The 143,020-nt window shown below is 43.7% G+C and overlaps 4 protein-coding genes across 6 annotated transcripts in view; 1 reads left to right on the top strand and 3 right to left on the bottom strand.

Annotated features, from left to right (window-relative positions):
* ZBBX (zinc finger B-box domain containing) overlaps positions 1 to 10,124 on the bottom strand; it is a 13,077-nt gene extending 2,953 nt beyond the window's left edge. Inside the window, exons 1-12 of the mRNA XM_059854896.1 lie at positions 10,057 to 10,124; positions 9,436 to 9,553; positions 8,189 to 8,278; positions 7,073 to 7,118; positions 6,826 to 6,932; positions 4,142 to 4,316; positions 3,180 to 3,300; positions 2,553 to 2,680; positions 2,225 to 2,328; positions 1,802 to 1,905; positions 1,185 to 1,216; positions 484 to 761 (exon numbers count right to left, since the gene is read on the bottom strand). Of these exons, the coding sequence (XP_059710879.1) occupies positions 484 to 761; positions 1,185 to 1,216; positions 1,802 to 1,905; positions 2,225 to 2,328; positions 2,553 to 2,680; positions 3,180 to 3,300; positions 4,142 to 4,316; positions 6,826 to 6,932; positions 7,073 to 7,118; positions 8,189 to 8,278; positions 9,436 to 9,553; positions 10,057 to 10,124 (1,371 nt within the window). The remainder of the gene's footprint in view (positions 1 to 483; positions 762 to 1,184; positions 1,217 to 1,801; positions 1,906 to 2,224; positions 2,329 to 2,552; positions 2,681 to 3,179; positions 3,301 to 4,141; positions 4,317 to 6,825; positions 6,933 to 7,072; positions 7,119 to 8,188; positions 8,279 to 9,435; positions 9,554 to 10,056) is intronic.
* Positions 10,125 to 23,712: 13,588 nt separating this feature from the next.
* On the bottom strand, positions 23,713 to 27,115 carry LOC132331460 (uncharacterized). The gene has a single exon (XM_059854877.1). The coding sequence runs from the start codon at positions 27,113 to 27,115 to the stop codon at positions 23,864 to 23,866; it is 3,252 nt and encodes a 1,083-aa protein (XP_059710860.1). The 3' UTR covers positions 23,713 to 23,863.
* Positions 27,116 to 82,156: 55,041 nt separating this feature from the next.
* Positions 82,157 to 94,543, bottom strand: PDCD10 (programmed cell death 10). 3 transcript variants are annotated; one of them, XM_059855824.1, is made up of 9 exons: positions 94,400 to 94,522; positions 93,641 to 93,730; positions 87,887 to 88,101; positions 87,243 to 87,296; positions 85,814 to 85,931; positions 85,005 to 85,131; positions 84,582 to 84,660; positions 84,176 to 84,258; positions 82,157 to 82,641 (listed from the first exon to the last, which is right to left on the bottom strand). In XM_059855824.1, the coding sequence occupies exons 3-9, from the start codon at positions 87,980 to 87,982 to the stop codon at positions 82,560 to 82,562; spliced, it is 639 nt and encodes a 212-aa protein (XP_059711807.1). In that variant the 5' UTR covers positions 87,983 to 88,101; positions 93,641 to 93,730; positions 94,400 to 94,522; the 3' UTR covers positions 82,157 to 82,559. The 3 variants fall into 3 exon arrangements, with proteins under 3 accessions (XP_059711807.1, XP_059711808.1, XP_059711809.1); XM_059855825.1 differs by lacking the exon at positions 93,641 to 93,730 and having other exon boundaries at positions 94,400 to 94,543; XM_059855826.1 differs by lacking the exon at positions 93,641 to 93,730 and having other exon boundaries at positions 87,887 to 88,093; positions 94,400 to 94,539.
* A 77-nt stretch (positions 94,544 to 94,620) lies between these two features.
* On the top strand, positions 94,621 to 139,415 carry SERPINI1 (serpin family I member 1). Its single transcript, XM_059855823.1, has 9 exons — positions 94,621 to 94,774; positions 118,464 to 118,731; positions 119,837 to 120,067; positions 122,531 to 122,725; positions 123,498 to 123,702; positions 131,099 to 131,196; positions 136,144 to 136,230; positions 137,418 to 137,507; positions 138,638 to 139,415. Exons 2-9 carry the CDS (start codon positions 118,482 to 118,484, stop codon positions 138,712 to 138,714), a joined length of 1,233 nt encoding a protein of 410 aa, XP_059711806.1. The 5' UTR covers positions 94,621 to 94,774; positions 118,464 to 118,481; the 3' UTR covers positions 138,715 to 139,415.
* The last annotated feature ends 3,605 nt before the right edge of the window (positions 139,416 to 143,020 follow it).

The following is a 143,020-nucleotide window of genomic DNA, read 5'->3' as shown; positions in this document are numbered from 1 at the left end:
AAAATCCTAAAAACTGCTCATGTTGGGAGAGCTTGAGTCTGTTCTTTCACTAGGGACATGAAAAGCAAATTTTCTTTGTGTTCACTTCTGGGTACATAAAGGAAGGTGACCATTGTTTACCAATGACTCCAAACCTATGTCCCAACCTTTTCTATTATTTTTTGCTTTGATTTTATTTTTAGCAAATGAGGATCTGAATAATTTGCTAGATAAGATAGAGCACCATTTTCTGGTCATTCAGACAATAGGTGAAGTACTGTTCATACAAACATGGTAAGAGCTGTTCCTCCAACAACTTTTTTTTATGTCTGAGACAGAGTTTCTCTTTTCCTTTTTTTGAACCTTAACGAAAACCTGGCACCACAAAGTGGAGCTTTTCATGCCCTTCATATCAAATATGGCAGGCAGTGACAATCCCCTAAACCTAAAGCAGGTAAAGCCACATCCCTAATCTATTTAGCAATTAAAGACACCACAACTTACTGCTGAAGATTTTGTAGTTCCAGGCAAGACCAAGCTCTGACTGCTGCAGACCCTGCCCAGCTCTTGTGGCTCTCTCCTGCTCTGCTGCAGTTCTGTCTCCAGGAGAGCTCTGCTGCTCCTCAGTTCAGCCCCAATGAGATCTTTGCTCACTCCCTCAGTGGGGTCAGAGATCCCCCCAGGAAGTTCACAGGAGCTCAGTGATCTTCTCCCAGCCTTTGGTTCAATGCTCTCCTCCTCCACTGCATTTATTTCAAGATCACTGCAGACAAGCAGTTTTTCTATAGGAGTACAACAAAACCATGAAAATAGCAATACTTGTAATAAATATTGATTATAAACTCCAAGTCAACTATCTTTTCTTCATGAACTTAAAATACTAAATCTCCATTAAAGCTAAAAAAATGCAATGGTGGAAATTTAATAAAATTTCCTTAAAAGCATTCTAAGGTTTGAAATCCATCCTACCAGGCTGTGAATGATTCTCTAAGTTGGTTTTCTTTGTTTCAGGTTATTTATCACAGTACTCACAAAGCCCATCACACTGTAATCAAAGCAAATTGGGATAGCCCAGTGAGTGGGACCTAATTTAATGACCTTTAATTATTTTTTAGGCCACCATAGTTGACTACCCCAACCTATAAGAGAATGATAAACTGAACACATTTATGTATTTTCAACAAAGAACAATGTCTCCCATTTACCTTGAGAAATTTCTTCAGGAGAATCAGGATTTCTGTTGAGAGGAAAAAGTAAAATCTATTAAGTTTCAGCTGAGGAAGTTAAATGGAAAGAAGACTTTCCCATTTCACCCACTTCTCTTTTAAGGGCTTGGTTCTGTGTTCTGGTCTGCAAATGTTGAGCTTTAATAGAGGAAGGGAAAAGATCAGAAGGATACAAAAAGCAAACGAGGTCACAGTTAATCCAATAAATGTTGGGAGCTCAGAAGAATTGCAGACATATCAGTTATTGTTCTTGTCTGGAATTACAAGGTTAATTAAGAGTATCTTCAAAGTGCACAGCACTGATCCATGGTAAAACCTGTGAGTCCCTGCTCCTGCTGAGGTAAGAGCCCAGAAAAGAGAATTTTACTAAAATTCAGGACAGGCAAGTGCAAAGAAATGCACTTTACCCATCTGGGTTAGGATTCCAAAGTGATGCCTCTCTAGTTACAGGCAATTAATATTCCTAAATGGCTTTGAAACACTGCACACATAACTCAAATCTAACTGCCTGCAAAGAAAAGCCCCCATTTCTTAGGAACTAGCACAAATTTGGGATGATTTCCTTTCCTTTCCCACAGTCTCTGCATTTCTGATACCTTCCACCCTCCAGTGGGTCAGTTTTTCCTTGCTTATTCATCCCCACATCTCCAGTTTCCTCCACTGAAGAGTCTGAAGATTCTTCCAAGTCCTCGCTCTGAGACTGAATAAAGAACAAAAAAAAAAATTAGAATAAAACTAAAATTCTAAAAATAAAGAAAAAATTAAAGAGTGCTGAAAAGCTGCCAGACTTTATTTATGTATAAATCCCATACAGTGCAGGTCCCTGAATGCAACAGAAAAAAGTACAGGGAACTTTTGGAACAATCAGTTTTCCACATTTGTATGGGAAACAAACAATGCTCCAGTATTCTTCCTCATTGGAAGTTATTTAACTGCTGCAACTTTCAACATATAAGAGATCAAAACTTGAACAAATCAGTTTATTGTTGGGACTCATCAAGTCCTTTATCAGCACTCACATCATCAAGGAACTCAATTTTCAAAGAGGACTCTGCATCTTCAGAAACAGTGTTGGATTCCTCAGCTCTGTAAATAGATGCCCAGTATTTCTTCACCTCTTCATCTGGGAAATAGAAATAATTTCATGCATTTCAGTTTTTCCTGTTCAAAACACACTCAAAACCTGAGTGTGTTTTGAACATTTTTATTCATTATGGAAAACCTACTAATTTCTCATTTTATTATTGCTGCTTTTAGCAAGCTGGTGAAGAGTAGAAATGCTCAGCAATCATAGAAAAATCTCAAGGAAAAAGTATTTTAGATTGAATAAACAGAAATCTGTTACACCTGTTAACTCCTCAATGTCATCATCATCATCATCACCTCCTCCTTCAGCCCCAGCCTGTGGAACACTCAGGGCTTGCACAGGCCTTGAATCTTTCAGGCAACTTGCAAAAAATTGATCAACTGGAGTTCTGAAATAGGAAAAAAATAAAAATCAATCTTAAAAAGTCATCTTTTTAAATATATCACCAAAAAAAAAAAAAAAGGGAAAAACCCTACCAGCCAATTTACTGCATTAACTAACTCCTCCTAATTTCATTGAGGTGACTTTGCTTCTCAATAACTCATAAAACAACTCTGGAACGTCCACAAAAGAATCCTGAAAATTCCTTTACTCTATAAAACTGCTGTAGCAAATGCCCCAAAATCAAGTAACCAAATATTACCATTCTTCAAATTCTACAATAAACTGAGAGCAAAGAGAATCCCTCTAAATACTTCCTCTGCAGGAATTCTGAGCTATCAAGTGATCAAGTCTGGCTATAATCATTATTTTATTAAAATAAAGCCCCCTGTACACACGCCCCATGACTCTTGGTAGTATATCCAATATTTTAGAAGTTTCATCTGGATTTTTGTTAATTAGGTATTTCTGAATTCTTTCATTAGGAGCAGCAGATTCAACAATACCTTCTGTATTTCTTCAGCAGGAGTTTCTCCATGTAGCTCAGACCATCCTCCTGGAATTCCACATGGATAGGCTCCTTCAGAGCACTAACACTGGTCTGTACCTCACAGCTACCCACAGCTGCTGTCAGAATTAATAAAAAAAAATACAGCAGTTAAGGCTTTAAATGTTCTCTTTACCTGCATTGTTTTTGAATGAACATCACATTTGGGTCTGTGCTTAGTTCAGTCTTTGCATTATTCCAAAATTTAAGTGGCCAGCAATATTATATTTACAGAACACAGGCAGTAGTGGGGGCAGCCATAAAAACTCATTTATTACAGATTACACACTGGAGTGGGGGGGGATGGAAATCCATGACTCCACAGATCAAAATCCCACAGAAAAGAAGAAAAAGAGGGAAAAAAAAATCAGTTTAATATTATTTTGTACAAAAAGCCAGAGAGAAAAACCACCATCCATGGACTAGAGGAACAAGACACAGATTGGATTTGCACAAATCCAATCAGACCAGAGGAATTTTCCATATTTTTCCATGCATACTTCAGCTGATTGCAGCTTTTCATTGGCACAAAGAAATATTAAGAGCCTGTGGAAGGCAAGCAGAAAATGTACTTGGATGGAACACACAAAATCCTGAGCCCTGCACATTCCTTGCCTCAGTTTAAAACTGGTTTTATGTTTGAGCACTGCAGTTCATGCTGAAGTGCCACGTGAGACACAGAGCCATGGCAGGGTTCAGGGACATGGGCTGGACATCCTGGCCACTACAAAAACTGAGCTAAACACTCTGAGTATCATTTAAAAAACCCTTCAGAGATGATTGTTGTTAATAAAGGCACACTGAGAAAGAATAAAATGGGTTTTCTTGGCTTCATAGTATCTGCCTTCATTAATCTAAAATGTAACTCCCCCCAATGGCTCCTATTGTATTTAAAATGCCACAAATCAGAACAAACCATACCTGCTGGGACCTCACTGGCACACAGACCTCCTCCAGGATCACTTTCACCTCTTCTCCACTGAAGCAAAGCTTCCTGGAAAGAGTTTGCAGATGCCTTCTCATCAAAGACACCACTCAGCAGCAATCCTTTGTCCTGCTTTCCAGGGCTTGCACTGCTTGATGCTGAGGCTGGTTCCTAAATCAGTTCCACAACATTACTGATAAAGCATTTCTGAGGAGCAGCAACATTTTTAGTGTCAGCTGTGGAACTGCAGCACCCACTTTTCTGGGTTCAGCTGAGCTACCTGGTATTTAAGATCACTCCCATTTTATGTGATCTTGCTCACATTTAACTGCAAAGACCTATCAAGAGCTAAATAAGAAAGACAAAAGTTTTTATTACCAAACCCACAAAAGCCCTGCTTTTAAAGGTTTCTGGTATCAGAGCAGTGGCCATGGACATCCACATCCCATGTTTTGGATATAAAGCCACGGACACCACATCCTATGTACAAGGGGATTAAATGAGGCATTTAATGCAGCATGTCTCATTCAAAGGAATTTATGAGCTATGTGCTTTACTAATGAAGAGCTGCTTATTGAAGCTTCCCAGTGGACAGGGGCACATCTGGAGAGGTCAGCAAGAGAAAAATGGTCATTTAAGGGGCTAACTGGGATAGCCATTAATACAGCAGTCCAGGGAAGTCTAAACTGTAATTGATGAGATTGATAGAGAACAGCTACAAAAGGAGAAAAACAGTCCTACACTGAGACTTTCAACCCAGTGGTTTTTCAACCTTTATTAGAACAAAGAAAATTACTGTGGAAGGTTTTCATTACCAATTCTTGGATGATTATCAAGCAAAACCACCAAATAATTTACGTATTTATGGGAAAAAAAATCCTTTGTCTACACATTCTCCAAGTGAGTGACCTGTTCTTACCACAACAAAGCAGCAAAGGTACAGGCAGAAAGATGAGAGTCAAATATCAGCAGCCCCTACACACCCAGGATGTTTTCCCAACCCCTTATTTCCACCTGCCCTATGCTTTAACTCATCCAGGGGCTGGCTGCACATCCAATGGCACCTGTAACTCGCAAAAGCAATAAACGTTGCCTTTAAAGGTGTCAGTGTCTGCATATCCAGGGCATTCCCCGATCCTCTCACTGCAGTGCGGGGTGAGCACGGCACAAAGTTCACTGTGCGAACAGGGGATCAGCAGGGAACAACTCGAACGACTCGCAGTTCATTTCCCCGCAGCAGCAGGGATTTCCAGCCCCATTCTTGCTGCGGCTGGATCCCCCGGGATGCGGGAGAGAGATTCTCCCCCCCGGGATGCGGGAGAGAGATTCTCCCCCCCGGGATGCGGGAGAGAGATTCTCCCCCCCGGGATGCGGGAGAGAGATTCTCCCCCCCGGGATGCGGGAGAGAGATTCTCCCCCCCGGGATGCGGGAGAGAGATTCTCCCCCCCGGGATGCGGGAGAGAGATTCTCCCCCCCGGGGGATGCGGGAGAGAGATTCTCCCCCCCGGGGGATGCGGGAGAGAGATTCTCCCCCCCGGGGGATGCGGGAGAGAGATTCTCCCCCCCGGGATGCGGGAGAGAGATTCTCCCCCCCGGGGGATGCGGGAGCGCTCCGGGAGGCGCGGCGGCCGCAGCGTCCCGCGAGGGCGCAGCGCCCTCGGGCGGCCATCCCCGGCACTGCGGCCGCCCCCGCGCTCCGGGGCCGGGCTCGCTCCCTAAAAACCGCTGGAAAAAACAAAACGCGCACGATCTGCGCTGCTGGCAGTGTGCGAAGGTCTTTGTTCCGTGAGAGGTAATAAAACTAGGAGCACGGAAGCAAAGTCCCCGCGGTTTTGTTGGCGGGTTCTTTTAAATTCCAAATCCGCACGTATTTTTCCCCAAAGGAAAAGCATTACAAAGACACACAGAAAATATCAGTTCCTTTTGAGGGTTAGCAGCTCCAACTGGATTAATAAAAATGGAAAAAAAAATCACATGGTGTATTACAGGATGTGGAGGGGATCCCTGTAAGAGAGATTCTACTTTTTTTAGAATAAAGATGTTATTTTTTTAGTCAACAGTGGAAATTCACATAAATTACTTTAAAATCGAGATGAGGCTACACCACACTTTGGAGGCTGGGTTTCCTATTTATTATTTGTTTCCTATTTCCTACTTGCTAAAAGGCAAAAATACCCTTATTAAGTAGAAATCGCCTCATACCTGATAATTGAAATTTCCACTCTAACACAGCCAACAAGGTCCCAGCTTGGAATTCAGTCAGAATTCAACACATGCCCTGGGCTTTATGTAAGGATTTAAAATTACACAATATTCATGGACCACTTAATTCTGGCCCCTTGGCCTGCAACCACACCCCTTACTTTAATCACAGAGAAGTGTTCTTTAGTTAAGGATGAGATCAGCCCCTTCGGCCATGGCCACACGCTGGGCAAGTTAATAAAAACACAGTTTAAATAAATTCTTTAACTGTTACCAGTTAAAGAAGTGGTCACAGTTCTGACAACAGTACAATTTAATCTGTTCCCTTGTATTCAGGGAGATCTGTGTGTAAAATTTCTTTTTACTTTATGGGCACTAAGTAATTATCAGAGAGAAAGAAAAACGTGTGTCTACATCCTGACACAAAAAAATCCTGCACACATTAAACTGAGAGGAATTTTTAAACCCTTTACTTACCAGCAGCCCACCCTTAATTTCAGGTGGTCTATAGGCCACTCCCCTCACTCCCAACTTTTCATGAGCTACATTTCCTCTTTTAGGCTTAACTGGTTTTTTCACTGGCTCTGAAACAAAGCAATCAAAAAACCTGAACTAACCCAGTGTTCCACTCTCTGATTTCTTCAGTGTTTAATTGCAGCAACCCCTACAAAGCAATAATCTATCAGAAGTTTAAGTTTTATTTGGTTAAGAAAGATGTCTTTACCTTGAATCTCTTTGAGTACTTGTAACTTCACTTTTTGTGGAGAAACCTAGAGGAAAGAATATTTACATATGTCTCTATAAGGTTCTAATGCTAATGAATAAACAGTAAGTTTTACAGAATGAAAATTAGCTTAGGGAAATAGGGCATGCATTTAAAGAGAAAACTCCATGGATTGCTCATGACCACCATGAATTCCAGGACCAGTTCACCTCCCCAGACACGAAACATTGTCCACACGACCCTTCCACGATCTAACATCCCAGTAATTCATGATTTTCAGCACTTTTGCTCCTCAGTTTTTCCCTGCAGCCTCATTGCCCCTCACTCACCCTTTATTTTAATTTTGCTGTTTTTAAAATTCTGCCCCATTCATCTCCTCAGCCACCCCAGCTGAAACCTGAAGTCCTTGAAGCAGCAACAGCTCCAAGTTCCTTGTCTCAGAGAAGGGGGAAGGGAAAGAGGTGGGTAAAGAAAACCTTTTCATTCTGATCCTCTCCTCTCACAGACAAGGAGGCAATTTTATTGAGTTCTCATTTTCTGCCAGTTTAAAAATAATTGCCAGAGACTGTTCCAAAAGATAAGTACCCCATTTGTACATACTGAAAAGAAAACAGATTTTTCAAAGATTTAGCAGGAAAGTTCTACATCCCTTCTTTTAGGTCTGAGCAAAGATGTGACAGAACAAGAGTCAATATAAGTGAGTTAAAGAAAAGACTTTAACTGTGGTGTATTTGATCTGGGAAGGCAGAGAATTTGCACTCAAAGTTTCACCCAAAGCCTTTCAGTGTTTCAGATCCATCCTGGGCACCAGCCAGCCAAAGGACAGGCTCCTGATGAGCTCCACCACTACCAGTGCCACTCTCACAGGATTAAATCTGGAGGAGCAGGGATAATTTGCTGTTTATCACAACTAAAACCCCAAGAGATGACCCCACAAAACTTGATGTTCCTCCAGCTCAAAGGGAATCAGAAGCTTGGCATGGAAAAATAACCAGCCAGGAATTTTACTCAGATGGGGCTCAAACAGTATTTGAAGTTTTCCTTCTCTGCAGGATAAATCCCATTCTAAATCTTGTTTTACTTTAAGCAGCTTTACTTGCAAAGATGGTTTCCTACCTTCTTCCTGTTCTCATTATTTTGTGCCACAGCTCGGGTTTGGGGGGTCCTTGGTCCTGCCTGCCCAGATTTCCAGTGATAAGCACCTAACTTCCTACAAACCAAGGCAAGAAAATACTTCAAAATTCAGCCTTCTGCAAGCAAGAGAAGCATAAAATTTTTCCTTTAGCTTGTTAAATATGAACAAAACATCACAAAAATAAAATTCTTCCCTATAGGACAATCAATTCCCCAAAGCACAAATACTCCCTTCCATTGAAACCTGCTTCAAGTCTACTTTAAAAACAGCAAATACAACAAATGTGTGAGAAAGTACTTATTTTTAAACCATTAAATTGGTCCAAGTTCTTACACTTAAAAAAAAATAAATCTTATCAATTCTCAAAGGTTGGTTTCAGAAGAATAAAAACAAAAGTACACTTTGTGTGAGCCTTCATTGTCCCAGTTTAGCGCAGGATTTCATCCAGCCCTGCTAAAAATGCAGGAACTCTCAGATCCTTTCCAGCCCAAACCACTCCATGACTGCAGCAGTGCAAATGCCAAAGCCTCCTGTCCTGAGAGCTCAGCACTGCAACCCTATCAGGGGCTGCAGGTACAAGGCCTTGAGAACAAAACAACAATAGCAAGGAGACAAAAGTGCCACACAGCACCTGGCAAACACTGCCCCAGCAGCTCAGGGCAATGCTCACAGAGCTGCCAACAGCTCAGCAGCACCAAGGGATCCAAATCCAAGGTATTTGCATTCCCAGGGACAAACAGCAGGCAGAAACTCTAGGAAAAGGAAGCAGGTGCTGCAGGAATTTGCCAACACTCAGAGTGAGTCAGATTTAAACCTCACCCCAGCATTTGCCTCGTTACACTGTGCCTGGTTCCAAGCCCTGTTTGCCATCAGGCAGGAGAGGCCTCCCTGGGAGGCCACACAAATGGAAAAAGGGATCAAAAATAACAACAGCATCCTCTGCAGAAGCATCAGAAATAAACAAGGGTGCAGGAGAAACTACTCTGTCTCCTGCTTGAAAACTAAGGGGACAAATCCAGCCAGACAGGGGAAAACGGGAGAAGAGGGAATACATGAGGAAAATAGATCAAATATCATTTGGGAGTTTCAAATTAAAGTCATAAGGAAGCAAGTTTAACACTGGGAAGAAAGATTGGAGAGAGATCCTCTTCAAGAGATCCCATGTGGGGAGTTGGAGGTGTGGAGGAAGCATCTCACTGGATTCCTTTTTTCCAGAGAGAAACTGAACTTGCCTCCTCTCTTCTTTTTCTCTGCTCATGCTTGACTGCAGCTGCAATAATCTTCTCTCCATCTCTTTGTTTTCTGTTTCTAACTGAGCTTTCTCCAACTGCATTTCCTTGACAGTTCTGGAGGAAATAGTGAAATATTTATTAGAAGTTACCTGGAACTGAGTAAGGTACCTGAGGAAGTTTAAAGCAGAAAAACAGAAGCTGGAAAATTTATTATTGTAGTTATATCCCTTCTTTGTCTCCCAGCAGGACTGAAAACAGCTCTGGAAAATTTAGGACAGGTCAAGTACAAATTCCAACAAAAAAACTGATGCAACTCTGTCTGTACTCAGAAAAGTTTGGGGTATAATTATATTAAAATAAACAATCCACTGATTTCTTTAGTATGCTTGTATTATCCAGTGGATTCACAGGGTTGGTTATAAAACCTGTAATTTAATCAGGAAGTAGATTAAAGCCTGAGAAAAGAAAGGTTTGTGGATAAAAGCATAGAGAAAATGCTAGAAAAAAAACACATCATGATTCTTCTTGTTCTTGCATTCTCTTAGTTAATGTTCCATTAAAACTTATTAAAAATTATGAAAACACATCTCAATCCCAATCAGATTGAATGCTCTTACTTTGTTTTTAATCTCACTGAGGTTCCAGCTTTTGAGCCTGGGAGAATTACAAAATCATTGCCATTCATGATGCCCAGTATAACTTCTCCTAAAAAAAAGAGAATTTCAATGATTTGGAGTTAGGAACCTGTTGAAATGGGAATTTGATTGAAATTAAAACAGTAAAAAACTCATTACACATCCAAAACCATTCATATATAGAGGGAAATGGAGCACAAAACTTGTTTATATGAAGTGCCAATAAAATCCTAGAGCAACTGAAAATTAAATTTAACTGGGGAAAAAAAACCCCTTTTTATTACATTTATGATACCAGGGAAAAGATTTACTTGGCTGTTTCATTTGGGCAATTCCCTAAAGTTCATGTGCAAGCAGATTAATATTAACTAAAACCCAGCTTTCTTGAACCAAACCCATGGAAAGAACCAAGGAGGAGAAAATTGTACCAATGGCTATGAAGTGAAACCATCTCACCTGATTTGGGAAGATAAATTCCTTCTGTCACAGACAAATTGATACTGAGGAACACAATAACTCACAGAGCAGAGTTAATCCCTCCTCTCAAGACTTCAGTGGTGTTTTGAATACATGATTTTTTTAATTTTTTTTTTTTAACCCAGGTTGTAAAATGAAATACTCTTGCAAAAAGCAAATTCATACAGCAGGGGGTTTAAGTTAAAGGTGAACATCCAGAGTCTTGCTGGGCTGGAATGTTTGTGGGTAACTGCAGCTCAGTGCAAAACTGGGCTGCTGCTGGAAATAATGGGAAAGGAATGGAATAATGGCTAATGGAAAAAGAAACAAAAGTTGACAGTGCAGAGACTTACAGCTGCCAGGGTGCTTGGAAACTCTTCTGCACCTCGTGGATCTCAGCTTCCTGGGGAGAGCAGGACCTAGGAAATGATAAGGATTGGAAATATCCCAAATGGAAAACTGCCAGTTCACAGGTAAACCTGAAATTGAGCACTAATATAGACAAAATGTGCCCAAAAATCTCCACCCATAGGGCCAAACACCTCAATGGCACGTGGAACTTAAAACACCTGGTGCCACAGAACCTAAAATGCAACATTTCAGTGCTGGCAAAGCATCAGATTTGTGCACAAAACATATTTCTTATTGTGTCAGAAAACTCAGGCACTCAATTCTAACATCATTTCAAAACAGTTATTCCTTTATCACTTTCCAAGACAAAAGAAGATTGTATTAATTTTGAACAGAATAAAGTTTTTCTCTTGGCTAATGTGAGCTGGCAGGACCAGCACAGCTGGACAGGAGGAGGTCACACACTGGATTGGAGGGGCCCAAAGGATATTTAATAGTAAAAACAGAGGCAAATGACACAGGTCAGCTGAGCAAGCTCAAGGAGGGAAAGTAGTTAATAAAAAAAAATACCATTTATACAAGTTAACTTTAACATATTCCACTGAAAGCAAATATTTAAAGAGATAACTTAAAAATGGGGTAATATCAGAGATAAATATCAGAGATGCTGTGTGAGAATATTAGAGATAAAAAGCCCTACAAATTTTCAGGAACACTGGGTGGAGAAAAAACTGCATCAAATTGTAGATAACGGGATAGACAGTAATCAACCTCCTGAATTATTCTGAGAAAATACAGGAATTATTGAACAGATAAAGCATAAAAACAACTGTTAAACACTGAGACTGGAAGAGTCAAAGTTAACAAACCCCATGGGGAAATGCACATCCTGAAATATCCCTGAGCTGGGCCCTCAGGGATGCCAGGGAAGTGCAGCAAAGGCAATCCCAAACTCCTCAGAAACAGACTTGGAATTTAATTACACAGAGGAGTTCCCTCTTTCTGTCTGGTTTTTCTTTAATGAATCCCTCTTCTCTCTACTAGGCAACACAATTTGCCAGTGAGGCAAACACTAAAGCACCTCATCAACATAAATAAATCAAGCACTAATTAGCCACATCCTTTCTGCCTGCTCCTCTGCCACACTGGTACTCAAATTTCATCACTCCAGCAGGTTCCTCTGTGCTGATAATGGATGTACAGTTAAAAGTAACAAACCAAAACTTGCTGTTTGGGCTAAACAGAGCTTGAGTCAACTTTAAAGACTACATGGCTAAATAAACCCAAATTCCACATCAATTTAAAGACAGGTTTATAACTTACAGACAGCTGAAGAGGGCTGTAGTTTATTTCACACTACAAGAGCTTAACCAGGGCAAATCCCAACAGCTTGCTCACATCAATAAACCCATCAAATCCAAAGGGATGCTACTGCCTATGCAATAGCTCACATCCCATTATCAACTCCATGAATGTGGATTTCATGCTACACTAAGTTCCATCCACTTATCAAGACTCAAACGAAATTATTTCCTTTGAAGAATTATTCCAAGTGCAATAAAGTTTGTCTATCACCACTCCTCACCCATTTGCTGTTAATTACAATGAGTGAAACTTTTTCTGGTCCTTCCAAACGTTTAATATTATGCTGACTACTTCAAAGAAAGAGGAAAAGAATGACATTAAAAATATAAGAAAGAAAAAAATTACACATAAGCTTTAATTCAGGTATGCTGAAGTAATTCCAGCCTTTCAGAATAAATTCATATTCCCCATGCCCCAACATCTGTGACACCAACCATTTCAAACTTCACTTTCTATTTTTAAACCAATTATCCATTTCTAGTGTAACACTCTACAACACACACAGTCAGATCAGGAAAACACCACAAAACTTACTAAATGCCATTTTCCCTATGTCCTTTTACCATATTTTGCAATTTCACCACACTTTGGGAAGATGCATTCTCTTGGTAACTCTGCAAACTCAACACTTCTTTCTATGGTTTGCGTATCTTCACCATTGTGGTGGTTTGAAACAGCTTGGTTTTCAGTCAGGGAAAAAAATTACAGCAGTTAAGGGGAAAAAACATAGTCAACCACTACAAGTGTTTAACTGAGAACTGTAATTTCAGGTGTATTGTAAATAACTTCAAACACAAAGGCCATGAGCAGGAGGGTCTAAGCCTTTCCACATAGTCTACTAAAAAAGAAATTTAAAAAAACAACCACCAAACATACAAACAGCAACAACAACAACAACAAAAAAAAAACAACCAAAACCAGGAAAAAAAAAAGAAACCAGAAAAAAACCAGCTTACATTACAAAGCACATTTCTCAAGAGAAAAACCTTCTTACCCACACTAGGAGATACAGTCACTGCTCTGCAAGCTGCAGCAGCTCTACCCTGAGCAAAGCAGGGGGAAAAAAAAGCAGGTGGGGTAATAAATAACAGATGGGGTGATAAATAACAGATGAGGTGATAAACAACAGGTGGGGCGATAAACAACAGGTGGATGATGGCAGCAGAGTCAGAACTTGCCTTCAAAGCTCCGCTCAAGGCCCGGTGTGCGATGGGTTTGCGGGTTGCTCTCGGTCCCGACGGTCGCTCTGGGGAAACAGCAGAGCACAAGGGCAGGCAAGAAATAAAGGTGTAAAAAGCCCCGTAGTAAAGTGTGGGGTTGTTTGCGAATTTTTTTTTTTTTTTTTTTTTCCCCCTTTCACTCGGCGGGGCAGGGAAGAAGGAACTGCCTGGGATTGCAACCTAAATCCGGAAAGGCGTGAGAGGGGCGATGAAGAGAACAGTGCCAGCAGTGCGGGTGTGTGCCCAGGGCACTGCCGGGCACACTTTGGGAGCATTTACACAACTCACACCTGCCCCGGGTACTCTCAGCCCTCCCTGGGCACGGGCTGCGCGCAGGGAGCCTCGGCTCCTGAGGGGAACCCGCAGGGCTCACCCCGGCGGGGGCTGGGGGGCAGCTGAGGGCGCACCCCGGCCGGAGCTGGGGAGGAGCTGACGGCTCACCCCGGCGGGGTCTGTCGCTGTCCCGGGAGCTGTCGCTGTCCCGGGGGCTGTCGCTGTCGCTGTCCCAGTCCCTGTGACGGTCCCGGCCCCGCCGCCCCTCGGTCCCTGAGCGTGGCGCCGTTGCCATGGCAGCGCGGGAGAGGCCATTGAGCGCTGCCGTGTGGGGGGGACAAGGGGAGAGACGATTCCGTGGGGGGGGGCGCGGAGCTCGGCTGAGGGCAGAGCTTCACTTTTGACAGAATGGCAGAATAGGCTGGATTGGAAGGGACATTAAAGATCATCCAGTGCCACTCCTGACGAGGCGGGGACACCTTCCACTTGTTGCTGCCAGCCCCGCCCAGCCTGGCCTTGGACGCTTCCACGGATGTAGCGGCCGCCGGCGCTGTGGGCGCGCTGTGCCACGGACTCGCCGCCCTCACAGGGAACAATTCCCTGCTCAACTAAACCTGCCTTCTCTCCATTTAAAACTATTACCCCCTTGTCCTGTCATCTAAACCTGCCTTCCCTCAATTTAAAACTATTACCTCCTTGTCCTGTCACTCCAGGCCCTTCTAAAAAGTCCCTCACCCTCTTTTTAATGAGCCCCCTCTCGTCTCATTCCAACCTTTATTCCAGAGCTTCTCAAAACATCTCCTTGTTTGTCTTTGGATGCAGGCTTTTCTATGGTGTCGCTTTAACCTGTTATTTATTCGCCACTCTGGAGGAAGCAATTTGCTCTTCCTGCTCATTTAGTGCCGTGCTTTAAATAGGTAAAATCTAAATCAACCTCACCGAGCTCAAGGAGGCTTCAAATGGCTTTTTGTACAAGTTATCCCATTATCCACACTATCCTTTAGTTAGTGCTCAGGACCCACAGAGCTAAACATCCTTTTGATGTTTAATTTTTCACAAAGGCTCTATTTATGCCCACCCTGTAGATTTGTGCAGTTGTAGATCCATGTATCACACCTCGGCTCTTTCAGCCCGGGTATTTATTTATGTCTCTGCCAATAAATGATAATTCCCATGCCTCCCCCTTAAAGGATACCTGGAGTGCATGGCAATGTTTGAGTTTTTATCGGTTATATTACTGCAGTTTATTTGCTTCGAGTTGTGTCCTTCCAGTTTTGGTGGCTTGACCATTATTTATAATTGGTGCTCCTTTAGGGGACAAACAGCCTCCACAGAAAAGCTGGAGTTTCAGGAAAAAAGCACTCCATGATCCCAGCCAGGATTTAATAAGGACAAAGTATTATCTGTTTGAAATTTATGCACTCTAAGCTGTATTTCATTTGGCAAATTTGCATTTGTCCCATATGTATTCAGGCTAGGAGGCACACAATAACTTAGCCCGTTTTTCTCCACTATATAATCTGTCTGGCAGTAATTTTCCTTCATCATCCTGGTTACAGCACAGTTTCCAAGATTTTTTTTTTTTTACTCTGACAGGCAATTCGAGTGGAGAGCCTGTGGAAACACATATGGATTTATGGATTTTTTGATCTTGAGAAGGAACTCAAGTAGTTTGCATAATGTGTAATCAACCTGAAAATGTTCTGTATTCTGGACCTTGCTTGGAGTGTTCTTTTGTAGCATTATAACATGTTCTTCCCTGCAGGAAAATCATGTTCTTAGCAGCCAGATGAATACAGGTTTTAATATTTTATAATAATGCCTTACTGAAAGACATCCCATTGTACATGGGATAGTTATCTGTTCTTTTCAAAGAAAGTAGAAGCAATACACTATTCTACATAAATCGTGTTACAATACTCAAGACTATTTTTAATTGTGAAGTTTCCTCTAGAAAAAATGCAATTTTAGATGAAAGGTAATTTCCTGCAGAAAAATTTGCACTCAGCATCCAAAACTTAAATGATTCATACTGACTTTGTGAGCTCTGGATCGAGGACTTCAACTGGAGGAGCATCAAGAGCCTGTTCTGTTGAGGTTTATCCCCTTAGATTTACATGCATGGGAGATGAAGTGATGCAGGATTTGATGCTGGCATCCTGTACATAATCTTATTTATAATTAGATTATTTAACTTCCAGCCATTTTATGTGTCTCCTCCAATGCTCAGTTGTATTTTTTGTTTCATTTACCAAGATCTGATTTTCAAAAACGTAATTCCCTATTTTTGCAATCATCTTTCACAAGTGTAGATCACACAAAGAAGTCAGTGCTTGCCTGATTTCTCCCAGAGTCACTTTTATTGGAAGTAAACATAAAGTTTATAAAGAAAATAAAAACTGAAATTCAACTCAGATCCATCTGGTGGAGTTGTACTATAAGTTATAAACCTTCTGTTGCCATTCTCTTCCTTTGTTCTCATACTGCTCCTGACAAAAATGAACCAGATTTATTAACTTTGTGGGGCTTTTCATCCATATTAAAAGATTTTAAACTGGTTTCTGAAGCTCTGTATTTAGAACCACTGTTAGAAAGAACTCCTGAGCACAGAGGTGACTGAGGGACTGACCAAGAGTGGCTTTTAGGGGCCTGTACCAACCCACATTCCTACTTGGATTTGCAATCCCTCACATTTGTTTCAGGCTTTAGGTGAGGTTCCAGATCAAAATTTCTGAGCTTGCAGGGCTACGAGTTGCATTAATACTGGAAATGAAGAATGATCAGGAAATAGAATTTAATTTTTTCCAAGCTGCCTTTGATCACTTTTCACAAACTTTCATGCAGTTCAAATTCCACTTTCATGACCATTTACCAAAGGCCAGCTTTGGAATCTCGTAAACCAGGATCTGCAGGAAATGAGCTTTCAATTTGCTCTGAAACTGCCTGTTCTTATGACCAGGCAAGAAACAGAAGCAACACCATTTTACTTACCTGATGGCTTTCAATAAATGCACTTTCAATAAAAGCAGGGTATTTTTAGTCCTCAGGAGGAGATTGTGTTACTTATTAGTGGTGAATTCTTTGCTCCATTTTGGCCATGCAGCAAGAACCTTGTTTTCCCTCTTCCTCCCCTGTTTTTGGCTGCAGAGGCACGTTTGGAATAACAGCTACCAATCAGATGAAGATCTTTTACCTTTAGTCACATCAGATCCCTTTTAACATGATCTGGAGTATTAAAACTATTTAAATTTAGGGCAACCCTAAATCTATTTTGCTTGATAGGAGAGGGCTAATTAAGTCCATTGGGGAGCAAAACCCAAGCAGGGTTTGATTTACTGCCAAAATTTTCCTTCACACTTCCCAGAACAACACATGGAATTGCCATGTTCAGTCATTTCTTAGCATTCTTTATTAAAAAAAAATTTCCTGGCTCAGGAAGAGCTCCTGGTTTGATCACAAACCTTGGGCTCAGCCAAGCACAGGCAGGAGTGAACTCAGCACCTCCAAGCATCAGAATTTCCCTGATGAAAAGAGAGGAGTGTTCACCTCGAGGTGTGCAGTGCAGAGCAGGCCATTAATGTGTGCCTTGAACTAAAAACACACAGGGCCTTTATTGGCCCTGCTTGACCCAAAACCCAACCTAAAGTATCCAAAACTGGAGCCCAGTTGGGAGTTTTCTGTGAGGCCAGGTGATTTTCAGGTTTCATGACCACATTTCAGGCTCTGTGACCTGCAGCCTGCACATCTGAAGGTAAAGCAGGCTGACACCTCCAAAGAAAAGCACTTTGCTGTGATAAATGGGAGGATTATTTCCAATGAATACAGCTGCTAGGTAGTGTTTGATTTGTTCACTTTATGAGGATAAAAAAAATGAACTTGTTTTAAGCCATTCAGGTTTAAGACAGGCTTTATCTCCCTGGTTGGAGGGAAAGATTAGCACTTATTAAAGCCTAATCTTAATGATATCCATTTATAAATAGGACTTCAAATTGTCTAAAATATTTAAACACTATGAAATGTAAAGACTTAATACAGCTGAAGTCTCCAGAGAGAAAAGAAAAATTTGAAAACCTGAAGATTTATCTACAAAGATTAAAGCAGCTTTAATGGCAAAGCCCTACAAAAATAAAAGAAAATATCAGGAGAAGCAAAACGGAATCTTTTGCTGTGTCTGTACAAGGCAAATTAAGTTATAGATGTGGTAAAATGGCTTAAGAAATTATAAAAATGTAACCATTTAGCTGCTGTTTCATAGCCAAAGACATCACAACTGTTTACCTTTGTCTAATCCTGTTTTTCTGAATCTTTAGACAGTCTCTGTTTTTCGTGCAGAAGACTGTTAATGCATCGAGGCATTCTGAGGTTTTAAAAATAGAAATGGTTTTGGGTTTTTTTCCTCCAAATTGTAGGAAAGAGAGAACACAACTCTTGTTTGTGTGCAGGTATTGAAGTGAAGCAGCAGGGGAGTTCCTGGCTGATCACAGGGTGAGGCAGGTTACAAGCACAGCCTTGCGGACATTCCACACTGAAATTTCCACCTCTGCCCAGGATCATCCTTCCCTTTGACTCAAAAGCTTCCCCATCGTGAGGGAAATGGTGTTTTATGCCCAGACCTTGGGGGAGCCTGGCTATGAAAAGCCTTTTCCTGAAGGTTTTCAGTGGAGGATGGGTGTGAAGAGCAGTGTCTTGATTTGAACAGCCAGGTGTCTGCTAAGGAAGGCAGGAGCCTCCCCTGAAATGGAAAATGTAAACCTCCTCCCTCTGGATTATTATAATTTTGAAATTAAGAGGCTCTTAGGCAAAGATATGGGAATAGGAATAACAGTTCTCTGCTAGGAAAATTAAAAATACAAATGCAATAGTACAGAAAAAGAAAACAAACCACTGCCAGAGTCAGAGCAGGCCCTGGCCCCCTGTGTGTCAGGGTGGTGGCACAGTCCCATCCCAGGGGGGCTCAGGGTGGTGGCACAGTCCCATCCCAGGGGGGCTCAGGGTGGTGGCACAGCCCCATCCCAGGGGGCTCAGGGTGGTGGCACAGTCCCATCCCAGGGGGGCTCAGGGTGGTGGCACAGTCCCATCCCAGGGGGGCTCAGGGTGGTGGCACAGTCCCATCCCAGGGGGCTCAGCCCTCCTGCAGTGCCAGCTGTGGTTCTGCTGGAGCAGGGATCCTGCACAAGGCAGGAGTTTTCCTCTGGAGCTCCAGGGCTGCTGGAGATGGGCCTGCTCTCCTCTGGGAATGCAGGGCAGGAGAAAGCTGCTCCTCTGGGAATGCAGTGGGCAAAGGCTGCTGGGCTGCTCCCAGCACCTAAGATTGGATCCAGGTAGGAATGCTTGGCTCCTCCCCTGGGCGGAGCATCTCCCATGGGATGGTGGAATTTGATCAGCCCTGCAGGGACACTCACTGGCCATGGACAGCAGATAATTAATAATGAATGGCCCATGGACAGCAGAGATCTCCTGGAGGGAGGGTTGGCTGTGGGAGAGAGAAAGAAAACTCCCAAAGAACAGAGAGAACTGCCCCAGCTCTGACAGGTGGGGACAGAGCACACAGCCCAGCTAAACCTGAGACAAGCAGGAAGCCAGATGAGTTCAGGGGTCTCCAGAGCTGAGATGGGTTTGCCAGCAGGGTTTCCAGCACTGCCTTTTTCCAGGTGTGCCCATCAGGAGATGTCTCCATCAGGCTGAAGTCACCATGGCAGCATGGATCCCAGACAGAAGGATTTTTCCTGGGTGGGCAGGGAATGGCAGCTGGGTTTTTGTGGAAGGCTGGGCTGAATTTGCTTTGCTTCTCCTCGCCTGATCCATGATGACTCATTTGAAATGGCCAGGGTTGTACAGATGTGAGCCTGAACTCACCTTGCATCCTTCCTTCTGGTGCTCGGGCTCACAGCCCTGCTGTTCTTTCCTGATATCCCAAATTCCTCCGTGCTGCTTTTCACAGCCACTGCAAGACTTTTGCTGTCTTTCCAAGATTTGCTGTTAATGCAGGTCTCAAAGAAGCTCCCGGCTGCTTTAGGGCAGCCTTTACCTAAAGTCAGCAGAGGATTCTGTGGTTTGAAGTGGTTAGTAACATTTTCCTTCCATTTTCACAACTCCAGCACCTCAGTTCCTTTCCATTCCACAATGAGAAAAACCAGGAATCAGGAATTTGCTTACAATAACATGCACAAACTGCCTAGAAAGATTCAAACTGAGAAATCCTCAACTGAACTTTATCCATTGGCATTCACTTGGCATAGTTAGTGAGTGCACCTCACTTTTGCAATTCATCTCTGTAACAGATTTGCAGAGCTTCTTCAAAGCCTTGCCAAGTTATTTCGGGTGTCATCATCAATATTTTCTTCAAAAATTGGATATGAGAAACAGTAAATGGGCAGTTTATATGTGAATAATGATTAGTTTGAGCAGCAGTACCAAATCATTTCCCCATAGCCCTGGTAGAAATAGTTCAACCACTCCACATCTATAAAAGAGGGGAAGACACAAAAAAGAATGCAGATCACAGCCCAGTTTTACAGCCAGAATGCCAACAGATCATCTTTTAAAGAACTTTCACTGGAATTGCTTACAAATATGAGGAAATGTTGCTTATTTAGCACATCTGTAGGAGAAAGAGAGATGAGCTAGAGAAGAACTTTTTAATATAGTCATTAAAATAATTCTGTCTTGCAAAAGTTTGCAGTTTTAGTAGACTGTGTGTGAAACATGGATGGTTTGGTCTGCTTGTATTAAATTCCTTTTCGTAGCTAAACCACTGCAGTGGCTTATTGAAACATAAAAAATCAAAATCTCAGATTCTGCTTTTCTGGGCTGGCAGGGATATCAGCCCCTAGAGGTCACATTGCTGTCATTTGTGATTTGCTGAATCACTGTGCTCAACAGGCAAACCCTACTGGGGCATTGGGATGCAGGAGGGACAGGGGGTGGGGGGGAGCAAAATTAATTTGTGCATCCTCCAAAATCCTAATGGTGTTGCCCGATCCGAGTAGAAAGACACAAAACAACAAAGTTGTTTTATGCGGTGCTTTATTGAGGGCCCTGGGGACCTGAGGACTATTGTCCAAAGTCAGAGCCCCAATTTGCCACAGAATTTACAGGGTTTATATATCTTTCTTAACATGATTGCTTCATTTACTCCATGTGCATTGCTAAGCATTTTTAATCAACGTCATGATACACCCAACATCTCCCTGCACACTTTTAGAGATAGCATACAGAGATTTATTAGGTACACCCTGACATCCGTTACTCAGCCAAAAGGTGCATTCCATAGATAAGGTTTAGTACATTTTCTAGATAATACATCTTCCGATCTACCTGGCACTAAAGCACTAAAGTTCACTTGAAGTTTACCGGGCCTATGAGGCCTTAGCATAACTACTGCTACTTATGCTAACTTTATATTGATTCACTAATCTAGGCATCTGTTAACTAGAATATAATTTTCAATCATTTCTGCAACAAGTCCCCCCTTTTGAGCATTCTTCAGATCTTCTGCAAGGATGCTCAACCTTCAGCTTCGGTTCTTCTAGGAAGGGCAGGAAGGGCCACCTCTTCGTATTTAGGCGGGGGAATTCCCAATCCGTAGTTTCTTCCTATAGCTTTTACCAATCTTCGGGTTCGTCTTGTTTCCTTGGTTATTATTCCTAAAACACACTTATATGCTATCCAAGCAACAATTAGTACAATCACAAACAACAATATATATTGCAGTATTGACGATATCCAACCAGAAACCTGAAGCCCCATTGAGTCTAACAAGGCTCCTATCCAATTGTGCTGGGCCTCCTTTTCAATTTCCTTTGTTCCAGATTCCACTATTTCTAGTTGGGAGATATCCTTCTCTACCTCGATTGTTACATTTGGGATATGGATGCAACAGTGGTCAATTCTTTTGTTTAAATACCCACAGACTCCATGCTCCTTCAATAACAACATATCTAGAGCCATTCTATTTTGGAGAGTCATACGGGAAGTAGCCTGCAACTGTAAGTTCAAATCAGTGAACCCTTTTCTAGTTGCTACTGCCAGTCTCTCTGTTTGTCCCAGTAACTTAAATAACATTTCTCTATTTCTATATGTAGCTATTGGTGCAAACAAAGATTCCAATGCCCATCCAAACTTCACCCCGCTGTCTGGTTCATGCCATTGATCTTCATCTCCTAATAAATTCAAATCATCATCAATTTCTCTCTTTCTCCTAGTCCCTGATTCCCTTAACTTAGACTGTTTCCACAAAGGACATAGCGTTGGTATTCCCAAAGTTACTTGTGTCACTGGTCCGTCCAAAGGGAGATGAGTGGTCCACTGTCCATGTTCCATTACCCACACCAAATTTCCTGGACTTCTGAGTGTAGTTGTTCTACAGGAGACCCTTCCATAAAATCCATTCATAAGGGGTTTGCCTGGTACTGTATGATTGTATTTCCTACATTCACATCCCCATTTCAAAAGGACCCTTACCGGGACTAGGCTAATTTGATCCCCTGGAGTATCACATGTATAAACTTCTGTACAATTCCAGTTTTCCTTTGTTATCACCCTCTCTCTAGTTGAGGTATATATCTCCGACACTTCGTCATGTGATTGGTTTTTACTTCCTGACCACTGTACACACCAATCAACAGGCCCAATATAACTATAGTGTTCCAGCAAACTTGGACCCCAAATTGCCTCCCAGTGGTCCCATATGGGCTGTTCTTGTGTCATATTATGACATTGCATTTCCCGGGATAATTGCTTCCTCTTGATTTGTTGGTCTTGCTTATCAAAACACCAACCATAATTTCCTAATCCTCCATACAATCCAGGTTTTGGTTCGTATCTACCTCCTTTTTCCCGACAATCCCAAATTGATGAATATCTCCATACAGGGGAATAGCCTTCTTTAATCTCTACTACCTCCTTCTCCACAACCTCCATTTGACACATGACTGTCATGTTCCCTTGTATTGTTGGAGGCATTGGGACCGGAATCACTCCCCATGGAATAGGTTCCCCAGCTGCCTGTGGGAGCGGAAGACATGCTGTGATTCGTGAGACATTTTGTACTGTCCCAAAATCTCTGATCAATCCTACTATCAGATTTTCTTGTTCCTGCTCATTTTGAATAGTGATATTGGTTTCTCTTACTCCTCTTGGTTTCCCTCGAGTGAGTGAGACCATCGTCCTTGAATGTCCCCACCAAGAATCCTTGCTAATCCAGCACCAGTAATATCCCTCGTCCTCAGGCTGTACGTCCTTGATTATAAGGATGACAGTTTGGTCTGATCGTTTTTCCCTGCGATATTTCCCTTCCTTGTCCCATATATTGTTTCCCTTAAACCACCATCCATATTCAATAAACTGTACATCCCTTTCTATCTTACAGACTAGAATGACTGCCTTGTTCCGTACTGCTCGAAATATTCCACGTGTTGCTTTAACCCTTTCTCCCAAATGTGCCTTAGCTATTGACGATCGGATACCATAGTCTGCATCTAATCCACACATAACTAAACACAGATAACGCCCTTCATCCATGCCTTGTTTAGGGTCCGAGATGTTTAACCACCCAATTCCTCTGTCCCCTACTTTCCACCAACTCACCCCCTGGTCAATTTGTTCCCACATTTGTTGTTGTTCTCTCCACCACTTAACCTTCACATCTTGTTTACATGCTTCTGTCAGCGTGAATGGGCAATTGAGCTTTAACGGGGGACCGTCCCACATGTCTTGAATTGCGGATGTTGGCTTAACTGACACCGATTCCTGAGAGACAGTTCCTTCCCGTAATCTCCAAGATACCACCCTCAATTTGATTTTCTTATAGTCAAAGCTATACTTAATTTGCACTATACACATATAGATTTCCATATCTTCCTTGGTTACTTGCTTTAATTGTAATGTGGTATTTCCTTTCTGTGCATCCCTATCCCAAACGGTAGTAAAACTTGCCTTGGGGTACCCAGCTCCTTGTTTCCAGAATACTCGTAAATCTCGGGCTTCAGCTTTCTGGTCATTGGTAACAGCACAGGTCAGATTCACATCCATCCCTTCCATGATTCCGACAACAGATTCTGAAACAGTAACAACCACAACACCTTGAGTAGGTATCAATTTCATCATTACCAGTAACAGAATAATTAAGAATGCGGCTTTGCGCGAAATATCATTCGCGTCGGGGAGACCATCTGAGCCTCCCATTGTGTTGGAATTTTCTTGACTCGAGTGTAGTGGATCCAGGTGTCGATTCCCGCCACCTTTACTGCTGTGTATGTCGTCAGGATCACCTGGTAAGGACCGTCCCATGTTTCTTTCAGTGGATCAGTAAACCAGTTTTTCACATACACTCGGTCACCAGGCTGGATGTCATGGACGGGGTTCTCCAGTGGTAGAGGTCGGTTCCACTGCAGGGCTCCCCGTAGGCTGTTGAGAGTTCTGTTTAGTGACATTACATAGTTAAATATCACTTGATCCCCTTGTACATGCAAATCTCCCTTCAGTACAGTAGCATGATAAGGTTTCCCATATAGAATCTCATAAGGACTTACTCCCAACCTCTCTCTGGGCTTTATCCTAATTCGCAATAGAGCTAACGGTAATGCTTGCGGCCATTGCATTTTAGCTTCCTGACAAATTTTCTTAATTTGCCCTTTCAATGTTTGATTCATTCTTTCAACCTGACCACTTGATTGAGGTCGCCAAGGTGTGTGCAAGTCCCATGATATGTCCAGCATCCTGGCTACTGTTTGAACGACTCCAGCTATAAAATGTGGACCTCTATCTGACGATAACCCTAGAGGTACTCCAAACCTGGGAATTATCTCCTTGAGCAATGTCCTGACCACTTCTTTAGCCTGATTTGTCCTACAGGGGTAGGCTTCTGGCCATCCTGAAAAGGTACAGACATACACTAATAAGTATTTGAAATTCTGTGCTTTTGGTAACTCGGAAAAATCTACCTGCCAATAATCTCCTGGTTCCGGTCCTACCTGTAGTTTCCCCAGTTGAATTTGTTTCCTGACAATCGGATTGTTTTTCAAACAGACTGGGCACATTGCATTCACCCGTTTTGCAAGTGTTAACATCTGGTTCGAAACTATCTCTCTCCGTAAGAATTTTACGAGCATCTCCGCACCCCAATGGCATTTGTTATGTTCTGTTTCAAGGATGACTTTCATTATTTTTGCTGGTACCACTACTTGTCCCGTTGTTGTCACATACCATCCAGTCGTGTTCTTTTGTGCATTCAATAACGTTGCCAGCTTCTCATCGTCTGTTGTGTATTTGGGTGCCTGGTTTAGGAAGGGATTCACTGGGCTTACCTTGACAGGTATTAATGCCATCTGAGTCCATACCTCTCGTGCCACCTTTCGAGCTGTCACATCTGCCAAATCATTTCCACGATAAATTTTTCCTTCCTCCTTCCGATGTCCTCTTACGTGCATTACCGCAACTTTTGTCGGCCTGTGTACTGCTTCCAGCAAGGCTAGGATTTCTTCTTTGTATTTGATAGAAGTTCCCTGTGAACTGAGTAGTCCCCTCTCCTTCCACAATGCCCCATGTACATGGATTACCCCGAAGGCATATTTAGAATCAGTCCAAATGTTAACCTTCGTTCCAGTACTCAGAATAAGGGCTCGTGTAAGCCCAATTATCTCTGCCTTCTGAGCTGAGGTGCCAGGAGGTAAAGCTTTTGCCTCTACCACCGTATGAACAGTCACCACGGCATACCCTGCATACCTGGTACCACTTTCCACATAGCTTGATCCGTCCGTAAACAGTTCCCAATCTGGATCTTCCAGTGGTGTGTCCTTAAGATCCATCCGACTCGCGTATACCTGCTCGATAACCTCCACACAATCATGCGCCAATTCCCCTTCCTCCTGTTCACTGCGGAGAAATTCTGCTGGATTGATATGATTAGTTATTTTCAATTCTACATCATCCTGCTCTCTCAATATGGCTTGGTACTGCAGCATTCGGCTAGATGATAACCAGTGACCCCCCTTTTGTTCCAAAACAGCCAGTACCATATGGGGCACAAATACCTCCATTTTCTTGCCCATTGTCAATTTTCTGGCTTCTTGAATGAGGATCACCGTGGCCGCAACCACCCGCAAGCACGACGGCCAACCAGCACTAACTGTGTCCAGCTGCTTCGAGAAGTATCCCACCGGCCGTTTCCATGACCCGATCCGTTGAGTTAACACTCCCAGAGCCAATTTTTGTCTTTCATTCACGTACAACTGAAAGTCCTTGCTTAGATCCGGGAGCCCTAAAGCCGGGGCCTCCTTCAGGGCTTGCTTTAAATTCTGAAAGGCATTCTTCCTTAACCTGTCCCAGTTCAGCTGTGGTTCCTTCAGGGCCTCATACAATGGTTTTGCTAATAACCCGAAATTCGGAATCCACAATCGACACCATCCTACCATCCCCAGGAAAGATCTTAATTCTTGATGACTCCTCGGGAGCGGGATGGCGCAAATGGCCTCCACTCGGTTGATTCCCAACCGTCTCTGACCCTGAATGATTTCACAACCCAGGTAAATCACACTTTCCTTTACTAGCTGTGCTTTTTCCTTTGATACCCGATATCCAGCCTGGCCCAGCATGTTCAACAATGCTATTGTAAGTTTCAAACACAGTTCTTTCTCTTCAGTGGCTAGAAAAATATCATCGACATACTGCAAAATCACGTATGAGGACGGTGAGTCTCTTACCTCAGTCATCTGCCATCCTTCCAATTCTTTTGCCAACTGATTCCCAAATATCGAGGGACTGTTTTTAAATCCTTGGGGAATTCTCGTCCAGGTGAGTTGCTTCTTACGACCGGTGTCTGGGCTTTCCCATTCGAAGGCAAAATATTTCCTACTTTGCAATGCCAAGGGAATGCAGAAGAATGCATCCTTCAAATCAATCACAGTGAACCATTTAAATTTTTCAGACACAGATGTTAACAGAGTATATGGATTTGCAACCACCGGGTGAATATCTTTAACAATGTTATTAATTGCCCGTAAATCCTGTACCAATCTATACTTACCGTTAGGCTTCTTTACGGGGAAAATAGGGGTATTGTATTCTGATTCACATTCTTCCAGTATTCCTTGTGTTAAAAATTGGGCTATGAGAGGAGCGACCCCCTTTTTGGCTTCAAGTTTAATAGGATACTGTTTTATATTCACAGGTTGTGCCCCTTCTTTTAATTCCACTATTACTGGTTGAGCAGCTTTGGACTTCCCCGGGACTCCTGCCTCCCATACCCATGGTACCACAGCCTGTTCCACCTCCTCAGGGATAGGGGTGGGTTCTACTTCCTTGATCACAAATAATTTGGCTATTTCTTCCTCAGGGACTTCTACTTTAACTCTTCCATCCTCAAACAGAATTTTCATATTCAAAAGAGATAGCAAATCCCTTCCGAATAGTGACTTGGGGCAATTGGGCATATATAAAAATTGATGATCTAACTCTTTTCCTCCAAATCTTAAATTTAATGGCTGTAGGAACGGCCTTTCTTCCAACTGGCCCATTGCTCCTACTACTTGCACTGTAGTGTCACTGATTGGTCCCAATCGTTTATTTAAAACCGAATAAGTGGCCCCAGTATCTATAGTAAATTCCTGCTCTTTCCCTTCAATTTCTAACCTAACCTTCAAATCCTGTTCTAGTCAGCTCTGATTCTGATAGTTTCCCAGGACCATAGCTTGAGCGACATCTCCTGGAGTCATCGGGTAGCTTGCTGGCATACTGCTATTCATTCCCACCCCGTTCATCCCGTTCCTTACTGGACATTCGTTCTTCCAATGGCCTATCTGGCGACAAAAGGCACACTGGTTGGGTCCCAGAACTTGTCCCCGTCCCCCTGTATTTTGAAATCCTCCCCTACCGCGACCCATTCCTCGGCCCCGCATAGATCCACCTCTACCCCTCCCTCTATTTCCAGTTTGCTGAATTACTGCTAGAATCCCTGCTTGCTGCCTCTTGGCAGTCTCTTTTTCCCTATTGTTATATACTTTCCAGGCTACCTCCAGCATTTTATCCAAGTTGCGGGTATCCTCTCCCTCTAATTTCTGTAACTTCTTTCGGATATCATCTTGAGATTGTCCCATAAAGATTAATGCAAGCTGTAGCTTCCCTGGCTCATCCTCTACTTCCAAATTAGTATATTTTCTGGCAGTTTCCTTCAGTCTCTCTAGGAATGCTGATGGGGACTCGTTTTTGTCCTGCCTTACTGAATACAGTTTAGACCAATTCAATGTCTTGGGCATACCGGTTCTGATCCCTTCCAGCAACAATTCCTGGTATTCTTTAATTGCACTCATACCCCCGCTTGTATTCGGATCCCATCCCGGATCTTCACTCGGGACCAAATCATTAACAGTTCCTTCTGCTAACTGTAACCTTATAGCCTCTCTAGCTCTCTCCTTTGCTGCTTTTAAAACCATCTCCTTTTCTGTGGAATCCATCAATGTGTCCAACAACACCTGCAAATCATTCCAGTCCGGGTTCTGCGTTCTAATTATCATTTTTACCACCCGCGCCATCCTTTCTGGATCCTCCCGATAGCTTCCTGCAGACTGCTTCCAAATAACCAGATCTCCGGGGGAAAAGGGCACCTTTATCAGTACCCTATCCCCTTGGGGTCCCACCGCTTCCCTCAAGGGAGCTATTAACTTGGGTTCCCCAAGATTTCTTCGCCCTTGCCTTGTCCTATTCGCAAGAGGGGTTCTTTGCACATTTCCAGAAGGGCCGGGAGAGGGGGTATGAGGCTGTATTTTTATAGTTCTGCGTTCCTTCTTACTTTCCCCCGGTTTTTCCTCCTCACTATCATCGCTACTACTATCTCTAGGTAGCGGCGGGTATGAAGAAAGGGAAACCGGAGCAGGGGCTGAGGGAACACTTGGAGCCACGAACGGGGATAAATCCTCCTCTAGTCGGGAGGTTAAAGCCAAGCACTGAGTACATTTAGATTTTTCTTTGCACCCTCCGCATTCCGCATTCTTTAACTCCAAAACCATTATTCCACATTCCTTCTGCCACTCCTTTTTCTCCCTTAGGAGATAGAATAAATCCAAGTACGGCACCTCATCCCATTTCTCATTTCGTCTTAAAAACTGCATTAAAGGAGTGATCACCTCATAATCCACAGACCCGTTCACCGGCCACTCCGGTCCTACCCTTTCATATTCCGGCCACCAATGATTACAATAATCAATCATCTTTTCCTTTTCCAAATCCTGATAAAATCCTTCACTCCTCCACCGCTTCAATAAGCAACCTAGCGGAGTATTTCCCGGTATGTTATTGTTAGACTGGGCCATAGTTTTAAACGCTTTAAATGGCATCTTACTTCAATAACCTTACAGCAATCAGCCGCAACCACCAATACACACCAGCACTAAGCACAACCAGCAAAACTATAAATATCAACAGCTCGACTATTCCAACCATAAACAGCAAAAACAAACAGCAAATACAACACCAAGCACCACCAACAAAACTATAAATATCAATAGCTCAATTATTTCAAACATAAACAGCAAAAATAAACAGCAAAAACAACAGCGTGATTATTATTAGATACCAAACCAACCAAAACCAATCTTGCCGTTTCTCGTCGCCGCGAGTGGCAAGTGCCGGACCTGCGCAGCTTTCGCCGCGTCTGACAGCCGGCGCCTAGGCTTCCCAACCAGACGTCTTAGCCCAATCCTGCGAGGATTACAACCTCGTCTTATGGACAGGCACCCCAATACCAATATCAGAAATAAAGCACCTTCGGGCTTACCTCCTCACAGTCGTCCGACAGGCGCAGGGGTCGGGCACGAACCGATGACTCCCCGAGAATCCCTCGGTGCCGGCGTGGAGTGGATCAGGACGTGAACCGCCCCAGCCACCTTCGGAGTCCTGCCGCGGTCGCCAGAAAACTGTTGCCCGATCCGAGTAGAAAGACACAAAACAACAAAGTTGTTTTATGCGGTGCTTTATTGAGGGCCCTGGGGACCTGAGGACTATTGTCCAAAGTCAGAGCCCCAATTTGCCACAGAATTTACAGGGTTTATATATCTTTCTTAACATGATTGCTTCATTTACTCCATGTGCATTGCTAAGCATTTTTAATCAACGTCATGATACACCCAACATCTCCCTGCACACTTTTAGAGATAGCATACAGAGATTTATTAGGTACACCCTGACATCCGTTACTCAGCCAAAAGGTGCATTCCATAGATAAGGTTTAGTACATTTTCTAGATAATACATCTTCCGATCTACCTGGCACTAAAGCACTAAAGTTCACTTGAAGTTTACCGGGCCTATGAGGCCTTAGCATAACTACTGCTACTTATGCTAACTTTATATTGATTCACTAATCTAGGCATCTGTTAACTAGAATATAATTTTCAATCATTTCTGCAACAATGGTGTTAAAAAAAGGACTCGCCTCATTCCTGGTTCAAGTTGCTGGGAAACTTTCTGTTAAAAAACATTCTTTGCAAGTGATAAGGAGAGGAGGGTGAGAGGGGATATTGGGAAAAATTCTTCTCTGTAAGGGTGGGCAGGCCCTGGCACAGGTGCCCAGAGCAGCTGTGGCTGCCCCTGGATCCCTGGCAGTGCCCAAGGCCAGGCTGGACACTGGGGTGGGAGCACCCTGGGACTGTGGAAGGTGTCCCTGCCCATGGTGGGGGTGGGATGAGATGGTTTTTAATGTCCCTTTTAAACCACTCTGGGATTCTATGAAATTCTTGAATTTCTTGCTGCAGGCCATCAGAATTCCAAATGTCTGGAGACATGTCTTTTACCAGTTCTGTACAAGTTTGCAAGATGCAAACTTTGTAAAGCTTTTTGTCCTCCATGAATTTAGTAACAGAAATGCTCATTTCATTCCTTGAGTGGAACCTGGAGCTCTGGATAAGCCATTTACGGGCAGTGGATGGGAGAGGAAAACATCACAGGAAGCTCATCCAAAGCATTGACTGCAAATTCTTTCATTCCATGCAAGAATTCCTTTCTTGATTTAATTTTAAAAACTACAACTGTCAGTATATCCACCTCTCACAAAATCTGCTCCATATCCCTCCAAAAAAGGGGGAAACTTTGTCCCTGACCATCTCAATGGAAGGGATCTCCAACATTTTTGACCTCCCAGCAGAGGTGGGATTCTGGAATTTTACATTGTGGTTTTGGCTTTAAGGTATCTCAGTTCTGCCTGAATCCTGCTGAAAATGCCAGAGCTCTTTCCCAGATGGAATTCCTGCTTTGTTTTTCACAGAGCACTCCTGACAGGATGCCATAATTGAATGTAATCATTGTAAACACTGGTACCCCACAGGTGGGCCCTTTTTCATTGTAAAATCCCACAAAAAATGCACTCCCTATCTCACAAGTACATGAGGAGTGTTTAAATTACACCCTTGCTCATGGCTCCACCAGAATTTAGGGGAGAAATTAGCACATGGTCCAAGTTTGAAGAAAAATGCTTTCAGAGTACAAATGTTGTAGTCTGGTTGTGGGGTCATGACCAGGCACAGGTGGAAATATCCATCAGGAAGTTGTTGACAATCCTGCAAACAGAGGAAAGGATTCACCTTGTGACTGCAAAAAAAAAAAATCAACAAAAAACCAAACAAATACAAAGCATCTGCTGGATTAAGAACAAAAAATGAAAAGGGGAAAAAATGCTTCTAATTTAGAAGAGCTTCAGTGGAGACCTTTCTTTGTCCCAAAAAGCAATAGAAATTCATCATCTCTGCTGGCATGCCAGAGTTAGAGACTAAAACATTGGTCCTGCAAGTAAATACAAGTGAAGGTCTTGCTGTTAAAAATTCATGTAAAAATCATTCCAGCAGAGGAATAAGATCAGATATTTTCTTCCAGTTCCAGCAAGCTGACAAAGGAAAGAATTAGATACCAAGTCACAGCGTGCATGAATTAATCAATATGGATTTCTAATGCATCTCCCTGAGAGCTGCAATAAGAGGAGCAGGCAATTATTGCATGGCCAAAACCAAGCTGCTACAGAAACAGAATTCTTATTCTGACATTTAAGTTCCTCATCTTTTTTTACCACTTAATGAATAAAAACTGTAGTTAATTATTAATAATGAGATTTTAGTTTCAGAAATTAGACCTTATAAGCTTTATATTTCTTAAAGCCAGTGATCCTTTTCAGCACTCCCAAAAACCATGGGGCCTACATATTCAAAGGAAAGGGGAATTTATTTAATGCTAATCATTACTGTGAACTTTGGGTTTTCATCAGTTGCTAAATGGCCTTGGCATTAGAAAATATCACAGTGATAGGTAATGTCACAGAACATTAACAATTCCATTTTTCTTATCAATTAAGCTGACCTTACCTACACTTATTATTTATTTGAACAAGAGGAATCTAAACACATCATGGATATTACAGCCCAGCTACCACAGAGTTCTCTAAATGCTTTTCCTTGCCCCAGGCTTTCTATAATTCATCTCTGAAGACCCTAATAAAACAGCAATTATGTAATCAGTAAAAGCAGAAATTTCCTTTCCTTTCCTTTCCTTTCCTTTCCTTTCCTTTCCTTTCCTTTCCTTTCCTTTCCTTTCCTTTCCTTTCCTTTCCTTTCCCTTCCCTTCCCTTCCCTTCCCTTCCCTTCCCTTCCCTTCCCTTCCCTTCCCTTCCCTTCCCTTCCCTTCCCTTCCCTTCCCTTCCCTTCCCTTCCCTTCCCTTCCCTTCCCTTCCCTTCCCTTCCCTTCCCTTCCCTTCCCTTCCCTTCCCTTCCCTTCCCTTCCCTTCCCTTCCCTTCCCTTCCCTTCCCTTTTATCCTACAAATTATCTGCCATTTATCCCAGCCCTTAATTTAAGAACTAGCTCAGTTTTCACATCAGAAAACATCAATATTTTTTTTTCATTAAGTAATTTTGTCAATAATGGTAGTGTGGAATGATGTAGGGAATTTTCTGTCTCCTCTTAGCACCCCTTTGGCAAATGGAAAACATAAAATGGCATAAAATAATGAACATCTAAGTGACAGTGGAGATGCTCAAGGAAAGGGGTTCACAACTGAAAATGTGCTGGTTACAAATGAAAATTTGATACGGGCAAACTCCATCATAAAAACAAAGTTAAATTACCTCCAATTCCCTCCCAGCATCCTTGCTGGATGTAATAAATCATTGCTCAGCTTTAAAAGAAGTTGAAAAGCAGATTAAGGACCAGAAAACTAAAACAGAAATAAACTTAAAGGCAAAATTTACATTTCCAAGGTGTAACAGAAAAAAGGAGGCAGCAGTCCTGGGTGTCCTGGAGTTGGAGGTTCTTCCTTAATTAAAAACAAATTATTTGTTTTTAATTCAATTATGAGAAACAACCACGGACATCCTTGCAATTTCTTTGTCAAGCCTTGTATTTTTACACTGACAAACAACAAAAGATAATGAAAAGAAGAAAAATTGAAAAATACAGATTACTTACGACTTTTTTCTCTTCTTCCTCCTGAACTTCCTTAAGCCAGGCTCAGCTGGGCTGTAATTCCTTTGTCCTACCACTCCCAGAGCTGAGCTGCTTGGCCTAAGCTGAGCCCCTCCTCTTTTTGGGACTGTTGCAAAATCTGATCATTCCCATGATTGTGAGAAAAATGGTTCAAATAGAGGCAAAAGGTTTGCTCAGTAATTGATGATGATGAAAGCAATAATTAATATTTGATAAATATGGAGAACACGCATTTAAATTAAAATACCAGTTCTTGTTCTCTGGGAAAAATGCAGCATCTCAGGAAAAAACATTTCAAGTCCATCCTTAGAGCACTTTTCCAAGACAGAAACTTTTTGCTTGGTGAATTCCCAATGTCCCAATTCCCCAAGCTTTATCCAAAATCATTCTGCATGACAATATTAAGAAATGTTTCTAAGGGTTGGGAATCTAAAGAAAACCCCAGATGTTTTCTGAGCAGTTTGGAGTCCCTGTCCCTCCCAGATCAGCTGTTGGTGCTGCTGACTTCCAATTCCACTGGGCAGTGCCTTGGATCCATCACAGATCAGAAATTCATTGCAAAGCAAACATTTAGGACATGGGGGAAAGTGGAGAATAACTGGCAAAAAAAATTATTCTGACAAAGAGAAAAAAACTGTTGAGGATTTACCATCTGTTTTGTTTTCTATCCAGGTACTTCTGGGCTCTGAACAAGCTTTTGTGCCTTGGAAATTCACCAGTTCTCTGAAAAAAATCCCTTGTTGCCATGGAAATACCATCCCTTCCTGATGAATCCTTCTTGAAGGTGGAGGACATTGGCAAGAGTAAATGTAAAGTTTTTAGGCTTTTTTAAATGATGTGTCAGACAAAAGTGGCTGGAGCAGGGAGAATTCCTCACCCCCCCCAAAAACACTTGTGGTATCACCACCTGCATGGGAGGAACATGAAGTAGCTGTGGTGGGGTCATTATCCATCCCCAAACACAACCAGGGTGCCCAAAACACCATCCATCCCCATATTATCCATCCTAAAACACATCCAGAGTGCCCAAATATCCATCTCCACATTATCCATGCCCAAACTCAACCAGAGTGCTCAACTATCCATTCCCATGTTATCCATCCTAAAACTCAACCAGAGTGCCCAAATATCCATCTCCACATTATCCATCCTAAAATACATCCAGAGTGCTCAGCTATCCATCCCAAAACACATCCAGAGTGCCCAAAACACCATCCATCCCCACATTATCCATCCTAAAACACAACCAGAGTGCTCAACTATCCATCCCCACATTATCCATCCCCAAACACAGAGTGCCCAGCTATCCATCTCCACATTATCCATCCCCAGGCACATCCAGAGTGCCCAAATATCCATCCCCACATTATCCATCCTAAAACACATCCAGAGTGCCCAAAACACTATCCATCCCCACACTATCCATCCCAAACCACATCCAGAGTGCCCAGAACACTTTCTATCCCTACATTATTCATCCCCAAACCACATCCAGAGTGCCCAACCACTCTCCATCCCCACATTATCCAGCCCAAACCACATCCCGAGTGCCCTGGAGCTCCTGGCACAGCTGCTGTGGAGAACTGAGGGCTGGCTCCGTGCCCAGAGCTCTGTTTTAATGAAACACAAAGTTGAGAGGGATCAATAACGCTCTCCCCTCCCTAACAGCTCCTCAGAGCAAGCTTTGGGAAGGTGATGGGGAAGGAAATTAGATGTCTGTGAGAACTGGCAACATTCCTGTCAGGTTCACACCACGGAGGCTGCCTTGTCATTCCGTGGCAAACCTCAGCAGGGGGATAGAGAACAGAATGAAAGACAAGAGTGTGAAAAGAACATGAGAGAAAACCACTCTTTTTTTCCCCCTTCCCCTTCCTCCCACTTGTTTTTTCTCTCTGCCTGCATCCTGGCAACCCCCAAGTGAAATTCCCCCAGGTGTGACCCTCAAGATGAGCAGCCAGCCAGAATGACAGACCTGGTGGTGTTCAAATGCTTCCCCCGCTCAGAGCCCTCCCATAAACACAACCTGATGGCTGCTGAGGATGCTATCGACCCTGCAGGAGTAGAGTGGGAAATAAAAAGAAGCCACCCCTTCAGAATTAAGCCCTAATCCATCCTCCTGCAGCTCAGACTTGTGCAGTGATTTATGACCGAGTTCTTCCCTCCCCTATGATGCACTCACCATCACAAACAGGCTCAGGGACCACTCAAAAAAATTAAAATGCAGCTCAGCATAAGCATGGCAAATCTGTCTGTTAACCTCATGAGTTCCTTCAAAGGGTAATACCCAATGAAAGGCATTTCAAAAGCAACGCACGGAAAAAAAAGCAATTTAAAGATGGTGTGCCAGGGAGATCTGGTGGTTCTCTAATAAATTGATGTCAGGAGCTGAAATGTTCACAGAATCCCAGAATGGTTTGGGTTGGGACTTTTAGGATAGTACAGCTCCACCCCTGCCATGGCAGGGACACCTCCCACTGTCCCAGGTGCTCCAAGCCCTGTCCAGCCTGGCCTTGGGCACTGCCAGGGATCCAGGGGCAGCCCCAGCTGCTCTGGGAATCTGTGCCAGGGCCTCCCCACCCTCAGAGGGAAGAATTTTTCCCTAATATCCAATCTAAACCTGCTCTCTGTCAGTGGGAAGCCATTCCCCCTGCTCCTATCACTCCAGGCCCTTGTAAATTGTCCTTTTCCATCTCTTCTCTCAGCTCCTTTCAGGAACTGAACAGCTGTGATAAAGTCACCTCAAAGATTTCTCCTCTCCAGGCTGAACAATCCCAATTCTCCCATCCTTAGAGCAGAGCTGCTCATCCCTCTGATCATCCTGGTGCCTCTTCCCCGTGCTGGGAGCCAGAGCTGGAGGCAGCTCTGCAGGTGGGGTCTCACCTGAGCAGAGGGGCAGGATCAGTGTGGGCAGCATGCTGGGACACAGGTGGGGTTTTAAATCACTTGCACAATCGGCTGTTTTTATTGAGAATACTCCTGTTTTGAAATCTTCAGCTCTTTGATTGTAGTTTTTTCTCTGTGAAGCCTGAGCCAGCTGCAGTTCCAGAGCACTCCCACTGATGTCACCAGCATTACAGCTAAGCTGCTCCATGCCACTCCATCAGTTCAGTTTATTACAGCTTCCTTTCCCCTCTCTTCAGCTGCCTGCTCATCTTGCTCCATTCTTCTGAGACTCCTTTTTACAACCTTTTCAGCATGGATTCATTCAGTGTGTTTGTCCCCCTGCAGGGAGAGCTCTGCTCAGGCCATCTTGTGCCACCAGGCAGCCTGAGGAGAGCCCTCGGTGCCAGGGACACCTGGCAGCACTCACAGCCCTGCTGCCTCCTGCAACCTGTCTGCTCAAACATTTCTAAGGATGGGGGAAACAAATCCTATCAGCTCCAAATCACCTGCCAGAGAGGCCAGACTTGCATCACAAACCTTTGCACAATCAATACCTGAGGAAAGCCAAGTGGTCCCTTGGTAAGTTAATTTTTTTGAGAGTTGAGAAAGGAAACAGCTCAAAGCAGCATTCAATGTGCTGAATACTTTTTATTCCAAGTGCAAATCTGTGACTGTACCTGTTGAGATTGCATTGGAATGATAAAACCAATTAAAACAGATTTATTGCCTTTCTAAGAATCCCTTCTGGGATGGAAATAGTCCTGCTTTTAAAACATGAATTCATCTGTGCCATACAGGTTGCAGACATTGAAAAAGTATTATCAAAAACTGTGGGATTGCCTTTTGAAATAATTTTTTAATGTTTCACTGCCTGCCTTACTTAGCTGAAACAAGTCAGTAGAGAACACTTTTTAAGGAAAGCTGAGAACAAAATGGAGCTACAACAAATTTCTGACATGGGACCAGAATGTGACACCAGAAATCTCTTGTGGTAGGAACAAATCCTCCCAGGAATTGAGTGAGGAGCTCAGTTTGGACACACAGCAGCCCTGGGCTCAGATCCTTCCCTGCCTGCTCAAGCCTGGCCACAGAACAGATCCTTGGTTGTCCCAGGTTGGTTTGGGATGCTCAGGGGAGCTCCACATTCCCTGTGCAAGCTGGAATTGAACTCCAATGCTTGACCACCCTTCCCATGAAGAAATTCCTCCTGCTGTCCATCCTGACCCTGCCCTGCTGCTCCAGGTCGTTCCCTCTCCTCCATCACTGGTGGCCTGTGAGAGGAGCCACCCCCCTGTTTTAGAGTTATTTTTTACATAGATTTGTAGGTGTTACCACGTGAAAAACACTTTTAAACAACGATTTGCTGCAACTTATGGCAGCAGCAGGAAATCCCTCCCAGAGAACAGCCAGCAGCAGGACAGGAGACACTCACCATCATCTCAAAGCTGCTTTTAGGGGCTTGCTCTTTGTCCCCACTGCCCCATTTCAGGCACTGGAGCAGCACCAAGGGGGTGAAGAGCCCCATGGAGAGCCAGCCCCAGCACTGGCAGCTCAGGGACGTCCCAGCAAAAGCAGAGCTCTGCTGTCACACACTTGCTGTTATCACACTGTTTATTGCACTTTTTCCCTGCCAGGTGATTGAAACCAATTAAATTATTGGAACCAGGGAAGTGATTTATCTTCAAAGTACTGCTCTTGCCTGAGAAAATTAGATAAAACTACTGAATTGTCTGAAGTTTTATTGCTCCCTGTCTTTACTCATGGAAGGAAGTTGCCTGCATCTTTTGGGAGAGTTATCTCTGACCTGGAGCAGGACTGGGTATAAAATGAAAACTCCTGTCTCTGAATGGGTGCCAGATCTAATCCCACAAAAATCCATGTCAAGGAGAGTTAAAATTCCTATTTAGGGCTTTCTTATCAGTATTATTTGGATAAGGAACACATTCATTTAAATGCTCCACTCACAGACACAATAAGAGAGTTTGTTTCCTCCTGTGAAACAAGTTCAGGGATTGTCTCATTTGTCCACAAATGTTGTATCAGTCTTACACACAAAACCAAGCCCATACATTATTTCAGTTCTTTTGAAATAATGAGAAATACTATTGAGAAGCACTCTGTAGCAGAGAGAGTGTGCTCTCATGGCAAATACAAACCTGGACTTTCAATTTTTTAGTGCTTCCCTTCAGAATTTTAAAGTCAAGATGACTAAAATCCTGGCAAAAATTTAAAGAATAAGAAATGGTTGGTTTGTTTTTTTTTTTTCTGATCCTTGGGAAGCCTAGTCAAACTTTCCTTTAGAAAGGCATTCAGATATTGACTTAGAATTCCACTTCAAAAGGATCACCAACACCCACGCCCCCTTTTCTTCCATTCAAAGAACTGCCACAACATATTTATTTTCTTTCATGGGGATCTTATTTATTGCTGGACAAGCAGGATACAAAGAAATAGGATCTCTGTAATGCCTTAACCCAGAGTATAAACGTCAATCACATCAGGGAGCTGAAAAGGGGATTTTAAAAACATCTCAGCAGCTCTTGGGAGAATCCTGCCCCAAATCCATCCTGCTGTTTATCACCTGCACTGTCCTAAAGGCATCAGCTGAAAAGGAATGAAACCAATGGGACTCTTCCCATTTGCTTTAATGGACTTTGGATTAGTGCCCAAGCACATTAAGTTTCAGAGATAAATATATTTTTAATTCAGTCAAGTTTTCTAAAGTTTCTGTTGAGATCAATCAGGAACTCTGTGGTCTTGTGGGAAAGAACAGAAACCCACACAGAGCTCTGCCTTCTCCTAAAGCTTAAGCAAAATTAACCCAGATTTGGGCACTGGGAATACCAAACACCACTTAAAATATTTAACTTTCCTCTGTTAATGGCTGTCTCTGGCTGCTGTTGCAACTCTGTCCCCTGTGAATCCCATCCCTGCCACACTGACTGTTCCCAAAAGCCTTGGGAAGGATTGGCATGCACAACTACCTGGAAAACAGTGTCACACCTCTCCACTGGTCGGTGTTAAAGCAGGTTTGCCTTGAAAAATAAAGCCCAAAACAAGGACACAGATAAGCCTAACATGAAAAACAATTTGATTAATGCACCAAGGGCCACCACAGGCGAGCAGTGAACGCTGGGCTGTCAGGGCTGCCTTTGGAAGAAATTAATGGAGGGAACAAGGTTTCAGTTTAATGGGATTAGGAGACCTTAAGAAATGCTCATTTCTGTCTCAATTTACCTGACATTTTCGTTTACTTTGCAACCTCTTCTGAAACAGAGTTCAGAGCTCTGCATTTGTAACTAATACATTACATAGGCCTCGTGACAATCTTGTCCTGTGTGGTCCCCATAGGGAAATGCTCTGTCCTGTGCCCTTTTCCTTCCTTCCTTCCCATAGAAAAAGGAGTCAGAAGCAGCCTGAGAAACCCCCCTTGGTCAGCACAGGGCTGTGGCTCAGCCTTTACCCTGCAAATGCAAACCCATCCCTCACTCCATCACCAGCTGAACGTGAACAAAACAGCTTTAGGCTAAAAGCAATCTAATCTAAACCAGAGAAATACTGTGACATTAAAAGCACTGGAAATAGATGATAGAACATCTCGAAAGCTTTTAATCTGGATGGGTTGGAGATAAGGCTGTTGTCACCTGCAGGAGGCACGACAAGCTGGGTGTGACTCAGTGATGGATGACCCAGCCGGGGAGTGCCGGGGTTGTACAAAAACATTATTTGTGGCCTCCTTACAAACATTCATTGTCACTCTGCCTGTTTTAAATCTGAGCCTACTCAAGCTTTAAGGGAAGAGAATGCCATAAATAACGGCTTAGAAACTTCTGAAATTGAGCAAAAAGGCTTTTCTCTGCATTAAGGTGGCACTGGTTGAAAGTCCAATATATTGCCATCTCCTTGGATTAGAAGTTGTAGGAAGGTGGTAATTTTCTTTCTTCAAGAGTATAAAGGTTTCCTTTTGAGCCCTGAGGACAGAAATAATCAGGCCTAAGTCCCAGGGCCAAGCAGAGCTGTGTCCCATTTTCACCTCAGCCCTGCACAGCAGATCTGGGGCAGGCGTGCAACCCTGGCTTTCCATTCCCAGGCATGAAAGGCCATGGCTACAGCAGATCCATTTTTAAAAACTGGCCTCTGCCAGAAACTCCTCAGGTTTGAAATTAACTTTAACTGATACGAAGAAGAAAAGGTTCAGTGCAAGCATCAGGCAGGCAGAAGGCAAGGTCCCTGTGCCCCTGCAGCAGTGGCAGACACATCTCTCTGTCACCTCCAGAGCTGCCTCCCCACGCCCTGTGACCCCACAGAGCTCAGCCAAACCCCCTGTGCTCCCACCCTGCCACCCCAGGCACACACCTGGGGGAGGAACTGCTGCTTTCATTTCCCTGTGCCCTCGATTATTTTAATTATCTGCCTCAGAGTTAGAGTTTCTCAGAGCAAGGATAATTTTTCACCACTTAGAAAGCATCAAGCATCTACTCTGCGTGTAATTGAGGTCCTAAAGTCGTTAAGGCAATATCACAGGAGAGCTGTAAAAAATTATCAGAGAAAATACAGACGGGAGAGATAAGATACAGCTCTGGGAAAAGGAACAAAAGTACTTTAAAGTTCTATTCTTCAAGTCTTTGGCTTAATTAATTAACTCTCCTCAGCTTGCTTTGCTTCATAGAAACTCCCCGTGCCTGGGAGTGTCCAAGGCCAGGTTGGACAGGGCTTGGAGCAGCCTGGGATAGTGGAAGGTGTCCCTGGAATGAGATGGACTTGAGGATCCCTTCCAATCCAAACCATTCCATGGCTCTCATATCCACAGCACTGATGCTAAAATGGCTCAAAATTAATGAATACATGTTTGACATCACTCATTATCATGTTACTCTGCAAATGTGTCCTTGCAGGAGGAGATTTTATTTGCTTTGAAGTTTACGTGATACTGGGGAAAAAACAGGCTTTGACCTTGTAAACAACTCTGCACTTAGGATTTATTTTTTCAGAAGCATATGTAAACCTGAATAGTCCTCCTGAATTCAGCGTGACTCAAATCTCTGCAGGATTTGGTCTGGCAAATTACACATGCAAATTATTCTACAAGAGGATATTTTGCAGATTGACTTAAACTTGAGGACGAGCCAATATAGTAACTATTGCAGTAAGATATGTAAATTGCTTTGAATAAAGCCCATTTTCTAGTAACAAAATATTTTCCAGGAGAAATGAGATGACAAACACTCAACCAGATACTGCAGAGAGCAGCATCTCCTGAGCAAAAGCTGCCTCTGAGGTAAGAAAGCAGCTCATTGTTTTCTTCCTACAGTCTGACCTTGCTCCTTAATGAACAGCAAAGTTCCCGGCAGAGAAAGAATTAAAGCTGGAGTTTTTAGAGAAAGTACCTCTTAAAACATTGCTGTCAGTTTAGGCAGGCACTGAATCCTCAATTACTTTCCCCAAATTTATCCAGAACAGGTATTAAACTGGAAAATGGAGGAAAAGAGGTTGTCTACAGAGATTTCTTGCCCTTCAGACTCAAAGAGGAAATTAGAGTAAAACAGGGCCAGAATAGTGGGGTTTTTTTCATATTCAAAGGCACAAAAAATTTTTTTCTTTTTTTTTTTTTCCTTTTTTTTTTTTTTTTTAGTTGAAAAGATCCACCATTGCCATGATTAATGCTTTACCACCACCTGATCCAATCCAGCATCCAGCTCAGCTGCTAATTCCATTTTCATGTGGCTTCCCTGGTAGACAGGGATGGGTTGGCACTAGTGGGAGATCAGGCTGGGGGTCAGCACTTCCTTACTCTGGATTAATGATGTCAAACCTTGGGGACAATCTGGGGAAGAAAATCCCTGCAAGCACCAGCTTCTTCTCTGGGCTCACACTGACATTTGTTTTTTAGGGTTAAAACAGGGAAATCAGGGGAAACCTTACATTTGGAAGTGAATAACTGAAAAGTAACTTCACTCCAACTATTTGGTTTAAATCAGAGGAGGATTTGATCCTTCACACTTTTAAAACATTCCAAGAGCATCCGAATGCCTGGAAACTTCATCTGGATTTCAGTCAGGGAAATTACTCAAACCACAAGAAATAAAGCATAAAAGTGACCTCCCTGATTTTGGTTTCTTTGATGTAAAACCCAGGACGAGCTGGAGGGAGGGGATCCTAAGGGCTGGGTAAGGATGAGATCCCAAGTAATGGCTGGAAATGTTGCTCCTAAGAAAAAAGGGAACACATTGGAAAAAAACTCATGGCACAGAGCAAAGACAACTTCCCTGGATCTGCATTCTGTGTACACACCTTCCTTTGGAAGAGGAGGTTTATTTTTCTGCCAGCTTTGCTTGTTGCTTATTTCTTTTTATTTTTTCCTCCACACTCGCTGACAGAGTTGCTTCGCTTGTTTTGTTCAGGATCGTGAATTTCTTTTGGGAACAGGCTCTTCTCATCAAATATTGCTTTCAAGGCTACAAAACAGGAGTGAATTCCACATCAAAACCAGGGGAACATTTGGTGAGGAGCACTGTGAAAATCAGGCTGCAGGAAGAATTTTGAAAAATGAGAGGCAGAGCTCAAACACTGCCCTGCTCCAAGGGAAACACTGGGTTTTCTGCTTCCACTTCTGCTGAAAACTTTAGATTTTTGGGGATTTTTCTCTCAGTTAGGGACCTGAGACTTGTTCAGCACTGAGGGCCATGGTGTATCCATCTCTGCTTCACACCCTTTGTGTTCATTGGGCGGGTCTAGCACATCTGATGGGATGGAATCATGGAATTTTTAAGGTTGGAAATCACCTTTAAGGTCATGGTGGTCAATGCAGACCCTCCCCCCTGCTCAGCATTAGACACAGAAGGGTGAAGATCTCAGGGAGCAGAATTCCTGCAGAGACTGGATGGATGAGGAGCAGCCCTTCCTGGGCAATCTTCACCCAGAGCCAGCTCCTCTTTGGGCACCAAAATCAAACCACTCCATCTCAAGGGAAAATCCCTGGCAATGTGCCTGCAGCAGTGCTTTTGTAACTGCTCATTCCATTTTATTCCTTCCCTTTGGACTGAAAATCAGCTGCAGATCCTGAAACATCCAAAGGGAGAGGCCTCCCACCTTCATGTGCCACCCCTTCCAAAACCTTCCCTGTATCAAGAACTTTGCTTTTGACTTTTGCACAGGGGCAAATCAATCCCCTACTTAACTCAGGGAGTCTGGACTGGCTTTTTTTTTTTTTTTTCCCCTCCTCCTCCAAGTTTCCATTCCTTTAATTTATTAAAACTCCTGCCATTAAGGACTGAAAAAAAATAATCAAATTATCCTCCACTGAAACAAGAGCCCTAAAACTGTTCCCTGAAGGCCTGCATGACTGAGCAGGTTTAGCCTGCAGCCATTTATTTGCATGGATGCAGAGGGATGATCTCCAAGGATTCCTCCAGTCCCGGACAAGATTCCTTCTCCTCACGTGCATCAATGCCTCCTGCTAAAGCCAGGCTAATTCATGGGTAAGAATTCAATGACATTCACTGAGCTGTTACTATGACACCTGGTAGCTTCTCAGCAGCAGTGTGGGAGGCAGGGCTGTGCTGCTTTCTTGGGGAAGGGAGCCTGAGGAGTTGCCTGGCTGGGAATTTCGGATGTTGTTACCGAGATGATGAGCACGGAACGGGCACAGATCTCAAATTGCTGCAGCCACTTCAGCTGAGAGTGCACTTGCATTTAACAAGGCAGGAAAGCAGCAGGCAAAGGCTGGACTTGATGCCTGAGTGATTGTTATCACTGCAGAGAGCATTAAATCAAATCAAAGCAAAAGTACACAACGCTCCTGGAGCCCTGCTCATTACTGGCCAGGCAGGACTGCCCTGAGTGCTGAGGGCACAAACAGCAAAGCATCCCAGGCAACTTTTTGTCCAGACTCTGGAGTCTCACCTTCCAGCTGTAATTACAGGCATTTAGCTCTTGGGAAAGCTACAGGACTTTATCTATTGATTTCTGTAAGTTTAGGACAAAACTTGCAATGATTTAAAGGATTAGGATTTTAAATGTGTAAACTGTGTTTCTGGCTTCAGTTAATTAAAAGGTACATTAAACTCCAAAAAAAAAAAAGGCTAATTAATACGTTACCAGGACTTAATTTCAGATGCAAGATAGCCATTTAAACACACCCTCAAATGAGAAAACTTTTGACTGGGAGTTGTTAAAGTTAGCAGCAGAAAAGAACGTGACACAGATTTACTGCTAGCCTGATCCTAAAGGCAGCAGAGTGGCTTTAATGAGTGATGGCTCAGAGCCTCAAACAGCAAATCAGCTCCCAGTGCCCACATCTGCAGCACAGCCAGAGCAGGAAAAACCTCAATATTCAGTCAGATAAAAACTGGCCCGACGTGGCAGGGATTTGTGTGAACAATCCAGCTGTTCCCTCTCTGCAGAGGTCACTGAGAAGCCAAGGCCATTTAGAGCTGAAATTCAGATTTGCCAACAGCTGGGCTTATTTACTTTGGTAATGGGGATATTCACACACAACCAGCGTGCTCCACTCCAGTTTGGCTTTTAAAATTGCACTGCCCACATCATTTTAATGGCTTTATCCCTCATTTATCTCTCATTTTGAGCAGCTCATGGTAACGTGGAAGTGCCAGACCCATTTTTCTTTTGCTTGATGAGGGCAAGGTCTGGACAATTAAAACTAAATTAGTGAGGAAGCTCTGAAATGCTGGAATTGTCTGAATAAAAATGACACAATGCTTACACCTGGCCTTCCACAGAAAAGCAGAGAGAGCACTGCTGCTATCATCCTTACCCAGAAATAGCATCCCTTGGTCAGATACAAACAGGCACCTGATTAAAAATTTCACAGCTCATGTGACAATTAAATCAGCTTCAAAGTATTTAATTTAGAGGTTGCACACTTGGCCTTGCTGAGTCAGCTGCAGGGCGTCCAACACAATCAGGTTCTTTCACCTCATTTCTTTCTGGGGGCTGAGCTATCGACCTCTGAAATCCATCTCAGCCAGAGTGAACGTGTCTCACAGCAAAGCTCCAAACTCCCACCTCCAAATTCCTGATCTTGGGATCTACAGCCAGAGTGAAAATGTCTCACAGCAAGGCTCCAAACTCTCACCTCCAAATTCCTGATCCTGGGATCTACAGCCAGAGTGAAAATGTCTCACAGCAAAGCTCCAAACTCCCACCTCCAAATTCCTGATCCTGGGATCTACAGCCCTGGGATCACCTCCAGCCCGCAGGGTTGGATGTGCCCAAATCCATCTCAGCCAGAATGAACGTGTCTCACAGCAAAGCTCCAAACTCCCACCTCCAAATTCCTGATCCTGGGATCTACAGCCAGAGTGAAAATGTCTCACAGCAAAGCTCCAAACTCTCACCTCCAAATTCCTGATCCTGGGATCTACAGCCAGAGTGAACGTGTCTCACAGCAAAGCTCCAAACTCCCACCTCCAAATTCCTGATCTTGGGATCTACAGCCAGAGTGAACGTGTCTCACAGCAAAGCTCCAAACTCCCACCTCCAAATTCCTGATCCTGGGATCTACAGCCCTGGGATCACCTCCAGCCTGCAGGGTTGGATGTGCCCGAATCCATCTCAGCCAGAGTGAACGTGTCTCACAGCAAAGCTCCAAACTCCCACCTCCAAATTCCTGATCCTGGGATCTACAGCCAGAGTGAACGTGTCTCACAGCAAAGCTCCAAACTCTCACCTCCAAATTCCTGATCCTGGGATCTACAGCCCATGCTCAGCTCCAGCCTGCAGGGTTGGATGTGCCCAAATCCTTCATCCTTCCCACCATGGGCAGGCTGGGAGCTGTCAGCTTTGGAGAGGAGCCTTTCTAAGGACGAGGAAGTGCCAAGCATGATTCCAAAGCCATCAGAAAGCCTCCTGGAGGCTGCAAGGACACTGATGAATGCACCAGTCAGATGCTTTAGTGCATCCAATTAAGCAGCTGCACAGACCCTGTCAAGTGGTTTCCAAATGGACCAAGGGAAGTCTCTCATCTTATTAAACAGAAATCACCTGGTGCAATCCCCAGATGTAATTTTCCTCTCATACTCCCATGGATTTCACAAATTAAAATCCTTTTTCTTCGATCAAACCCATTCAGGAGCCAGTATTCCAGACTGGTGTTTTCAGGTAACCTGTGAAGTCTGATCCAGTCCCTGATGAAGGAAGTTCTGATATTTCCATCAAATTCAGGGGGTTCTGGAACGTGCCTTTACAAAATAAGGAAGTGTTGAGTTAGGGTTAAGAGTTTCACCACTTACTTGGAGCCTCAAATCAGCTGCTAAGCAATAAATCTTGGAGTTCTCTATTACCTTCATCTCATTTTAGCACAGATGGTAAAAGCTAGTGACCTTTATATTTTTTTGTCTTTCTGTGCTGAGAGCTGGAGTAATGAGAATATAATGAAGGTCTCTTTATTTCCCAGCAGCCTGGGAGGACACAGATTTTCCCAGCACTGCTCTGCTGTCTTTTCCCCAAAGTATTTCTCAGGGAGAGGAGAAAAGTCAGACTGGTTCATGCCATCAGTCTCCTTGAGGGCTCCAGCACTCAGTGACCCAAACACACCCTTCAAATCCAGGTTTCCTGGAACACCAAATGGAATTGTGCTTCTCCGAGTTAACTTATCTCATCTTTGCAACACTGCTCTACCAGGCATATAATGTAGTAACAGGCAAAAAAGTGTTCAGAAATTCTAAACAGAGTAAAAACATGTTTTGTTTGGGGTGTTTTTCTCCTGATTACCTTTTAGGGGAAATAAAATGTTCCAGGTTTTTCCTAAAACCAGCTTCCCCTTCAGTTTAAAAGCCCAGACTGCCTGCTCTGGCAGGATTCTTCCCAACTAAGATGAACACAGGCAAGTGCAGCAAGTGCTGGGAAACTGGGCCAGCCTCTTGAAGATAATTAATAGTGCTAATTACTGCTTTGTTTTGTGCAAACAATTCTGTCCTGAGAAAAACTCAGGTGCAGCACATCATTTTTTGCTGAGATATTTCAATGCCACTTGAAACAAAGACACCAAGGCTCAGCTGGGATTCAGTTTGATCCTGGACCAGAAGCAGAAATGCTGTGAAATCAGCTGTAGAACTGAAATAAATCTCTCGTGGAGTCCCCAAAGACAGGAGAAGGAAGGCAGTGTCTCCCTGAAGGTCAGGCTGAGGAGGATCCCTGGGGGTGGATCCAGGAGCAGTTACCTCCTTGAGCCTGCCCTTGTTGAGGTCCTGCTTTTGCTGCCACCTTCGGTGCTTTCCTGAGCTTTAAACTGTGAGATCCATCTGTATTTGCAGAGCATCTGGGGAGAGATTTTTCATATATGCACAGTTTATATATTTATTCGAAATATTGATATAGTTGTGGATATACAGAAATACAGCTTGGAGCAGACCTTGAGGAAATCTTGCAGGATAAAAGGTTTCTGTCTGCAGCCAAGGAGGAGTTGGAATGGTTTGGGTTGGAAAGGACTTAAAAACTCATCTCATTCCCTTCTACTATCCCAGCCTAACCTGGGACACTTCCAGGGATGGAGCATTCCCAATTTCTCTGGGCAAGAAGCTGCTTCCCCCTCTGAGACAGCCTCTGCTTCCACGGGAGGATGAAGGGATGGGACACACAGCTGTGCAGCTTTTTCCATCTGTCTTGGTTTGAACAGCCAGGTGTCTGCTGAGGAAGGCAGGAGCCTCCCTGAAATGGAAAATGTAAACCCCCTCCCTCTGAATTATTATAATTTTGAAATTAAGGGGCTCTCAGGGAAAGATATGGGAGTGGGAATAACAGTTCTTTATTAGGGAAAAAAATAAAATTAAAGTAAAAATGCAGCAATACAAAACAGCAATGCCAGAGTGAGAGCAGGAGCTGAGACCCTGTGTGTCAGGGTGGTGGCACAGTCCCATCCCAGGGGGCTCAGGGTGGTGGCACAGTCCCATCCCAGGGGGGCTCAGGGTGGTGGCACAGTCCCATCCCAGGGGGGCTCAGCCCTCCTGCAGTGCCAGCTGTGGTTCTGCTGGAGCAGGGATCCTGCACAAGGCAGGAGTTTTCCTCTGGAGCTCCAGGGCTGCTGGAGATGGGCCTGCTCTCCTCTGGGAATGCAGGGCAGGAGAAAGCTGCTCCTCTGGGAATGCAGTGGGCAAAGGCTACTGGGCTGTTCCCAGCACCTCAGATTGGATCCAGGTAGGAATGCTTGGCTCCTCCCCTGGGTGGAGCATCTCCCATGGGATGGTGGAATTTGCTCAGCCCTGCAGGGACACTCACTGGCCATGGACAGAGGATAATTAATAATTAATGGCCCATGGACAGCAGAGATCTCCTGGAGGGAGGGTTGGCTGTGGGAGAGAGAAAGAAAACTGCCCCAAGACCTACAGAGAACAGCTCTGACAGATGGGAATTGAATACACACACATCTTACAGCCCAGGACACCATCAAACACAAGCAACAAATCCAGTTGCAGCAATTTAAGGTCACACCAAGAACCTTTTAAATCCAAGATAAAGTTTCCTCACCGTTTTGGAGGGTTTCAGGCCAGGTAAAGAGCAATCCCCAAATCACAGCCTACTCGTACAAATACAAGATGTTTAGCAGGTCAGCCAGAAATCCAACTTACATAATAAGGCTTCTAATCATCTTTTTTTAATGAAATTTTAATTATGGAAAAATTAGTAACCAGTCTAGAGGTTTCTGCATTGCCATAAATGTCTCCAAAAAAAGCACATACTCTAAGAGATACCTCACATTGCTGCAGAGTTGGAAAGTAGAACATGTTGATGGGATCCCAAAGCAATTTTTACTAAAAGCCCTATTTCTATGGAATCTGGCTCCAACAAAAGAGAGAATCCCTTGTGAAGCCACTTTCTAGTAAAATATTTACAAGAACACCTAGAAGCCAGTTTCTTCTTCATGCTTTTGGTAAAAATGTACCAAAAGTGGAACAAGTTCATCTGTTTCTGTTCCAGGCACTCTGAAAACTCATAGAAGAAACCTTCTGCCAAGGTCCCCCTGGGCTGGGAGGTGGGAGAAGGGGATCACACCTCTTCTCCTGGCTGGCATGGCTGGGAACAGGCAGAAAATGGCAATTCCTTGGGAAAAATGCACCTTTTGGGCCATTTTCTGTTTTCATGTCAGAATAAAAAAACGTACAATTCAGGTGTGATTTCTGACAGCTTTATAGAATGAAGTCAAGGGAGAATGCTCTGGAACTGGATTCCAGATTGAAAGTGTACAAAAAGTGCTTTTCACTCCATGTTCCTTTTACTTGTGCTCAGTCTTCAGCTAATACCCCATAGAGAATCAACCCCACATATAACAAATCCCCTTCAATTCTAACTCTTTTTGTGATTCAGATGATGGAGCTGGGAAATCCCATTTCCTCTTTGCCCATCACATGATGGTTCAGTTCCTAACTGAAAGCAAACTTGAGAAAGCAAGAATTTACTTGAAATCTAATTTCTGTCGTGTTAACAGACAAATGGTTCAAATTGAAGGCAGTTTGTTTTCTTTTACCATCAAATCTTGTCTTCCATCATCCTTAATAAAATTTATTCTGAAAAATCCCTTTTATTTTGGCTTTTTACCTAATTTTGATATGTCAAAGCATGCCCCCTTGTATAAGTTACAAGTAAAATAACTGTTTATCTCCAAAATTTGGAGATTCCTCTTCAAAAAAAAAAAAGGAGTCGCTTTTCTTCTTGTCTTCATCCTCATCAGCCTTTGTTCTTGTACTTGTTTTTTGCAACATCCTTCCTGTGAAAGACAAGCAAGATTTTCAATTTGCTGATTTTTATTCAAAAAAAAAAAAACAAAACTGACGAAATGTTTGCTTGAAGCTTGAATAATTTCTTGTAATGTTCAAATAAAATCAGCAGGCTCTCCTACAGATAAATATATCAGTTGTCATTCTTTTCCTGGAATAAAAAAGAGAGGGGGGGAAGCACATCTCTCCCCTGGGACATCTGCAGAGCCAGAGAATTTATTTCTAACAGAGAGGTTCTTAAAAGTGTTGTTTTTAGAAGTCAGGATAACTCTCAGACCACAGCTGCTTTTTATTTATAGTTCATCTTTCTACCCAAGTGCTGCTAAAGAGGGAGAAGTTGTTCCTCAGGTACTCCAGCCTTCCACACGAGTTGCACAGAGAGTGGGGTTGGACCCTCTCACTGGGACCCAGCACTGGAAAAAACATTTTTCAGGAAAGAAATACCCAGGAGGAGTTTGGAAGCTTCCCAAGGCCCATCACTTGCTGTTTGTAATCCTGGGCCTGGAGGATTGATAAAGGCAGTCTGCTCCTCCTCATCTTATTTATGGAATGGTTTTTGTTGAGCTGCCTGCTGGGCACTCCTTGGGTTGAAATGGATCCCTGGACTTCCCTCAAGAGCTCAGACCTGGCAATGAGGTTTGCTCCATTTTTCCCTTTGCTAAAACCAAACCAAACCACACCAAAAATTAAAGCCACGAGTAAAAATTGATTGATTTGCCCTTGTCCTACAGGGAACAAAAATCAGTGGGCTGGTTTCCTTGCACTCTAGCTGCATTTTCTATGATTTCACCTACCTGATCTACCAGGAGATCCTGACTGCCTTGATCAGTGGCCATCCTGGAGCTCCAGCCTGAGCATCCAACCCTGCCCTCAGCCCCCTCCCAGGATTGCACAGCTTCCATGGGAGCTCCAGATTTCTCCTCCCACACCAAAGGGGCTGAGCAGATGCCTCAGGTTTTGGCTTTTCTATGTTTCAGGTTCTGTGCTGCTTTAGTGTGTTCCATATCAGGGCATGGTGAGCTCTGTGCACAGAGCAGGGAGACAAAACAATTCCTGCTCCAGCTGGGCACCAAGGACAAATGAGCCAAATCTCAGCCCAGGAGCACAAACCCCGTGGGCTGGAGAGAGAAAAACAAGCAGGGTGGGAGTGCCTGGGCTAAAGCTGGGCTGGGACAATGAACTGCAAGGTGCAAATGGAGCAGAGCTGATCCCAGGGAGAGACCCCGGGAGCGCTCGTGCATTTTGGGGCCATTTTGGGTCATCTTGGGGGCAGCCCTGGCTGGGCTCTGGTGCTGCCCCAGGTGGGTCCATGGAGGAGATCCTTGGAATCAATCTCTGCTTTATTCTGGGACTCTGCCCAGCCCCTGCTCCAGGACAGATTCTCAAGGCATCAGAGCAATTCTGCACTGAAGCAGCCTCTGCTGTGCACAGCCTTATTGTTCCAGCCATTCCTTAAACACTGGCTGGGACAAACCTGCAAATCAATTCTCTCCACAGGAAATACATCCTGCAGGTGGCTGCTGGAAGGATTCATTTCCCTGCACAGTGCAAAATGAGAAAGGGTTACAGCAGAAAACAAGCTTCTTTCAGAGCTGTACCTTTATTTCCTATTCATGAATACAGTGCTCCAAAGTAAATCTCACTTTGTAAACAGCTTTCTTTATAGGACTGAAAGTACCTGGTGAAACTGAATGTAGATGGGGAGGGGGAAAAACTATAAATCAGCAACCCAATGGACAGATTTCTTTGAGCATAGTAAATAAATCTGCATGTCTTCAAATTGTTTTACAATTGAAAAAGACACATGGTTCAGGTTCAAAGAACGGCCAGGAGAAACAACAGACTTTATTTCACTTTCTCCAGAGAGGAATCAGCTGAAGAGCCCCCACAAACCCAGAGTGAGCTGTCGCAAATGCCCAGTGACTTTAGGACCATTCCATGGGCTGGAGGCTGCACAAATTAGGATTCTGTGCTTGTTGCCAGGCTGGGTTTAAACTATTTAAATTCCCTGTCAGGATCAGTTATGGTCAAATCATTTCCCATAAAAAGAGAAATGGATCCGTAACGAGACTTAATGCTTTGTTGTTTGAAAAACTATTTCAACACACTATTAAAAACTCCAAGGACTCTAATTGAACTGGTTTTTTAAGGAGGAGACAATTAAAGTTTGCTGCATAATTAATACATCACGGCCATTAATAACCCCTAAATGATCCCTAAATTTCATTTTATTCATTATGGACAAATTGAGCCGACTCATTGTACAGGAAATACTTTAAAACACCTGTCAGTGAAATATTCCTTCCACCATCTAGAGAGAAAAGCCTCCTAGCAGCTCCCTGAAATTGTTGCCACTCATTAAAATCATCTTCAGACATTGTGTGCCTTCCACAAGTCCTGTAAGCACCATCACAGGGCTGCTTTAGTCACCGCTCATCTCCGAGAGATATTCCCAGCTTTTATCAAGGAGCTTGTGTTTGTAAATTGGCAGCACAAAAAGCCACAGCTCATTTCCCCACTTTTGTACTGAGCTGCTTCGTGAATCCTGGTCTCTTTTGAGGAGAATTTGCACATTCACAGGGTTTTATTTTAACGAGCTGAATCCTGCCCTCCCTCAGGCTGCTGAAGGGGTTCGGATCCCGGAGATTAATCACGGAGTTTCCGAGGAGCCATTCACTGAGGGATGATCAAACTGCACAAACAAGGCAGCAGATGGTGGCCATGGAGGCTTCCAGACCCTTCTCTAAGGAGCACAACAGCGGCTCTGCCCCCTTTGCACATCCCAGCCACCAGACCCAGCAGCTGTCTCCACACCTGCTGGAAGTGGTGCTGGATCCTTGCAGGACCTCAGCTCCTGGCCTGGCTCCTTCTGGAGCCCCAGAGGTGGAGAATTCAAGGAGAGTTTGGAAAACACTCCCAGGCATGTGAAGAGATGCTTGGGAACCCTGTGATCCCTGCAGGTCCATTCCAGCTCAGGGTATTCATAGAGACATGGAAGGGTTGGAAGGGAATTTAAAGATCATCCAGTTCCACCCCCTGCCATGGACAGGGACACCTTCCACTGTCCCAGATTGCTCCAAGCCCCATCCAACCTGGCCTTGGCATTTCCAGGGATCCAGGGGCAGCCACAGCTTCTCTGTGCCAGGGCCTCACCAACATCACAGGGATCAATTCCTTCCCAATATCCAACCAAAACCTGCTTTGTCAGTGTGAAGCCATTCCCCCTTGTCCTGTCACTCCAGACCCTTGTAAAAAGTCCTTTTCCATCTTTCTTGTTGGCTCCTTCAGGCACTGGAAGACCACAATTAGGTCACCCTGGAGCCTTCTCCTGTGCAGGTGAACAATCCCAGCTCTCCAGCAGAGCTGCTCCATCCCTCTGCTCATCCTGGTGCCTCCTCTGGATCTCTCCAGCAGCTCCAGGTCCCTCCCGTGCTGGAGCAGCTCTGCAGGTGGGGTCTCACCTGGGCAGAGGGGCGGAATTCCCTCCCTCACCTGCTGCCCACGCTGGTTTGAATTTTGATATTTTAGAATTCAACAAATTTCTCTCACCTAAACGTTGCACTCATGACTTCTGGGGAGGTTCTGTGGGCCCGCAGAACCCACAGCACGGGCAGCCCAACTGCTCCCAGCAGCAGGGTGAAGAATAAACCCCTAAAAGCTCCACAAGCTTATTGTTCCTCTGACATATCAGTGACATTCACAGCACCATAAACCTTCCTCATGTGAAATATTCAGCTCCTTAGCAGCAGTCAAACAGACATGCATCCTGCCTGGCACATCCGCAGCGTAGAGCACTAATTTATTTCTTACAGCCCTCCTGGGTGCTGTATGTGCTGAGACAACTGCATTCCCAGAAATGGGCATAAATATCTGTATTTATTTTCTCATCATACTGGCTGGGGAGTTGGGGGGGGAGAGAGAGCCAGAATAAGAATCATACAGAGAAAATGGCCTGAGTGCACTTCCTCCAGCGGAGTGCTCGACATTATTCCTCATCTGCTGTGCCACAGCTCAGAGTGGGCCCTAATTATGGATTTCCAACTGGCATTATGGTTATTATAGATTAGATGTTCGTCTGTAAAGACTGCCAAACCAATGAAATGTTCAGGTTTTGAGCAGCCTCCAGGGCAGGGCTCTGCAAGGCTTGCTTTCCTGAGCCGTTAGTTTTATTTATGGTCCCGGACTAAACAAGGCAGGAATTAAGGGAATGCTCCTCGCTGAAGGTAATGGCATGGAAATGCTGATGTAGGTCTGTGACAGCAGACAGCAGCAACAGCCTTGAGGAAATATTGGAAGTGTGGAGCTGAGCAGAGCAAGCAGCACCTCAAGGCTGCTTTTTGTCACTCTGGCAGGACGAAGCTGTAAATAACCCCCACACTCTGCACTCAATTATCAGTAATTTAGTGGCTCCCAGGATATGATATGCACAGGAAAACACAGCACTCACCTCGGGTTCTCACCAAAATCTCTGGGATGAGTTGCTTTCTCACCTGGTTTGGGCTGCAGAGGCTTTGGAGGATTGAAGCACAGCTTAAGGCTGGCATTTCCCAGGCTGCTGTTCCAAACAGCTCTCCCACCATAGCTCCTAGGAACAACATGAGGTTCCAATGAATCAGCCAGTCTTGAGCTGAAATTACATTCATAAATAAAGGAAGAAGGAAATTGCTATCATATACATGTGCTCTAGGAAAGTTCCCCTTTCTAAGGCAAACAGAACTTGCAGATCCACATGGGTTTGATGCTGAGGAAAAAAAAGAGGGGGAAAATGGAATTGTATAAAGATAAGATAAGATTGCTAAAAGATTTTAAGGAAGTGGGAGATGTACATCACCATCCTGCACGTCACCAGCACATCCCACTGTGGGGGCCATTCCCCACTGCCCTGCTAGACCTGGAAGAAGGGACAATTCCAAGGGCTCCTTAAAGCCAGGCCAGCATCTTTGGCTGTGGCTCCTCTCAGTGCCTGTGTAATTGCCAACTCTGTTAGCAAACGTGGGACTTGCAATCATCAGGATCACAAAGCACCTGAATGAAAGGCTGGAATGCTTCAGCTGCTGTCTGTGCTGCAAGGAGCTGCTGAGCCAGGAGGTCACTGAAATACCTAAAACATCCCCTGAAGCACCTCAAACTCCCCCTGAAATACCTAAAACACCCCCATTCAAAGGAAATCAGTGAGGGGAAGGATCACACAGAGCACTAAGTCTGAAATATTTTTAATTTTTTTGTTGTGCACATTGTACCTTCATGCACAACGTGCTGCACAAAGGTTTTGATGGCTGCACAGTGATAGGCACCAGCTGTGCCTGTTAGTCCCTGCCCTGTAAATCACACACATCCCACACACCTCTGGGGGAAAAATGCTTCTATTGGGGGAAAAAAAATGCATTCACAGTGCACAAATTCAATATCAATGTACATTTGTGCTTGATACTCAGAATGATCCAGGATCAATGCAGGATGGGGAGTGGAGGGGTTGGGAGTGGCCCTAAGGAGGAATTGGGGGTGCTGGAGGGTGGAAACCTGGACGTGACATGGCCTGGCACCCCAAACCCCCTGCCCTGGGCTGAGCCCAGTGTGGGCAGCAGGAAAAGGGGGATTCTGCCCCTGTGCTCAGGTGAGACCCACCTGAAGAGCTGCCCCAGCCCTTGGGATAGCACAGGAGGGACCTGGAGCTGCTGGAGAGATCCAGAGGAGGCTCCAGGATGAGCAGAGGGATGGAGCAGCTCTGCAGGGAGAGCTGGGGGGGCTCACCTGGACAGGAGAAGGCTCCAGAGAGACCTCAGAGCCCTTTCCAGTGCCTAAAGGGGCTCCAGGAGAGCTGGAGAGGGACTTTTTATCAGGGCTTGTGGCCACAGGACAAGGGGCAATGGTTTTAAACTAAAGGAGATTGATTCTAAATACAGGGAAGGAATTGTTCCCTGGGAGGATGGGCAGCCCTGGCACAGAGAAGCTCTGGCTGCTCCATCCCTGGAAAGGTTCAAGGCCATTTTGGATAGAAATTGGAGACACCTGGGATAGTGGAAGTGTCCCTGCCCACAGCAGGGCGTGGAATGGGATGGGCTTTAAGGTCCCTCCCAAATCAACCCAGCCCATCTGGGATTCTGGGATTAGGTCACACCTGGCCAGCCCCACCTGGGCACCAGCCAGGACCTTGGGATGGTTGTGTGAAAACAAGGGCAGATTCCCACTGATCCACGGGATGATGGATCCATCCTGCTCTCTGTGTCTGGAGCAAGAATGCAGCACACATTTTAGGGCAGGACACTAATCCTGACCCCCTTCCCCTCCTCCAGCCTGAACAGACAATTGCTTCCCATTGCTCAGGTGGAAGGCTGTAATTACCCTCATAAAAGATGCACAAACAAACCAGTCTCAAAGAAATTAATCCAGTCACACCTCACTACTTCACAGGAGTGTTTTATCTGGACTGGCTTAAACACAATTATTATTTCTAATAGGTCGAGCTGGATTTTGAGCAGAGCTGCCATAAAAGTGCTGCCTGCTGACAAATCAAAGGTAAAGCAGGAACTGCTGCAGAGGCAGCACTGAACAGGCTCCCAGCATGTTCCTGTCAGATCATGGCTACAGGGACTCAAACAGGTTCAGAAATCATATCAATATCTCCTAACAGCTGTTACCAGCAAAGCACAGTGGCACCCTGGTCTCACAGAGACTCAGATCTTCATCCCTGGGACAGAAATCCTCCCCCCTGAAGAGGTGTGGATGCTTTCCCAGTGATCCACACCCAGCAGGATGGCAGCACTCACAGAGAGCTCTGTGAAAGCCAAGGAATCTCCAATGAAGCCTTTCAGGGATGAAATTCTTTCCACTGCTGTTTATCTATTGATTGGAAAGAGACAAAGTGAACCAGACAGCAAAATTTGTATCTCCCCAAGGAGTCCCAGTGGCAGGATTGTATCAGGTACAGGTGGGCATGGCCCAGCTCCAGTCAGGGAAAACAGATTGGAAAAACAGCCTTTTCTCCCGTGGGGATTGAAATGAGACTTTGCCTGATAGAAACAGGAAGCAGAAATAATCACTAACAAAACTCTTGTCTTTAATTTCCCCATTTGCCTTTAGGGAGAAAAAAGGGTGAGTCAGTGAAGTGATCCCAGCTGAAGAGTGGCACTGTTCAATGGCTTGGCAGGAAGGAAAATACATTGATCTTCACCAAAATAGAGACCTTTAGTCCTGCTTCATGTGCAGAATGCAAACAGAACTTAGTCAGTCTACAACAATATTTTACAGAGTGCAAGAGTGTTTTGGTGTCTTTAGATTATCACTGACTTTCTACTCACCCTGCCAAATAAAGCTTCACTCTAAGAGTTCAAAAATAAAGAAAAAATATATCAGAACAAGCATTTGGATGATGCAGTTTGAATGAGGTGAGGTTTAGACCCAGCTCTCTGCTGAAAACAACATTATGATGAGCATTATCCTTGGTTCACTGCAAACATCCCTGATCCAGAGGTTCAGAGGGAGTTTTGGCTGCTTAGGAGCCATAATTCCTGTGCAGGCACATGTGGACAGAAGCAGCTTGTTCCCATCCCTGGGAGCAGCTGGGAGTTATTCCATAAACCCAGGAAATACTCTAAATACACACTACAAAGCACAGAGAGAGGCAGCACACACCTCTGGCACTGAAGGCCTTTCCCTCCCAATACCTGGTGTTTTCCTTCCTGAATTTCAGTCCTAAAAGACAAAGATATTTGTTTGGAGAGTTTGAAAATAGACAAGGACACAAAAAGCAATTTGTCCCTTTTTATTCCTCCTCTCACAGTGTACAACTGCAGTGCAAGTCTTCTCCTCAGCCAGAGCAGCTTCTGCATTCTTGGAATTACAAATGTAAGGTTTGGAAATTATGCCTCAATGTTTTTCATAATACTGGCATAAAAACCTAGCAGAGAAGTGCCCTTTATCATTTCAGTGCTTTGATGAGCCTGAGCCATTTTAAAGTGCCCTTTCTTGTCCACTGCAAAGCAGAGAGAACAAAGCCTTAGGAAGTCAATATTGGTCAATTCAGTGCAGTAAACACCTGAACATGGACAGACCCATGGATTGAAATGGGATTTATTGAGGACAGCTGCTGCCTTAATTTGCAAGAGATCTGGGAAGGCATTTCTTCATGGTGCTGCAGCTTTTAAAGCAATTTAGTGATGTGCAGCCAGCCCCCAATCTTCTTCCTGCACCAGGCTGCCAACCAGCCAAGGGAGTTACTCAGCTGGGAGGAAATCAGGCTTTGATAGATTTTTATATCTTAAAAAAAAAAAAAAAAACTGTAGCAAACAATACATTTCAGCCATTCATCTTTGCCTGCTTCTTCTTATAACATGCACCTGTACCAGCATATCACACTTTTCATCCTCTTTACTGCCAGTGGATCTGCTCTTTCCAACACCAACGTCATGGTGACAGTGAAATCAAACTGCTAATTAAGAAACAAAAAAAAGAAGAAATTGGCATTGGCAGAGCAGGAAAAATGCTCTGTTGTATTCAGAGTCAATATAGCAAATAAAAAAATAAAGGAAAAATAATATATAAGCAAAGAAAAATCAGGTGACAAATCAGTAGCTGCTGTGGTCACATCACACCCCTCTCACTATGGATTTTTTATCTGTATAGCAGTTTTCCCAGGACTAGTCCAACATCAAGCTGAAACCCAATAAAAAATAAAGTCTGTTGCTTGCTCTGCACCAATATTTGCTTTTCCTAGGCTGGTTTTGGTTAATTTACAGTCTGGCTCCTGCAGATTAAAACAGCTTTTGAGAAGATGCAGTTTGGGGGAAACACTGGTGGCACATCTCATTTAAATGCAGTCTAATTCATGCAGTGATAATTTATATTGACAGGACTTGGAGATAGGAGGTGTTTGCCATTGTAAGCTGGAGTGCATTTCACCTGCTGGAATTCCAACATATGCATATTTCATGGCATGAATCGATTTCAAAGGTGTTGCATGTGCTTGTTTTATGTCTCTGAGGTTCAGGGGGGGCTCCATCTTCAAGTTTTATTTACAGGACAGGAAAACTGAGATAAGGAATTCCCTTGCTGCACCATCCCTGCTGGATTCACTCAACCTCAGCTTCTGGACAGAAATGTAAAATTCTGACTGTTCTTAAGATTTGAACTTCCAGATTATTCTTTGAAGAGCCTCACCACTGCACAGGCTTTTTCATTATTATTTAAAGCAGGGCTATGGTTTTGTAATGAGCTTTTTCAAAGTGGAGATGGAAAGCAGGTACAATACTCAGAGGACCTGATGAGACCTAATGTTCTAAGGCAGAACTTTTGTATTTAGACAAGCCCTAATGGAGCACTAAGAGAAGCCTCTTTTCCAGGAAATGCATATTATTATTACCATTTATTAGGGCTTCTCTGAAATAACCTTCCTGTGAGAGCACTTCTAATTAGACAAAGCCAAGAGCTTAATTCACATTAACCTCAGCTGCAGCCTCCTGGATGATGGGGAAAGGCAGAAGGGCTCAGGCTGGATCTTTGTACAGCAAAGCAACGAGAACAGAACATTTTAAAAGAATTTTCATTAGGGAGAGAAGTTCCTGCCTGTGAGGCACGTGCAGGAGCAGGAATGCATTACAAACCTGTTAATTGTTATTTATTCTTTAACCCAGCAGCACCTGGCTGCACACAGGCAGGGGAGGCACCACCACAGACCCCACTGCAAAACCTCCCTCTGGCAGGGGTAAATGTCTGATGCCAGGTCTCTGACTGAGGATTCTCCCCCTAAATCTCCTGCTGGGGTTTCCCAGAGTCTCAAACAGTGCAGGGTTTTGTGGGCACTGCTGAAAAGGGCAGCAAACCCACAGAGGTTTTGTCAGGTTTCTGACACAGCCTCTCTCATTTAGCTGGAAATAATCGAGTTAAAACCAGCAGGATTTCTACCATATGTTGCCCAGTCCTTGAATCAAGGATTACAGGTCGTGGTTTTTGTGAGTGACCTGGGGTTTAGGTGAGGGATAAAACCAAACTCCATCTCCCCACCAGCATTACAAGCTTCAGCATTTTCCTGAGCGAGGCAGGGCAAAACAACTCCCTGGTCTGGCCATTTTGTACCAGTGTGGGTGAAACTGTGAGACAGGAAAACACCTTGCAGGGCTAAAGGAGAAGGATGGGCTTCCCCACACCTCTGCAGCTCCACTGGGGGAAGAGGCTGGTCCTGCTGGCTTGGAGGTGCTGACCCCCAGCATCCCCATGACAACAACTTGGATTTGCAGCAGAGGCAGCAGCAGCAGCAGCTCTGAGTCTGAGCTAATTACCTGGGGACAGCAGGAACTGCTCAAACAGAGACTCTGCCTTGATACATCTTCATTAAAATCATCTCCTACATTTGTGCTCTGAACCTGGGAAAGGCTGAAAGCTGAAATGCACGTCACGGAGCACTCAGCATTGATTTTTTATTTCCCCCCCACCTTTTCAGTTCATTGGGAAGATTTCTGACCCCACAGTGGTGGAGCTTCCAAGGGAGCAGCTGGGTCACTCCTCTGGAACAGCAGCAGGGGCAAAGCAGGGCAGCACCACAAGTACAGCCCCTGGAAAATGGAATTTAAGGAGCCTGAGGAGACAGCAGCTGAACTGAGAATTCATTGGTAAGATCACAGTTAAAAAACAGGAGAAGTTTCATTTAAAATCCATCCTCATTGGGGTTTTTCCCCATGTTTTGGCCTCAGGACAACAAACTCCTGTTGTTTGCTGCAGGCTCCCCTCAGAGAGCTGGGTTTGCTGCTGGCCTTGAGTCCAAAGCCAAGGAATCACCAGCAGAACGTGGCATGTCTGACTGCACCATCACAGCCCTGGTCCTGGGCTTATAAATTAGAACTGACAGGTGCTTGATGCTCAAGAGCATCCCTGGCAGTGCCCAAATCCAGGCTGGATGGGGCTTGGAGCAGCCTGGGACAGTGGAAATGCCCCTGTCCATGGAGGGATGGCACTGGAGGAGCTTCAAGGTCCCTCCCAACCCAAACCTCCCGTGGCTCTGGCATCACCTTCCAAATTCTCTTTCCAAAAGCTTCTCTCTCTTTCTTGGGGCTTTAAAACCCAAATTTAAATGTTGTATTACCCCCCAGTGCCAGTGAAACCTGAGAATTTACCCCGAGGTTTGCAGCCAGCACATAAAACAAAACTGCTGAAGCCTCACAGCACAAACCACCACTTGCTCTGATCATTTAAAGCCATAAATATGACACTGATCTATTGTAGCAAAATCTGGTCAAAGCCATCAGAAATCTCTTCTTGCATCCTTAGAAAAATTCCTTGAAGTGAGGCAGCATGATGCTGCCCTTTAGAAATTCTTATTTAATTACTGAAGCCCATTTGAGAAGCAATACACTTCATACTTCCCCAATTACAAAGTCTGCTTCTGCCGTTAAAAAAAATCTCAAGCAGAGCCAAAACTAAGCTCTGATTATAATTAAATTTCCTTTTTACATGAATGTTGGTATTTTCTTATGCATTCTGAGCTCTCTGCTGATTATTGAAGGATACTGAGAGAGTACAGGGTGCTCAAATGCTAAAGGAACATGACAAAAAAGAAGATATTATTTGATCTACTAAGAAATCGTGCACTTTTGCAAAATATGCTGGGAAAGTTATGGGGGAAAAAGTTATTTAAAAAAATCATGGGAGCTATCATGATAATATCACTAATTTCAGAAGGTTTAATACATATATCTATATAGATATAAATTTTTATGAGCAACTAGCAGAATCAAGAGCATTGAAAAGTACAATTGAACAAGCATGAAAGGATAAAAAGTATTTTTAAATTTATAATAAAAATATAAAAACATATATTAATACATTAATATATAATAAACAGTATATTTACATAATATAAATATTATATATATATTTGGAATATATATAAAAATAATAAAAAAATTATTCCTAGGCAAAGTAAAGCAAGAGCAAAGACAAGAGGGAAACCAGGGGGAAATGTTGGTTCTTTGGAGAAAGATTTCAGCAACACCAAGGCCAGAATGTTCAATCCATTATTTAATTAGACCTATTAAAGGTGTCAAGCAGGGAGTTACCACCAAGGACAGGAGGGTGAGGGCTGTCCCTGGGATGGGCTGGACCATAATGGGAGCAGACAGATGTTTGCAGAGTCTGAGCACTGAACCTCAGAGCCCAACAGCTCTTTGAGGCACCATGGAAAACAGCCCAGGAGCAGGAAATTGGAAAAGGCAATTGTTCTCCCTGCCTGCCAGCAAAGGGAGGACAGAACAACATGACAGCATTATTTCCATCCAGGAAAAAAAAAGTGATCAGGAATAACATAATGATGTTAGTGGGCTGGCAGCAGAGGAGGTGAGCAGTGGCCAGGACAGCCTGAGCAAGGACAAAGCTCCTGCCACAGCCAGAGCAGCACAGGGCACTCAGATCTGGGCTCTAGACAGGTTCTCTTCATCATTGTGATGCCTCAGGTTTGGTTTTTCCATGTTTCAGGTTCTGTGCTGCTTTGGTGTGTGGGTCTGAGCTTCACACCAGGGCATGGTGAGCTCTGTGCACAGAGCAGGGAGACAAAACAATTCCTGCTCCAGCTGGGCACCAAGGACAAATGAGCCAAATCTCAGCCCAGGAGCACAAACCCCGTGGGCTGGAGAGAGAAAAACAAGCAGGGTGGGAGTGCCTGGGCTAAAGCTGGGCTGGGACAATGAACTGCAAGGTGCCAATGGAGCAGAGCTGATCCCAGGGAGAGACCCCAGGAGCGCTCGTGCATTTTGGGGCCATTTTGGGTCATCTTGGGGGCAGCCCTGGCTGGGCTCTGGTGCTGCCCAAGGTGGGTCCATGGAAGAGATCCTTGGAATCAATCCCTGCTTTATTCTGGGACTCTGCCCAGCCCCTGCTCATGAGTTGTGAAGATTAAACCCAGTCAGGAGAGCAGCAAAGCAGGGGGTACCCAGGGTTCACCCCCACAGGAGGGTGAGCTCAGCACCTGTTGGTTTTTGCTGTTTTCAAGAATAATAACAACAAACACCCTGGTGCCAGGCAGCTCCAGGTGCCACCTGGGTGATGGCAATGGTCTGGTGACACGGATTTGGGGGGCACCACCTGCCAGCAAAGTTAGAGACCAGGGTTATTTTAAATGCTGTTCTTCCACAAAACACAGGAGGTAAGGATATATTGTAATATATGAATATTTATACACACATTTATGCATATTTACAGTGCTGGAAAGAGGTCCAGCAAATCTGTGGATCAAGGAGATGACCAGGCAGAGCTGTGTGGTTATTTTAGCTCAGAGGGGACTGAGGGAAGCTGTGACAACAATCCCCAAGTACCTCCTGCACTGCAGGGAGGGAATTCCTCATTATCCGAGTCCAAAAAACTTTGGGAACCTTAAACTGCAGGAAGGAAAATTCTAATTAGACCCCAGAAGAAGCTTTTTATAACCATTTTTATTATTTTTTAGAACATAAGTCTAGAAGAAATTATTTAAAGAATTAATGAAGACTCCATTACCTGAAATTTTTTATATTTTAGAACAACTTCTAATGGCCCAGGGCTGCCTCCTGAGAGCCACTTGTCCTCTGTGGCCAGCACCCAGAGGCTGAGGAGCAGCTCACCCAAGGTAGTCTGAACAAGCAGTGTGAGAGGGAAGCTCATATCTGGCAATGAAGAAATGGGGTAAAATAAGTAAAAATATAAATTATAAGAGCTGACACTGAGAAATGGGAGTTGCTGTTGCAGGTAGAAAATACAATAAACCAGAAAATGTGGTTGCACACCAAAATATAAAAGAGGGGTGGGGAAATTAATTCAGGAATGGACAGTTATGGTCACAGCCCCACATAACCTCTAGAAACTGAAGTTTCATTGTTGCTCTGGTGAGATTTAATTATTAAAGCAGTAAACTTCGAGATTTACCTGCCCTTAGAAGCATTTCACAGCCAAGGACCAGGCTGGTCCCTCCTGTGAAGGTTCTCCCACCCGAGCTCCCACTCAGGATGCTGAAGGCAGCTTTGATTTGAGCACTCCACTCCAAACTCTTCTCCCCAGCTGGTGCAAACCCCAGTTTTCTGGATCAGAGGTTACACAAGGCTTTTCCCCCTTTTTAGCAATTTCAAAGAGGTGTTTTTAGTAACTCACTTATTGGCAGTTGTCACCCATTTCCAGTGTCCAGCTGCACAGTTAAACCTGGCCTTTTCAACCTTGCAGGGAGAATCCCACGTGGAAAACTCAGATTTTGCAGGAGCTGTCTGTGGAAAGGGAGCACATCCCCCAGCTCTGCTGAGCCCTGAGTGTGGTGGCCTTCCCAGAAATGAGCTCTGATAAAACCCAGCTCTGTGTCTACCAATGGGTGGTGCTGAACGTGCCCAACTCAACAGATGGACAGCAGGCACTGCTCAGTTCAAGAAAACCAGCATCCAAAATGGGAATGGTAAACAGCAGAGGGGAAAACAAAACACAGGACAGGGAATATCAAAACCCAATAGAGCAGTGAGGGTGAAAAATGCACATTTGCAGCCCAGAAAACACAAGTTTCACAGGTACCTGCCCTAGATGTATTTATCATCTTCACAACCATGGTTCCTGATACTAAAAGCAAAAATAGCTTTAGTAATAAAAAACACAGGCCACAGGGCAAGAAAATAGGTTTAAATCTAGATACTAAGAACTATAAAGCTCTGAGGGAAATAAATCTGTAATCTAAATCACATCCATTTATAGATGGGAGACAGATTTGCTCTATAGAAGGAGCTGATTCATCTAAATAAACTACCAGGCTTGTATTTACAGCTCTGCTGAGATGACTCTGTTCTCCTTCACGTGGGTATTACTTTATTACCAGCTTTCTTGGAGCAGTATTTCATTTCAGAAAAATGAACTGAAAGTCCAACATTTCATGTCAAACCCGGGATGCTCATTCCAGCCAGGATTAGCTGTGGTATTTAATGGTGGTGGTCCCAAACCACCACGGAGCAACATCTGACCTTGTCCCCCTGTGAATCCTGGGGTCATGGAATGGTTTGGGTTGGAAGGCACCTTTTAGCTCATCCCATCCCACCCCTGCCATGGCAGGGACACCTCCCACTGTCCCAGGTGCTCCAAGCCCTGTCCAACCTGGCCTTGGGCACTGCCAGGGATCCAGGGGCAGCCCCAGCTGCTCTTGGGCACCTGTGCCAGGGTCTGCCCATCCTTCCCAAAATCCAATCTAAATCCACCATCCTGCAGCTTACAGACATTCCCTGTGCCCTGTCCCTCCATGCCTTGTCCCCAGTCCCTCTCCAGCTCTCCTGGAGCCCCTTCAGGCCCTGCCAGGGGCTCTGAGCTCTCCCTGGAGCCTTCTCCTGTCCAGGTGAGCCCCCCCAGTTCTCCCAGCCTGGCTCCAGAGGGGCTCCAGCCCTGGGGTCCCCATTGATGAAACAACAACAGAACTCCTCACCATCAGAGTTTAAAGTAATCTTTTTTTATTGTTTTGAGAGACCTGTTCAAGAACCATTAATTCTCTAACCTGAGAGCACTCTGTGCAGAGGGAGCAGATTGCCAGTGATGCTCTCAGCCAGGCTGGACAGGGCTTGGAGCACCTGGGGCAGGGGGAGGTGTCCCTGCCATGGCAGGGGTGGCACTGTGTGAGCTTTAAAGTCCCTCTGAACCCAATCCATTCAATGATTTATGATTATGAGAAAATCTCCCATTAAAGTTAGGGCTTGCTTCTTTCCACCCCTCTGACATCTCTGAAATCCTTTCCAGTGACACACTTTCAAACTCTATCTTTTTTCTTTCCAGGGGAATGCAGGAAGCTCAGTTTGCCTTTTCCCTTGGCTGCCCCAGGACTGAGGTGCCCAGGATCCAAGCAGAGCTTTGCCTCTGACCCTGCTGCAAGTTCCCTGCTCCACTGGCAGGAACACCAGCTCATTATTAGGGGAGATGAAGGGGCACCTCTGAGCTTCATTAGGACAGAGAGAAGAATGGCATTTCAGATCTCTGGGAAGAAACCAGCAATCTTCTGGGGGCACAGCTGATGCTGAATGCCCCCAATCCTCAGCACCTGTGAACATAACAAAGAACTCACCAATTATCTCCAGGTCTTGCCTCAGAATGGGATTCAGGAACAAATAGCTCACACAGCAGAAGGTCTGCCTTGCTTATTATTTTCCTCATTTGCAACTAAACACGTTTTGGTTGGCTCTATAAAGAGTTGTTATTTGTTTTGTGTCAACAGTCAGGGTCCTGCTGTACTATTATTCATTGCATAAACACACATTTATTCCAGCAGTATCCTGCTCCTACTCCAGCACATTTTATTCTCTGCCTTTCACATTCCTTTACAAAAGAAGAAAGGAGCTGCAGAGATGTTTGTGGCTTGCAACACTTGTGCATCTCAGCTCATCAATCACACTCATTTCCTTGCCCACAGTCTGTGCCTTTCCCACGTGATGTGTCCGCATTAAAACCTTTTTATTTTTTTTTTTACAATCAGGTGAATCAGAGGCAGCAGAGCCTCTATTGTGTCTGATGTCTCTGGCTCACACACTCAGAAGGAAATCAGAATCATCAGAGAGGAGCTGGAACCTCAGCACGGGCAGACCTGCATTCTGCAAGGGTCTCCAGAGACCTGGGAGTGTCAGGCAGGAGCTGTGCAGAGATCCAGGAAAAATCCCCTGTGGGATCACCCAGGGGCTGGAGCAGGAGCCTCAGGTGGGAACACCGTGGTCTGTGTGCACATAAAGGGACAGGCAGGCTCCAAACTGGAGTTTACTGGCTGTGCTGGGAGGAGCTCTCAAGGAGCTGATGGACCAGAGGAAGTGTCCTGTCCTGCAGGGGCTGGGCTGGGATCTCTGCAGCTCTCCTGGAACATTCCTGCAGCATTCCCTTGGCTGGCAGGGGTCAATAACTGGGTGCAGACAAGGAATAAACAGAAATCACAGAAATCAAGCAGGGTTTGGCACACACCTTCCCTAGACCACATTCTGCTGCCCTGAGACAGAGATTTCACCTTGTGGGATATCCCCTTTCTCAGGAAAGGAGTGGATGACATCTTCCATCTATTATATAAATGCAACCATTTTTTACAGTGGTAATATTTTTTTTTTTAATTCCACCTTCATTTATGTGTAATTTCACCCAGCCTATTTTCCAGACTCTGTCTTCTCTTTTCTTTCAAGCTGATTTATCAGATGAAATCACAGCCACCCTCTAAGTGATGCAATAATTCACTCTGATGGCTGACACACACGCAGGTGAAAAAATATTGGCACAACACACAAAGTCATCTCAATAAATCATGGTAAATTAGTCGGGAGAACTCATTTTCAAGCTTTTAGCATAACAATTAAGATGAGATAGAGGAGAGTGAAAAGGAAGAGCTCAGGGCCAGGTTGGATGGAGCTCTGAAGAACCAGGTCTGGTGGAAGGTGTCCCTGCCCATGGCAAGGGTGAGAGGAGGTGATGTTTAAGTCCTTTCCAACCCAAACCCTTCTGTGATTCTGTGGGACTCCTGGGCAATCCTGAAAACCAATTCTTGCAAGGAAGGTTCTCTGCACACCGGCAGGAGTACATTAATATCCCTGGCTGCTCTTGGAATGAAGGCATTTAAGGAGGAGCAACCTTGAAGCAGCTCAAGAAATTGATCCACACAGCAGCAGGCACAGAACTTGAACAGAAATTAAAGTTCCCCTGCAGGCTGGCAGCAAGCCATGAAGGAACTTGCCCACGAGGAAGTGCATTTAGTGGGAATTACACCTGGGGATGGGTCCTGGGAGTTGCCCAGGGCTCCTGCTCCAGTGCCAGGCTGCTCTCGTGCTGGAATCTCTTCCTGGAGCCCTGCCAGGGATTTTTGCATGTGTGGGGTGCAATACACTGAGTTTGACAGTGCACTGGGTAGTGGGTGCTCAGTCCTGGGGGGAGTCCAGTGGCACCAGCACTCCAAGGTGTGGGAGCTCCTGTTTCAGAAGGGATCCAGGGAGGGGGAGCACTGCCCTGCCCTGTGGGACACAGCTTCTGGAGCTGGGATGAGGAGTGAGAGTCTGGGAACCACCTCTTCAACCATTCCTGATCAATGCCATTCCCACTTCACGGCACACACAGCTCTGGAGGGATTTCTCCTCAATGCCCTGAACGTTGTCCATGCTGCTGCACGCTTCCCTCAGCACAGCAAACCTGGTACCAGTGTTTACAAACACACTTCTTATTCCCCCACAAAGGCAAAGCTCTTCTATGGATGATCACAACAGGTTCAAAATGCACAACTTTCCACTCAAAACCCAAGTGCCTTTGTAATTTTTGCTCTGCAGTCTGTACAGAAAGACAAATAAAGAAAGGTTGGAGCCTGATTGTTGCTCCAGGACTCAAATCTGCAAGGCTGTAAGAGGCATTTATGAGAAGTGGTGTTTCATGAGCTTGGTAATTTGCAGTTTGTTACAAAGACAAATTCGTTTCTGACTAAATTGTATTGTAAGTCAGGCTCCTCAGGGAACATCTGACTAAAAGGTGATGTTGAAGTAATTTCCATAACATCAAACTATGAGACAAATTATAAACTTCATAGAGGAGAAAAGTGGGGGAAAGGAGCAGGAGCTGAGATGGAACAAATGCCTTCATGGTAGTGCTGAGAACGGGGAGAACTCAGATAAAGCTGTGAGAACTGCAGTGCTAAAGCTGCTTGGGAACGAGCACAGCCTTGGGTTTTCAGCTGTGTGACAGTGCCTGACAGAGCCTGAAACCATTTCTCACACCACCCAGACACCCTGCAGAGCCTCTCCAGACTCCTGCAGGGACAGCAGCTCAGCCCCTGCTTGGGAATTTCCCCAGGGGGGATCTGCCCCCCAAAGATTTCTCAACTTAAACCAGGCAAAAAGCAAATCCCAGAGGTCAGGAAGGATTGAGCCTGCCAGAAGTGCCCCTGAGCAGGGGGATGCTCTGGGGGGAAGGAGCCTTTCATCCATTGCTCCCCAAAAAGGGAACCCCAGCAGTGAGCACAGCTCAGGCCTGACACAGCAACAGCTGATTTGGGATCCCAGGATGGTTTGGGCTGGGAGGGACCTTAAAGATCACCCAGTGCCACCCCTGCCACGGCAGGGACACCTCCCACTGTGCCAGGTGCTCCCAGTCCCAGTGTCCAGCCTGGCCTTGGGCACTGCCAGGGATCCAGGGGCAGCCCCAGCTGCTCTGGGAATTCCAGCCCAGCCCCTCCCCACCCTCCAAGGGAGCAATTCCTCATTCCCAATATCCCATCCATCTCTGCCCACTGTCAGTTTAAAGCCATTCCCTGTGTCCTGTCCTTCCATCCCTTGTCCCCAGTCCCTCTCCAGCTCTCCTGGAGCCCCTTCAGGCCCTGGCAGGGGCTCTGAGCTCTCCCTGGAGCCCTCTCCTCTCCAGGTGAGCACCCCCAGCTCTGCCAGCCTGGCTCCAGAGGGGCTCCAGGAGCTGCTCTGTGCTCCTCTCTGGGCTCATTCCAGCAGCTCCAGGTCTCTCTGCTGTCTGGGTTCCCAGGGCTGGAGGCAGCACCACAGGTGGGTCTCACCTGAGCAGAGCAGAGGGGCAGAATCCCCTCCCTCACCTGCCCACGCTGCTTTGGACTTGAAGAGGAAAACCAGAACTTGTCATTCTGGGGATTTCCAACCAGGGCATTTATCAAACTGCAGTGACCAGCTGCAGCACAGAGATCCCCTCTCACAGCAGTCCTCAGCCTGCAGATTTCTGCATTTTAATGTTTTACTATCTCTGCTGTGGCTGTTCTCCCCAAGGAGGCAGAGGGGACTGCAGGAGCTCAGTGTGTCCAGCTTGGGTGGGACAAACAAGGGGGGACAAAGCCTGGGGGGCACTGGAGGCAGCCAACACAAGCAGAAAAACCCTGGTTAGTGTGGGAGAATGGTTCTAAATGTGAGGAATGGCAGGCAGCAAGGAGGAGAGCAATTCATCCTGAATATTAGAAACAGCTCAAGCAGTGAGTCTGAATTCATGCTCATGTGCCAAGGGAAAGGACTAAATGACAGGAGAGAGTTCCTTTTCCTCCTGTGATTCCCATCACCTCATGATTCAGTGATAAATTCCCTTCCCACCTCTGCATTTCATTCAGGTCATGCACAGACACAGCACCAGCACAAACCTCCAAATCCTCTGATGCTGTGAGCAGCAAAATACAGAGTCTTCCCCAAAGTTAATCACCTCTCACTTTGCTCCAACATCAATTGGGTATTTTCTTGCTGTTTGGTAATTTCTATTTTCTTCTTACAGTTCCCACTGGACAGCTGTACCACTGACAAGCTGCTCTAATAAGAATTGCACACCTAAATTATTCAGGGACAATTTATATTTATGTATAAAACTGTACTAGTGCTAGACTTTTACCTGGCTACATTTTCCCCACACCCTTTATTACCCAAAAATATAAATTAATGCCATCACATCCTCCCTCAGCCTAGGAAAGACTTACCCAAAAAAAATTCTATGTTTAAAAATAATTCAAGAAAAAAGGGCAAGAAAATAATTTAAAATTTTATTTTATATATTTATAGCTTTAAGACATTATATGATATTATTATATTATATTATATTATGTTGTTATGTTATGTTATGTTATGTTATGTTATATTGTATTATATTATATTATATTATATTACATAATATTATATTACATTAAATTATATTATATTTATAATGTATAAAAACTCTTCAAGCTGAATCAGGAGTTTTCCTCTGCTAGAGATGTTTTAATTCAGATTTAAAGAAATAAAAAAACAATGCCTGAAATGTAAGTGTTTTTAAAAAAGGATAAAACCTTCTTCTGCAAATGTTGAGCTAAGTAATCTTGATTTTCTTAATAATCTTCTCCCCGTACACACACTTCTATTTTTCTAGTTAACAACAAGCTTTGATCCATTTTTAGAGCTAGATGCAATCTGTCCAAAGTGACATTTTTTATGCCAAAAGAATTTTGTGCTGAAGAAGCTCCCTGAGAGTGAAGCTTCAATTGATCCCTACATTATACCAGCACTCCCCCAGGTCCCAGCCCCCTTCCAAGCAATTCACCATTCCCAGGACCTCTGTAGGGGGAGGAGGGAATTGCTGCTGTAATGCACACACACAAAATGAGTTCATTTTGCCCAGGTGCTTTTGCTCCACTTTGCCCCCCAGCCCTGACTCCTGCAGCCAAATCTGTCGCTCAGGCAAGGTGAGAAACGCCCAGACATCCTCCCTGCCACACACACAGAGCCCTAAAATGAATAAAAAACAAATTACAGCAGTCGAGGAGGGCAGAAGCAGAAGGCTGGCCCCAGCCAGTGCCCGGCTGAGGCGAGTGATGGGCACAGAGGGAATATTTCCAGTGGCTCAGCAGCCTTTAAACTGGGTGGAGATAAGCCCCAGGTATTTATAGACCTGATCTCATCTCCTGTCCTGAGTCACACAGCGGTTCCAAGGACTCCCATCCCACCTTTCAGCCATTTGGGCTCCTTTTCCCAGCAGAGCACAGAATTCTTCCAGGAAGAGGAGGATGTCCCTGTGCCAGGGGCTGTGGGCATGGCCTGGCCACCACAGCTCGACCCCACACTCCCATCAGCTCCTGGCCCCAGCAGCTCCCCTTTTATCCACCCCAAATGCTGGAGAGGAGATTCAGAATCTCTCCTATGACCTTGAATAGGTTTTGAACGAGCCAAGGGCTTAATCTCTCATCACAAAAAGATTAATCAAGGTCCTTGATCTCGTTAGCAGCTCTTCTCTGGCTCCCACTGCAGTCACGACAATCCCGTGGAGCAGGGGGAGAACCACTCATCCACTGTGCCACACACTCACTGTGCCACACATCAACTGTGCCACACATCCACTGCTCCACACATCCCATCAGCTCCACAGATCCACTGTGCCACATATTCACTGTGCCACATACTCACTGTGCCACATACTCACTGTGCCACACATCCACTGTGCCACATATTCACTGCTCCACACATCCACTGCTCCACAGATCCCATCATCAGCTCCACACATCCACTGCTCCACACATCCCATCAGCTCCACACATCCACTGTGCCACAGACCCACTGCTCCACAGATCCCATCAGCTCCACACATCCACCTTTCCACAGATCCCCTGCTCCACAAATCACTTTTCCACACATCCACTGCTCCACACATCCACCTTTCCACACATCCCCTGTTGTATTTGCAGGGTGCCCCGTGGCAGGAAGGAGTGATGAATCTGACCCCATGTTCTCAGAAGGCTAATTTATTATTTTATGACACTATACTATATAAAAGCATACTAAACTAAACCATACTAAAGAATACAGAAAGGACACTTACAGAAGGCTAAAAGATAATAATGAAAACTCCTGACTGTCTCCAGAGCCTTGACACAGCTTGACCCTCATTGGCCAGAGAGTCAAAACAACTCACATGAAACCAATGAAACAATTCACCTGCTGGATAAACAATCTCCAAACACATCCCAAAGCAGCAAAACACAGGAGAAGCAAATGAGATAATATTATTTTCCTTTTTCTCCGAGGCTTCTCATCTTCCCAGGAGAGAAATCCTGCGTGAAGGGATTTTTCCAGAAAACATGATGGTGGCAATCCACTTTTCCACATGCCCCCTGTCCTTTTTTGCCATAAAACACTTCCCTGACTCTGCTGAGGGTGCTTCCTCTGCTCTGTTTCAGAAGAAATCCACGGGAGTCTTTCTCACAGCTCTCACAGCAGTGACCACAGTGGTTCTTTGTCACCATCACATTTTCTGAAAAATCCCTTTGCCAGCATTTCTTCTCCTGGGAAGCTGAGAAGCCTCAGAGAAAAAGGAAAACAATAATTATCTGATTGCTTCTCCTGTGTTTTGCTGCTTTGGAATTGGTTTGGACATTGTTTATCAGCAGCTGCATGTTTGATTGGTTTTTTGTGAATTGTTTTTACCTAATGACCAATCATGGCCCAGCTGTGTCACACTCTGGAAAAGGGCACAAGTTTTTTATTATTGTCCTGTTAAGCCTTCTGTCTGTATCCTTTCTCTCTTCTTTAGTATAGTTTAGTATAGCATAATATGATATAATATAATATGATATAATATAATATAATATAATATAATATAATATAATATAATATAATATAATATAATATAATATAATAATTAGATTGTAATATTATATATTTATAATTATATATTTATAATAATATAATTATTATATTATATTATAATTATGATATAATTTTATTATATTATATTATATTATATTATATTATATTATATTAGCCTTCTAAGAACATGGAGTCAGATTCATCATTTCCTTCCTGCCACAAGGGACCCCGAAAAATATCAAAATAGTTCTTTGATCAATACAACCCTGAGATGTTCTGTGTGTACCAGGTATGGAAAAAAATCAGCCATTTTTCCAGCATAGGACCCTCAAAGTCTCATCTTGAGGTGCACCACGGTCAGACTGCTTAGAATTGTTGCTGTATTAAAGAGAAAAATGTAGTAATTGTTAATTATTCCATATTTAGGGCGATGATTTGCCAAGATAGGCACCAGTGTCTCATTTTTCATGTTCAATAGCTCAAAAGTTCTATCTGTGAGGTAAATAAAACTAATTTAACCATATAGAGAGGGTGGGTAAGACCCCTTTTTGGGTTTGCATTCCTCTCTCTGGCAAAAGGGAGCTAGAACAGCCCAGAGTTTCACCTGGAACAAAGCAGCACCTGGGCCAGCATTGCCTGGAGGAGGATTTGTGTCAGGGATGAAGGAGCAGTTTAAGGTACCTGAGCATCTTCCTGCTCCAGGAAGAAAACATTCAGCAGATGAGTGAAACAGTTAATATTTTCACCCTCCACACAATCATTTTCTACAAATTATGATTATTTTCCTCCAGTATTTGCTTCTCCCATTTTCTCCTGGCAATATAATCCATGCAGAAAATTATCCGAGCTCTTTAGCTAAAAAGATACTGACTTATTTATTTCATCTCAATTCTGAAATATTTAGAGGATACCATCTAATTTTGGAGTGTTCCCACTCTGTAAGTGATTTGCCTTTGCTCACATTGAATGGTTCTCATTCCAAACACTGCAGCACTCTAAAACGTGACATTCCCTGCCTGCAGAGCTTTCCTTTGTGCTTGGGAAATACCTATTATTATTATTATTAATAATAATATTAATATTAATATTAACATTTTTATTATTTTTACAGCAATGCAGCTGAACTCAGGGCCCTGTTGAGTGCACTCCTTACCTGAGGCACAGGCAGGTCGAGGCACAGAAAATCCAGCAGGTGATGGCTCAGGTGAAGTGTGGGCTGGCTGGAACCACGTTCCTCTTTGGGACAAGGCCACCTTTGTCCCCTGCCAGAGACATGAAAGGGGCTGGGTGTTTATTTCCCAAGTGCCACACTGATGAACACGGGAGCACAGAGGATGGGTTTTTCACAATAAGGTGATCCATGAGAAAAGGAAAATGAATCCTCTCTGAAACAGCAAATTACAGATTTTTTAAATTTTTTTTTTTATGTGTAGAGTTTCATTTTGAGGGTTGTTCTACACATTGGGAAGGGGTGGAGGCAGTGCTGGCAAAACAAAGGCACAGCTTTTTGAGCTCCTAGCTAGGAAGGAATTGTTGTGGGCTAGCAGGAGCAGCAGTCCCAGCAGATTTCCCCACACTCCAACACTCTCCTCCTAACCCTGAAAACCCCTCAATCTTTCCATACCAACAGCAGCAGCTCTCAGGAATGGTGTTCCACTGCCCCGCTTGGTCCAAGGAAAATGTCAAACCTCATTTTAGTACTTAATTACACAATTTCCAGCACTGTCCCTCTAGTTTTCATGCCCCACTGCCCATCGTGTGAGTTCCTCTGTCCAGTTTGAAGTTATTTCACTAAGATAAATCAGCCTAAAAGCAGCTTTTTACCATGGAGAATGAAAGAGCATTGTAGGTGTGTTATGTGTGAGAGATGTGGATTGAGGCTTGGCTTTTCCAGCTCTAATAGCTCAGGGATAAAATTCATACAGAACGATCTCTCTCCTTTCTGCTGCTAAATCAGCTACAAAATCTGAGGGATGCAACAGCTTTTACAGCTCCTTTGCCCCATGGAAGATTTCAGCACAGCAGGGACAGTCTGCCAGTGAGAAGGGCAGCAATATCATCCCAACAACAGGAACCATATATAAGATATGTAAAACCAAAATTCTTACCCAGCTCCCCCTGTGGTGAGTGACCCCACATTTATGAATTAATATGGAAACATCTTGAGACATTATTTAAATGTTTAACTAATTTGTAATCATCATCCCCTGACCCCCCAGCAAAAAAATCCAAAACAAACCCACAAGACTAATGCTTGCCACTTGGGATAATTTTCAGAGGTCAAGAAAATAAATGTTAAGTCCATGTTTTTAATTAATTTCTACCACATAATTCTCCTCCAAATGGATTTTGGAAAGGGAGAAGTAACAAGTCTTGCCTGCAAGGCAGACAAGCAGCAGGAGCTGCAGGTTTTGAATTGGCTTTTAAGGAGTCAGAAAACCCACAAAGCTGCCAGCTGGTAAAATTTAGTTCTGGGTCCTCGGTTTGGAGAGACAGACAATCCAGAGATGAACAGAAGCAGCAGCAGTTTGCAGCTGAACCGTTCCTAGCAAAATCCATTTACTTGAGGCATTTTTGGTGATGAACTTTTCCACTTGCTCCTGAAGTTGGGCTGGAAGGACAGTGATGGATGGCCTGGGGAAGAGCTGGAGTGGGAGCTGGGCACAGAACACAGCCCAGTGGCTGCTGCAGTGGAAATAAATGTGTGTGGAGGTGTTCCTGTGCAAAGCAGCCCCATCCATCCTCAGCAGCCTCAAAGGGTTTGGAAATAAACACAAGGTCTGGGCTGGAAGTTCCACCCTGAGCTAAGGCTGAGGGCAGAGCAGGGGCACAGGGCACTCTCCAGCCCCACACCCAGAACCCACAGCTTCACTTTGCAGTCTTGTAGAAATAAAGGATGGATTTGTACCAAATTCATTAAATAAACAGTCAGGGGGGGCTTTGCACCTGATCTTTCTCTGCCACCTAGAATTGCAGCCACATAACGTGGAGGAGGATGTGGATGCTGCTTGTTTTGGCCCAAGAACGGGGTAAACAAAGCAACACCAGCTCACACTGGGAGCTTTTGCTTTCCTCCCTCACTGGGACACCAGGAATGTCCCCCTGGGCTCCACATCCTTGTGGAGCACACCCTGGGACAAAGTTGCACATCACACCTGACGCCCTCAGGAAATGAGACTTGGCCAAGGAGCAGCTTTGATCCTTAATTGCTGCAGGTGCCAGCCTTGCTGTTTAACTGCTGCCTGCCAGACAGAGTACAACAGGAGCTTTCACACCTCAGCTCTCCTTTCCTCATGCATTACTCTGCTAATGCAACTTGCTGCCTTCTATTGGCAGGGAATTACAGAACCATTATTGCACGTTCATGAGAAAAAAGCTCCAGATAGCAAGAGGTCAACAGGTTGAGCTTCACTTACTTTGGCACTGTCAGCAGTTGGCACTGCTCGTGTTTCGTGACAAAAAACTCTCTCCTTATGCTGGAAGGAAAAAAAAAAAAACCCATACTTTGCTTTTATGTCTTGGTAATGCAGACATTTGGGTTTGAAAAGAGCAGCTCAGTTCTCATTCAAATAAAAAATACTGACTTGCACAAGGCCTTACTGTTCAACGTTTGCTTTGGGTTTATATTTAAAGTCATGTAAAAAAGGCAGGCAAAACTCAGCTGAATTACATTTCCTTTGCCCCTTATGCTTTGTAATTCTTACTGAATAGAAATAAGGTGGGATTTTTCCTCCCATTACCTGCAGCAACCATGGCTCTTTGTGGGGCTTCAGAGTGCATTAAATTTGTGTCTGACAAGACTCTACCCAGGCTCCCTAAATACTGGGGCTGAGCTAAAGGATCACAGGGGATTTTATTTAGATATGGCTGTTGCAGAGATTGTGCAGATCCAGAGGATTGAGGGGAGTCCCCATCCCTGGAGGTGGCACTCAGTGCCCTGGGCTGGTGGGGATCAGTCAAAGACCGAGTCCAACCTTGGAGCTCTTTTCCAACCTCATCACCTCTGTGATTCTGAGAGGTTTTCCTCTTAACCTTCACAGGCAATATTTATTATCCTTACTGCACTACAGCCTTGAAAGGAATTTCTGCTCTCCCATTCCAAACCACTTAAGAAAATTCTGTTTGTCACTCATTAAGCAGCTGTAGAGAACCACACAAAATTGTTAATACCACATGGCTGTGCAAACAGCAGGGAAAAATTGGTTACCACATTTTCCTCAACAAGCAAGGTAAAATCCTTCCAATTAATATTTTAGTTAAGAAATTCACTCACCATGCCTTTTCTTAAAGGTTGTAGCTCAGTCTTTTAATTTTTTTCACAGTATTTTTCACTGTGGCTCTATTGGAGATTAGATACCCAGCAGCAAGAAGGGAAACTAAGTGAATTATACTTTTAGCTCATACTTTATTCTCTTTACTTTAAAACTTCAGGAACTCAGGCGTCTATTTCACCCATCATTTATCCTTGGAGACTAAGGCAGCTTCAGGGAAAAAAGCAATTACCTACCATGGAAAGTCTAGGAGTTGCAATTATGAAATAATAAAATGTCAAAGACACGTCTAATTTAGATATAGGGTTTTATACTCAGCTTAGTGAAACAGTACAAGATATTCTCTGAAATTTCTCTATCCATCAGGTGGAATCACTCCTTTGACTGTGATACCAAATGCAAATCCACAAGTGTTTATGCAGCAGATCTGAGCATGCATTAGAAATCAGCAATTGAAAATCTATTTTGCTTACCTTGCCACCAATAATGGGATTACAGCACTAAAAAATCACTTTTCCTTCTGGATACACTAAGTAGAACACTTCTGTCTCCAGAGTGAGCAGAACTCCATTTCCCTTCCTCTTGGTTCTTGGAGGAATTTAATGTCTCTTCCTCTCAGTGCTTGAAGCGTCACTGACAGTCCCCCCCAAAACAACTCCTCCTCCCCCCATGGCCACCTCTGGTCACTGCTCAGCAAAGGAATCCTCATGATTTATAAACCTTTAGCAGCAAGGAACAAATTCCAAAGGAACAGCAGTAGCAGAGTGTAACCAGACTTTTCACTGAAGTTGTCTGAGCACAGATCTTTACCCAACACCACAAGGTTCTCTGGGATGCTCAACTCCTGAACTGCAAATCGTGGCTCTGTGCTGCCAGGGAAAGCCTTTGTGATCTTCACATGGTGATAAGCAGCACTGTGAGGTGGCAGAGAGAGGGAAGAGATAAAACCCTTTATCATACAATCACAGACTCAGAAAGTGCCCAGGTTGGCAGTGCAGCCCAAACTCACAGCCTTGCGCCTCAAGTGCAGCTGAGCTCCACTCCTGACCCTTAAATGAACATTAAAGCCATGAACTTGCCCAAATCTGGCAAAAATAATTGTGAGGATGCCAAGCTAGGCTGGGGAAGAGATGCCAGGTGACCAGCAAGGAGTCAGTCCTGGTGCTGTCCCCTCACTGTGACAATGTGCTGCTCCAGCCCCTGCTGCTCCCCGAGCTGTCACAGCAGCCAGGCTGGATGGGGCAAGGGGGACAAGGTGCAAAATCAGAAGTCAGGGAGAAAATGCTCAGGAAATCCAGCAAGCAAACCTAGGGGGAAGCATCCTGCATTGTCTCAGCCATCAAGTGTGTGTCACAGCCAGGCTGTGGGGCAGGAGAGGCACAGAGAAGCCCAGGGACATCCCTCCACAGACATCTCCAGGTGAGCCAAAGCTCCTCCTCTGCCTTGGAGACAACAGCACCACGGAGTTTTGCAGTAAATTTCAAGATTGTGTTACAGCATGAGGAAAAAATAGTTGTCTCAGCCTCAAAGGAGCAAATTTAGCATTGCCCAACACCTTGTTCAGTTTAGAGGGCCAAACCCTTGGGATTGTGCACCTGTAAGAAGTGAAGGCCGTGGTGGTACAAAATTCACTCCAGGACTAAGTAAAGAAGAGGGAAAAAGAACAGTTGGCTGTGGCCAAGGTTAGTGAATTCTTCATCATAAATTAAATTTATGCAGCATATTAAACTTCAATCTCTGAAGGGGTTTTTTTATCTTTTCAGACTGTTCTAAAATGACATCTAACAAAAGGAGTGAGGACAAAGAAGCTGGCTTTAAAACAGAGCTGGGCAGATTTAGGACCAACATTCTCCAGTACCTTTTAACATCTGTAAGAGAAGCCAAATGAGCCAGGAGCTTCTTTTCAGTCCTGTTTTTTAGCACCAAGGCTGCTGCTAGGGAACCCTGTTCCCTACATTCTCTTTCAAAAGCAACATCAGCCCAGACGTGGATGAGGAAAAGCAAAGGAGTGAGCAGTGCCAACGCCCAGGATGATCAGGCACAGCTCAGGGAGCTCCCACAGCTCCCAGCACACTCTGCCTGCAGTGCTTCCCCAGAAGGGCAGTCCTGGGGGAAGAGGAGCCAGGCTGAGCAGGACAAAGCAAGATTCTCAGGCAGAACTGCCAGGGCCTCCTCCAAGGGCAAGGGATAATCACTGCTGTGCCCAATCCAGCAATTACCATTGCAAACATTACTCCAGTCTGAAGGGGAAATCAAATAAATGTAGCAATCTAAAGCTTAGATTTGTGGCAACTTTGTCTCCACAACCTTCCTTTCCTTCCCCACCCACCTCTGTAAAACGAGGAGGTAACACCTGCAGAACAAAGAAGGCTGCCCTGGACACACAGTGTGAGATCTGAACAGCACATTAAAAGGAGCACTTTGGTGGTGATCTAGATAAGATCATGTTTAATCCAGACTGACCCTATCTGCTCGTGCTGGCTGGAGCCAAGGAAGGTCTGACACCAGGACACTGTGAGGTTTCATACTCACCACTTCCCCTCAGCTCAAGATAAACCTTGCTCTGAGCTGGGCACCTGGCACCTCTCACAGACTTGGACACAAATCTGGGGATCAGGATTAAAGCTTGCAGCCAAAAACAAGCCAGCCTAAGCTTTTCTTCACTTCTTTATAGGCTGAGGAAAATCAAAACAAGTGATTAAGACGGTTCTTTGCTTCATTAACAAATATACAAAGTTTTATTTTATTAGATTGGTTTTCTGTATGTTAACATTATCATAGCAGTTATAACCCACATTCACAGCAGAAATTTTCTAAGAGCATTTTGCAACACTAACTGCTGTATCAGAAATCCTTAAGAGAAACTTAACTTTTAGCTACTCAGGTAACTTGAATAATAAAGTGCAAAACCACAATAAAATTTGACAGACATATGTCCCAGCTCATAGTCAGTGGAAAAGAAAGGTTTATAAGACCACTAGATATGGATTCACTGCACACAACAGAAGAGTGTGACCTGAAGACACGTTTTCAAGTTTTCCCATTACCAGACATTGGTTACAATGAATAATTTTCCATTACTTTTAAGGGTAACATATAGAAATCACAATGAGGTTATAAATAAAACAGAACACATTGGCCAGACAACCTGAAGCTTAGCCCTGTATTTGGTACCTTTTACCAATAAAGGTTTTGGGAAGAACTGATGAACAGGAACAGTTCATTTCTTAATGAAATAGCCTCTGATTTGACAAGGAACCAATTGGCAGGACATAACACAGCAGCTTGTGTGGGACACAAGTCAAAGGTGGATTTTTTGTATGTATTTTTTACCACCCATAGACATAGACATGGTCTTATTCAACTTATGATTGCCAGCACTAATTACTGTCCTGCTCAATCCAAGAAAATAGAGAAATCTCAGAACATTATGGGAATCAGGTCCAACTCATAAACCACAACACAATCTTTTGTGTTTCTCTCTCTCTACAGCCACTGCTGCAGCCTCTCCAGTACCAAACACTCTTTCCAAGACAGATGAAGTATCACAAACTCCAGGGGCCTTTCCCTTCCTTCTCTCTGACTCATGGATCTTCATGAAGCCCTTTGGAGCTATGACTTAACTGAGAATCACCCACAAGGAGACTACTCAAACCTTTTAGTTACAGAATGCAAAGATGCAAATTAAACATCACTCTAATTTCGTCAGCTCGAACATTACTGTTCCTCTACCACTTGCCAAAAAATGACAGTTCAGCAGGCCAAGCTTTAAGAAATACCAGAAAGTTTGAACTATAAATTGATTCTGCATCCCTTTACTAAGCTCACTCTGCTAAGGACACGAGACACCACTGTCAGAACAGAGAACAGGCTGCCCAGCAAGCTTTAAGGACCACGTCCTGCTTATAGCTCTATGTGTAACCAAAAATTGCACAACATACATTCCCAAAGAACTCACTTTTACACAGTACTCTCCTTCACATTGTTCTATTTGACTACAGTCAGTGCTCTCATCGAGGAAACAATTCCATGCACAAATAGACAGCAGAACATCCAGTGCTATTTGGGAGGCTGCAGTTTGCATTTCCCCCCTTTTTGATCCTTTCAGATCAGCAAATGCAAGGACCCAGCTGTTGTACCTGGGATAAGGCACTTGCCCCAGATGAGCAGTACAGCACCAGGCCAGTGTGCCAGACAATCTGCAGGGACCTTTTCTTCACCATTTACAGCCAAACAAGGAATAGTTCTGGAGCAATTGTGCTCTTTCAGCCTGGAGTGCTCCTCCTGCAACAGCTTTCAGAAGCTGCTTCACATTCTTCCCTAAACTTCCTAGTAATGGCCACAGATTTTGCAAACTTCCAGAGGTTTATTCTACTTCCAAATCAGCTCGAGGTGCACTTCCAAGGGATTCGTCAGAACTTGTGAAACATCACCAGGAAATCACAAAGAGAAAAATTCCACCTGTCCAGCAGCAGCTCTTAACCATCTACACAGCCAAGGTTTGTCAGTCGAGGTCTCACATAATTTCAATTCCCTGAAAAAACAAAGTTGCCTTATGGCATGCATAGTATAGATATCACTAGTGCTACCTGGAAGAGTTCTAGCTCCAATCCTCCTCCCTCCCAAAGGGGACAAATTGAAACCCATTTATCTGAATAGTTTTAAATTCAATCTTTGCTGCATATATTTCAAATAAACCTGTGCTCCGAACCTTGGAAAAGCCTAGGAGTAAAAAAACCTGTTAACTTGCCACTAACAGAAGACTAAGAAAGAAGTGAGATCTAGTTTCTATCAAAAACAAAAGCACATCTCACTTCTGGGTTTATTTATTACTTTCTCAAAGACATTTTAATATAATTATTCTGATATTCTGGTCTAGATAACAGCCAAAATCTCAGTTTTAAGGAAAACCCCTCATTTTACACTGATTTGAACTCCCGGTAGCTTTAAGCACCCAAATAATTTTAATTTCTTTTTCTATTGAATGAATGTTCTGCAGTTCTAGAAAGATGAGTTATGCACTTTTGTTCACATACAAAAAGACAGTCTAACAGATGTAAACTATTTATTGAATATTTGCCACCAATATTGTTAAATACATAATCTTGCAGTTTTCCGCTTTCAAGTTAAAATGTCAGAAACAGAACACCAAATATTTACAATTCTTGTAAGGAATGTTACATAATGACACATTAAGGCGTAAATTCTTTTGGCTTATAATTCTGAAAAGAATGATAATAGCAAAAAGTGATGCAAAATCTTTCTTGTGAGATTATGATTAAGCTACAATGTTTTACAAAAATATGGTGTAAGATGGCAATAATCCCATTCAAAATCCTGCATTAGGCCCCTCGAGAGGGGCTGATAATTTATACAGTCAAAACTTTAAAATTTACATATAAAGGTACCCTATCCACCATTGAAAAGTACAACTCTCAACATATACAGTTTTCAGGCCACAGTTTTGAAGGTCTGGAGTATCAAGTTGGTTTGATGAATTAGTCGGTTGGCACTTATGAACACATTTATTGCCCTGTGGAAAGAGAAGAATATTGCTTCAGACACTTCTAGAAACATGGCAGTGGAGAAACCCAGCATCACTGGCATCTGGGCTTGGAGAATTGGAAGCACAGGGATGTTCCACCCTGTGCTGACCTACCTGAAGCTCCCAGCTGGCAGCCAGCCAGCCTCATTTGCACAGCTACTCCCAGGAAGGCTGTGTTGGTTTGGCAGGAATTTAAAAAGAATTTGGCTCTCTATCATCACTGACATCTCAATCCTTTCCTTCTGGGATTCAGATAACCAAGGGAAAACCATGGAGCAGATGACTGGGGCTTGGAACCAGATGATCTTTAAGGTCACAGCCATTTTCTGACTCTGACTGTTAAACACCTTTCCAAAGCTGAGCTCTTCACCCCCCAGGAATTCCAGAATTGGCAACTCTTCCCTCAAGGAATACTAAACGTGCCCACATGAGACAGCAACACACTATTTTAGTTACCTTTCTGCACAGAAAGGTGTGGGGTCACTCAAGTTTTCAGCTCAGGAATGACGTCTGAGCACAGCTTGTGTTTAGTGCTGGGGGGAGCAGGGATCTCACCCCATGTGCAGCTCAGACAGAAATTCCTCCTGACTTCCCAAGGATGGGAAATATAGGATGAAATTTCTTACACTACTGCAAATAATTAACACACTTTAAGCTTAAGGCCAGAACACAGTACTTCTATCCAGGAATCAAAGCTACTACAGCCTAAACTTCTCATTTTGGTATCAAATTAGCCCCAGTTTCAGGAAAAGGAGAGAAAAACAAGTATGCTTTGATGGGAGCAGGACTGTACTCCCAGCTGGTCTCAAGACTTTTCTCTTCTTTAGTAATGCACCATCTCCTGGGTGCTCTCAGCCTTTGCCAGGCTCAACAAGAGCTGACATCAAAGTTGGTTCCATCTTTAAAACAGAACACTTTGGCACTGTCAGAATCTGAGGGGGATCCACTCATCCTCCAAAAGAATCACTACAGTGAATTATACAGGAATAGTGACTGCAAAACCCAAGGTGAAGACCTGGAAAAAGCCTCAGTTTGAGGGCTAAAATGCTCAGCTAGAAAAAGATTCAGCTGAATCATTCCAGATACAGTGAGGGTCTATAAAGAAAGGCCTATAAAGAAAGGGTCTATAAAGAAATAAAAATATAAATCAAAGAGAATCCTGCACAGATGTTTTGTATTTGCAAATGATACTTGAAATAGGTAAATTACTTTTCTCAACAAAAAAATCCATAATTTCTTTGTCCTTGTTTATGCACTGAGAAAACCCACACAGGGCCAGGAAATTGAACTTTTCATTCAAATTCAAAACTAACACCACACATGGGTGTTACATGGTGGTGAATTTAACAATTTTCCCTTTCCTCAAAGGCAAAGAAACAGCATTTTAAAGCAGCCATGGTAATGAGAGGACACAGGTAAGGAAATAATTAGACAACTCTTAAAAAAGGCAGCTTATGCCTGTCCTATTTTCCTGTTAGTCATTATGTAAATCGTTGAAACAACAGGACAAAAGCATACTTACTTTCCATCTTTAAAATAGGTTTTCAGAGTATCACTGAAACTTTTGGAGTATTTTACAAACTCTTTCTTTTGGTGCTCAAGTGCCTACAAAACCAAAAATAACAGGAACAGAGACTCAGTTCACATATTTCTGGGTACAGTGAGAAACTTGAGGTTAAACTGATCAGGAAATTAATTATTGTTACATCGGGAATAAAAATTTTTGGTTTTGTTTTTTTTTTTTTGGTCTTTAGAAGAAACAAAGAGGAATCATTTTTTTCTGTAGAATTCCTGAGACCTATCATACAACCATTCTGTTGTTAAAGCATGGTTTCATTGCCCAGCTAAGCTCTGCTGTTCATCCTTGGATGCAAGGATGCCTCTTGTGCTGCTATCAAAAATAGTGGATGAAGAGCTGGTGCACGTACCCGCCGGTTCTGGTACTGGTATTTCTTGAAGACATTATTTACTGTGTCAAGGAGCTCCTTTATTGCACTTGCAATGTCCCTGTTGGGCAAGAAAAAGAGAATTTCAATATCCTCAGGAGATCCCAGGAAATGCTGGAATTGAATCCCTTTCTAGCAGTCAAGTATTTCTCAGGGCAGTCTCCACAGAGGAAGTGTCAGACATGATGGAGGAGACCAAATGCAGAGCGACACAGCAGCATCCTGGGAATGCAGCCTTGGAACCAGCAAGTTTGGTCAAGTAACATCCTCATCATTTCTAAGTGGGATCAAGGCTCTCTGGCAACGGGAACAATGCTGCTGCATCTACAGAATTTCAACATTCACACCTCAATACAGTAAGTTTGACCTCTCAACCTGCAGTAAAATCCATCATATTGTACTTACTTGATTGTCTGAAGAAACCTCACTCTGTCATTGATCTCATCTGGAATCTTACTAAGAATCTGTTTAAGTGCTCGTGCCTTTTCATTAAGATCTTGGAATTCAGGTTCAGGTCTTTCAATCATATACTCTGGCAAAAAGAACATATTCAAAAGCACCATTAGTTTGTCCTCAAGTCTGTAGTGACAGCAAAAAACATGACACAAAATGCAGCAGGACTGCCAGGGTGAGTTTGAAGGTGAACAGCACAGAAACAGCCACGAGCAGAGAACTGCAGTGAATAACCCCTGTGTGAACCAGGACAGTGCAACAATCACCTTCATTACTGCATGGTGGAAAAAGAGCCCATCTTACTTTATTTAAGGCATTAAAGTCATCAAATTCAGTATTAAAATAACTTTTAAAGCCTGCAGTATATTCTCCTTCTGTGACAGTGTAACTGCTGCTTTTAATTTGAAGTAGAAAAAAAAAAAAGAGGATGTTACACTCCATATTTGCCTCTTCCTGGTTGTTAGCATTGCAAAAGGTGAACTATGCACCCATAAAAACATAGTTCTGAACATCCATAAAAACATAGTTCTGAACATTTATTTCCTTTTTTTTCCTTCTCTTATTAGTCAAGTGTGGTTTTCAGGGAGATTTAATTTCTCCAGTAGCAGTATTCAAAAATACAAATTTTCTTCTACCATGATGAAAAAATTCTACTAAGAAACAAATAATCTCTTCTGAAAAAAAAAAAAGAAATAGAGAATTGCATGTTCCTAGTTAACAGTGTAATTAAAAATACAGCTATCCAACACAGGCTTTATTACCTTCTACATCATCAGCTGCCATACGCAGGAGAGACTCTGTGAAATTCACATCCACACTTTTCTTCTCCAGAATTTTCATGATGATGTCCTGTGTAAGACCTGGATTTTCTTTTTCAGCCTGTAAAGCAGAGAAATCTTATATTTTTAAATATGCAAGACCTGGACATTACAAGCACCAAGATTTTAATGTAAATTGTTTCAGATGCTGTAGGAATTTGCTAGAAGCTTTGAATGTCTAATGGCTTTAGACCAGTAGTTTACATTAAACACATTTTTCCACTACAAAATTCATTTTTCTTGGACTACATCATTGATTTCGTATAAGCAACTTCTCCAATAAGCCCTTGCACTCATTTTAATTGGAGTAAGAAAGGTTTTAATAAATGTCTCTATCCTGTTATATTTTCATAAACACCAAGCTTTGAGACAAAGATATGGTATCCCCTGGAATTTAACTCATTCCAAAACCCCCACCTTCCCCCTGACATTTATAAATGTGCCTCTCATGAATCACATCATATGCTCAGACATCATCTGGGAATTGCTCTTTCAGAAAAAACCCAGCTTTTGATTGATGACATATCTAAGTACAGAGCTGGATTAACACTGGAGCTGTTCACATCACCTGTGCTGCTACCAGAAAACTGCTCTGTGTGGAAGAAAAATGAGCCTCCGTGGGTTTTTTAGCTGGCACTACCATTTTTACCAACATCTCAGTTTAACATTATTTGCATCCAGCTTAGCTCCTTCCCACCAATTGTGAAAACACACAAAACCAGCCCACACTTGCAGGAGCTCACTTTGAGACTTCAGCCCATCAAGGTTAAGATTTAAGTGCAGGAACAGGGAAGTACCCCAGATTTGCACAGCTCAGATATGTCATGCCTGCCATTAGTTTGTTTCAATATTTGAAAAGATCATCACTTCAATAAAGCAATGTAAAGGAATATCTGTATTTTCACTCCTTAAGAATACAATGGAAAAGTCAGAAAATCTTTTTTTTCTATTTACTGCTGGATTTCTACACAAACACTGAACTTCATCCACAAAAAAATCCCATTACTACTCCCTTTGTAAACCAATTTCAAAGTCTGCTACGTGCCTATTGCTCATGAGAGCCTATTCTACAAATCTTGTGGGTTTTAGACTAAGTTGCTTATTTATTCACTGACTGCTCCCTCATTTAAGCTTTTGTTCTATATGGACAAGAGAAGAGTCTGTTTAAAATTGCTCATTCAGATTTCTACTCATGACATCTGCAGACATCTCAAACTTCCAGTTCATGCAATTGTCCACTTTATTTTTAGACTACTGGATCAAGGATGAAGTCTCAGATAAAAAGACAAGGAAACAAGAGAGCTGACCTTTTAGCTTCATCTTACACAGCTTACTTTGAAACAACCATTTTTAAGTGCAAGTTACTTCTCACCTTAATAAAAGCTGCTCTCAGTGTCTGAGCTGCAGACAGATTTACTCTTTCTAGCTGCAATAAAAGTTTAGAATTAATTATTAGCATTCTGTTGTTATCAAAACAAGTCAAGTAATCACACCTTGCCCCATAAAGCAGAATGGAAAGGGGGATTGACAGAACCTTTCAAATTGCTGGTCTCACTTCAGAGATATTATAAAGTTAATCCCAAAGGAAAGAGTTCCCCCCCATAAATGAAAACAAAAATCACTGGATGTATTTTGCAGCAAAAGTCTGACAGAAGATTGTGAGAACATCTTGGCAATCTCTGACATTCAGAAAAAAACTAGTATTAAATTACAACCATTAGCAGTAAAATTAAAATGCATCAAGCTGTTCACAGGTTTGACTGTGTGCTATTTCCTGCCAGAGAATACCAGAGCTGGCATTTTTGTGAAAATCCTTTGTTAAAGGTAAGAGAAAAGCTCAGGATCAAGACAACCAGCAAGCTCTGATAAGCATGAAACTACTGATGGCAAGAAGGGTGAAACAATGCAGAGAGAGATATGTTAGACAAAGCTTTCCCAAGATGAACAGCATGTTACTGTGGCCTCATTTCCCAAAATAAAGGGGATTACTGCATTCCAAGGTAAACTGGAGCTCACCTCATTAAAGACAGGGTACATAACAGCATAGAGAGGCATGGAAACCATAGAAGTGGTCTCTGCTTCATTCTTCATCTCTTCCATTGTCATCCTCATTCAAAGAGCCACTTCTCAAGGAAAACACTATAGAAGCAAAAAACTCCTCATTCACTGAAATGTCTCTTCTTTTTCCTCGTTGTGCAAGAATACTTGAAGAACTTGTGATATCTATTGTCCTTAGGGTGTGTGAGAAAAGAGAAAACAAACACACAATTACAAATGCTCGAGAGGGACAGGTTCTAAAAATGACAAGGCAGAGATCAATGTGAGTTCTACTGTGTAGAAACCAGGGATCTCTTATTACATGAGTCAAGCAAACATGGAATGACCACTTGGTGTAACTTCAAAACTCTAACTGAAATCTATTAAATGAGTATTTTAAAGAAAAGGTGCTACCCCAAGTGTTTTTCCCTTCAAGTTCTTATGGAATCAATTCTCCTTAAAGCAGGAATTTTATGTGCTACTTACAAAAATCTTGCCACCACTCATAGGCAGCAGCATAAGGTTCCTGACCACTCCCACCCAGGAAAAACTTGGAAAGGACTATATGCAGCCCAAGCCTCATCCAGATGCATTGTGACTATTAAAACTACCTATAAATACTCCATAGTTTTGCATATGCATCAAGCTGTGATTCTGCTGGAGATCAGTGCTTACTTTCCACCCATCTGAACGTGAACACTACATCTTTGGTTTTATATAAGCTGAAGTCATGTTTCCACTCAGGGTGTGCCACCAGCTATGTTAACTCAATGGAAAATTATTGTTCCAGTAACTGAACCTCTGTTTTGGAAGTTCTCCACCCAGCCCAGCTCATCATATCCAACATGGAAGGACGACTGCTCAGACCCAGAAATTATGTGGAAAAGAAAAAAGGTCACCTTACAGTTGATAAAAACTCCTTGTTCCAGCCTGCTGTATTTTCTATTAATCAGATTCTTTAAAAAATATTTTATATGACATAATTGAGTTTAAAGACATGAAGTCCAAGTCAGAAATAAAGATAAAAAGAAAGATATTAAGCTTTTTAATTTTTAGATTTGCTTGGAGGATTTAATGCACCAGAGGAGGGATTTTCTTCTCCTAGCAAGCTCCAGACACCTGGCATTTGCATGTCTATGTAATTTACTGACATTTTAGTAAGAAGTGAAAAGAGTAAAATGATAAGAAAAAGCAGAAACTACTCCAGCAATCAATATCACTTCCTGAGAGTATGAACAGGTTAAGAACATGCCAAGACATTTCTTCAAGCCATATTCCTCATTATGCTGTGCACTGGCTAAAGATCTTCAGGCTGTTTAAACAGAAGAACAGGAATTTTTTGTCCAGAGCAGATCTATAATTGTTTAGCCATAATTATACAAGTGAAATTTGTTACTGATTACAGTCAGCACAGAGAAGAAACTGGATGACTACAAATCTTGCGCATTTCTCTTTTGGGAACAGTAAAAGCTGAAAAAAAATTCAACATGACTACAGTAAAAACTTCATACAAGTCTTCTAACATGGACTGCTCACTGCAAAACCTCACTTTGCTCCTCTTGCTGTTCCAGCCTCCAAGTGCCACAGATAAGCTGATTCCTCCAGCCCCAGAAAAGGATTCCTGAGGCTTTAGGAAGGGGTCTGGATGGATGAAATCCATCCACAGGGACGGAACTGCAATAATCAGGGGTCTCACAACCTTATCACCCACCCCTGGTATTTTACAGCTGCCAAGAACATGGAGGAATACAAGTGAATATTCATCATTCCTCAAAAAGTTGAGTGTTTTCCCAAGAACTTGTTTCAGTTACATGAATTCATGCCAGGTCTGCTCACACGGGGGGAGGGAACTTGTCTGAACAAGTTTTCACTCCCTACTGCAGGTACAAGCTGTCCCATTTATTATCCATGTGTATTCCCTGCTGGATGGAGATCTGCTTGTTTTGCTGTTCAATCCCTCCTTTCTGGAAGCTCAGTGGATGTCCACTCACACATCTGACAAGCACCACCTGCATTCACAGATGAATTTATAGCACGTTTTTATCTGTAATCTCAGAGTAAGATTTTAAATAGTTAAATCAGGTCACTGAACATTGTTCTACCCAAAAGATTTTTATCACAGGAAGAAGGGCAAAAAAGGACAAAATTGCCATTAGATACAATTACTTTGTTTTTATGGGTTAGCAGTATCCACACACACACAAAAGGAAATACTAAGTGAAATGATGGATTTTTATGATGATGAAAACCTATTACACTGTGAGCTACCATGAAGAACTCATTTTCTCCCGAAGAACCATAAGCTATTGTTACTAATCCATGGTACAGTTAAAACCCTCATATAAAAACAATTATACATTATCTATTACCCCTTTTCCAGACACTGACACTCCTAAAAAAAAAAATACAACACTTGGATTTATATTAACACAAAGGATACCAATTTTGCAACTGAAGAGGTGGGTTTATATATATGTGCACACAAGAAATATTTAAGAACACCAAATGCTTTTGTTGCCAAGGTATGAAAAGAAATATATTCAATTTATCACACTGCTTATTCATTTTTTTAGAAATCTTCCTGTTTTCCAGAAGATACACTAGGAAGCATCACAGTGTCATGAAGGACCTGACTGCTAAAACTCTCAAACTGGTTATCTTTACAGTTAGGAATCAACTTCACATCTTTTGGATGCAACTTATTCACTTCAATCTTTGCTAGTGTTAAATAGAAAGAATAATTATCTTCACAAAAACTCTGGGTTCATTGTGTTACTGAAAGTCAGTTTGTCATAGCTGCACTAAACGACAACCAAATACTCTTGAAGGTGGTCTCAATCCTGATTAAGGACCAAATCCTCGTGAAAACTGAAGTTTCTGTTCTAATTAGATCAATTATCAGCAAGTCCACTAACCTTCAAAATGGCCTGATTCAAGCCAAAGTTTAATGCACATTATGAGCAGCAAGGAGGAGCTTTCAGCATTTCTTTTAGGATGTGATCAAAAGCAGCTCTGCACAGCTGCCAGACTTCCTGACAGTGTCTTCTAACAGCTTAACTTCAGTTCCTCCAATCCCAAAAGAGCCTTTGAGAGGAGTTTACCCTAGTTTCATCTGTCATCTGGTTTATTTTACACTCTCAAAAAAGGTGGGAATAAGATTCCATGAGAATGTGATTTATTGGGACAGCCCAGTGGAGTGGTAGAGTTGAGAAAATCCTGGAAAACTGTAAGATGCAGAAAAGGTGTTACTCTGCTGGCAAACCTGTTAATTGGTCTGAGGGGGCAGATGAGGAGAAGGCAGCAGGACACTGCCAAACACTGAGCTGAGTGTCAGCCTGATCCTCCTGTGTGTTACAGGGACCCCACAGACCCAAATCCCCGGGTGTGCAATGAGAGTCCTGGGAGAGAATGGACAGAATGATACAGGAATTGAAACAGAATCTGGATTTGTCAACTGTGCTAAAATAATACAGTTAATACAAGCCTGACTGCTCAGCCCTGACCCATCAAACACACCAGGCTGGATTCCAAGAGATGCACTAACATGGAATATGTGCTTTCACTGTCAGGATAAATCTTACATTCTAACCTTTAAGTCTCAGCACTAAAATATGATCCCAGCCAGTCAGCAAACATGGAGAGTGCTGGTATATTTTAGATGAGGAACAGATTTGGAAAGGTTCTTTGACAGACCTATTCCCCCATAGCCACCCAATGACATTTTAAATCATTCAACTGAACTTTAGCAGAAAAAAACCCAAAAAGCCAACTCCTGCCAAGAAGGGTGAAGAGCACAAACCACCACACTTCCCACATGTACAAACACCATTGTCAGTGTCTAAGGTGACAACTGGCTTTCTCTACTGTGTGTCATTTACTGACAGACTTTTGGTCATGCACTTAAATCAAGCTGCTTAATAAGAACACAACCATCCCCAGGTAACTACAGCAGGCAGGATCCTCCCCAAATCCACACCTGCTCCTAGGCCAGGCTGAAGAGGTTTCCATCAAAGAAAGGTGTTTGTGTAACACAATCTTCTGAAGCAGTGCTTAAAGCAAAGAGAGCAGACTCTCATGATTTCAACTTTTCAAGTTTTAAACCAACAGAAATATTTGGTATCAATTGGCAGGGTTTCAGCTCTGTCATCAGCAGATCTACCTCTGCACTGATGTTGTCTCTATTCCCTTCTCCAGGCTCCATCCACCCTAGATCTGGGAAGTGCTTAGACATTAATATTCTTTTTTAGAAAAGTACTACAGAGGAACAATGCCCAAGGCAGTGATTACAAATATTATTATTTCAGTGGTTGGCTTCTAGCAAAAATCACAGCTCCATTCCTGCTAGAAAAGACTACCTTACTGCCAAGAGGTTCTGCTCCACTTTTTGCAGGGAGGATTCAAGAAGAGATTTCGCCTTTAACCTGATCTGAGATCCCTGAGTTACCAGAAAAATTCATTCAAGTCCAGGAAGAAAGAGTGGGGGAAGGGAAAGAACAGCATAAATTCCACCTGACTTCAGAGGCAGAGCTTGAATCAAAATGTAAGAGCAATGTGCATGGGAGGAGGGAGTGTAGATAATTTACTACTGCTGTTGTAAAGTTTATGGAAGTAAAAAAAAAATTGCAGAATTTGCTCTTTTAACTATATACACACCCCACACCTGTCTTGGTAACTGTTTCTGTCATTAATGGTCACTTGAATTAAAAAAAAAAAACCCTAACCCACACTTTTTTTTGGGTCAGATGTTACCTTACCTGCCACTGCATTTTAATTATCAATTGCAATTATTTCCCATTGTATAACTTAGATTATTTGATAGAAAGCTTCAAAGCTTTGTGTTTCAGATACAAAATTACTTTCCTTCTTTTTTAAACTGAATATGGGTGGATTCACTGGGATTAGCATACAGATCAAGTATTGGGATAACAATCTGTATTTTATAATCAGCAATGATAAAAAGAGACTGAAAAGGCATCTGACTGAATTGATTCCACATCCTGCTGATTCTTACACCAAACAGTTTCAGTGCAGAGTCAATAAAAGGAATGTCACCAGCAAATAGTATTGAAGTTTGAAAATGTCTTCAAATGCCCCTCAGCAGAACAGAAATGCAGTTTTCAAACATCTCCACACACGTGTAACAGTCACCTGCAGAGAAATTCACTCTGGCAAAGCAGAACTGCTTATGCATTTGATTACTGTAAGAGCAGTTCTATGACTAATTCAGAAATGACACAGACCTGTGATAAATCCAAGATGTCTATTTTTAGAACCATATCAACTCAAAAAAACAAAAACCAAGCCTAGCCTGAAGTCAGGCTTATAATTAGTCAGTGTTCTTTTGCTGGACTTCAAAATGGAAGTGACTTAATCTGTCCCAATACAGCCAGTGTGTGTCTCACATGAGACCCTACAGCCTGTGCTCCAGTTCCAGCAGTCAGCAACACCAGAACTGTTATACAGCATAACTGAAACAGGTCACAAATGTTGGAATATTTAACCACAACAAACTATCCCCGTTTCTCTTTCTTTTTCACCTCTTTGGGAATGTGAAAGTGAAGCCATTACTTTCCCAAACACAAACAGGTATGACACAGTTCCAAAGGGACAAAAATGCATTCCAACGTGTGAACAAATACCAGAGGAGAATTAGTTCCTCTGATAACAGGAACAGCACAAGGTTTCATCCACCCAGTATGTGCGAGCTACAGGAAAAACACCAACCCAACTCACCAGTTCAGTGAGCAACTTAATGGGACACCCCAGCCCTGAACAGCTGCCCTGACTGCTCAGTTCCCAAGGGGGGCACAGCCGGGGGGAAGCCTGCGGAGAAGGAATCCCAGAATCAATCAGGCTGGAAAAGACATCCAAGATCATCGAGTCTGACCTTTGAACAAACACCACCTTGTCAACCAGACCGTGGCACCGACTGCCACGTCCAGCCTCTCCTTAAACACCTCAGGAACGGCGACTCCACCACCTCCCAGGGCAGCCCATTCCGATGTTTAATCACCCCTTCTGTGAATAATTTCTCCCTAATGTTCAACCTGCACCTCCCCTGGCGCAGGAAGAGGGAAGGAGCCGAGGCGCCCTTTCTCCCTGCCCGCCGCAGCCACCTGACAGCGCTCCGCTCCGAGAGGACGAGCTAAAAATAATACACACAAAAATAAAACACATCCGGGCCTGCGCCTGCCGGGCCCGGGCCGAGCGAACCAGCACCAGGCCGGGAACGCCGGAGCGGGGCCAGGCCCCAACCCCGCGGCCGCGGGAAGGGCGGGGAGAAGGACAAGCCCTCGGCGCTGCCTCAGGGCCGGAGGAAGGAGGTCACCGCCCGGCCGGGAGGGGAAGGGACACCCCGCGCACCTTCCCCGCACGGCGAGGCCGCCCTCAGCCGCTTCCTCAGCCCGGCCGCCCCTCTCGCAGCCCCGGAGGGCGCGGCGGGCCCCGCGTCCAGCCCGCCAGAGCCGGGTAGGGCAGGGCTCGGCACCTCACCTGCCCCGGCCCGCCGAGCCCCCGCTGCTCCCGAGGGGCTTCGCCGCCGCCGCCGCGCCGGAAGCGCCCGCGAGGAGCAGGAGGAGGAGGAGGAGGAGGAGGAAGATCCGCGGTGTTACCACACACCAGGCGTTGTCCGGAACCGCGCGCGGGGCCCTGGGGCTCGTAGTCCACCCTCCGCGACCACAAGCCCCACAATGCCGAGCGGAGCGGGGGCGGGAGCGCTCGGCGGGGCGGGCCGGGGCGGGGACAGTGCCCGGGCGGAGCGGGGCTCAGAGGAGCCGAGCACAGCTCTGCACGGCAGAGCCGCGGCGGAGCGCGGAGCGGCGGCAGCACCGCCGGGCAGCGGGCGGGGCGGCGACGGCGGGAGTGCCGGTGAGTGCGCCCGTCCCTTCGAGGGGCTATGTGACCAGATAAACCGGCCGGCTCCGGCTCGTTTCTTACAGCGAGCGGAGCTCCCTGGTGGAGTAACGGCGGTGCGGAGGAGCCGCTGCCCGTGCGGGGGTCGCCGGCGTTCCCTCGGCGCCGGAGGGAGGGCGGGAGGCAGGGACGGGCTGCGCCCGCTGCGGCGGGAGAGGAGGCGTTCGGGATCAGAGCTGCTCCTCCGGCGTGGGATAACCGGCGGGGAGAGGCAGGCAAGCCCAGGAGCCCCTCCGGTGCTCCCTCGGCTGCTGCGGGCGGCCAGGGAGGGACGCGCTCTCTGTCCGGCCCCGCGGAGCTCAGCCCGCGCCCCGGCGGAGTTTGTGCTCGGGTGAAGGAAGGGTCGCGGTGCCGTGCCCCAGAACCCGCCCGCGGCGTCCCGCGGGTCTCTGCGGCCGTCCGGACCCTTCCCAGCCCGTAGCTGGGCTTCCAGAGCCCGCCCGTGAGGGGCTTCGCCCGCCTGTGGCAGCTCGGCGCGCCGCAGACCGTCTGTGCGCCCCGAGTGTTGGCCATTAAAAGAACTAAACTTGGGCATTATTTGTCTGCTCCTAGTAAGGTTTGAGGTTTGAAGTTTCGAATGACGTTGTAGAAAGCGATTAAAATTTAAAATTAATATTAAAGCATCAACTCAGTTCTAGGTCCGAATTTGCATTTCTGATGTGTCGCTGTTAACGCTCACTTTTTAAAAGTGCTAACGTTAAGGCACTGAATTTCCCAATGTGAACATGGGAATGAAGCATTAAACTTGTCAGGCATTGGCTGTAAGTTCATGCAGTGCTGCTGGCAGGGTGGGAAGAGTTGGGTGCCTTCGGGAGCAGAGGGACGATGTGCAGGTGTCCGTATGTGTCACCCATCCACATCTCCTCCTTCGGGGTGGACAAGGGCTCTGGGTGGGGGAAAAATAGGAAAAAAGGTACCTAGATTGTTACACGTGTGAATTTTCTCCTTCCCACACCACCTTGTCTTGTTTTAGTGAGATCTTTCACATATGAAATGCTCTATGCTTCCTGGTATTAAAGGGCTGCTTAAAACCTGTATCATGCATATGAGTTTTGTACTGTTCATCACCTTTGAGCTCAGCTTCTTCAATTTTCCCCTCATTTTTTATGTGATTTGGTCTAACGGAAAATTACACCCTTCTGTGTAGGGGAGAGGTGTTTAGTGAAATGTTGTAGCATAGATTGAGCCAAACGTCTGCTTAATGGTTATTTATCCTTTCAGTGAAATTAGTATGTTTTAAATAAAGCTACAAAGCTGCAGTCATAGAGGTGCTAAAACTTAAGATAGTTACCTCTTCCATCGATTTTGTGATACTTTTCTGGATTCTGTCAGGTCTTGGTTGGAGCTCTCGGGGTTGGACCGTGAGGCTTGGACCAGATTCACACTTTGTTGTTTTACATCCATTGTGTTTTTTAGAATTACTCTGACTTGGTTGAGTGTGATGAGGAATAATTGCCAAGGGAATGGAGGGAGCAGAAAAGGGTGATGGTGTTTTTTTTAAGGTGTGGGTTGTCTACAGAATTACACGGGGCAGCCTAAGATGTAATGCAATGTGAAGGCTTGTGCAGTGTAAACTTTCCTGTTAAAGGCAGTCATGAGTTCCAAAATTTGACCTCATGAGACTGCCTGTCCTGTATTTTCACATCCTCTAGTCCAATTTGAGCTGGGATTTTTAAATTTGCTCTCTCTTCATCTGCCATTGTCAGGGATTTGCTCACATGTAGATGAAAGTTATTAATGAACATGTCAGTCATCTCCTTTCATATTCAGGGGTGAGCAATTCTAGGAACACTGTTGTTGTAACAACTCTCTTGAAATTTATTCTGTTGATGTAAATGTTGTGTTTTTGTGTAGCTTAGTTCAGTTTTTAACCTTGTGTATCACAGCACGTAGCCATGAAAATGGGTTAGTGCTGGTAGAATTCTTCACAGCAAGATTTGACTACTCCCAGCTCTTTAAAGAGCAACTAAGGTTTTACTTCTCAAAATTTCAAATTTGTTTTTTGGGCTGCTCATCATCAGTGAAGACACATTGTTGGCATGCCTGAATACCTTTTAAAATAATTTCTAGCAATTTGTGTTCTGTGTGGGCAATACATTATTCTGTCTGTGTAAAGCACAGGCTGAATTAATATAGGGTACATCTGTCCTATACTGAGTCTTCAGGCTGTCCTTATCTGAATTAAGCTGTGTGTTCAAAATAACGTTAAAAATTGGTGTGTAAGCATGGTTTCCAAAGTTAATGTTTAGTTTTCTCTATTTTATATGGCTTGCATGTCTCTGATACAATATAATGGGCAGATGGTAGGGAAAGATGTCTGTATAGTCAGCTGTAATTAGTGATAAATGTGTCTTTATGAATATATACATACTTCGTATGTATGAAAAAGCAGAGTTGTTTAATTTGGAAATCCCTTAAAAAATTTTGGGTTTATTTTGTCTTCCCAGCGTGGTCTTGTGAACTGGATGATTAAACATTAGCAGAACGTAGAGCTGGAGGAAATAACATACCATGTATTCCTGCAGGAGGCAGGGAAATACTTTGAGTCTTGAATTACTGAATTGACAGGAGGACACATTTTCTGTCAACTTCTTTGTGAGATAGTCCAGGACATAAAGCTGTAGCCACTTCAAGACAAAAAAATTAATCCCATAGTTCCGTAATAACAGGGAAGTTTTTGGTGCTAATTTTCCCTCTGTACTTGGCATTTGAAGCAGTGCAAAATGACAGGGATGTACAGATGTATTGATCCCATTGAGAATGTGTTTATTTCAGGTTTAAATACCTCAGTGCAGTCACTAGGAAGGTCGTATTGGAGAAGGTCTGTAGCTATAAAGTAACGGGGGAATAGTTCCTTGTCTGCTTGTGGCTTGGGTAGTTCTCAATAGCATCTCGTTTGGTGGCCTAATGAAGTATCTGTGATAAAGAATTGTTCTTACGTGGTGTGATTAAAATATCAGCTCTAAGGTCGTGTTCTGGTTTGTTTAATACACTTCAAAGCTAATGATTATGAGAACTGCAGACCGTGGCTAATGGGATAAAAGCTGTGTGAGTTATCCACGTCCTTTTTGGGCTTTTGGAGTCATTGCAGAGCAGCTGTAGCTGTGAGATGGGAAAAGAGGAAATTTCTTATTCATACAAGCTAATGAGTTAAATGTGTGTATGGCTTTTGGGTTAATGAGATTTGACCTTGTGTGTTGTAAAGCATTTTTGGTTTAGTTCAGTGTTTAAATATTATGATAATTCTTGAGAAATATTTTTGCAGACCTTGAGACTCTTCTTTCAGGAAGAATCAATAATGACAAGTAATTTACTGTCTAGAAGAAGAAAGTTAAAACAATATGGTTGTATTTAGTTTTAACCAACTAGCTTCCAACAGGCTGGCTGTCTTTGCAGTAATTTATGAACTTTGTGTGCTTTAGCCCTGAAGTCTTTCGTCATTACAACTAATGAAATAATTGCTTAATAATGCTCTCTGTTCCTGCTCTGCCGTGTGAGTCTGAGAGTTCCAACCCCGTGATGGCTTGATGGCCTAATGGACAATCTGCTGCTTCTAGAAAGATCCATTCTGTCCCAATCAAAAGTGAAGCTGTGCCATATGTGCAGGGGGGTGTCAGATGTACAAGCCAAGCGCTTGTTAGCCAGCAGTGATCTCCCCAGACTGTGGAAGAGCTGCAGTTCCTGTGCTTTTCCTTTCCTCTAATTTTGTCATGCATGTTTCTGGGTGTGCAGTAGGTTTGGGGGAATTTCCTCATCTCCGAAAAGAGAACTCCCATTTCCTTTTTAACCTTTCTGCACCACAGAAAGGCTTTTAACCTTTCTGCACACTAAAGGCTTTGTTCTGCTTTTGCAGTTCTGAGAATTCTGCTCAGACAATTCCCTTTGCAGTAAGACTAAACGCCCAAACACTGCTCACCAGTTGCATTCTGCATCTGGTACTGTTTGAGCAGAAGTTCCATTCCAGCCTCGGTTCTCCTGTGGAAGTTTGGAGTGAGCTGGAGGACTTGGACATCTACTTTTCACTGTGATTTTTTTAAGTGCCCTTGGCATGTCAAGGTAGTGTTGAGAGCGTGGGTACTTTGCCAAAGACAGCCTGTCGGAACTCCTCAGCATCACTCAGCCACTGGAGATTGCCTCCTTCCCTGGCACAGCAGCCAAGTGCCAGGGTTTGGGGACTGTCTCCGTGTCTGAGGTGATGTTTGCTGCCCTAGTTTTCCCCATACATCTCAGTTATGTAAGTTGGAAAGAAAGGTCTAAAGATTTAAGGCATCATTTTTTAATTGGTACACCAAAACTGCCCTTTTCCAATGCTTTTTTCTTTCCACGTTTAAATTAAAGCAGCTCCTGGAGCATTTAATGACTGTGTACTTCACACAGCAATTGGAGTTCACTGAAGCAACTCATGTTTTCTCTCTCAGATATCTTTTTCTCAAAAGAAGCATTGCTCCAGTTTCTAAACTATTTAAAGTAATTAATCAAAACCTAAGATGACAGGAACAGCTTCTGTAATATCGGGTCCTCAACTTGAGATGAGGTTGATGCAAAGGGAAAGTGCCCAAGTCCCCACCAGTGTGTGTAAAGCCTGTAGGTGAATGATGACCTTTTCATCTGCTAAGAGATATGAGAAGTGGGAGGAAGAAGACAGGGGAGCCGAGTTATTTTTACTGTAAATATGTCAGTTTATTGACTTGTTAATTTCAGATTTATTCAAAAAAGCAGGAGGAGGAAACACTAATGTCTGCCAAAAACAAAGTAATTAGTGGGAGTTGAAAGATGTCTAATGACTCTTACAAGTACCAAAGAGGAATAAACTAGTCTCTTATTAAACTGGATATGGACTTTTAAAACACTGTAGTAATTCTATTTTATCTTTAAAACATGTGCAATTGCATATGGTAAATAAAAACCTAAAGTAACATTGTTTATTCACAGTAACATTACAGGCAGAGGGTGAGATTTTGATTTAAAAAAAAATTAAAACACCAAAGCTGACTCCACACTTCTAAAATAAGGGTTCAGCTAACACTTGACAAAGCTTGAGTTTGAGTTGAAGATGACAGAAGAGTTTTAGATTAATGCTTAATGTGCCTGTTACACCTCCTTGGTCTAGAGTGACAAACAAGATCTTGTTTCATGACTCTATGTGGTATGGAGCAGCTTCTTTTTTCTATGCCAAGGGACTCTGGTTGTGATTAGTCCTGTCACAGGATCAGCACATCTGCTCTGCTGGTTGTGTGTGTCCAAGGGAGCTGTTGGTGGGATCTGCAGGCTGGGGAGCTGGGAAGAAGAGGACAGCAGGGTCTGAGAATCTGGAGAGAAGAGAGCCAAGGGTTAGGAAGAGCAGCCATGCAGCAGCTGGAAATGAAACCTGGGAGCTTCAGAGCTGAACCCTTTAATTCAGCACTGCTCTGGTCTGTGGTTGCTGTGATCTCATTTCCATCCTGGCAGCAATGCTGATTTAAGCATGACAGATTGGGATTATGTGTTGTCCCCAACTGGTGATAGTGAAAGCCTGGGAGGGCTCCTCTGTCTTTGCCCCAGGTCATTCTCTGCATCTGAGCTGCTGGCCTGCTTTATCCTCCTCCCTCCATGGCCAGGCTGTCCCCAGGGCTCTGCCCCTGGGTCATTTTCTGCATCTGAGCTGCTGGCCTGCTTTATCCTCCTCCCTCCATGGCCAGGCTGTCCCCAGGGCTCTGCCCTTCCAAGCTCTGCTGTGCCCACAGTGCTCTGTGCTCCTGCAGGGTGTGCTCACAAATCCCTGCTGCTTTTATCCCCCGGGGCTCCTGACTTCTGCCACCACCACAAGGACTCAGAGCTGTGTTTGTGCTGCTTTGTGGCTGTAATTGTTCATGAATGTTCTTCCTGCAGCCCTGTGCTGTGCCCACCTGGCTGCAGCTCCCCAGTTCACTGCCACCTGTGTGGTCACTGCAGGCACCAGCTCTGCTTGCTCTGACTTGGCTGCAGGACAGTGCCTTGGATTTGTCCTCCTCACATCTGAGGTACAGGGAATGTCCTGGTGTCACCAAACCCCACTGGGATTTTGAAGCTCTTGGAGCCTCCACTTGCTCAGAAGCTACTTGGCATCATCTCTAGCTGACAGTTCCCATCTGTTTTTCCTACCATGCCTCTGTTAAAATACTAAAGAAAGCAGGAAATTAGATATAGGGGAAGATACTAAGGAAAACAAATATCAGAAAAAAAGCAAGCAGAAATATTTAATTACAGGGGATATGGAGCAGCAGGGCAGATAAAATACCCATGACAGTGAGTAAGAATCAAATTGGCTGTAAGTAGATCTATTTTGAGGGGCTGATATGCATGAAGCAAAAAATGCCATTAGTAGTTTATCATATAGAAGAAATGTGAGGGAGGAAAATGTGCATGCAATATTAAAACACAGTGCACTTGTGCATTTGACATAACAGATTGCAGGTACCCATATATGAAGTGACAGCAAAATACCCTTTAGCTGCAAGGGGACAAGCTTTCACTCAGTCACAATGCAAACAAGTTCTTGAAGTGATGGAAGCATATTTCCCAAGAAGAACACGAGGACATCTCGTGTTTGGAAGGGGAGAAAAGCAGCAGAAATTCAAATCTGCATTTAGGAATTGTTCCAAGGAGCTGGGTCTCATAAGGATCTTTGTTACCTTTAATGAAAGCCCTATGGAGATAGAGGTATGGAAATGTGTTCCCACTGTTTGTCATCTCAGCATTGGTAGACACCAATTAAATTGATTTGCACCATCCTTTCCTAATCCTTATCCATGTAACTATCCTATCCTGGATATTACTTAATCCCTTAGGAAGTACAGGGCTTTGGAAGAATCCCTGGGAATATTGCTGAAGCACTGAGAAAGCAAGGACAAAATTAAATTTTTGCTTTCAAAGGTTCTAGGATTATCCCAGGAGCTCAGAGAAGGTAACACCAATGGATAGGGTAATTTTAAGGGAAGAAGGGAAAAAAAATTCCTTGTTTTTACATCTTTTGGTAGTGGACAAGTCACTTCATCTTTACTTAACCTTCTCCAGTATAAAATGAAAACAGACTCTTCCTACTCATAATGGCTGTGAAGCATCTGGGGTTAATTTGTTAAAGATAAAGGTGTATTTGACTGTGATTAATACTTTTAACAACCTCAGTCTATAGAAGCCATGTAAGCAACTAGCTGGGCATCTCATTCATCAGGCTTGGTGATTTTGGCTGGCTCAGAGCAGCCTGGTATAGATTTTTAGAGACACTGGATCGTTCCTATTACTTACTAGAAGGATAAATTGCAACATTTATCATGGCATTCCCATTTTTATTTTGTAAATCTTTCAATACCGTGATTGAAGAACACTTGGAAAGCCAATAAGTGCAAATCCCAGATATTGTTGGAATTATAAGGGTATTTTGCACCATCCTGATCAGAGTAACAAATAGCATCAATGGACTTGCACAACACATAAATGTTATGTATTTTCAAGGAGGCCATTAGAGCACAGCATTCATTTGGAAAATATTTGGAATAATAACCTATCATTCACTCATGGAAAATTTCAGTGTTGGGTTGCGTTTCAGTCAAGAAAATACTTGATATCCTTTAGAAACAAGAAATTGTGCCATCACTGAAGCCTTGCAAGGTTGTGCTGAGACAGGAAGCAGCATATTAATGTGAAATTTCCATCTTTTTCACGCTTAAATGGAGCAGATCTAAAGTCAGTTCATTCAACAAAATGGCAATTTGGATCTATTTTACAGAGCTCACTTGAGGCAATGTGCTCTTGCTAGTTCACTTTAAATGTGGATTCTGAGACTGTGGAAGATTTTTGCATATGTTGATTACCATCAGTTCTGTTTGCTCACATTTTACCTGCTTGACTAGAGAAATAAAGTTTTCCTGAGTATCTTTTGGCATATACAAAATCTAGTTAATTAAGACATGCTATACTTTCTCCCCAGAGTCAAAGTATAATGTTCAGCTGGCCGACTTGCATGAATAATCCATCACTGTGAATCATTAATTTAGAAGACAAGCTATGGTAATTGATGTCTTTATGCAAGCTATGGAAATGCTTGGGGAAATTGCTTATTTTTTTCTTGTTAGTTCCCTTTTTTTTTTTTTTTCTTTTTCATTTGCTTTGGAATATTTCTAGGCCTGAGTCGTGTGGATTCTGAAATGGATTCACCTGAGATTAGGGTTCTTGTGGGAATGAGATCTCCTTCTTGAGTTTGATAAAAATCTGAAGATTTTTGATCTGAAAAACTTTTAAAATCATAGGACTTAACCTTGAGCTAATCTTCTGTGCATACATTGGATGAGCCACTCTAAGTTTTGGCAGTTTCTAGGAAAAGGAGCTGGCATGGTGGTCTTAGCAGTGCCTTTAATGTGGTAAAAATGCTTTAAAAATCCCTGTCATAATTTGGTAATGCAGACAGGGATTGCAAGGTAAGTTGATATTTAGACCTTCCTGTATTACACAGCATGTTTTATCAAAATAAGCATATAAAAGGCTGATGATGTGTAAATTTTTTGGAATACATATATATGTATGTGTGTGTGTATATATATATATATATAGATGTAGTTGGAATATGTGCCTTTGAAGATAATGTATCACATAATTCATAAAGCTCACCTATATGCTACATTAAGTTACTAATTTTGTTTTCTTTCTGGGAATCTCTTCACTTTCACTCATAATTGAAAAAATGAGGGTTTGCTACCCATTTACAATTATTTTGTCTGCCTTCAGAACAAGGAAGAGGCAGTTGGTTGGTGTTGAATGGGAGCCAACAGCTTGGTGACATTTCAAAAGTAGGATATCAATAACCCATATATGACTTAAAGCGTATATATATTATGTAATAATGTCATATATGCAAAATATTATAAAGTCATATATGCAAAATATTATAAAGTCTTTCCATTGATTTTAATGGGATTTGGACTATAACTACATAGTACTAAGATGATTTTTATTCCATTGAGGAAATTTTCTAAATATTTCTTGTGTGTTCTGTAGCTGAAATGCAAAGTGGCCCATTTCTACAGATAGATTTAACATGTTAACAATTGTGAAAATGAGCAGGCAGGCTTATTTTGTGTTCTCTTTTTTTTTACCCTTGAATATTTATTTCCCATTTAGGCATTAAACTAGAGGCTTATTTGATCTCATGTGCTTGGCTGCTCCTGTTTGTTCCCAGCTGAGCCCTGATGTGCTGCACTTTGAGAAATCCAGCCTTGAATTTTGACATTTTACACAGGAGCAAAAAGAGAACATGTTCTCAGTAAATTCGCATTTGAGCTGAATTCAAATAGGTTTTGCTGTTTGGGTTTGGTTTCATAAGGTAGGAGAGGTGAAATGCTGGTGATAGCTGCAGTTATTGAAAAATGGTAATCACAACTTTCATAAAGTGAGATAAGCCATGTTTATTAATGTTTTCTGTGGCCACAGAGTGACTTGGCCCTGGGACATTAAATGCCTAAATGGGTTGTGTAATTAGCTTTTTTCCACTTACGGATCAAGCAGCTAAACACACAACATTTTCTGAGCAGCTCAAATTATTTTTGTCGTGTTAGTTTAAGCCAAGGGAAAATAATTCTAATTTTTCAGATTTTTTGAATAAAATCAGAGCTGCACAGTGAACAGAACTGGGGTCCTGAGGAGGTTTTTATGCCAGTCATGAAACCCCTAAACCTAGGATGATTTCTGTGTTCCCACCCCTGACACAGAACAGAGGTTTGAACCATGCTGGCCTGCATGGTTTTTGGTCAAGAATTCCAAAATTTGGCCAAGAATTCCAAAATCATTGATCCAACACCATGGCATGTAGTGGCTATGGGTAGAGACCCCCCCAGGCAAGCTCTTCCAGAGCTTTCTTGTGCTTGCCAGCAAGATTCTATTGTTTGAGCCTGATGTATTGTTTCTACAGTTTGAAACTCAGTTTGTCCCATCCACTGTGCATACACAATCAGAACAATATTTTAATGCCTTTCTTCTTCTCCCTCCATGATTGATATCAAAGAGAGGGACTGAAATAAAACATCCCCAAACTGGCCAAGTCTGATCTTTTAAATCCATATTAATTTCATACTTGGCTACCTCAGCTGGCATCATTGTTAGTCCAATTAAAAAATAAACACCTGCCCTAAAGAATTTGCAGCCAGGCTGTGTCACACTGAATCTTAGGGGAAAATTCCTAAGGCATAGGGAATACTCCTGGTTTTTGAAAGCACTGCTTGAGTGCTTGCCAAATGTAAGCTTTTTCCCCCACAGTAACCACCTTGACCTCTTTGACAGTTTCATAAACCAAATAAATACACTGCAAAATCCCCAGTTTGATCAGAACATTACAGAGGAAAATTTCTACTCTGGATTTCTGGATAAAGTAATCTCAGCAGTTCCTGGAGGGAGTGAGTGGGGAGTTGCCAGTGTCAAATAGGAGGTAAATATTTCTCTCCCTGAAACAATTCAGCAAAAAGACCTCTGAAAATCTGAACAACCTGAGGACTTGGAGGTAGTTAAGCTCTAATTTTGTAATGTCATGGTTTGACTCTTTCTGTATAAGACAGGTTAAACGAGTAGGACCTTTAAAATGAGAACAAGGAAATGTTTGTTTAATAAGGCCCCAGTAAAGATTTTTTCCCTAATGCAAACTCGCTGAATGGGAGTGCAGAAGTGTTTGAGGTTAGGGATCAGCTGTGGCCATTCAGGCTTGTAATTACAGCTGTGATAAGTGTGTTTTCAAGTCTTGCTGTACTAAGAGTTTTCTTAATCCATTATTTTACTTTCATTGCTCCTCCTAGTACATTGTAACAATTCCTGAAAACTTCTGAATCATGGGAAAACAAGTGTTAAGCTATTAATTTCTGGCTCTATAGAGACATAAACTTGAGTCTTGCCTGGGCAAGTGCGTGGCTGTGTCTGACATCACCAATGTTGTACTTGGGAGCCACAGTAAGCACGCAAATATTGCAGCTCTGGGTGGTGAAGACTGGACTGTTTAAAGTCAAGCTTTTTAATGTAGCATTGGGGGGAAAAATGTAGTTAACTTCTGCTCCATTATTAGCTGCCTTTGTTACTGTGGGCTTTGGGAGCTGGGGAAGAGATGGCTCCTGGTGAAGGCTGGATGTCTTCTGCTGTTGGCTTCCCTGTATTTTTATGGAAACAAGCACTGATGTCTCAGCTGGTTGCTCTCTAAGTGCAGAAATTCATGGCACTGAAGGTCTCACAGCTTTGGACACTTGATCCAGTGGAGCTGCTGTCATCTCTACACAGGGACTTTACTGCTTCAAACAACAAAACTCAGTGCTGTTCTTCACTTCAGGGTAGTACAATTCTGTAAATTCTGCCATGGATGAATTTGAGCAAAGAAGAAATCAACTTGAGGTGGATGATTTCATCCTCTGAAGGGAGCCAGCTGTAATTTTAGTGTCTCATGTGTCCCAGTGATAAACCTTGATGAGACAGAGGTGGCTGTGCTACAGTCCACGAGGTGCCCAGCTGATCTCTGTGTGCTGCCTCAAGGATTAGCAGAGTTGGTGCAGTGAGAGATGAGCTGTTGCCCATTTACACCTGGGGGTGTATTTGGATCCAGTGGAATAACTGTCCTGTGGTGACTAACTAAAGAAATGTGTGTCATTTGGGCACTGCTCCTCATCCAGCTGCACCAGCTCTGGGAGGTCTGTGTGAGGCAAGGCATTCTGCCTGCTTGTTGCCTAATGAGTTTGGTGCTGAGGCAGATTGACTGAAAATTGAAATATTTTTCCTTCTGTGACCCTATTGATGGAACTGCTTGGCACAAACTGGGTCTGAATGCCTTGCTTTGAGGTGCAGCTGTCCACCTTGCCTATTTGACAACTTAATTTAGACATAAAAATCAGATATAACCCATGTAAAGCTTGACATTTTGGCTCTTATATATAGACACAAGAATTCAGGTTAACCTACTTAGTTTTGAAAGCCACGCTAATTAAAAAGATTAACCTCATTTTAAATAAGTGTGTGTGTTACCCACCAATGGAAAATACTGGACGCCCATGAATCATAGCTCATCATACAAAAGCTGAGAGCAGTGTCAGAGTCTTTCTAGCACAAGGTAGAATTAACATGAACTTGCCAGAAGAAGGCATCTGAGACTTGCTGGAAAACAGGCAGTTTGGTTTGGGGAGGGGAGGCAATGATGTTTCAACTTTCAGTTTTCATTCTGGCTGTTGGAAATTATTCCACTCCTTTCTTTAAAGTATTGGAGCTTTCAAATTATAAAAATCTGAATAGAAAACAAAACCAAAACAAAACCACCCAACCAAAACCACCCCAGACATCCTCTGAACAGCACAGCACGAGCGTGTTCCTGGAGCCTCAGGGAGGGTGTGTAGATGTGAGCCAGCAGAGCACAGCACAAGTGGTCTGTTCCTCCAGTGCTTTGTGATTGCTCTTGTTCATGGGAATTGCTGCAGCGTTTACAGTCAGGTCTAACGTGATGCAAACTCCTCTGTGTGGGAGAATAAGAAGGATTAAGACAAATTCAGCTCCCTGCATGTGGTGTTTAAATGGCTCATCATGGAGTGGGTACTTGGAACAGCGTCAGTTCCCATAAACACAAACCAATGAGGCTTGAACAGTGAGCACAGAAGTGAGCTCCAAGGCCAGATTCCACCTTCCAGGCACAGCTTGAGTGCTGGACTCTGAACTGAGCTGTTCTGTCCATGGTGGGCCAAGAGTGACGTTTCAATGGCCACAAGCCTCCAAGGCCAGGATAAATGAAACTATCAGAACAAAAAAGGGATTTTATTCCCCCTCAGTAAAATGAGGCTGTTTTTTCACTCTGATTGAAAAAACTATTTGGTGGTTGTGTATCTTCTGTTGTGGGTAAGATGCCTGAACAGCAGGAAGTAGTTTTTCCTCCCTGCCTTTCTGTTTCTAACGTTCCAGTTTATCCCTTAAAGCTGCTGTTTTTCCAGATACTCTCTCTGAACAATTCAGAAACACATGCAGGGCACCAAGCTTCCTCCTTGTTTTCATGCCCTGCCAGCTCTCCCACTTGGAGCAGCATGAGGCTGCTCCTGTCCCATTTGTTGGCTTTTGGGTTTTTTCCCTTGAGTTGATAAGTTCATGGATGCTTGTAAAGAAACAAGAGGGAGGAAGGACGTGAATGATGATGTGGAGATAAAAGCTTGAGGATTTTAGTGGCAGTTGTGGCCGCTGTGCCATACTGGGTGGTTCATTCCTCCTGCCTAGATCTGGCTTGTCTGTCTTGGTGTCTGGAGTCTTGTCTGTCATGGGCAGATGGGTTGCTTGCTTTTTTTAGATATTTTCAGAGCTGCTCTCAAGTGCAAGCAATATAAAACCAGAGTTGTGGAATTGTAGAAACCATGGAGATTAGGGAGACAATTGAGAATATATGAAAAATACCAGCAAAGTAAATAGCAGGGATGCTGAGGCCTGAGAGGCAAGAATTGGAACTGGCCTTAGGGTGGGAGGAAAGAAGAGTTTAATTTTCTTCTCCATGTGGAATTCCCATGCTTCTCACTCCTTTGGGAAGATCAGTGATCAACATCCTTCAGATCAAAAAAAAAAATTCTTATGGAATGCCTTGTTGAGGTTTTCCACTGTGAAAAATACAGAGTGAAAAAATCCTGCTACTGGCCGAATTTGGCATCGAGATTATTCTGTTGTTTTTAGAAAAAAAAGTCTGTACTTTGTAACAGATGTTATTCTGCTATGTTAGAGAAATATTTGGAGAGGCTTAATGCTGAATTTTTCCCTCAGTTACGGATTTTGCTGAAATGTCCTTGCTCAGTGAGTCCATTTTGCTGGTTCAGAACTGAAGCCCCTCTGAGTGACTCTTCTTTCTCACCCTTTTGTTTTTGGAGACTTTGTGCTGGACCAGCTTTAGAGCCTTTTTCCATTCTCATTTTGTGCCTCAGCTGTGGCTCTGCTTTTCAGGCTGTGCACCATTGCCAAGACATCTCTTTCAGCTGGTTTTAAACCTGGGCTTTCCTAGGTCCTGCCTGGCTCCTGGCCATGCCAGGACAGCTCTTTCAGCTGGTTTTAAACCTGGGCTTTCCTAGGTCCTGCCTGGCTCCTGGCCATGCCAAGGAAGCTCTTTCAGCTGGTGGCCACATCCTGGGCACTGCTGCCAGGGCTGCTGGTGGGGCTAAGCTCTGAGCTGGGGCTGCTCTCAGCCCTGGGGCTGTCAGGACTGGCTCTCTGGGGTGTGAGCTGCTCCCAGGAGTGTTGGGGGCTGGCTGGAAGCTCAGCAGAGTCTGCTGCAATCCTCAGTTTGCCATGGAGAAGGGGAGCAGGGCAGTGCTGGAGGAATGGTGTCCGTGCATCATAAACAGCAGTCCTGGTGATGACAAATTGCTGCTGGTAATTAATCAGGGTATAACATCTACTCTGAATGCTGGGGTTAATTGTTTTGGGTTTTTTTTTTTTCTAAAGCAATCTCTGCCTTATTACTGTACTATAAGAAAGTAATTCTGATCTCAGAAGTGTTAACAGAAGTGAATAATAACTCTCCTGGCAAGAGGGACGTTGCCTAAATGTAAATGGAGCCCAGTGTTGATTTCAAGGCTGCAGCCAATATTATTTTGTAGGAAAACAAGCTGGTTTGTATGTCACACTTGCTTTCAGTTCATGCACTGACAGACTCCTCTTCTGAAATCCTGATGCATTTTAATTAACTTTCTTCATCATCTTGACATAGCTATACCATAGCCTGATCTCTTTTCTTCTGAAGTCCTTGTGAAGGGAGCTGGACAAGGTAAGGAAGAATTAACTTCCACTTTGATCTTTTGAAATGGTGTTTCACACCGTGTGCTTTTTCTGTTTAGTTATTCTGGGGTGATTTAAAGATTGTCATTATTCATTGTGTTTTGTTAAGGATATTTGATGACTTTTCCTGAGTTGGTTGATGGGCTTTTAAAAGACATTCAGCAAAATCTCCTCCACAGATGCACAATTTCTAGTTACTTCTCCTGCAGTGTTCCCTATTCCAGCAACCCAAAGTAGTGAAGGGTTCCTGTTCTGTTTTTGTTTCTCCTTAATTAGTTGTGTCTTTTAGTCCTCCTGCTTTGGAAAGTTTAAAATTGGCTTTGAGAGCTTGTATAATGCCGGGCAAAGTACACAGACTAATGTAATGTATCTGAAGTGACTTTATGTATAAATAGGGAGTTGCAAGAAAAATGCTTGAAACACTGCATTCCAAACTCGCTTGCTGGAAATGCTTCCACAGGATGTATTGTTAATATATTTTGGTGCTGCTGAAGCTGTAATATCACCATGCATTACAGCAATATCTGTGACATAAGTGACAGCTTTCATCACTTATACATCTACGCTCCAGTACATGCAGGGATCTCGCCTTTAGACTCCAACTGCAGTGATTGCATCTGGCAGTTGCATATGGTGAAACTTAGCTACTGCCCTTTTAATTAAATTATAGTGGGAGCTTGATGATCAGCTGAGTTTCACAGGAAAATAACAGAAATGGGACTTACTGTAAGTAAGGAAATTTGTGGTATGTGCAAGAGCAGGCAAGAAGTTGTTCTTGTGTCTAAAATAACTGATTGCAGTGTTCTATCTCTGCTGCTTCTGATGGAAAGAGACTATTACAGAATTAGATCTCACCCTTCCTTTCCCAGATAGCCCTAAGGAAATCTTATGATTTCTTTAAATGAGGGAGGAAAAGGAATGCTGCTGTCTTCATTTGGGGGATCTTCCCTGGATGGTTGCACCCTGAGTGGAGTACTGCAGTGGCTTTTTCACTGAAAAGTCTAGTTATTGCAGAGATAAAATGTGTCAGAATTGATTATGGAGAGCCTCTGAGAGGCACTTTCCCATCCTCTGGGCATTGTCCTTCCTTCCAGCAGTAAGGTCAACATCTTCACCACCAGACCAATGCACCTGAGAGAGACCTCATGCAGAGAGCTGTGTGGGACTGACAGCCCTCACTGGGACAGAAATGGATGGTGAAACCACCAAAACCCAAGAGGCTGTGCCTAACTGAGATAATTCTGTGGAACTTGCCAGGTAAACCCCCTTTTGGTCTGCTGGAAGCAGATCCTGTGTAGTATTTCAGTCTCAAGCTTGAAGCTCTCCCCAGTCAGACTGTGTTGACTTTGTCAGATGAGCCACAGGCACACCCCCAGTTCTGAACCTTTTAGAATCCCCAAGTTCCATAATGCTGCACATTTTCTCCTTCACAGAGCTTGTGGGTTTTGTGTTTTCTTATTTATAGCTCTTACTTTGTGGGGCACACTGGAGCTGTCAAAAATAAGGCATTCTGCCAAAGTATTTCTAAAAATTTGTTTCTCCTAGACAGAGGAAACAAACAGAGAAATTGCATATGAGTCCTCCCAATTGCAGGCCTTAGAGCAGTAGATTTGGAAACAAGACCACCTTTTTTAATTGTCTAGACATGTATTTAGATGTTCGCTTTAGGCTATTCAAATTTAAGTATTTTGGACATGGCTTCTCAGCATCTCTTTTTATTTTTTAATTAGAGCTGAGGGAATATGCTTGAGGAAGCGCAATTAAGACAACTTTGGCTTGCATAATTGCCTCAGCAGGTTAGTGAGTCAGTGCCAAGCTCCATGAAAGTTTAAAAACATTTGGGATTCAATGGAAAAAATTGTCAATATGAAATTTTTCAGTGTAGCATTTGCCTTTCAGGTTTTCTCAATGCTCCTGGTGCCATGGGGTCATTTAAAAAACAGGAGTAAAGAATCCTGAAGGGCATGACTTGGCTGTGTGTTGGAGAGCAAGGTTTTAGTGTGGCCCAAACACTTCCTGTGGAATGACTGTTCCTTGTCTTAGTCACTCTGTACTGGAGATTTAAATGCCCCACTATTTCCTATATCATTGTTGTGCTGCTCTCTAATGAAATTAACCTCAAGGTTTCCTGCTCCAGAAGGCAATGACACCATAATTGACAGATGGTGACAAAATCCCTTAACTTATTAATAAATGTTTGTGCAGATTGAGATAGAGATGGCATTGCACTGAGACAAACTGATTCCAACAAGATTCCACATGTGTCTGTAGAATCTCTGCTTGAGAAGGTCAGATGCTCACATAGGCTAAGGGTAAACATTTTTTAGGGATACACATTTTCTGCAGCACAGAAAATGTAAGTCCATCCCCTAACTTGAAGGAGCTGCCTTGCTGGCTAAATGGAACACTTGTCACAGTGAGCAGTGATGTGCCTGCCTGCTGTCCAAGGAATGCAGAATTTCCCAGGCTTGTCACCACTTCCAGGGACTGCACTGCTGATGCCCAAAGTACTTTGTAGATCCTTCCTGTGCTGCTTGCACGGGCCCTGATAGCCAGTTGGTTATCTATTCCATTGTGGCTTGAAGCATTTAATGGCTATTTAGTTATTTTCCCATTTCCTTGGCTGTATTCTGCTGGTTCTAAGCAGTAACACCTCCTGAATTGTGTATGTGGTGCTGTGAGGATTGGTGTTTGATTTGCTGCTCTCACCTCCAGGCAGGCTCTGTGTGCAGCCCCAGGTGTGAGCACATCCCAGCGAGCTGGGTGGGCACTGCTGGCTGTTTGATCCCCCGCACTGCTGTCCCTGGGCACCTGCCTGTTGTCCTGGCTGTGAAAAAAGAAACTATTTCTCAGGTGGAGCCAGCTCAGGTTTGAGCTTTATTTCACAGTTCCTGTGCTGGAGGGAGAGAGGAGCTGAGTGCTGGGGAAGAAAAGGGAGATGAACACAGGGAGCAGCTGATGGGAGCAGGTGTCACATTGCTTCTGTGGGGGTTTGCTGTGGTAAAACCACAATGTTCTGGAGGTGAGAATGCTTCTGCTCCAGTTGTACTGGCTGGAGGTGCAATTTTTGCCCAATCTTCAAATAAAAATCAGAGAGGTTGTGTTGCTGGACGAAGCAGAAGGGACTGAAAAGGCCCTTCCTGTGTTGTTCTGCAGTGGATCAGGTGGCTTTGTAAGCAGCCTGAGGTTTGTGGTAGCAGCCACATTCCCCTGGTGTTGTAGGGCCTGAGGCAAGCCTGAACTAGCTGGGAGCAAATCGTGGACATCTCTGGGAGCCTCCTCTGCACATCCTTCAGGGTAGTCATGACAACCATTCCTGGTCTGGAGAACAGCTGAGGATCTCACCAACTGCTCCTGCATCCCCTGGGCTGGGCTGGGGCTCCGGGGATTCTTTGTGAGGGGAAGTTGGGTTCATTGTCTAAGCTGTGTTCATTTTCTGAGCTGTTATTGTTAGTTAGGTGGTGCCTCTCTCTGGTATTTATTGGTAGATGGGATTGCCAACAAGAAATCATTCAGAGTAAAGGTGCCTGCAGCAATTGTCGTATTTAACAGCTGGCAAAGCAGTAGTGGCTGAATTTCACCAAACTCACATCCTTCCCTGATTCACCTGCCACAAGCATGAGACTGTTCTGGTTGGGTTTGGGGGGAAGGAGAATCCCCCAGTTCCTGCCTGGAGCCACAGTGGGTTTTTCCCCTGACCCAGCAGGTCTTGTTCCCTGAGCAAATCCGTCTGTTGCTTTATCAAATTGTTCTGCCAGACTTCTGTCTGCTCCTGCAGCTGCTCTTTACAGGAGACAATGTAATCAGTGCTGTTACCACACTTGTTTTCCTCCCAGGGTTTTTTTTTTTTTAACACAGTGATCAGGAATCAGCAGTTTTTCTTATTTGTGCTTCCCACACCTTTGGTGTTTAGCTTGCAGGTAGCCAAGAGTAATCTCGAAGGCAACTAATCTTAGTTTAGTCTCTGTGTGCTGAGGAACCAAGGCAATGTATCACAGGTTTATTTTGTAGGTTTTTAAAGCCATAAATTAGTTTCTTTATAAAACCCTCTGTAAAGGTGTAAAAGAAAAGGAAATTATAACCCATTTTTTCAACCTGTCTGACAAGTACAAGGTACTAGAATTCAACCCTTAATTGAATTTTTGGCACCTTCCTACGCCGAGTCCAGGTCTCGCTGTTTCAAAATCCGTGGTTCCTCATGTCTGTGAACTCAGTTGGAGTTTGTTGATAGGATATCTCAAAATATCTCAGCTTCCAGAGAGCGCCTGCCCCTTCTGCATTTTACTGGAACCGAATAGTTCAGAGTTTGTGGGTGTGAGGGGGCGAATTTGTTCTGCTTCCTCTTAGTCATCCCAGCCTTATGCTGGGAGAGGCAAGAGCTGGAGAAGCAGGCCTGTATTTATCAGATGAGTGTTTTTCTTCAGCCATCACAAGGATGGGTGTCCCTTGTGCCCATGCACAGGAGCACATCTGGGCTGGCCCAGGGCAGGCGAGCAGCAGCCCTGAGCTGGTTGTGGCCACTGAGGGAAATGTGCTGGGCTGAGTTTTGGGGCTGGTGTTTTCTGAAATGCTGAGTAAAAAAGTTTCCTGGGAATTGAACCAGGTTTGGCCTCAGTGCCAGTACCTGCTGAAGGATGGATATCTGGAATCTTGTTGGTTTTAGCGTTCCATCACTGCTTTTTTCCTCTGGGAGCAGTTGCAAGCTGGAACAAAACTGATATGCTCTGACAAACCTCTGTAGCAAGTAAGGATTTGTGATGCACAGCTGTTTTTCAAGAAGAGGCTGTGGCAAGGAGGATTTGTTTGCACTGATTCCTTGATTGCCCAGTAGGAGAGAGGTGTTCATGCATCAATTGGTGAAATCAAACAAAACTCAGAATCTGACACACCCTCAAATGAGAAGTTCATACCTTTGGCCTTAATAACTGTATGGCTGAGGAGTGAAAGCATTTTTAACAGCTTTTTTTTTTTTTTAATTCTTACATTTAGCAGTGAAAGCAAAATGTACACAGCAACAATTGAAACTGATGATTGTTGATTTTTAAACATTGTTCAGTGGGGACATTGACTCCTTTCCCAGTGCTGCAGGATTATTTAACCAGATTGCATTGATGCAGATCAGCAGTGACAGACTGTACTGGGGATGTCTGAGGAAGACAGAAAAGACTGAGTAAAATTTTGATGATACTCCCAGGGACTGTTTAGGTTTCTGGATGTGCATTACATAATGTTCAGCTTCATTTCCTTCAACTTGAAGTGTGTTTGTGAGTAGGGTCCAGGCAATTCAGAGATGCTCTCAGTGCTGCTGCAGTGACAATCCAGGGCGCCCTGGGTTCTGACTGGCGGGAGATGCTGAGAAGATGCTGCTCCAGAATCAGTCCCAGCTCTTGGTGGGACCCAGCCCTCCTGCCTGAGGAAGCCCAGATCCCAAAGTAATCCAGCCTGCAGCGAGGCAGGATCAGAGGAGCAGATCAGAACTGCTCTGGCTGGAATGATAATTAAGAGCTGGATTCCCAGTTGTCAGCAGAGCAGTGTGAGCATGAGCCAGAAGTGTGAGATGAATTGAACTGAGGAATTTACCACTGACATTTCCCATTAGATGGATGAGATGAGACTGTTTTCCCACTGGCTGGCAAGGATTGATCTGTGGTGTTTTACAACCTCCTCCCCACTGACCAGCACCCACAGATCTTTAGTTTGCTGTAAAGCACCTTCCCTTGCATTGGACTCATTCATTTATGTTTGTGTTTTCACTTTGGAGAGCATTGCCAGCAAAGGAGCTGATAAATTCTCTGCCTGTATCCATGTGTTCGTTCCTGTATCCATGTGTTCTTCCTTTCCCCTTGGTGTCTCTATGGGGAACTTCACTGTGAACTTCATTAGAAAGCCTCTCTAGACTAAAATGATGTAGAAGGGCCGGGGAGGAAATTGAAATTGTTTGGGTTTAATTCATTCCTACTGGGAACTTCTATTCTGCACAGTTCAGCCTCTTGTGTTGCCATCAGTGGGATTTGGCTTGTAGTTAAAAACATAAGTTTGGTACTTTGTCATGTTAAGAGCATTTCAGTATAAATTTTATTTGTCTCTATCTATGTACTTACTCCATTTTCTGTCCAGCTAAATAATGAAAAGTAATATAGCATAATTATTTCACATGAGGAGCTTTTGGTGAGTGGTCAGAGAGAAATATGATTTTGATTTGTATATAATGTTGGGGTTCCAGCATTGTCTAATAACAAATATTTTATTAACTTTCAGTCAGTCTGACCTGCATGTTAAACACTTAATTAAGATGTATAAATTTCTCCCCTCCTTCCCCTGTGCAATTATTTAAGCCTGTCTGGCAGTAGTACATAGGACAGAGATCAGTGATGGAGTGCTGAGCAGCTGCCTCTGCAACTGCAAGGCTGGGGAGCTTCCCTTTCAGAAAATTGCAGATTATTTCACATCTGTTTTAAGCACATCAGGTCTCCAAGTGAGCTCAAGCTGCTCTTGATCCAGGAGTGGAAAGCTTCAGCTCTCTGTGTAATTGCATCCACACTGAGCTGCACAACTTGTTTGTATAGATTAGGGTGGGAGAGCTCCCAAATTTGGGCTCATCCTCAACAAAAGCAAGATGAGCTCCTGCTTATCTATTTCCTGAGTACAGTTTTTGGTGCCACTATAGACCTGTGTGATGGAGCTTTGTTAAGCTTTTCTTGCCTTGTGCAGCTTTTAGGATAAGAGAATAATACCTGGGCTCAGTCTGTCAGGGGGATGTGCTGGCTCAAGTCTTATGTAACACTGGCAGAGGCACGCTCCAGGGCTTTTAAATAAAGAAATCTACAATGCCCATGATCACAGAGAAATCCAGTTATTTTCTATAGCAGAAAACTTAATATCCTTAAGTCAATAATTTATAAATGGGTAGGTTTGCTATGTACTGCTATTAAGCAGTTTTGTTGGGAAGTTTGTGGTGTGTTGATAACGTTTGGGGTTATAAATAGTGTCTCAGTGTTTCTGAAATAAACCATGATGGTCAGCCTGGTGTCCTGCACTGGGCAGCCGTGCTGGGTAGTTCTGTCAGTGCACTGGAACATGCAGGCAGAAGGATTCAAGCTGGTGCTTTAGGCTTTATGACTCTTCTGTGCTGTTCCTAAATAGGATAAGAGCCTTCAGTGGACTTTTTTGCTGTCTGAGAATTAGAGGAAGATTGATCAAGTAATCCACAGAAGTGGAGTGATGCCACCAGAGATAATTTATTGGAAATTTAGGAAGGAGAATATTTCTTACATGTGTGAAAAGAATCACAGGGAAGATGAGAGGCAAGGCTTTCCTTTTCCCCTGAACCATGTGGGATTGCTGCACTGGTTCATCTCTTCAATTTTCTCAGTTCAGGACTGAACAAAAGGCTGATGGAGGCTGGGGGACAGGAGGAATCTTAACTAGTGCTGGCACCAGTGGCTGCCAAGGCACGTGTGTGTACCCTGTTGTTCTTTGTATTTTCTCAGCTATAAAATGCGAGTAATAACATTTAAATTATGGATCATTCAGCGCCGTGTGAGTGAATTAGATAATGCTACATAGGCCTTTGAAGATGAAATGCAGAATATAAATGTTGTATAAAGCTCACTTTGTGCCATGTCTATAAAACCTGGTAATGCAGCCCCAGCCTTGCTGGGAAGCATAAGGAGAGGCACTTGGGCTGCCTGCATGCAAATTGATTCTGTGGAGCAGCAGCATTCACACAAATCTGGGCTGTGCTGATGAGCCCTGCAGCCTGGCACAACAACTTGTAAACACTTGTGGATAAAGCTCTGAGCCTTGTCCTGTCCAAGCCCCTGCTTCAGGAGGATTTGCTCTGCTGTGCCTTGGAGGCAGAGTGGCAGAGGAAAGGAGTTGAAACAGGAGCTCTGGTGGTTGCTGTTTCTCACCCAAGGCTTGCAGCAGTAGTGGGTCTCATGCCAAGGGAGCGCAGAGTTTAAAGGAAAATAAAAATGGAAGGCTGAAGTTACACATTCCCTGCTCCAGGAGCTGGGATTCTACTATCAGTAGTTGTGTGAGCTAAACTAGGGTAGAGTGAGAACTGTTGCTTACCCCAGAGCATTTCAGCAGAGCTTGGGGGATGGATTAGTCAGAAGCATCACCCTTTTTTAAATTTAGTTTCCTTCTTCGTTCCCACTGTTGGATCTTTCTCACTGTACAGTACCTTTATCCTCTGAGCGGGGGTTGGCTCCCAGCTAGCCGAGCTACCCAACTTCTCACTGTTATTTACTAACAAAAGGGGGTTTATTTGGTAACTAAGGCATGATTGATTTCTTTTTTTCTTTCAAAGAATTTTTGGCTGCTTGCCACATGTTTTGCGGCTGAGCAACATCACGGAACAGTAACTTTGTCACGGGTGTCAGGGAGCTCTCTCACACTGTTTGAAACAGTTTTACCTGTTGGGGGCTTCAAGTGACTTGGATAAATAAGTTCCATCTTATTAGAAGGTCAAATGAAAGAAATAGCAAATTTCTGGGTCGTCTTGGTGGAGAAGTGTAGAAACACAAACCAGTTCCAGGTCAGCACTGCTAAACAGCCACAATTCCAAAGGGAAGGAGGGAGGGGGTTGCTGTCTTTGGGGTCTTTTCTGTAGAAGCTGTGAGTGTCTTCTTGGTCTGGGGCTGGGAGATTTCACAAACATAGCATTACATAAGGGAGGAGGTTATTTTTGTGTGAAAATACATCATTACTTCTCTTTTAATAGTGTCTCCTCCAACTAACTGCATTGTGCATTGAACTCTAGGGATTTTCTTCCCCCACAGATTTAAGATTAAAAAGTTGACTACTCTTCTTTCTCTCAAGTTGAATTTTCTATTATCCAACGATCTTATTTTGTCTCAAATTTATCTTGCAGGCCTTAAAATCTCAAGTCATGTATTTCCTTGGACTGCTGTCCCTGCTTGCTCTGCAAAGCGAAGCCTTCAAGACCAATTTTCCTGATGAAACCACCGCTGAGCTGTCTGTGAACGTCTACAACCAGCTGAGAGCCAGCAGGGAGGATGAGAACATCCTGTTCTCCCCTCTGAGCATTGCCATAGCCATGGGCATGGTGGAGCTGGGAGCCCATGGAACCACCCTGAAGGAAATCCGCCATTCCATGGGCTTTGACAGCTTGAAAAACGGTGAGGTCTTTGCATCATGTCTTTCTTCTTGTCCTAGAGAAGCAGGAGCAAGGGTTGGGAGCAGCCTGCTGCTGTCCATGGGTTATAAAGCACTGGATTTCTTGGTGGCCTTGATGGGCAGGCTCAGAGGTGTGGGTTCTGCATGAGCTGAGAGGTGCTGACCTGTCGGAGCCCAGGACATTCCTCTGGCTGCCTTGGAGGACTCCAGACCCTGGCAGGGGGCTCAGAGACCTTGGCACAGAGTCAGAAACACCTGTGCCTTCCATTTTAACCCATGGAAACAATTACCAACTTTGTGTGAAGAGTAACAAGCCACAAGAGTTTGAATAGAATGATAGGTAACTTGTCACAGGGTGAAAAAGTAGAATTTTGGGGATTTAGAATGGGAGTTCAGGAGGCAAGATGGAGGACAAGGAGAAGAAGAAGAAAGACAAGACATGCTCAGATTCCTCCATCTTGCCTCCCATGATTTCTGCTTGAAGCACATCATTGCCATCAGTTTTATTTTCTTGGATTTTAATTTTTAAATTAAAACTTTTACCTTCATGCAGCAGTACAAGCTTCCTATTTTAAAGCAGACTGCTTTAATCCTGTTCAAGATTCCTCATTACCCACCAAGGATTCTGTACTACCCCACTAAGGCTCCTGGGTAATTCTAGACCTGCTTTTGTCATAGAAGAGGCTGTGCAGGTCCTTAGTTTCAAGATTTGAAGTTCATTTTTCCTTAAACAACTGGCATTTAAGATGGAATAAAAATTCTGTTAAGAATTTCTGGTGGTGAGCTAAGAAATGGAACCTGTAAGAAGATTTTTTTTAAATTGCTTTTTTGGTGTAGAAAGAATTTCGATTGATAGCTTTGCTTCTGGTTGGACTCAAATGTCTCGTTAATTAGACTAATTATAGCTAGTAGAAAAAGCAGGCTCTAAGTAATATGATCTTGGAGATTATTCCTTCAGATCTGAAGGTGTGTGTGTAGGTTTAGAAACAAGTTTGTTTAAAAAAAGATGGCTTTCCTTCACATAAAACATTTTGGTGAATTTTCAGCAGAAAAGCCATGGAATAATTTTCCTTTCTGAACCACTGAAGGTGTTTTTTCCTTCCCCAGGTGAAGAGTTTGCCTTCCTGAAGGAGCTTTCTGACATGGCAACTGCTGAAGAAAGTCACTACGTGCTGGACATCGCCAACTCCCTCTACGTGCAGAACGGGTTCCACGTCAGTGACAAATTCCTGCAGCTGGTGAAAAAATACTTCAAAGCTGAAGTAGAGAATGTAGATTTCAGCCAAAGTGCAGCTGTTGCTACTCAGATCAATAAATGGGTGGAGAATCACACAAATAGTAAGTGCATGTGATCCTTCTGTGCACTTCCTGCAGGAAGTGTTTCTGCTTCCAGACTTGTGCAGTGGTGTTGGGCTGGTGCTTTGGCTTTTATCTCTTCTTTCTGAGACTGAAGTGTCTCCTCCCAGGAGAAGAATTCTAGTATTTCTATTTTTTCCTGTGTAGGATTGATCTGTCATAAGTAATATTAGTCATTGTTAATCATGTGGCATCTATTTGAATATTTGTTCTCTGGTCTTACCATCTGTAACTTTTGTTGAATGAGACTGTTTGAATGGTAGGCATTTTAATAGTATTTTAATTTTTTTTTTTTTACAAAAGTATTATTGCTAATGGCAGAAAAGTTGTCTGCAGAGGGGTTATTGGCTTATGCTTTGCATGTGTGGAGTATCACTCTTCCTCTGAGGAGCTCATACTCACAAGGTACTGAGAGATAGAATAGTGGGGAATAAAAAGCTAATTTTGAACCACAAAATCAGAGTGTGTAATGTAATATTTTGCAGTGTGAGGAAACGAGATAGCATGTTGAGAGGGTAGTTGATTTTAGGAACGCTGTCAACAGTTTCACAACACAAATTTGCAGCAGGGGAGTTAAGCACAAAATTACTGTTGTAAATATGCACATTGAGAGCTGCAGGATGCTGCTTGGCTTGGCAGCTCCCAGAGAGGTGGCATTTCCTGGAGCCACGCAGAGTCCCCATAGCTGGGAGTCTCCTGGTGTAGGGATCAAAGCATGTTCTCATCTTGGTTCCCCTGGCCCACTCTGAAGGTTGAGATTTTGGGAGTAATTCAGGGAGGTCTGGCTCTGGCACAGTTGTACCACTGGGAATTTGGAGGGATTGGAATCACCTGGAAGGAATTAGCACATCCCCATGTAGTCTGAGCACTTAAGAATCCAATTCCTTTTGGAAAAGCACAGCTCCAAAGTGGAAAAGCACCTTCTGTAATGCTTTTATTCCCTTTTGAAAACGGTCTGGTTTGTTCCAAGGGAACACAGCAGCCATTCTGTTCCTAACAAACTGCCCTTTCTCTCAGGCTGCAGAAATAGCTGGGTGGAAGTGATGCAGCAGATTGCAGAGGGTTTCCATGGATGTGCTGTCTGCCTAAGGGAAAAGGAAAAGCAGAGCCCACCAGGGCAGCTGGGGGGCTCTTGGTGTCAGGTTGGGATGGTTCCAGTCCCTCAGCTGGTCCCCTTCTCTCTGATTTCCCCTTGGGAAAGGAGCACAGCACAGGCAGGTTTCAGTTCCAGCCTGTTCAGCATGTTGGGAGGCTCGAAGCAGAAAACAGAACCATCAAAGGTTCCTCTGGGCAGGAAAATTCTTCACATTTCATTAATGTATTAACAAGATGTGGCTGAAAAAACAAAGAAATATGAGTACCAAATAGAAATCTGGAAAAGTTTTCTTTCTTAATTTCCCCTTTGTTTTTTTTTTACCAACTCCAAGTGAGTGTTGGTCACACCTCCCTCCTTAGAACATTCGAGATAAAATGAAGTACAAACAGCAACCCGGAAGAAATCCAGCCCTGTGATACACAAATTTCACACCAGTTAGTCAGGATCATATGCTCCAGAAAGCAGAATTAATTTGTTTTTTAAACCATGGATTAAGGAGTAATAATCAGATGGAGGAATGTGTTTATTTTAACACTTTGCATTGCAATGTCAGCTAAAAATAGAAGTGAGCAAGAAAGCAATCTGAAGGAGGTTGTAATTCCTGGAGAACAGTGGGAGATCTGGTCAGTGCACCCAGTTTACCAAACTGGGAACGATTTTATGAAATACAAGGCATTTGAGATGAGCTACAGCAGGTACCAGACTGCATTCTGATGTAAATGACTTATTCAGGAGTAGGAGCAAAGCAGCTGCCATGCTCAGCTGCTGTACCTCCCATGAATAGAGCAGATGCTAGATGGTTTTCCTCTTTGACTTTTCAAGAGCTAATGCCTCTGGAACAAATGCTGGGAATTTATGTGGATTTTTGGTGCTCAGTCCTGGCTTTGAATTCAACAGAAGATTGCTGAAGCTCCTTCAGAACTGGCCCAGGTGAAGCTGCAGTGGGTGCACTTAGCCCCTCTATATCAAGCACCCATTTAAGTGCTTCTCTGGATTGGAACCAAACTTTGTACAAGTTCTGACCTTAAGATGGAAGTGCTGAACTGTTTCATAGCAGCAGGGTAAACATTCCAAATGTGACCCTTTCTCCACGTGGCTTCCTTGTTGGGTGTATTTAGTAGTGATCAAGAAACAGTTGCCTAACACGTCCTTGATGGAAGGGTTTACACACCTACACTGTGATTTAGGTTTACAAAACACTGGCACTTTAATTGGAGATTTAATGAAACATCTGAATTGGAAATTACATGTTAACACTGCTTTTTATTTTCTTGCATTTTTCAAGCTGCCTTAAGTTTGGATTTAATGCTCACTCTGACATGCAGACTGACAGCTGGGTTTCTTTTTAGGTATGATCAAAGATTTTGTGTCTTCAAGAGACTTTGGTGCTCTAACTCATTTGGCTCTCATCAATGCAATCTACTTTAAAGGCAACTGGAAGTCACAGTTCAGGCCTGAAAATACCAGAACTTTTTCTTTCACTAAAGATGATGAAAGTGAAGTGCAAATTCCAATGATGTACCAACAGGGAGAGTTCTACTACGGTGAGTTAGACCTTTAGCAATTTAGAGCCACTAAATCTTCACTTAATGGGTTTGTTGCAGTAATATCCACTTGTATTGTTGTCTCTTCTTCCACCTAGAATTTTTAATGTGCTGTTTGCCCAAAGAAGGGACTCAGAGTTTGTTTTTTTTTCCCTAATGTGTGTATTATAACTGGTAGCAACATTTATAATGACTTGCTTGCAGCCATAGGATGGATTTCAGAATGTTTATCCATTGGATTGAGGCTCTTTGCAATTCTTGAGCTAGTCCTGCTTATCACAAAAATATTTTTCTTGTGCTGTGCTAAACATTCAAATGAGTAATGTTTGTTCTTTACTGTTGGACTGGTATAATAGAGGTTCTTTGAACAGCAGAACTAATGATCATTTTTAGTTGGAGCTTGAGCTCCAAGAGGGTTCTAAAATGTCTGGCAGCATTTTGCTCAATCTCATCACTGAAAAATCCTCTCTCCTGAATAAGATCTCTGCCCATTTCCCTGAAAGTCTCAGCAGCTTTAAGTGTTAGACTCTTCTCTGCATAACCACTGAAAGTTATGTCCCAGGGCTGTGATTATCTACAAACCGTGTGATAGCTTGAGCTTGTATTCTTTAAGAAATTGAATGTAAGCCTCAAATTCTGCAAGGAAGAAACCAATTTTATATAAAATTTTATATAGACTAAAGAGCGTCATTTTTAGTTCCAGTATCTAGTAAATACACTAAAGACAAAAGAAAATAGTTCTAACAGGGGTTTTCTTGTTTTCCTCCTCTAGGAGAGTTCAGCGATGGCTCCAATGAAGCAGGAGGGATCTACCAGGTCCTGGAAATCCCCTATGAGGGGGATGAGATCAGCATGATGATTGTCCTCTCCAGGCAGGAGGTTCCCCTGGCCACCCTGGAGCCACTGGTCAAGGCCTCCTTGATTAATGAATGGGCTAACTCTGTGAAGAAGCAAAAAGTGGAAGTGTATTTGCCAAGGTGAGAGCGTGCTCCCAGATCATGGAAGGGGGAATTGCATCCCCATTGATGGAGGAGCAGAGTAGGGAACACCTGAAGTGTCCTGCTCAAGCCTGGAGTGATGCAGCAGCCACAGGAGGGTGGCTTTGGCAGCAGGGCCTGGGGATGCAGTGCAGGGTGAGGTGATTTCAGCAGTTTCATCCCTTTCAGAGAGGGGAGAGCTCTCCAGAAAGTTCCCTCATCAGGAGTACATCCACCCAGAAAGATGCTCAGAGTAGTGCAGAACTCATTATGGATAAATTCCATTTAGACAGGAGACACAGAAATATTGGAAGTCTGAACTACCAAATGTTTCATTTAGGTGCTAATTAGGTTTCTATGTGCTGCTATTTTCAGAAGTTCTAGTGGTGTGTGTCTGCAAATACCAATGGTTGAGTGTTGAGGGGTAATTCCAGTCAATTTTGTGTTGTTTTTTCTTTCCCAGCTGTAGGAAGTGCTACTTTTCCTCCTTAGAGCAGCAAGGAATAACAAGGCATCAGTACCAGAAGGGCTGAAATTTGTGTCAGTCCATTTGCAGGCACAGGCTGTGTGCTCGGGGCAGATTTGCCCACATACACCATTTGGATCTTTCCTGGAATCCTGCTTCTTCCACCTTCAGATATTCCTCATGCCTGTGCTCTGCCTGGCTTGGTAGCAGAGTTGTTTACTACTAAATGTCACTAATAATGTACAGCTGGATCACACTGTCCTTCAAGTGATTCATGGTGATTTCATGGAAGTGTTTATGTGACAATGGAGCCCATCTCTGAAAGGAATCACTTCCACTTCTTCTATTTTTATGGCATTGTGCAGTGGGTACATGGCTGCAGAAAAAATAAACTCCAGTGAATCCTTAAATCATTAAAACAGTGCTTTGATTTCAGGTGACTTGGAGATCTGAGCTTGTTCCATTTCACAGGTTCAGGCTCCCTGCAGTCCCCCAGCTCCCTTTCCAAAGCAGGGACCACTGTCCAGGAGCTGAGCACAACAAACAAGGCCAGCCAGGATAAATTAGGGTGAGATGGACTGGTGCTGTCAGCATGCCCTGATCCCAAACTGAGATGGAATCCACTCCTCTGTAGAGCTTAGAGGCAGAGTGCTGAGGGTCCAGCAGCATTCTGGGGCTGGTTTTCAGTCCCCATAGTAAGAGTTTCTCTCTGATTTTAAGCCCCAGTTCCTTTGAAGAAGCAGGAGGAGCAGCAAAGAGCTGCACTGCAGGTTTTATACAGACTGAACCTGCTGCACTCTGGTCCTGGGATTTGTCTCTTGTTTGTTTTCTCTTGGAGCTTCAGGTCCCAGAGGCCTCAGAAAGTCCACTAAGACACATGGGAGGGGATTTTTCTCTTAGGCTGCTTTTCTGCAGGCCTGGCACACCTAGGTGTGAATGAGAAGAGAAATCTGAGGATTCTTCCACCCTTAAGCTTTCCTTCTGTACCTGGGACAGCAGCCTGTGCACCAAGTGCTGAAGTTGAGCATCTTCTCTCCTAGAATTTCTAGAGTGGGAGATCCACAGCAGATTATGGAGAAAATCTGTAAAAACCAATTTCCATATTGAAGTATTTTGGGTATCTAAACACACGAATGACATAGAAAACATAATTAATTATGTTTATGGCTTGGGTTCAGTTTATATTGGTGATTTGGGGTTTTGTTTGCAGACACTCCAGGGTTCTCTGGAGCCAGGTTCTCACATGGGAATTTGAGGCCTGGGGTTTGTGTGATCATAAAATGTCCTTATTTATTCTGCCTTCAGGTGCTTGGTTCTTATCCAAGAACCCCAAAGAATGGGATGAACACCTGCAGATTCAGGCTATACAGAGGCAAACACATGCTCATCACCTTCAGTGTTTTCAGGTTACAAAAGATAACTACCCTGAGCCTGGAATTCCATGTAGGAATTCTGCAGTCTCCCTACAAAAAAATGCAAAAATTAATTGCATGCTCCCAAGGTGTTGGATTCCACTGGGGATTCAGAGGTGATCTACAGGATTTTGTCAATGCTCTAAATAAACACTTCATAAATATTTGATGCTGTGACTCAGAAAGGCATGTTATGAAATGTGGCCTCCAGGCTCTGTCCACTGAGAAATTGAAAGCAGCACTGGAATAAAATTAAATTTTTATATCTTGAGAGATGCTATCCAATTATAAAGTGAACATTTTTTAAACTTATACATTTGTAATGGGACTGAATGACTTGCCAAAGCAGAGTTAATCACAACTTTGCAATTTCTGCCTGCATTATCTGTGTGCAAATGAAATTGTGTATTATTCCTCTTAATGGCAAAGGAGAGATTTGTACAGAATGGTTAAATTATACTTCCTCATTTTCATTTCCAAATCATTGTTTCCAGCTTAACCCAGACTAAAATGATCAACATTTTAATCCACTTTTTGCATAGGAGTGAAACAGACCATGAATCTAATTTACAAAGCTGTCTCTCCAACATAAATTACTTGAAGAGCATGGGAGGAACTGGTACCTAATAGTGGTGCCACAGTTTGCAGATCCCCTCTTCAGGATTGTTCCAGTGTGCCCAAATCTCTGTAACAATCTTCTTTCTATTTTGTGCATTTAAAATAGCTTTAAATTCTTTAGATGGTGCCAAAATGATAAGTGGTGTTAGCTGAAGCTTGTTTTCTTTAAAAGAAAAAACAGCAAGCGCTAAAATCACTCCTCAAAACCCAATATAAATCCAAACCAAAATGAAAACAAAAAATCCTTGAGCTTTCTGGTTTTGCTTTTTAACCTGCTGTCTCAAGTCCCCTTTTGATGAGGAATGGGCCAGTGCTGGTTGTCCTTGAGATACAACCACAGAAGAGACACAAAACTCCCCTGGAATGCATTCCCACCCAACTCCTGCACATTCAGCCCTGGAAGGAGGGAACTTCACAGAGGAAATCCCACAACCTGCTTTGCTTCCCCTGCCCACAGCAGCTTTAATGGTTGTTGGTTTGGGGTTTTTTTTGGGGTTTTTTTTGCCTGGTTTTGCAGTTGGTGGGGTTTTCTTGCTCTCTCACTTGTTTGGTTTCAGGGTATTAAATCCTGGGAGCTGTTCCCAGCACCTGGGGACAGGCTGGCTGAAATTCCAGCCAGGATGCTGGAACTGAGAGCAGCTGGCACTGGAGCCTGGGTGCCAGCAGTGCCTCAGTCCCCAGGGCCTGTTCTCCAAATGATGCCTCAGGTTTTGGCTTTTCTATGTTTCACATTCTGTGCTGCTTTAGTGTGTGAGTCTAGGTTTCGTATTATGGGATGGTGAGCTCTGTGCACAGAGCAGGGAGACAAAACAATTCCTGCTCCAGCTGGGCACCAAGGACAAATGAGCCAAATCTCAGCCCAGGAGCACAAACCCCGTGGGCTGGAGAGAGAAAAACAAGCAGGGTGGGAGTGCCTGGGCTAAAGCTGGGCTGGGACAATGAACTGCAAGGTGCCAATGGAGCAGAGCTGATCCCAGGGAGAGACCCCGGGAGCGCTCGTGCATTTTGGGGCCATTTTGGGTCATCTTGGGGGCAGCCCTGGCTGGGCTCTGGTGCTGCCCAAGGTGGGTCCATGGAGGAGATCCTTGGAATCAATCCCTGCTTTGTTCTGGGACTCTGCCCAGCCCCTGCTCCAGGGCAGCCTGCACAAGGCATCACTAGCAGGAATGTTGATGTCAGGCCCTGCAGCCATTCCTCTGCTCCTCCTTCTGCAGGATTCCATCCCTTAGAACCAATCTGAAAACCTGGAGTTTTTTGTTTTGGCTCACTCAGAACCCTCAGGAATTTTTTAAAAGATGGCATTTGGGATGAATCACTCCAGGCTGCAGTTCCCTTCTCCTGGATGAGTAGACTCTGTACCTTCAGCCTCCTTGGCTCTTGAGCACCTAAAAATCACAGACAATTCAGGGTTTTAAGGGTTGTATGACACCATAGAAGATGAACACATCTTTTTTTTCTTTCTTAAAAGGCTGTAAAATAGAAGAAAGATGGCCTGATGTGGAATGTTAATGCTTAACTACAGAATGTCAGTGACATAAATGCATCATTTTATTCTAATGCTTGTGCAAGTTTTAAATTTCATTAAAATGTCCTGATTTTTTGCTAAAATCTCCAGAGACTTGCTGGTTTCTCTACCTAATCTTCTCTTCAGTGTCTGTTTCTCAGATTTCCCTTTGTGGTTTTTAAAGCTCTCAGTTGCTACTGTTCCATGATGTTTGATACTGAAGTATTTAAATCAGTTTTTCAGAGTATTTTTAGCATCAGGAGCACCTAAAAAATGGTGGGGGAAATAAAAAATGACCATCTGGTTCATGATATGCAGCAAACAGTGCAAATAACCAAGTGTCAGGGGTAGTATGGTGGAGCTCAGCATTGCCAGAGTCTGGGAAATGAGCTGGAGTGTCAGTTCTGTGCTCTGGGTTGTCAGCTTTGATTTTTGAATATCATCCTCACTGTCTGTAAAGAGTGCACAGAAATCCAGATCTGACTGAGGGGTAACTCTTGCTGAATGTTTATGTTGAGCTGCAGAGCCTGAAATTAAATTTCAGACTGTGGAAGCTGCCCTGTTACTTTTGAGAAAAGGCTGGTCCTGATGTCAGCTGAAATATTGGAGATCTCATTAATAATTGATCTGTAACTCTGCCTGCTTTTCAGAGCATGTGAGGAAAGAGGGGAGATCTCTTTGGAGTGGGGTTTTACCACAAGACAAAGCTCCAAGAAGGGCAGGAGTGAGGTTTGTTTTTGTAAAGGGGTGATTTGATATTTGTACAGCTGATGTGGTGTTTTGGGTCTGTTTTGTTGGTCACAAAAAGCAGGAACTCACCTCTGTGGGTGCTGGGCAGCTCCTCACTCATCTAGCTGCTCAGGATTTGCCTTTCCAGAGCTCCCAGGCAGGGATGGAGCCTCCATCTCCAGTGGCTGTGCTGTCCCTCCCCCAGGCACTCCTTGCCATTACAGCCCATCTGTTTGCTTTCCCTTTCCTCAGATCCATGCTCAGTGAGCCTTTCCAGGTTTATCTTTTCCCTGAACCTCTCCCAGGGCTCTCCCTTGCTCAGTGTGCAGGAGCATCCTGTGCCACAGCTGCTTTCTGGGTCAGCTGCATCTCTGAGCAGATGAGTGTTTGTGTCTGATGGTCCAGAGACTTAAACCCACCTGATTTCCATTTCTGTCTTACTCTGTTTCTCTGCACTTGGAAAAAGATGCTTTTTTTTTTTCTTATTTTTACCTCAGAGTTTGCTTTCCATGCAGACTTTACTTGTTGCTTTCTTATCCTAATATACCTTACAAATTTGACACTGCTGGCTCCTACCTAAATCATGTTGAAAGCTTGATGCATTTAATATTGGGGTGAAATAAAAACCACAAAGGGAAACAGACAGCTCTGAAACTTTTATAAAATGCATTTTAACATTGGTTTGCATTCTCTGTAAAGTAGGTGTAGTTGGAAGTGGTTTTCAAAACATTTTAATGTAAATGTAATGTAGAAAGAAATATTTCTGAGTTTATTTTCTGTAGAACTCTTTAATGTGCACAGACAGCACCTCTGGACTGGACTGTACTATCTCTAGCATTTGGAATCAAGTCTCAATTCAGCTTTTTTAGGGTTTTTACCAAAATCTCTATAGTTGTGGACATGTTTTACAAGTGTGTTGTGAGGCTAAAAGTGGTTTTACTTTTGGATCCTAAAGGTCAGGGAAATTTGATTGAATGAGCAACTTGTAGACTTGTCACCACAGTAACTGATGCAGGATCTGCCAGAACACCATGAGAAGCTTCTTCAGGACTTGAAGTTTTGTTGGTCTCTTCTGATTCTTTGGAGAACTTTCAAGGCAATAAAACCACAAGAACCAGTTCCTGTGGTTTTATTCCATGCGTGTCCTGGAATTGGTCTGGACAGAGTGCATGAACACTGCTGATGCCACCAGTGATTTACCAGTGCTGAGCTATCTCCAGATCCTTTTTTAAGTCCTAAAATTATTCTCTGAATAATGATAATTCTGGATGATATCCATTCCACCCCAGATTTTTGGCTTCTAGTGGCATTTCTAAGTTCATTATGAAAGTAGATTATGTACTGGATTTTTTTCAGGTTTGTGTGAGTGAGGAAGATCCACTTGACTCTAATCCAGTTCTGTTTGATGTCCAGATGATTCTTTTTCAAGCTGCCAAGGCTGGTGCGTGCCAAGGTTGGACATCTCAGCTCTCCATCAGCTGTGCCCTGCCCACAGCTCTGGGCCAGGTTTTCACTAGAAAAGAACATGTTGTTCTTCCATGGAGCTGGGGAGTGCAATCCCAAAGAAGGAGACTACCCAGGAGCACATTTATTTGGTTCTGGAACTTCTGTGCCCCATCACCAAGGACTGAGCTGTGGCTGGGTCTGACTCAGTGGCTGCAGAGACCAGAACAAACCAGAGCAGCCTCCTACAGACCATGCTGTGTGGTGGATAGCTCCAGCCAGCACATTGTAAATCACAAATAATTCATTGCTCATTCTCCAGAGCCCCCAGAGCTCACCCCTCACAAGGAGTACAGTCACTCTCCTGTGTCAGCCTGCACACATCTGCTATTTCTGCTTGGGGCTGCCATCACTAATATTTTTCTGTTTCTCCAGCTGTCCAGTCTCAGTCTGGCCATGCATAAAGGTCTTTTTTTTGTTCTACTGACACCAGGCATAGCTTTTACAATGTTTGAAAATCAGCTTGTAAATGGAACAAGCTTCTGCTTGTTTTCCACTCTCCCAGGTTGCCCAGAATGTTGCCCTCAGGACAGATGTCACTTTGTCCTTCCAGCACACTAACCCAGCCTAGAACAGGGCTTTTGCCAGGTTACACTCCGTGCATTTACACTAACAACTATTTGTTTTCCCTGCTCTTTACTCACAATCAAAACCCAATTACAATTGTGCCACCACACTAATTAGAAGCTGAATCAGTGATGCTTCATATTCATATTCATAGCTGGTCTTTCCTATATTATCTGAGTAAAAATGGAGTATGTATCTTACTCCTCCTTTGCCAGCAGCTCTCTGGGAAGTTCTGCTGCCCTTTGCCTCATTTAATATTCTGTTCTGGTATCTGCACAATTAAATTCAGGTTTTAGAGAAAACCTCTTGTGTAAAAAGTAAGCATTTCCATTAGCTGCTGCATAATTTTGCTCTGCAGTTTTATGGGCAGGGGGCTGCACATACCATTAGCATATTTTTGATTGCTTCTGTATTAGGAAAAATCCAGCTGTGAGTAAACTCATTTGTTTATAAGCATTTTTTGGAAGGTGTCACTAGCACTGGATCTCCTACTTTGCATTATTTATCTTGGTGTTTTCACCTAGAAAATTTAATCTTCTAATAACAGTAAGTAGTGCTTACATCTGGCTTTTTGTAATGTTCTCTTCCATTCTCCAGGTTCACAGTAGAACAGGAAATTGATCTGAAGGATGTCTGGAGAGGTCTGGGAATTACAGAGCTGTTCAGCAGCAGTGCTGACCTCACTGCCATGTCTGGTAAGAACTTCTTGTCTTGTCTCTCAGGGTGGGTGAGGAAATCCATTTTTCACCTGGGAAGGTTCACTCTGAGTGTTTCAGAGCTGGGTCTCATTAGAGATGGGGACAAAGTGTGATCCCCTGCAAGAGGCAGATGCAGACTGGAGCAGTGCATGGCTGCAGTGCCTGGGTGGCAGGTGGGATTCACACCCCAGGGGGGTCACTCTGTGTCTCCAGTGCTCTTTGCTCCCAGCATGAGGAGCATTGAGCCGTTGCACAATTAATTCCTCTCCCCAGATACCTGGAAGCAGCATGGGAAGGAAGAGTTTGGAGATAAAATCAATTTATCACAAATGCCACCTGCATTCAACACAAGTTGAAATATCCAGTACCTTTAAAAATCCATGTGGAAGTGAGATATTTATGCTTTTAATAGCTCCTAAAGCTGTTCATGGAGTCACAGCATGGTTTGGGTTGGAAGAAACCTTAAAGAACATCTCATCCCACCCCCTGCCATGGGCAGGGACACCTTCCAGTGCCCCAGGCCGCTCCAAGCCCTGTCCAGCTGGCCCTGGGCACTGCCAGGGATCCAGGGGCAGCCACAGCTGCTCTGTTTGAAGTGGCACCTGTGTGATTTTTGGGGTTTTTAGCTCCATGTGTTACTCCCAGCCATCCAGCAGGTCCTTGGCTGGTGGGAAGTCCTGTTCCCCACTGTCTGACCCTGGAACAGTCACACCTGTGTGCCTTAGTCCAAGCACTGCTCATAAAGCAAACCTTCCTCCCTCATTCACAGAGCAATGTTTGTGATGTTCACAGCCTTTCATTCTTGCTAAGTTTGAAATATTCTTTATAGTCTGTCAGGTAGCTTATTCCACTGGTTTGCCACCTTCATTTTTCCAGTGAAACTTGGGAAAAACTGGCTTTAGCTAATATGAAAAGAGTTGAAATAAATGAAAAACCCCTCTTTGAAAGGAATAGCATGTTTCTGAAGAAAAACACCTTCAATTTCTCTGCCAGCTCAGAGAAAAGTCAGCTTCCCTTTAAATTCTGGTCTATTTATAGGAAATTATTTACTTGAGAAAAAGCTCCAAGGAGAATGGAGAATGCACAGGGAGCCACAAAGGCAGCACCTGGCTTTTCTTTAGTTCCATGTAAAATTCATTTATGTATCAGGGACATCTACTTATCAAGAGGTTGGCAGACAGACCCAAATGCTTGTGTCTTAATCCATGACTAATGATTTATTGAAAGTTTTGTATTTCTGACAGTTGTACTGTACAAAATAAACACCACGTCCTGCCTGACTGAATTAACTCCTCTGCCATTTAAGGATTTACTTGTTTATTTAAGTATAGAGCAGTGAATAGAGAAAATCCATGAGTTTTACTGTAGCTTTCCTGCTTTTCACCGAAAATAGGTTATTCCACCTGGGCATGAGAAGGTTATTTGTAAATTAAAAATGAAAAAATGGTTTTGAAGTAATGTCCTTAATGAAAACCCCACAGTTGATGCTGTCTGAATGAAGTTAAGTAGTTAAAATATAGAATACTTTCCTTTTTTCTAATTTTCATCATTTGAAATGTGGATGGAGGAAGGGGAAATAAGTCATGAAGACAAATTGTTTAAAGCTGACTTTTACAGACACCTGAATGGGATATCAGGAAATGGAAGCTGGAAGTTTATGTGCATCTCAGGGTCACCCCTCTGGAAAATCTGGCACTTCATGAGGTCTAAAATGCAGACATTTCAACAAAACCTTTAATTGGACACTTAATTTAGGAAGATATAAATAAAATTTAATCTAAAGAGATTTTTGAGAAATTTGGTTGCATTTACAGATCCTCTCCTCCTGCTGTCCTGTTGCTCTGGCATTGCTGCCAGGAAAAGTCTCCTGCAATTTCAGCAGCAACCCAAATCCTGTCATCAGCTGCAGGCAGATTGGTGAGCTCAGCAAAATTCTCTGTGGCTTTAGTGGATGTAAACCACATTGCAGGATTATTTTTCAATATTCAGAATTTTTTGCTGTTTCCCTTCAATCTGCAAAATGGACCCAGAAGGACCAGCTCTGCCCTCTGGAATGTCTGGGCTCTGAGCAGCCAAAGGGAAAGTGTTCATGAGGTGCACTTTGCAAATGTTACTCCCTGGCAGAAATTAGGTTCTTTGACAATTGCCACAGGTGAGTAGGAGGACATTCCTGTTGGGCTGTCAGCTCTCCTGCATTCTGACTCTCACTTTCAGAAAAGACTTTGACAGTATTTACTTGCATCTGATTCCATCAGATGTCCAAAGTAATCTTGAAACAACCTCTGCAATTTGAGTTGTTACCATTGTGACTTTATCACATCACATAAATTTGCTGCTTGAGTGTTTTAACACCACAGAAGACTTAGCACTGAACTAATTTCAGTGCTAAAACTCCCCTTCTCCTTCAAATGGTTATAATATTTCTGGCTGTTTTATAGAGCCTTAAAAGCAGCTGCTTTTCATGCAAGGTGACCTGGGTGAGCAATGAAGGGATCTCAGTGACTTCCTTCACAATGTGAAGTAGTTAGAAGAGCATCAGTCCAGTAAATAAGTCTTGGAAGTCTTGACTGACATCCATAGAATTTTTCTGGGACAGCCTAAGCAAGAAGAGCCAATAAACCCACATGGTATTTTTTTAAAATGAGATTTGCAGAGCAGCCAGTTGGCAGCTGAGTGGGAGTTTGCAGACATATGGAGATAGTGACAAATGAAGTGTGGTGCCAGCAGAGTCGTGCTCATTAGGGGGCAGCTCCAGCTCCCTCCCACTCCCCAGGGGTCAGCCTTCCTGCACAAAGCTGAAACTTTGCCACCAAATCCCCAAAGGGTCTTCCCTGAGGTGTTCACAACCAAATCAGGAAATCCACATTTTCTTATGGAAATGCACATTCAGAGAAGCTGCTGGAGAGAAATGAAGTGATGGGAGATGCTCCTTGGAGCCCCACCTTGTTCCCTGTGAAAGCCTTAAGGGAGGGTGGATAATCCTGAGGAGATGGAGCATTGCAGTCAGGGATGGGACAGTCCCAACCTGGAGCAGAGGAAAGGCTGCCTGAACTCTCAGGGACAGCATTATGCTTTCTCAGGAAAATAGACTCATTCACTGCAGGGAGAGATGAATGAGAAGGATGTGATAGCAGCAATATAAAGAGAAGAATCTAGAGAAGGTAATTTGGGATGTGGAATTGCTCTTTTCATCATCCAAGGACAAAGATATCCAATGAAGTGAAAGGCAACAAATGGAAAACAAATAGAAAGTGCTTCTCCCATGGAAAACTTAACCACAGGGATCTTTGCTGGGTGTTCCTTGAGATTGGCAGGACTGAAAAAAATGAAATTGCTCCAGAGCAATCAGAACTCTCTATAGTGCACTGAAGAAAGGCACTCTGTGGAGAGAAGCTTGGGTTAGGGTACAAGGCACATGCTGGTGAGGGGATATTTTTCTCCTGTAAGTTGTGCTGCAGTTTTCATTTACAGGGCTTTTTGTACCTTCCTGTGAAGCAGCAATTCCATAGCTGGTGCAGTGGGCTGGGTGTACTGGGTGTACTGGTCTCATCTGCAGTGACACTTTCTGTGTTCCTGTCAACTTCAAATGTTGGTTTTAATACTCAGACCCTGAAAGCTCTCACAGGTAGCAACCTTTTATACCTGATGGCAAATGTTAGCAGTGTTTGTGCTCTCAGAATTAGGGGCTCTGAGCCCACCAGGTGGAGAGCAATCTTCTGAGGTGCATTTCTCATCAGGAATACACCTTGGAGTTCCATAAGCACCACCAAACTATACAAATAAAGCACTGGGAGCAAAAATGTGGAATGTTTCTGGGAGTATTACAGGGCACAGGATCAGGCTTCAGTGCTGCAGTAATAAAGAAGTGATTAAAATACATGATTAGGCTAAGTGGGTGTTTCTCCACTTATTGTGTTTTATTGAACATAAAAATGTATTTGGATTTAAGATTTTTGCTTAATGTTAAAGACAAGTGGGTGCTGCATGTGCCATGTTTTAAAGGAACAGGGTGGAAACTCAATCCCAGCTCTCAGGGCAGCCTTGCTGAAGGCTTGGGACTGAAGTCTAGACCTGGTATCAGTTTTAGCAGCCTGGTCTGTGTTTTACTGCACACGGTCCCTGAGGGAATGATTTGGGGCTTTTGTTGGTGTGATTGAAGTGCAGCAGCTGAACTGGGAGCTTTAATTCAGTGCTGAGTGTACAGAGCAGCAAATGAGCTCTGCTGGGGAAAGACTTTTCCAGCTGCTGCTCCTCCTGCCTTTGGCTTGCTTTGGCATTACAGCTACTGAGTATTCCAATAGAGCTGATCCTTCAGCATCCCACAAAAACCTGTGAGACATCCACTGACTGCAGCAGGAGCAGGCTGGGACTGAAATTAAAATACTGACAGAGAAGGATGGAACAGAAACAAGATTGAAAGAAAACTAGCTCTGTGGTGGTTCTTGCAATAAATATTTCTCTTTGGCTTCTTGTAAATATATAATAGAAGAAGAAAGAAAAGACCTCATTTTCCTGGAGGAAGCCTGTGTTGTATTTAGTGCAGAAAGGAATTTTTTTTTATGTCTAGCATTGTTGTATTGCAGTAAATTCTTACATAGTATTTGCCTATAATGTCATAATCTTTTCCCCCACTAATTGTGTTTAAAATCTCATGTCCAAGGGCTCTTTTTACCCTCTCTTTATATACTGTGCTGGGCTCTGGGCAGTCCTGAGCTATTTTAATATCCATGGTGTAGGAGGGCACTACAAATCTGAGTGAGCTAAATGATGCTGTTAAAAGGCATTGGCAGAAGGTGTTTTAATGCAAGAAAGTTCTTCTCCTTCCCTGCCTGCTGGAGAAGGTGGATAATAGTGTTGGGGTTTTGGCAGTGTTTGGGGTGGGTTTTGTAAATGCTTCAGCCTTATTGTTGAGCCACTTGAAATGTGTTCCCCTTTCCTCTGCAGATAACAAGGAACTTTACCTTGCAAAGGCATTTCACAAGGCATTTCTAGAAGTTAATGAGGAAGGATCAGAAGCTGCTGCTGCCTCAGGTACCTGACTGAAAAGCAGAATTAAATCAAATGTCTGGGTATTCTGTGCTAATTAATTTTTTACAATTGATTTATTGTAGAGCCAGGAAAGCTAAATAGCAGCATGGAGACAGCATAGGAAGTGTGCTGCTTGCAGAAGAGAATTCTGCAAATCAGAAGTGTTGGCATTTTTATAACATGTTTTACCAAGAGTTTTGAGCATCCTGTGAAAAATCTCTTCTCTGTTTTCTGATTGTCAGGAGAGTACAGACTGCAATTTATGTTTCCTTCATGGAACTTGAGCATTCATCATTTTTCACCTGCTAATTGAGATGGTCAGAGGCATGTGATCCAGGAGAGTTAGGAGATGAGGGTGGTTGTGGCAGCTGCATTTTAATAAGCTCATGTCCAGAAAAACAAGATGGGAAATGCTGAATGCACAACCAGAGCTGTCCCCTGTCAGTGCTGGGGGCTGGGGCTTGCTTTAGAGATTGTCACATGAAAATCACAAACAAATTACATTTGTTGCCCATATGTATCATTGGTTGATTTCTAGTTGCCTCTACTGTGCTGGCCTTTGAGGAAAGGAAGAATTGCTGGCCAGGTCTGGGTTGAATTGTGCCCTGCTGTCTCTGTGGCCATGCTCCAGTCTTTATGAACAGTGGAGTGAAAATGTAGAAGTAAATGAAACACTAGGAATGAGTAATAACATCCTGGAGAAATCCATGCACCTCCAAATAAAAATAACAAAGGGCCAAATTCTGCCTGATTCACAGTTAATTTTACCTTCAGCTCTGCAATATTGAACAACACCAGCCAAAAGCTGCAGGATCAGCCCATTTAACTTTTGCATATTCCCTGGTTATGAAGGGTTCCCTTTGCCTCTCCACTGTGTAAAACAGGCCAGCAGAGCTGGTTAATGCAGTGCACTCCCCTCTGTGAGTGAGCAGGACTCACAACTCCTCTGAAGGTTCTGCATCTTAAAATTTATATGCTGCTCCCTCAGCCTGGGAAATTGCAGCACTCTGCATTGTTAATCATTCTTAAAGCCAGAATAGGCAATTACTCTGCAGGTCCCTTTCCTTTTCAGTGAGTATTTTCCTGCTGTTTTTGGTGTTGAGTGTGGGACCTCAGGGGCTGCACAAAGGGGAAGAGCAGGAGAAGGGGCAGAGCTGTTTGACAAGTTGCCTGTGTTCTGTTTCCTCTAGGAATGATTGCCATCAGCAGAATGGCAGTGCTCTATCCTCAGGTCATAGTGGATCATCCCTTCTTCTTTTTGGTCAGAAATAGAAGAACAGGTGAGAATATTGCAGACTTCTCTGAGCTTTTCACTGCACATCCTCAAGCAGTCAAAGGAAAATTGCATGTTTTGACCAATGGACTGGGCTTGTGTTATGCATTTCCTTAGCCTGTTTTAAAATACCCCATATTGAAAGACTCACCTTTTCCATGGCCCTGAATATTTCTCCACATAAAACACCAACATCTTACATAATCCTGAAAAACACTCACAGAAAAGAAAAATTCACCATTTCTGTTGTGTGAACAGAGTTACTGCCCTGAGTATCCATAATCCTTGCACTCCCTGAGAGCTTGGCTGCAGTCAGCCCAGTGAAATATGCTCCCAGTACCAGATGATTTGCATAATGGAGGGACATTACAGCTGGGAATTATTCTGTTGTGCTCTCCAAGTGCTCTGTGGCAGGTGAGGGGTGGGAGCAGCACTCACCAGCAAAAGGGGGCAGGGATTAAGTAATTCTTGAGTCTGGTATTTGTAATTTGCTGTAATGATGTGGATGTGACTGATGTGCTAAAATACTGCTCTGCACCCACGGGGTTTTTATGGGTCTGCTTAGGGAGAGTCACTTGTGGGACTTCCTTCCCACAAACTCCATCTCAGCAAGGCAGGATACCAACTCTTAGGGTTTTTTAACCATAATCAAATTAAATATTATTGCTGTGGTAGACACATTAGACATATATCTGGAGAAGGGTATCTGGCCTTTATTACTAGTCAACATCCAAAAATCTCCCCAAAAAGAAAAGTTCAAATCAGGACAGAGTAGAACTTGGTCACTTTGGGACAGTTCTTACAATTGCAGAGCCCTTGTTGCATGTAGAAAGAGGAGCCAACAACCGCAGGTAAAGCCTCAAAGCTTGTTACTAATCCAGAAATGTGGGGTTGGAAACCTTTTGGAAAAATCCTTTGGTTGCCCTTCCTCTCCAGACAAGCCCAGGTGCTCAGGTTTGGTTGCTCCCTTCGGACAGGGCTCCTGAGCCATTTCCTGGGCCACATTCTGAGACTTTTGTTCCTACAACAATCACACAGCATAGCTCTGGAGGTTATTGTATTCATCACTTCAAATCCTCAGCTCCTCCTGCTTCTGACACCTTTCCCTCCCTCCCTCCTTTCCCACTTTCTCCACAGGTACCGTGCTATTCATGGGAAGGGTAATGCACCCCGAGGCAATGAATTCCAGTGGCCACGACTTTGAAAAGCTTTAACTGCCACCAGCCACCAAAAGGAGGAGATAAGCACATAAAGTTTGAAGTTAAATATATTTAAGGTTTGCTGTGTTTTCCCCCAAGACACTGTTTCAAAACGCTTTTGGATCTAACTGTGTGCAAGTCAGTTCCCAGAGGAAAGCTTACAGTATTAAAGTAATGGTTCTGTTTCTGTCATTGTGATTGCTGTGTCCTTAAAATAAAGTTGTGTACATGTCAACAATTGTTTCTTGTTCTAGTGAGTTGTAAAGCAGAAAACTGCAAATCCATTATTTGTAATTTTTTTACAGTCCAAAGACTGACTTGATCAATGAGCCAGGAGCAGAATGTGTGCAGCTCTGAATAATGCAAATGGCAAAGCTTGGTGGGCATTGCTAGAGCTGAAGAAGCACATGTGGACACTGATCTCATCCTGTCCCTGGCAGAGCAGGCCCATCACAGCCCGTGAGGCACTGCTCCAGCAGACAAAATGGATCAAACTGAGCCCAGTGGATTTGATTCTGGCCTCTGGTAGACTTTGTGTGAACTGTCCCACGTGATTCTCAAGTGCTGCTTTCTGGATGCTCCTGCATGTGACTGCCACTGCCCCCCTAAGTGTTGATAAATCAAATGATGCCAATAAAACCCGATCGCATGAATATCTGAGACCTGTCAGTGTAGAAAGCTCTGTGTGTGACTGAAGTAAAGGAGTTCACTAGTAATGCCATTGGTGTGGACATATTTTTTCTCCCCCACAGGAGTTCTACTCTTCAATAGCCCATTTCAGGGCTCCAGAATGTTCTTTCTCAAAACAAACCCAACTTAATTTTAAGTGTCTAAAAATGTTGAGCTCGTAAATAACTATCTAGGGGAACAACATCATCCTTTTCATTTCCTAACTTTTCCTTGAGAACAGACTGACAGGGAGGAGAATGGCACCTAGCAAAGGGAAATATTAGCAGGGGAATTAGTTGCTGTTTCCATTTGGAAGAGGAGGAGCAGTATCCACTGTCAGCAGAGAGATGTATAATTATTTCCTCTCTCATTGTGCAAAATACAAAAAGAACAGAGGTTATTAAAAAGGTGAGAGAGAATAGGAGAAAAGGAGGGAGGAGCTCCTTTGAAACAGATCATAAATACAAACCTTTGGATAATAAATGGGTTTTTCTCAATCAATGGGAGTTTTCTCTTTGGAATTCTATGGGAACAAATGCATTTTGGCTGAAGTGCAGTTATAGGCTTCCCTGGCAATCACTCACTTCAGAACAGCAGAGATGCTGCTCCCAAAGTTATTCATGCAAGGAGAACTTCCAAAACCTGACACATTGTTCACTCTTTCTGCTGCTGGTGCAGCTCCTGCAGGTCAGACCAGGACGTGAGGGATGTTCTCTGTGCAGGCTGGGAATGCTCCCTTGGAAAAAATGGCTTTTGAACACATTTCCAGCCCTGCCCCTTGAATTGTTTCACAAATGGGGTTCCTAAGTGTGTTGCTGGTGCTTATTACCTTGCTGTATTATAGTCTGGACTTGGCGAGGCAGCTTTTCTATTCAAATTTAGATGAAAATGGTAATTTTAGCTTTGTGTAGCTAAAAGTGTTATGCTGGGGAGGGAAAGGGGAGTGCTGCTCAGAAGGAACAGGGGCTAATTTTACCAAGGACTGCCTCACTGCAGGTAAAATGAGCTTTGGTGTGGGTTACACAAGGGCTGGTTCTTCACATTTAAATAACTGTGGACATCCCCTCATGTCTGTAAAATCACCATGTGCTGAGGATCTCCTGTGGGTTATCTTAGGGGAAACTGGTTTTTAAGCTTTTGAACGTTTTTAACATTTTTTTCAGGCTATTTTTGTGGTGTTCACTCTGACTGACAAAGACATGAGAAACCTTCAGTCGTGTTTATTTTCGGTCCATCAAAAGTTCTTCCTGACCAGTTTTGCCTTTTCTCTGTATTGGTTCCTTGCAGCATTTATATATTCCTTACTAAGGGAAAACAGATTTGAGCTAAAGCTTTGAATTTTGGAAGGACAGCTGCCAGGCAGAAGGGTTTATAGAGGATATCAGGCAAATGCACTGAATGCCCCTGCAGCTGGATTGATTGAGCAAAACTACAATGGAATGATGCAGAATCACAAATTCCAAGTCAAACTCCCAGGATTGCCTGAGGGGGAACAGAAATGCAACCACTTGTGATTTCACCTGCTGCTCTCCCAGGCCTTAGAGATGCAAAATAACCTTTTTCTGTTTCTTGAAAATTGAGAATTACCTGGTTTGCAACAACATGAATTGATTTATTTCCGCAGTTTTCAGTAGTAATAAGATTATAATATTTTTGTAAGTTCATAAGTATATGGATGCTGTTCCATGATGGTTTTTACTCCAGATTTTGTATGATGTTCCCTTCAAAGATGCCACTGCTTTTTCACCACCAAGCTAGCAAAATCATTTTGTCTTTTTTTTGGCATCTTTTTTTGGCAGGGGCAATTTGTCAGTTGTAGCTCATCTATGAGCTAAGGTGTGGAGCCTTCAGTTGAAAACTGTTTTGTGTTGGAGGCTCTATCAGAAAACAAACCACTGGCACTTCTGGAGTGGTGCTGAGGAAGTGACCCAGGTGTGACAGTGCTGAGGTCCTGCTGGGTGCAGCTGGAATTGAGTTGGCTGATGGGATCCTCTTCTCTTCCTTGCACAGTCCTGGAGCCCCGGTAGGAATCCTTCCCAGAGCTGCTCTTGGAAAGGTTTTCCCCAAGAATCCCTTCAGCAGAGGTGCTGCTGCTGAAAATTGACTTATTTGGCTGCTAGAATCTCATTTGTGCATGACCTTGAGCACCTGAGGGTTTTTGCAGAGTCTGTACTCAGCCAAAATTTGTCATGTTGTGTGAGTTACAATGGGTTTGTTGCTGTTCCAAGCACAAATTTTCATTCTCCTTCCACAAGCCCTTGATAGTGGCAGAGTGAACTTTTGTATCAGTGTGGGAATCCAGGACACGAGGTTCCTCAGAGAAATGAGATCTTGGTGTTGCACCAGAGACAAACCCAAACTTAGTCAAGGCTCTTACTGGCTAATTTTTATTTGTCAGTGGTGGACAAAAGAAGAAACCACAAGATGTCACTCTATCCTAAGGAGCTGAGAAGGACTTTCCTTTTGACAGGAATGCTGTGGGGGTGTTGCACAGCTGAATGTCCTGAACAGAGCTCAGGCACAGGTAGATCTCAGCACAGTTAATGAGAGATGCTGAGCTTGGAGCATCATTAGCCCCAGTTCCTGGGATTAACAATCACAGATGGGAGAAACAAACCCCAGAGATCTGCTTTGTGCTGCAGTCCTCATTCTGATCTTGGTGAGGGATTGCTGGAGGGAGTTCATTGCTCCCAGGGGAATTTTTGTCCTGGGTGATGCCTGGTGTGCTTGGTGTGTGGTGCAATGGCAGGAATGGATTGTTCCTTAGCCTGTGCCCATGGACAGCCCCAGCGCTGTGCTGGGATTATTTCAGAGAGTCACTGCTGCTACAGGACCCAGAATTTCTTTTCTACAAGAGATAAATAACTGGGATTGACTCATTGATGTGCTGTTCTCTCCTGGTTGTCTCCTAAATTTCTCCCCTTCCCTTACAGAGTCTCTGGAATTCCTGCCCGAGCAGATTCCCTGGCATTCCTGAGGTCCCAGCTCTGTCAGGGCTCCTCCCTGCCTGGGGAGGAGGCAAGATTGTCCCTAAAATAACAATTGGTGTTTACAAGCTCATGCTTGAGTTGTTCCTGTCCCTTTTACTGGGCAGTGCTTGCTGTTCTCCCTGCAGTGGAAATCAGGAATTCATGGATTAGAGGGAGATGGAGGAGGCAGCCCCAAGCCCCGGGGCAGGCAGGAGGAAAGCAGTAAGGAGCTGCCTTCCCTCGGGAGCTGCTCTGCACCCCCTGGCACAGCTGGGGAGGGGCTCTGGGTTGGTTTAGCTGGGAAAACTCTCTGGATTTCCCGAGGGTTTGGATCAGGCTGCTGCAGGTTCAGGGCTCCAGACAGAGGGAAGGCTCCGGCTGCTCGCTGGGACCTCTGCTCCAGCAGCTTCTGGGGCTTCCAGCTGGGCAGGCTGAGGGCTGTGGAACAAAGTTCCACGTGAGAAGCCATCCTCAATGCCCACGGGGATGCTTTGGAACTCATTAACACTCTGTGTCTGTGGTCCCCTCCACAAGGGCTTCTCAAATGACATTCCTGTCACACAGCCCTGCCTTCCCACAGCATCCACAGGAAGATTTCCCTTTTACAGCACTAATTAGAAGCCCGAGTCATGGGCCAGTTGCTGTGGGCCTGAGGCAAGCTGCATGAAGAGCTGGGCAGAAGG

This window comes from Haemorhous mexicanus, chromosome 10, assembly GCF_027477595.1.
Source record: "Haemorhous mexicanus isolate bHaeMex1 chromosome 10, bHaeMex1.pri, whole genome shotgun sequence".
Lineage (NCBI taxonomy): Eukaryota > Metazoa > Chordata > Aves > Passeriformes > Fringillidae > Haemorhous > Haemorhous mexicanus.
This window is presented reverse-complemented; position numbering and strand designations above follow the sequence as displayed.

Excerpts from the sequence above, each read along its gene's own strand:
- LOC132331460 (XM_059854877.1), bottom strand. The coding sequence starts at position 27,115 with ATGAAAATTCTGTTTGAGGATGGAAGAGTTAAAGTAGAAGTCCCTGAG.
- PDCD10 (XM_059855825.1), bottom strand. The coding sequence starts at position 87,982 with ATGAGGATGACAATGGAAGAGATGAAGAATGAAGCAGAGACCACTTCT. Across the intron at positions 85,932-87,242 it reads TGAGAGCAGCTTTTATTAAG|GCTGAAAAAGAAAATCCAGG; the intron begins GTGAGAAGTAAC and ends TCTGCTTTACAG. Across the intron at positions 84,259-84,581 it reads ACCAGTACCAGAACCGGCGG|GCACTTGAGCACCAAAAGAA; the intron begins GTACGTGCACCA and ends TTGGTTTTGTAG.
- SERPINI1 (XM_059855823.1), top strand. The coding sequence starts at position 118,482 with ATGTATTTCCTTGGACTGCTGTCCCTGCTTGCTCTGCAAAGCGAAGCC. Across the intron at positions 118,732-119,836 it reads CTTTGACAGCTTGAAAAACG|GTGAAGAGTTTGCCTTCCTG; the intron begins GTGAGGTCTTTG and ends TTCCTTCCCCAG. Across the intron at positions 131,197-136,143 it reads TGACCTCACTGCCATGTCTG|ATAACAAGGAACTTTACCTT; the intron begins GTAAGAACTTCT and ends TTTCCTCTGCAG.